Source organism: Euprymna scolopes, chromosome 46 (assembly GCF_053919585.1).
Source record: "Euprymna scolopes isolate OS-2025 chromosome 46, ASM5391958v1, whole genome shotgun sequence".
NCBI lineage: Eukaryota > Metazoa > Mollusca > Cephalopoda > Sepiida > Sepiolidae > Euprymna > Euprymna scolopes.
In genome coordinates, this window is record NC_136527.1 from 92567120 (window position 1) to 92711298 (window position 144179).

Below are 144179 nucleotides of genomic sequence, written 5' to 3' on the forward strand. Positions count from 1 at the left end.
AAAACCGACTTCTTCATTTGTGTTTGCTTTTCATTTTCGCTTTTGCTCTGATAAGAGTTTCGCTAATGTGAAAAAGAAAACATGTTCGAACGTTTGCTGACATTTATTGGATGTGTTGCTACCAGTATTTTGCTTAATTTTCGAGTTTGGAGCGATTATCGAGTCTCACAAGATGTCTGTAAAATGTCAGACACTTATTTATTGTTCTAACTTAAAACTGTGCGCTACTTTTGTTTGCGTTAAATGAACGTTTTAAAATGAGTTAAAACAATAAAAACTTGATCTATGTAGGTAGAAGAGTAACTTATCTTGCCTTTGGTAACATTCATTTTCTTATATATTTATTTGTTCACTACTTTTTCGTTTTGTTCTCTTGAATGCGAAATATTCGCCGTGGAATTTCCACGGGTCACGATTATTTCGTTTTATTACTCTTAAGTTTCATAGAATAAAAAGTTCAGACACAACTTTGTGGAGCCATTTGTAATCGATTTCATTTAACTTCTGTTTGACCCCGGCACGTGCAGTGCAGAGAACACGATCTCCTTCCCCCACTTTCTCTCTTCTTTAGCTTGCTGACAAGCGTTATGCTTATGTGTGCGTGCGTGCGTGTGTGTATGTGTGTTCGTGCGTGCGTATGTGTGTTGTCGGTTTCAACAAAATTTAAAAAAATAAAAACTTATTCCCCGACCGGCCGGATTAGGGTTGTGAGGAATGGTTAGAGTTTATGAAAATAAATGTTAGCAATAAAAACTTTTTAAAACCAAGTTAGAAAAAAGAAAACAATTTACTTCCCCACCAAATTATCGTATTATTGGAGCCCCCGATTCTTCTTTTTTTTTTAGGCGATGTAATAAACCATATTTTTGAGTAGGGTGGCCTCCTCTCTTTATTTTGGTTTGTATATTTTTCATGTTGCAAAAATGCTCCCGGGAGATCTTTTTAGGATTCTAAAGGTTTGCTTTTTTTTTTTTAAACTTTTTATTGTCTTCGAAAAATGTAAAAAAATGTAAACACTCAGTTTACGATTTGAAAGGCATCGTTAAAATGATATTTTTCGCTAGTTCTTTCAACTTTATATTTTTATTTCGTCGTCTTCAATTCCAATGCAAACAAGTTCTTGATGAGCCGTTCCTCTTAAGTAATCCAATTTACCAAATTTACACTTCTAACGATTACTGTGATATTGTCCCATTGACTACTGTACACTCTTTAAACCCTCGAGTGGTCTCTGGGCCTTCATAAGTAGTGATTCCTTTGTAAAATAAAAAATATGTCAATACTTTGATTTGCTAGTTTTCCCTTTTCATTTCAAAATACATGCATTAATAAAACTGTCTCGAAAACTATTTGTCTGTGCTAATTTTCCTTGCGATATTCGTTTTCAGCATACCTAAACAAACTGAGGGTTGGCCCCTTTCATACGCCGCCCGTTCAACATGGTCGCCAGTGGTTTACATTTCAAAATACACGCATTAATAAAACTAGCTCCAAAACTATTTGTCCCTGCTAATTTTCCTTGCGATATTCGTTTTCAGCATACCTGAAAAAACTGAGGTTTTGCCCCTTTCATATGCCGCCTGTTCAAACATGGTCGCCATTGGTTTACATTTTGCAATACATGCATTACACGCATTAATAAAACTAGCTCCAAAACTATTTGTCTCTGCTAATTTTCCTTGCGATATTCGTTTTCAGCATACCTGAACAAACTGAACGGTAATGAAGGGGAATGTACACAGACACGCACACAGACACGCACACAGACACGTTCACTTTTATAGATATATATAGATGGATTACAATTCCAGTCATTTTTATGAAACACAAAAATGTAGATCAATTCCATCTGGAATGTGCGTGGGTGCACAACTCGGATTTCAAATGTACATTGGCACGTCTCTATATCTAACATTATAAAGTAAATATTTTATAACAATTTTTATAAAGGGATATGCTTTCTCCTGAAAACGCGTGTGACGACTACGTTACATGAAGAGAAAAGGTTAAATTTTGTTTACGTCCAAATTTTATAAAATACCCTAAAAAAAAAATGAGTTATTACAAGTTGAAATTAAAAGAACTTTCACTTATTTACCCATTTTTGCATGCTAAACTCTAGGCTGGTTTGTGATGCCTACTTTCATATCATTTCCAAAATAAAATCCTGGCCCAGTGACTGTTATATTTGAGAACAGCATTTTTATTGAATTAATTTTCTTTCATCTTTTACAGATTATGAAAGCTTGGCAAAAGAGTCCTCCGACAAAGAAACGGAAGATCTGGCTGGCCTGTCAGAAAGCCCGAACCAAACCACCCTGACTACTGCCTTGGGGGTTCAGGCAACTTCCTCGAAAGTTATGCCACCCTCATCTACACCTCCAACAACTACCACTGCCGCATCCACTGCCAACATTCCCAGCACAACTGCTAGCAAAACCACATCAACCTGTGTCAGTCCGAAAAATACAGCTAGCACGCCAGCAGGTGTCGACGCCGTTAACACCACCACAACTGCGCAGCTTACGCCGAAAGCTTTAAGAAAACAGGAGTTTCAGGGATCTGACGATAAATCACAGACAGATCTGGACCAGGATCATGATCCGTGCCATTCAAAGACAACCCCGGTTACCCTACCTAGTAAAGAACAAGCGTCTGCTGTCAATGCAAATGTGCTGTCGTCCTCAGAAGAGCCATCCATCTTGTCCGGATGTGTGACAAAGATGACGAAGCACATCGAACAGAGGTCTAAGGAACCACCGCCCAACATCATCAAAGATCTCTCTGCATCCAAGTCGCACCTGTTTGAAGGGGCTGCCATGTCCAATGCCCGTGATTCGCCATTGTCTTGCCATTTCATCGAGAGACAATCCGAGTGCCATGCAGTTGCCGGCAGTAAGGACTCCGGATCAAAGAACGTTCACCCAAGCGACAAAAGTACCGTGACGCATGTTGACCCTGAAAGAGTCCGAATTCTAAAAGCTAAAAGTATGGATGAATCGATGTTGGCTGTTCCACCGGAAGGGGTTGACTTACCGCTTGGAGACGGGAAAACCGTTCGCCACCTTGTCGGTAAATTTGACCCAAATCTGGTCAAAGAATTAGAAACCGGTACTGCCACAACACAACGCGGCGATAGCCCAACACCAGCCATCTCTTCAGGTGACGGCGGGGGGCTTCAAACTAAGATGTCTGAGGTTGTGGGTCAGAGTATGTTAGGTACACCGTTTCATACCTCTCCGAAGAAAATTGCCCCATCGGAACAGAAATCTGGTCTTCACTGTTCCGCTTCTCAAGTACTTCCAAACACATTTGGTGCTACGGACTGCCCTTCTTCATCGGCAGCAGAAAGTTCTTCCAGCGTTGGCGTATCGAAGCCGCTTACGTCGACGACTTTGACGTCGACATCTCACAAACTCACCCATCTTTCAACAGCCACGCCTTTCTCAACCACCTCTTCCATTACTCCTACCACCACCACCACGACGGCATTGGCTTCTGTTGCCGTGACTACCGCATCCATCACTACTGCCACTTCCTCTTCTACAGCTACTCCCGGTGGCAATTTTGCAACTGCTAGCACAAAGTGCGTGACCCAGACAGGTTCTGTAAATACGCAGGCCTCAAACGTTCAAAATATCCAGTGGTGGTCGCAAAACACGCAGTGTAAGACTGGGGGGTCGACCGGACCAGCTCCCTGTCTGCACTCTGTGTCGACGACAACTTCAACATCTGTGACATCCACGTCCGCCTCCTCCTCTCCCCCTACTTCCCACCATGTCCCAACATCCACTGCTGCCACTGCCTCCTCATCATCTACCTCCTCCCTGACTTGTAGGCCGCCATTTATGTTAGAATCACGTGCCTTTTTGCAGGAGGGGCGTAAGGTTCGCAAGCTTCAGGGCAAAACACACCCATTGTCCAAACTCGAGGGTCGACAATATTCAGAGCGGAGGAGTGCAAATCCATCATTTTATAGCACTATGTAAAAGGGGGTCGCTGGTATGATTCCTTATTTGTGGTTCCTTTTTTTTGTTTTACTTCTCCTACTCCTTTTCTGTGTGTGTGTCTCTCTCTCTCTTTCTCAAGGTGAAATGAGATACTAGTTGAAGTATTTATGCGTCTCTTATCGCTCTCAAATGCATTTGCAGACCCCGTTGAGAAGACACTCTTCTTATTTACTTGCCTCCCCACGAGAGCAGAGTTAAGTTACGAGGTCAGTTTTTAACATAGAGGGCGAAATAAAAACAATTGCCCAAAATGCAACACTGGCTTAGAGCAAAAATTTAAATTGCCTCCATCTAGACAAATTTCTCTTTCACTGACCAAGGACAGAAAAATAAAGTGCAGTAATAGAACAGTTACTACACTTTGCTCCTGACCAATTTATTTAACATAAACAAAAACTTTACAATGATTTACGCAATAAAATATAACAGGTCGAAATTTTTCCTTTCTGCTTAGACATGAAATCCGAATCGGGAGGCGGGGCTAAAAAATTGGAGGTCGGTGAACATGCAACTTTGCCTCTACTTTTTAGACTCATCCAACACTAGACACTCTCGCCAAAATACCGCAGTCATTCTATGGCTTTAATGGACTTAGATGATCCCCAATTTACAGAAAAGACAACAATTTTACGATGGTGAGTTTACTCCTAGCCAAAAATGAAATTTAAAAACTTTCCTCAATCTCGTTTTTTTTTTTTTCATTGCCTCCCCTCGAGGGCAGAGTTAGACATAAGGTCGGTTTTTAGTGTGGAGGGAAACCAGCTCCCCAAAAAAGGGGGACACTCTGGTCAGTAACAAAAATAAAAAAAAACTGCGTCATGAAGGATACTACACTTTGATCCTGGCCCGAAGGCCAAGTTCATTTCATGTTCCATCAATAAATGCTAAATATCTATTTCTCTACTATTGTATAAAAGGAGCTGTGTTAGTATGTTTGTTTGTGTGTTTGTTTATGCGAATGTGTGAGTGTGTGTTTATGCGAGTGTGTGTGAGTGTATGTGTGTGTGTATATGTGAGTGTGTGTTTGTGAGTGTACGTGTGTGTCTATGCGAGTGTGTGGGTGAGTGTGTGTGTGTTTATGCGAGTATGTGCGTGAGTGCATGTGTTTGTTTATGCGAGTGTGTGTGTGTTTATGCGAGTGTGTGCATGTGTGTGTTTTTGTGAGTGTATGTGTGTGTTTATGCGAGTAGTGTATGTGTGAGTGTGTGTGCTTATACAAGTATGTGCGTGAGTGTATGTGTCTGTTTATGCGAGTGAGTGTGTGTGTGTGTGTTTATGCAAGTGTGTGTGAGTGTGTCAGAGAGAGTTTGTTCCCTATAAACTCAGAAACAGCTAGGCCGATTATTTTATTGATCTGTCTGTGGATGTTCTTACATAGGTATTATATTGAAATACGACTGATGAGTAATGAAAATCGATAATTCAAAAAAAATCCGATTAAAGAAAGTACAGTCCGAATTTGACCAAAGTTAACACTTTTATACAACCTAACATCACAAGTGCACGTGAGAAGTTTTATCACCACACAAGCAGAAAGGCCCACCTTATAAAATCGACTGTGCATTCTTTTATATGACAGGGGCACGTTCGAAATGAATGCTTCCTTTTTAAAGCACAAGTGAACCATGATATTTGAAGTTTGTATGTTTAAATTTGATTCAAGCGATTATATAAAAATAATTTCATAAAATCAACAGTAGGTTCTTTTATACGACAGGATCGCGTTCGAACTGAATGTTTCTGTTTAGAGCACAATTGAAGCATGATACTTGAGTTTTGTATTTTAAACTTGAATTCAAGCCAGTATATATAAAAATACTTTTATAGAATTAACAATAGATTCTCTACAGTGCAATGAAGACTATAACATATTGTGGATTAAGTCACTGCAGGAAAGCATGTTAAGCTTTCGATGCACCGCAATAGGTCCCCAACTAGAGCAGGCAATCAATCGATTTGATTTTAAAAAAAAAATGAGCGATTCCATCTATTATACCTCCATCTATTTTACCTCCATCTATTATTCCTCCAGTTTTTCTTTATTTCCATCAATTATGCCTCCATATCTTGAGAGAGGGCTGCGATTAATGGACGCCATTATGGACTATTGAATCAGCTATGCCACATCAAAATTCTGTCATATCTACTATGTCTAACTATGCACTAATACTATTGCGAAAGGTATTAACCCCTACTCCCTTCAAGGGTAAAATAGTAACTTGCTTTCAACTGAATCTTATGCAATCTTTTGCAAAAATGTATAGTTTCCGCTTTAAATGACTCAAATCGAGTTGATGTAAAGCAAATAAAGTTCCTGCCATAATAATGCCAGCCTGTTTGCCTTGACCTTTGATGACCCTCACTGACCTTCTGACCTTTTTCTCTATCTTCATCCCATCCATAGTCTGCCTTATGTCTTCCTATATTTCAAACTGCTCTCTCTCTCTTCCCATTTTCTCTCCCTCCCTCTTCCTTGCTCTTCATTTTCTCCCCAGATCTTTTCTCTCTTTCCCTTCCCCTGCTCTCTTCCCTGGATCTTTTTCTTCCTCTTCCCCCAGCCACTCTCTCTCTCTCTCCTCCTCACTCTCCTCTCTCTCCAAATCATATCTAATTAATTTAATCCCTCCTCCCCCCTCTAAAAAAAACTCTTTCCTGTTTTCCTACCTCCTCCCCCAACAATGTTATTTTATCAAAATATTAATTATTTTTGATTGCTTAAATGTTTTTTTATGTCCATACCCTCCCCCCCCTCTTCCCGGATTTCGTCTTCCTCTTCCATACCCCCTCTCTCTCTCCAGATCTTTTCTTTATTTTCAGATCTGCTCTCTCTTTCTTTCCCCTTCTCTTCCCGGATCTTCTTCTTCTTCCTCTTTTCTCCTCTACCTCCCTAATATCTAATCAATTTAACCCTCCCCCCCCAAAAAAAAAAAAAAATTATTTCCTGTTTTCTTACCCCCACCCTTCACCCAACAGTGTTTCTTCTTCTATCAATATATTCATTATTTTTTATTGCTTAAAATTTTTTTTTGGGGGGGGGGGGCAATGTTCAGTTCTCCCCCATTCTCATCGCCTGGAAACTTCTAAAACTGATATAGTTAGGCATACAGATCATTTTCCATTCTCTCCATTCTTTTTTCGTTTCTTAATTCCACCATATATTTTGGGAATCAAATTAACCTGTTATTACAAATGTTAATACCGGAACACTGTTGAGCCAAAAAGAAAACAACAAAAAAAAAAAACTGTTTTTAAATTTTTTTTTTTTTTTGCATTTTAAATTATTAAATAAATAAAAGAAATCACAGACGATTAATAAAAATCGTTTAAAACTGTTTCTATATTTTTTTGCCAATTATTAATCATTTAATAAAAAATGTATACCCTACTTTGGGGTAATTGCATCAACTAAAAAAAAGAAGTCCTCTTTATATGCGTGGTTGCCAAAAGAGCACTTTGGTGCAATTACCCTGGACTTGATGCAATTACCACAAAGTACGGTATATATACTTTTATCTGGTGAATTTTTTCCATCCTTGAATCAAATAATATCAAATAAATGGTTAAAGTTAATATATTATTTATATAAAATAAAATACGCATCAAGTGCGCTTGAAAGCCAAATCATAATGTAATATTAGGAAATTAAACACATATTTTACTTGTTTGAAATTCATCACAAATATTTTTCAGAGGTATACTCCATCTTCTGTTTTTTTTTCTTATTTTCCTTTTCTTCTTCCTTGCCATGCTGTAAATTTAGAGCCTTGCATTGTATCTGGCGGTGGTATTTTGAAATGTTTGAAGGTAACGTAAGAATAACGTCAAGAATGAGAGTTCAATAGAAACGTTGTTTTAATTTGAATAGAATAAAATTCACATGGAGAAAGAAGTCTGTATAGAGCCGTGCATATTTTATTCAAATTAAAACAACGTTTCTATTGAACTCTCATATTATTTTAGTTAATCGATTACATTTCTAGACAGACTAATTACGATTAGTAGTACAAGGCTTCCTTCAGTCTTGACAGACTAAGGATACCCATGGTAAGGGTGCCTGCACATGAAATTTTTGTGGCAAGAGTTGCGCAATCTCCAGCCCCACCTCCCCTGAGTCGACATTGTTGAATACCAGTGGCAAGTGGAGGTTCAGGACAACTGGATACAAATGCCGAGACAAGCGGAAAGCACACACAGTGCCTAGAATTCCCAAATGGTCACCCATCTCGTACTGGCTAGGTTCAATGTTGCTTAACTTCTGTGATCTGGCGAGAACTGGTGTGTCAACGTGATTATGCCATATATAAGATTTGTAGTAATAAAAATAGAAACAGCAGGGTTTGTTTTACAATCCACAGAGATTAAAAAAGGTGGTAAAAAATATAACAAATGTTATGTAAGATAAGTTACTCTTCTACCTATCTGGAAAAGTTTTTGGTGTTTTTACACACTATAAAACGTTTATATAATTTAATTAATTGGAATGCTTATTAAGATGAGTATTATTTAATGATTTATTTTTTAGACGACAACTATGGAAGGCAGTAATTGCTGAGAATGCAGTTAGGAGATACGGAGTTCCTATCCCGTCGCGGTAACCACTTGACAAAGGCCAGAGGAATAGTTGGCGAAAACGTCACGAAACAACAACTAATAAAGACGAGGAAAATAGTCCGCGATAAATAAACAAAACGCATATGATCTTAAATAAGACAGATATGAGACAGTTAAAAAAGAACCAACTTTAACGTAAAAATGTATATTTGCGCATGCGTACAAGAACACTTTAAGTCGACTTACGCCTGCCAAGTGGCAGCTATTTTAATAGGCTCAGAAAAGAATGATCCATAAAAAAAATGTAATCATTTGATCTGCCTAGTGCCACTCTGTGACCTTGTGTTTCGGTGGAGATGCAGTTTGAAAAAAAAAAAATGGAGAATGATATAAGAAGTTTTAGGAATTAGATTAAGAAAATTTGGGCATTATTAATTCATCAATTTTCCTTTCGTTTGTTAAATGATCCTAGATTCTTCCATTTTTTTTTACATGGAAGTCACCATTATCAAGGCCCGGAGGCTACTTGGGGATAAGGTTTTTTTTGTTTTTTTTTTTACGGCTCATGCAATTCAGTGACATATTTGATCCTTCTTTCTGTGTTCTTTCTCTAAACATTTTACCTTCATTCTTGTAGATGTTTTGTCGTTTTTTGTTTGTTTTAACGAGTTGACCTCTCATCCTCCCGTTTTACAGCGTTATTTAATTTATGACGGAAATGATGACCTCCTCCAAAAGTTCAACAAATTTTAGAAAGATTTAAAAAAAACCCAAAAAAAAACCAGAAAACTATATGCTTTGAAATGAAGTAAAAAAAACATACAATCCCAATTTTTTTAAGAATAAAAAGACAATGTTTTCATTTTTTTTTAATGTTTATATATGATTTTTTTAAAACATCCTCAACCACAACCCATTCCAAATTTAAAAAAAGAAAAATGGACGAAATAAAAAACCAAAAAAAATATAAATAAATTAATTAAAGTGAAAAAAATAATTTTTTTAATGGAAAAAAAAAAATTTATATATAAATATTTCCCTCCCCCACCTCTCAAAATAACCCCACACAGTCTTTTAAAGTGAAAATAAAAGAGAAAAATGTATTTTTTTTCTATAAGGGGGAAAAAAATTTAATTGTGGTTCCAAACATTTTTATTATTATTATTTTTTTTAATTTATTTTTTATTTTTTTCTAATTTCTCAGTAAAATGCTTCAAGTCTGCTGAAAAAAATTGGTATATGCTTTGGATAAAAAATAAAAAATGAAACAAAAAACAGTCAACAAAAATATTAAAATGAACTTTATAAATCAACAACAACAATCAAAAAGAATACATATATATATATATATATATACACACACACACACACACACACGCAATAAAACGTATTACAATGATTGAAGTTAAATAAAAGTCTTTGTTTTTCTTTGAATGTGTGGTGATCAATGGTTGTAGTAGAAAGAGTCGACAATAAGCAAAATCTCACCCCTTCATTATTGATGTCCCTAGATGCCGGAAAGCATTCTACTCTTCCTTCTTCCCTTTAACTGTTAGACTTTGGAATTTTTTCCTTGTTTCCTGCTTCACTGACTGCATTAATCTGCAGATATTTAAATGTAATGTGAACAAACATCTCGCTGTTCGACTCTCCGCAGTCCCCCGTTAGACACGATCCCAAATAGTAATGTTACATTCCAAGTGGCAACATCGTTCGTTTGGAGTGAAAGAGTAAAAAAAAAGAAAAGAAAAAATCAATGTTTTTGTGGTACTTAGAAGCATTTGGGCACACAAGAATTACCCTCTCTTTTTTCACATAGGAGTCACCACTTATCCAGGCCTGGAGGCCACTCGAGGATAAGGATTATTACGTGTACAGTAATCAACGGGATAATATTGTAGTTATCGTTAGTAATGGAGATTTGATGAATTGGATTACTTAAGGGGCGGTTCATCAGGAATTTGTTTATGTTGGACTTGAAGACATCCAAGTTGTAGTCAGGTGGGAAACAGGCAAACGGAACAGAGTTCCACAGGCGGGCACTTCTGAGAAAGAAGCTTTGTTCGTGGAATCTACGTTTGGATTTTGGCACAGTTAAAGAGTGGGGAAAATTATTGCCAGTGGTTTCAGCTAGATGGGTGTTTTTTGCGAAAGATTGGCGATGGGGGGGACCAGAGATTGAAGCTCAGACGAGCTTGAAACATTTCTTCTGTGGGAGAGAGGTTGCAGGGAAGAGAAAAGGGCATCCCCCACTAAGATATGAAGTCTATTTTGAACTCTGTCAAGGTAGGATAAGCTGTTTTTAGCAGTTCCTTCCCAGATGTGGCAGCAGTACTCCATCCTTAGTCGTATTTGGCTTTTACATAGAGAATTGCATCAGTAGTGAGATATCTACTTTTCCCAGAGACCTTGGCAACAGATTTGATGTATGTGCTCCATTTAAGATCAGGAGTAAAGGTCAAGCCCAGAAGCTTGTCAAAACATGAAGCCTCCCCAAGACGAGAGACATCCATTTCAATTGATGCCAGATGGGGATCAGAGCGTTGATGATGTAAAGAAAGAAGCTTGGTATTAGATGCATTAAAAGTAGCCAGCCACCTCTTCCCCCACTGCAGCACGCACTCAAGGTCAGAGGAGAGAGAATCAGAGAGAACTTTCTCATTTACGGCCTTTAGATCGTAGTTTTATCAGCCTTTAGATCGTAGTTTTATCAGCATAGATGCCAACGAATGATCTAAGTATGTGTTTTGGCAGATCATTGATGTAGATGAGGAAGAGAGTTGGGCCCAGGATGGACCCTTGAGGGACTTTGTGCCCATCCACCACTACTTTTATGAGCCTATCAGAGAGAAATGATTTACTAATTGGGAAAACATTTCCAGTTATAGTGTAGCTGGAGATCTTGTGATGTAGGCAATCATATATTGAGAAAGAATAATGAATTTATGTACAAGAAGTGCAAGACAATGGAATCAAATCATAATTGAGATGTGGATAAAGTATATCTGTTTACGGCATATCAACACTTTTTGAGTTATTTAATGCTGAATCCAGTTATTTCGGAAATAGCATTCATGTTGCATCCACTGAAAGTCCCAAATTGTCACCCATTTAGTACTGACCAGGTTCAACGTTGCTTAACTTCGGTGATCCAGCGGGAATCGGTGTGTCAACGTGATTATGCCGTATGTAGAAGTAATGATACACAGAAAGTCACCGATTTATGAGATTCGTAAATATATAGATTTATTTAGAGGAAAAAAATGAGCATGTGCAGTGCGTGTGTGCTGGTAGATGATGCGTGTAGGAGTTCTTGTGATGCATTGTCTAGCATAAGGTGCAGAGCTGTGGGATGTGCGGGCGTCTTGTTCAATGTCCAGCGATCAAGATAAAGAATGGAAGTGACGTATCCAATTTTTTTTTTTTACATAGGCATCACCACTTATCAAGGCCAAGAGGCCACTCGAGGATAAGGGTTCAAGAGTGTACAGTAGAAATTGGACAATATGGCAACTGTTGATGAACACATAACTTGGTTTGTTCCTTTCTATTTCTCTCTCTCTCTCTATATATATATATATCTATTTCTCTCTCTCTCTCTCTCTATATATATATATATATATCTATTTCTCTCTCTCTCTCTCTATATATATATATATATATATCTATTTCTCTCTCTCTCTATATATATATATATATATATATATCTATTTCTCTCTCTCTCTATATATATATATATATATCTATTTCTCTCTCTCTCTCTCTATATATATATATATCTATTTCTCTCTCTCTCTCTCTATATATATATATATATATATATATATATATATATATAATTATCACCATAATTATTTTTTTAAATACCTATGGACACTAGTGTTTCATCCTTTCGGGAATTATCAGTGCAGGGTGTCACTATCACTGCAGCTCGAGAGATTCGAACCCAGCAACGAAGCCGTTTCTGACTCCGTTAGCAAGGAACAAACCCGCAGAGCCACCGTTAACCACGAGAAATACAGTTTGGGGGGGGGGGGGGTTTTACACAGGCATCACCACTTATGAAGGCCAAGAGGCCACTCGAGGATAAGGGTTAAAGAGTGTACAGTAGAAAATGGACAATATAGTAATCGTTAGTAATGGAAATTCGGTAAATTTGTTAACTCGTATGGAATGACTCATCAAAAACTTGTTTACGTTAGACTTGAAGACAACCACAGTGTAGCCAGCTGGAAAGCAGGAAAATGGAAGACAATTCCACAAGCGTGCAGACAATAAAGATAATTAGTGTTACTGTTAAGTGTTGAGACATTATGTTGAACAAAGATGGCGGCATAGTTCAGATCAGATCCTGAGTGTAATTGGCAGTAACCAAGATGGCGGCCAAGAATCAAATGCGGTCCGTGATGTAGTTAACGGCGAACTGACTGAATCCAAAATTCGACAATTTTTATATTAACTTTGGAAGATTTCATTGGTTGGTTTAGCACAGCCGGTGGTTATAAAAATGATTGACGAATTCATTGGTCTCATGCCCCCACCAGGAGTCAAAAACAGTTTACAGTAAGCTTAAGGGTTCAGTCTTGTGTCTGCATTTTAATTCCCACAAGGGAAAAGTGTTACAGTATTAATGTTTGGTACATTTTAAGTTAGGAAACCAGTCAGGAAGTGGGGGGGAGACAGAAAGGGGAATTAGGAAGAGGGAAAAGGTGGGTTGTATTTGTTTTTGGTTTTGCAGAACATGATGAAGTTTTTCAAAAGGAAATAGAAAAACAAAAAGCATCAATGTTTGGTGCATTTTGTCTCATGAAGCCAATAAAGTATATCTGGATGGCGAAGCTATTGAGGTTGTTGCAGTGGTCGTGTAAGGGTTTGGAAGAAAGACACAAAATACATTGAATACAAAAGCAGAGACAACAAATTGTGGGTATACGTCAGTCCGACTGCCAAAGGTGCATTAGACAATATAGTAACCATTAGCAATGGAGATTCGGTAAATTTGTTTACTTATATGGAACGGCTCCTCAAAAACTTGTTTACATTAAACTTGAAGACAACCATATTGTAGTCAGCTGGAAAGCAGAAAAACGGAAGACCATTCCACAGGCGTGTAGTTTTAAGAAAGAAGCTTTGCTCATGGAATCTACGTTTAGGTTTAGGCACAGATAAACAGTGGGGGGGAATTAGTGATAGTGTTTTCTGCTGGACGGGTGTTTCTTGTGAAAGTTTGGCGAGGGGGAACAATAGATTGGAGAAAATATTTTTGAATGATGAAGTTTTTTTTTCTGATGATATCAGTGGAGCACAGTCATTACAAACCAGCAGAGTGTTACCATTGTTCACCAAGGGAAGATTCTATTGAACATGAGCACGCAGAAGTGAAACCTAGCCAGTGAGAGTTGTAGATAGGTGTTGCTTGGGGAGAAATAATAACAATAATATGAGGAACAGTCTTGATGTCCATCTTGGTCATGACAACCTCTTTCTTTCTGGTCTGTGAATGTTAACCCTAGAATCTTGAGGGAAATACTAGTTTATCATTAGTCATGGCATTCAGTATTTGAGAAAGTTTCTTGTAATTATTAAACGAAATGAGCTTAGTCTTGGCAGTATTAAACATTACCAACCAGTTACGGCCCCATTAAAAGAAATAAGCTTAATCTTGCCGGCATTAAACATTACCATCCAGTTTTGGCCCCATTCTACTACAGACATGCTACTATGCGTCCTCGAGAGTTTTTAGCAATTTCCTTAGATATGTCTTCATTTATTTTCCTTTGAGTCTGTTATAGAGCATAGTGTCATCAGCAAATATACCCATCTCAGAGACAATTTTATCAGGGAAGTCGTTTATGAAAATCAGGAATAATAAAGGGCCAAGGATTGACCCCTGTGGCACACCCACATTTATATCATTGTTGTTTTGATGTATGTTACAAGATGAAATCTTGCCCTGATACGAGAAACGGAAGCTTTTGTCATCTCGAGCGCAAAGAAAAGGGGATTTTTAACATCGGCGGGTATAACGCGTCATTTCCACAACGTCACGATCAGACAAGCCGTGCCTATACCACGCGTCACTGAACAACCACATCTTAACAGACGAGCCGTCTCTAAACACTGCTCTCGCCTCTAGATGGCCCTTACCACTTAACAAGACTTTATCGTGGCTATTATAGATGCCGGGGAAGGATTCAAACAATACCTCATCTGATTTGTGGTCAATTAATTTTTTTTTCTTTTAAAGTATGCATTACTTCGAGCTAAAGTTAATACATAATCCTACAGGTATTACTTCTTAACCAGCTTTTCAAACGAGTTAAAAATAACCAGACATTTTCAATTTGAAAAAAGTTCCATTAAAGAATATAGGGTGGTCGAACATTCTGGCATAGGGGTGAGGAGGGGATGATAAGGCCAAGTCAAGTCAACGTGTATTCAATTGAAAATTTCTAAGTCCAAAAAAGAGGGGACGTAGGTATAGGTAAATGAGAATCCTATAGACCAAGTCAAGTCAACGTGTATTCAATTGACAATTTCTAAATCCAAAAAAGAGGGGATGAAGGTATAGGTAAATGAGAATCCTATATACCAAGTCATCTCAGATTGTATTCAATTGAAAATTTCTAAGTCCAAACAAGAGGGGACGAAGGTATAGGTAAATGAGAATCCTATAGACCAAGTCATCTCAACGTGTATACAATTGAAAATTTCTAAGTCCAAACAAGAGGGGACGAAGGTAGAGGTAAATGAGAATCCTATAGACCAAGTCATCGCAACGTGTATTCAATTGAAAATTTCTAAGTCCAAACAAGAGGGGATGAAGGTATAGGTAAATGAGAATCCTATAGACCAAGTCATCTCAACATGTATTCAAATGAAAATTTCTAAGTCCAAACAAGAGGGGACGAAGGTATAGGTAAATGAGAATCCTATAGACCAAGTCATCTCAACATGTATTCAATTGAAAATTTCTAAGTCCAAACAAGAGGGGACGAAGGTATAGGTAAATGAGAATCCTATAGACCAAGTCATCTCAACGTGTATTCAATTGAAAATTTCTAAGTCCAAACAAGAGGGGACGAAGGTATAGGTAAATGAGAATCCTATAGACCAAGTCATCTCAACGTGTATTCAAATGAAAATTTCTAAGTCCAAACAAGAGGGGACGTTGGTATAGGTAAATGAGAATCCTATAGACCCAAGTCATCTCAACGTGTATTCAATTGAAAATTTCTAAGTCCAAACAAGAGGGGACGAAGGTATAGGTAAATGAGAATCCTATAGACCAAGTCATCTCAACGTGTATTCAATTGAAAATTTCTAAGTCCAAACAAGAGGGGACGAAGGTATAGGTACATGAGAATCCTATAGACCAAGTCATCTCAACGTGTATTCAATTGAAAATTTCTAAGTCCAAACAAGAGGGGACGAAGGTATAGGTAAATGAGAATCCTATAGACCCAAGTCATCTCAACGTGTATTCAATTGAAAATTTCTAAGTCCAAACAAGAGGGGATGAAGGTATAGGTAAATGAGAATCCTATAGACCAAGTCATCTCAACGTGTATTCAATTGAAAATTTCTAAGTCCAAACAAGAGGGGACGAAGGTATAGGTAAATGAGAATCCTATAGACCAAGTCATCTCAACGTGTATTCAATTGAAAATTTCTAAGTCCAAACAAGAGGGGACGAAGGTATAGGTAAATGAGAATCCTATAGACCAAGTCATCTCAACGTGTATTCAATTGAAAATTTCTAAGTCCAAACAAGAGGGGATGAAGGTATAGGTAAATGAGAATCCTATAGACCAAGTCATCTCAACGTGTATTCAATTGAAAATTTCTAAGTCAAAACAAGAGGGGGCGAAGGTATAGGTAAATGAGAATCCTATAGACCAAGTCATTTCAACGTGTATTCAATTGAAAATTTCTAAGTCCAAACAAGAGGGGGCGAAGGTATAGGTAAATGAGAATCCTATAGACCAAGTCATTTCAACGTGTATTCAATTGAAAATTTCTAAGTCCAAACAAGAGGGGACGAAGGTATAGGTAAATGAGAATCCTATAGACCAAGTCAAGTCAACGTGTATTCAATTGAAAATTTCTAAGTCCAAACAAGAGGGGACGAAGGTATAGGTAAATGAGAATCCTATAGACCAAGTCATTTCAACGTGTATTAAATTGAAAATTTCTAAGTCCAAACAAGAGGGGACGAAGGTATAGGTAAAGGAGAATCCTATAGATCAAGTCATCTCAACGTGTATTCAATTGAAAATTTCTAAGTCCAAACAAGAGGGGACGAAGGTATAGGTAAATGAGAATCCTATAGACCAAGTCATCTCAACATGTATTCAATTGAAAATTTCTAAGTCCAAACAAGAGGGGACGAAGGTATAGGTAAATGAGAATCCTATAGACCAAGTCATCTCAACGTGTATTCAATTGAAAATTTCTAAGTCCAAACAAGAGGGGACGAAGGTATAGGTAAATGAGAATCCTATAGACCAAGTCATCTCAACGTGTATTCAAATGAAAATTTCTAAGTCCAAACAAGAGGGGACGTTGGTATAGGTAAATGAGAATCCTATAGACCCAAGTCATCTCAACGTGTATTCAATTGAAAATTTCTAAGTCCAAACAAGAGGGGACGAAGGTATAGGTAAATGAGAATCCTATAGACCAAGTCATCTCAACGTGTATTCAATTGAAAATTTCTAAGTCCAAACAAGAGGGGACGAAGGTATAGGTACATGAGAATCCTATAGACCAAGTCATCTCAACGTGTATTCAATTGAAAATTTCTAAGTCCAAACAAGAGGGGACGAAGGTATAGGTAAATGAGAATCCTATAGACCCAAGTCATCTCTACGTGTATTCAATTGAAAATTTCTAAGTCCAAACAAGAGGGGATGAAGGTATAGGTAAATGAGAATCCTATAGACCAAGTCATCTCAACGTGTATTCAATTGAAAATTTCTAAGTCCAAACAAGAGGGGACGAAGGTATAGGTAAATGAGAATCCTATAGACCAAGTCATCTCAACGTGTATTCAATTGAAAATTTCTAAGTCCAAACAAGAGGGGACGAAGGTATAGGTAAATGAGAATCCTATAGACCAAGTCATCTCAACGTGTATTCAATTGAAAATTTCTAAGTCCAAACAAGAGGGGATGAAGGTATAGGTAAATGAGAATCCTATAGACCAAGTCATCTCAACGTGTATTCAATTGAAAATTTCTAAGTCAAAACAAGAGGGGGGGAAGGTATAGGTAAATGAGAATCCTATAGACCAAGTCATTTCAACGTGTATTCAATTGAAAATTTCTAAGTCCAAACAAGAGGGGGCGAAGGTATAGGTAAATGAGAATCCTATAGACCAAGTCATTTCAACGTGTATTCAAATGAAAATTTCTAAGTCCAAACAAGAGGGGACGTTGGTATAGGTAAATGAGAATCCTATAGACCAAGTCAAGTCAACGTGTATTCAATTGAAAATTTCTAAGTCCAAACAAGAGGGGACGAAGGTATAGGTAAATGAGAATCCTATAGACCAAGTCATTTCAACGTGTATTCAATTGAAAATTTCTAAGTCCAAACAAGAGGGGACGAAGGTATAGGTAAAGGAGAATCCTATAGACCAAGTCATCTCAACGTGTATTCAATTGAAAATTTCTAAGTCCAAACAAGAGGGGACGAAGGTATAGGTAAATGAGAATCCTATAGACCAAGTCAAGTCAACGTGTATTCAATTGAAAATTTCTAAGTCCAAACAAGAGGGGACGAAGGTATAGGTAAATGAGAATCCTATAGACCAAGTCATTTCAACGTGTATTCAATTGAAAATTTCTAAGTCCAAACAAGAGGGGACGAAGGTATAGGTAAATGAGAATCCTATAGACCCAAGTCATCTCAACGTGTATTCAATTGAAAATTTCTAAGTCCAAACAAGAGGGGACGAAGGTATAGGTAAATGAGAATCCTATACACCAAGTCATCTCAACGTGTATTCAATTGAAAATTTTTAAGTCCAAACAAGAGGGGACGAAGGTATAGGTAAATGAGAATCCTATAGACCAAGTCATCTCAACGTGTATTCAATTGAAAATTTCTAAGTCCAAACAAGAGGGGACGAAGGTATAGGTAAATGAGAATCCTATAGACCAAGTCATCTCAACGTGTATTCAATTGAAAATTTCTAAGTCCAAACAAGAGGGGACGAAGGTATAGGTAAATGAGAATCCTATAGACCAAGTCATCTCAACGTGTATTCAATTGAAAATTTCTAAGTCCAAACAAGAGGGGACGAAGGTATAGGTAAATGAGAATCCTATAGACCAAGTCATCTCAACGTGTATTCAATTGAAAATTTCTAAGTCCAAACAAGAGGGGACGTTGGTATAGGTAAATGAGAATCCTATAGACCAAGTCATCTCAACGTGTATTCAATTGAAAATTTCTAAGTCCAAACAAGAGGGGACGAAGGTATAGGTAAATGAGAATCCTATAGACCAAGTCATCTCAACGTGTATTCAATTGAAAATTTCTAAGTCCAAACAAGAGGGGATGAAGGTATAGGTAAATGAGAATCCTATAGACCAAGTCATCTCAACGTGTATTCAATTGAAAATTTCTAAGTCCAAACAAGAGGGGACGAAGGTATAGGTAAATGTGAATCCTATAGACCAAGTCATTTCAACGTGTATTCAATTGACAATTTCTAAGTCCAAACAAGAGGGGACGAAGGTATAGGTAAATGTGAATCCTATAGACCAAGTCATTTCAACGTGTATTCAATTGACAATTTCTAAGTCCAAACAAGAGGGGACGAAGGTATAGGTAAATGTGAATCCTATAGACCAAGTCATCTCAACGTGTATTCAATTGACAATTTCTAAGTCCAAACAAGAGGGGACGAAGGTATAGGTAAATGAGAATCCTATAGACCAAGTCATTTCAACGTGTATTCAATTGACAATTTCTAAGTCCAAACAAGAGGGGATGAAGGTATAGGTAAATGAGAATCCTATAGACCAAGTCATTTCAACGTGTATTCAATTGACAATTTCTAAGTCCAAACAAGAGGGGATGAAGGTATAGGTAAATGAGAATCCTATAGACCAAGTCATCTCAACGTGTATTCAATTGACAATTTCTAAGTCCAAACAAGAGGGGACGAAGGTATAGGTAAATGAGAATCCTATAGACCAAGTCATTTCAACGTGTATTCAATTGACAATTTCTAAGTCCAAACAAGAGGGGACGAAGGTATAGGTAAATGAGAATCCTATAGACCAAGTCATTTCAACGTGTATTCAATTGACAATTTCTAAGTCCAAACAAGAGGGGATGAAGGTATAGGTAAATGAGAATCCTATAGACCAAGTCAAGTCAACGTGTATTCAATTGAAAATTTCTAAGTCCAAACAAGAGGGAATGAAGGTATAGGTAAATGAGAATCCTATAGACCAAGTCATCTCAACGTGTATTCAATTGAAAATTTCTAAGTCCAAACAAGAGGGGACGAAGGTATAGGTAAATGAGAATCCTATAGACCAAGTCATTTCAACGTGTATTCAATTGAAAATTTCTAAGTCCAAACAAGAGGGGACGCAGGTATAGGTAAATTAGAATCCTATAGACCAAGTCATCTCAACGTGTATTCAATTGAAAATTTCTAAATCCAAACAAGAGGGGACGAAGGTATAGGTAAATGAGAATCCTATAGACCAAGTCATCTCAACGTGTATTCAATTGAAAATTTCTAAGTCCAAACAAGAGGTGACGAAGGTATAGGTAAATGAGAATCCTATAGACCAAGTCATCTCAACGTGTATTCAATTGAAAATTTCTAAGTCCAAACAAGAGGGGACGAAGGTATAGGTAAATGAGAATCCTATAGACCAAGTCATCTCAACGTGTATTCAATTGAAAATTTCTAAATCCAAACAAGAGGGGACGAAGGTATAGGTAAATGAGAATCCTATAGACCAAGTCATCTCAACGTGTATTCAATTGAAAATTTCTAAGTCCAAACAAGAGGGGACGCAGGTATAGGTAAATGAGAATCCTATAGACCAAGTCATCTCAACGTGTATTCAATTGAAAATTTCTAAGTCCAAACAAGAGGGGACGAAGGTATAGGTAAATGAGAATCCTATAGACCAAGTCATCTCAACGTGTATTCAATTGAAAATTTCTAAGTCCAAACAAGAGGGGACGAAGGTATAGGTAAATGAGAATCCTATAGACCAAGTCATCTCAACGTGTATTCAATTGAAAATTTCTAAGTCCAAACAAGAGGGGACGAAGGTATAGGTAAATGAGAATCCTATAGACCAAGTCATCTCAACGTGTATTCAATTGAAAATTTCTAAGTCCAAACAAGAGGGGACGAAGGTATAGGTAAATGAGAATCCTATAGACCAAGTCATCTCAACGTGTATTCAATTGAAAATTTCTAAGTCCAAACAAGAGGGGACGAAGGTATAGGTAAATGAGAATCCTATAGACCAAGTCATCTCAACGTGTATTCAATTGAAAATTTCTAAGTCCAAACAAGAGGGGACGAAGGTATAGGTAAATGAGAATCCTATAGACCAAGTCATCTCAACGTGTATTCAATTGAAAATTTCTAAGTCCAAACAAGAGGGGACGAAGGTATAGGTAAATGAGAATCCTATAGACCAAGTCATCTCAACGTGTATTCAATTGAAAATTTCTAAGTCCAAACAAGAGGGGACGAAGGTATAGGTAAATGAGAATCCTATAGACCAAGTCATCTCAACGTGTATTCAATTGAAAATTTCTAAATCCAAACAAGAGGGGACGAAGGTATAGGTAAATGAGAATCCTATAGACCAAGTCATCTCAACGTGTATTCAATTGAAAATTTCTAAGTCCAAACAAGAGGGGATGAAGGTATAGGTAAATGAGAATCCTATAGACCAAGTCATCTCAACGTGTATTCAATTGAAAATTTCTAAGTCCAAACAAGAGGGGATGAAGGTATAGGTAAATGAGAATCCTATAGACCAAGTCATCTCAACGTGTATTCAATTGAAAATTTCTAAGTCCAAACAAGAGGGGATGAAGGTATAGGTAAATGAGAATCCTATAGACCAAGTCATCTCAACGTGTATTCAATTGAAAATTTCTAAGTCCAAACAAGAGGGGATGAAGGTATAGGTAAATGAGAATCCTATAGACCAAGTCATCTCAACGTGTATTCAATTGAAAATTTCTAAGTCCAAACAAGAGGGGACGAAGGTATAGGTAAATGAGAATCCTATAGACCAAGTCATCTCAACGTGTATTCAATTGAAAATTTCTAAGTCCAAACAAGAGGGGATGAAGGTATAGGTAAATGAGAATCCTATAGACCAAGTCATCTCAACGTGTATTCAATTGAAAATTTCTAAGTCCAAACAAGAGGGGACGAAGGTATAGGTAAATGAGAATCCTATAGACCAAGTCATCTCAACGTGTATTCAATTGAAAATTTCTAAGTCCAAACAAGAGGGGACGTTGGTATAGGTAAATGAGAATCCTATAGACCAAGTCATCTCAACGTGTATTCAATTGAAAATTTCTAAGTCCAAACAAGAGGGGACGAAGGTATAGGTAAATGAGAATCCTATAGACCAAGTCATCTCAACGTGTATTCAATTGAAAATTTCTAAGTCCAAACAAGAGGGGACGAAGGTATAGGTAAATGAGAATCCTATAGACCAAGTCATCTCAACGTGTATTCAAATGAAAATTTCTAAGTCCAAACAAGAGGGGACGTTGGTATAGGTAAATGAGAATCCTATAGACCCAAGTCATCTTAACGTGTATTCAATTGAAAATTTCTAAGTCCAAACAAGAGGGGACGAAGGTATAGGTAAATGAGAATCCTATAGACCAAGTCATCTCAACGTGTATTCAATTGAAAATTTCTAAGTCCAAACAAGAGGGGACGAAGGTATAGGTACATGAGAATCCTATAGACCAAGTCATCTCAACGTGTATTCAATTGAAAATTTCTAAGTCCAAACAAGAGGGGACGAAGGTATAGGTAAATGAGAATCCTATAGACCCAAGTCATCTCAACGTGTATTCAATTGAAAATTTCTAAGTCCAAACAAGAGGGGATGAAGGTATAGGTAAATGAGAATCCTATAGACCAAGTCATCTCAACGTGTATTCAATTGAAAATTTCTAAGTCCAAACAAGAGGGGACGAAGGTATAGGTAAATGAGAATCCTATAGACCAAGTCATCTCAACGTGTATTCAATTGAAAATTTCTAAGTCCAAACAAGAGGGGACGAAGGTATAGGTAAATGAGAATCCTATAGACCAAGTCATCTCAACGTGTATTCAATTGAAAATTTCTAAGTCCAAACAAGAGGGGATGAAGGTATAGGTAAATGAGAATCCTATAGACCAAGTCATCTCAACGTGTATTCAATTGAAAATTTCTAAGTCAAAACAAGAGGGGGCGAAGGTATAGGTAAATGAGAATCCTATAGACCAAGTCATTTCAACGTGTATTCAATTGAAAATTTCTAAGTCCAAACAAGAGGGGGCGAAGGTATAGGTAAATGAGAATCCTATAGACCAAGTCATTTCAACGTGTATTCAATTGAAAATTTCTAAGTCCAAACAAGAGGGGACGAAGGTATAGGTAAATGAGAATCCTATAGACCAAGTCAAGTCAACGTGTATTCAATTGAAAATTTCTAAGTCCAAACAAGAGGGGACGAAGGTATAGGTAAATGAGAATCCTATAGACCAAGTCATTTCAACGTGTATTCAATTGAAAATTTCTAAGTCCAAACAAGAGGGGACGAAGGTATAGGTAAAGGAGAATCCTATAGATCAAGTCATCTCAACGTGTATTCAATTGAAAATTTCTAAGTCCAAACAAGAGGGGACGAAGGTATAGGTAAATGAGAATCCTATAGACCAAGTCATCTCAACATGTATTCAATTGAAAATTTCTAAGTCCAAACAAGAGGGGACGAAGGTATAGGTAAATGAGAATCCTATAGACCAAGTCATCTCAACGTGTATTCAATTGAAAATTTCTAAGTCCAAACAAGAGGGGATGAAGGTATAGGTAAATGAGAATCCTATAGACCAAGTCATCTCAACGTGTATTCAATTGAAAATTTCTAAGTCAAAACAAGAGGGGGGGAAGGTATAGGTAAATGAGAATCCTATAGACCAAGTCATTTCAACGTGTATTCAATTGAAAATTTCTAAGTCCAAACAAGAGGGGGCGAAGGTATAGGTAAATGAGAATCCTATAGACCAAGTCATTTCAACGTGTATTCAATTGAAAATTTCTAAGTCCAAACAAGAGGGGACGAAGGTATAGGTAAATGAGAATCCTATAGACCAAGTCAAGTCAACGTGTATTCAATTGAAAATTTCTAAGTCCAAACAAGAGGGGACGAAGGTATAGGTAAATGAGAATCCTATAGACCAAGTCATTTCAACGTGTATTCAATTGAAAATTTCTAAGTCCAAACAAGAGGGGACGAAGGTATAGGTAAAGGAGAATCCTATAGACCAAGTCATCTCAACGTGTATTCAATTGAAAATTTCTAAGTCCAAACAAGAGGGGACGAAGGTATAGGTAAATGAGAATCCTATAGACCAAGTCAAGTCAACGTGTATTCAATTGAAAATTTCTAAGTCCAAACAAGAGGGGACGAAGGTATAGGTAAATGAGAATCCTATAGACCAAGTCATTTCAACGTGTATTCAATTGAAAATTTCTAAGTCCAAACAAGAGGGGACGAAGGTATAGGTAAATGAGAATCCTATAGACCCAAGTCATCTCAACGTGTATTCAATTGAAAATTTCTAAGTCCAAACAAGAGGGGACGAAGGTATAGGTAAATGAGAATCCTATACACCAAGTCATCTCAACGTGTATTCAATTGAAAATTTTTAAGTCCAAACAAGAGGGGACGAAGGTATAGGTAAATGAGAATCCTATAGACCAAGTCATCTCAACGTGTATTCAATTGAAAATTTCTAAGTCCAAACAAGAGGGGACGAAGGTATAGGTAAATGAGAATCCTATAGACCAAGTCATCTCAACGTGTATTCAATTGAAAATTTCTAAGTCCAAACAAGAGGGGACGAAGGTATAGGTAAATGAGAATCCTATAGACCAAGTCATCTCAACGTGTATTCAATTGAAAATTTCTAAGTCCAAACAAGAGGGGACGAAGGTATAGGTAAATGAGAATCCTATAGACCAAGTCATCTCAACGTGTATTCAATTGAAAATTTCTAAGTCCAAACAAGAGGGGACGTTGGTATAGGTAAATGAGAATCCTATAGACCAAGTCATCTCAACGTGTATTCAATTGAAAATTTCTAAGTCCAAACAAGAGGGGACGAAGGTATAGGTAAATGAGAATCCTATAGACCAAGTCATCTCAACGTGTATTCAATTGAAAATTTCTAAGTCCAAACAAGAGGGGATGAAGGTATAGGTAAATGAGAATCCTATAGACCAAGTCATCTCAACGTGTATTCAATTGAAAATTTCTAAGTCCAAACAAGAGGGGACGAAGGTATAGGTAAATGTGAATCCTATAGACCAAGTCATTTCAACGTGTATTCAATTGACAATTTCTAAGTCCAAACAAGAGGGGACGAAGGTATAGGTAAATGTGAATCCTATAGACCAAGTCATTTCAACGTGTATTCAATTGACAATTTCTAAGTCCAAACAAGAGGGGACGAAGGTATAGGTAAATGTGAATCCTATAGACCAAGTCATCTCAACGTGTATTCAATTGACAATTTCTAAGTCCAAACAAGAGGGGACGAAGGTATAGGTAAATGAGAATCCTATAGACCAAGTCATTTCAACGTGTATTCAATTGACAATTTCTAAGTCCAAACAAGAGGGGATGAAGGTATAGGTAAATGAGAATCCTATAGACCAAGTCATTTCAACGTGTATTCAATTGACAATTTCTAAGTCCAAACAAGAGGGGATGAAGGTATAGGTAAATGAGAATCCTATAGACCAAGTCATCTCAACGTGTATTCAATTGACAATTTCTAAGTCCAAACAAGAGATGACGAAGGTATAGGTAAATGAGAATCCTATAGACCAAGTCATTTCAACGTGTATTCAATTGACAATTTCTAAGTCCAAACAAGAGGGGACGAAGGTATAGGTAAATGAGAATCCTATAGACCAAGTCATTTCAACGTGTATTCAATTGACAATTTCTAAGTCCAAACAAGAGGGGATGAAGGTATAGGTAAATGAGAATCCTATAGACCAAGTCAAGTCAACGTGTATTCAATTGAAAATTTCTAAGTCCAAACAAGAGGGAATGAAGGTATAGGTAAATGAGAATCCTATAGACCAAGTCATCTCAACGTGTATTCAATTGAAAATTTCTAAGTCCAAACAAGAGGGGACGAAGGTATAGGTAAATGAGAATCCTATAGACCAAGTCATTTCAACGTGTATTCAATTGAAAATTTCTAAGTCCAAACAAGAGGGGACGCAGGTATAGGTAAATTAGAATCCTATAGACCAAGTCATCTCAACGTGTATTCAATTGAAAATTTCTAAATCCAAACAAGAGGGGACGAAGGTATAGGTAAATGAGAATCCTATAGACCAAGTCATCTCAACGTGTATTCAATTGAAAATTTCTAAGTCCAAACAAGAGGTGACGAAGGTATAGGTAAATGAGAATCCTATAGACCAAGTCATCTCAACGTGTATTCAATTGAAAATTTCTAAGTCCAAACAAGAGGGGACGAAGGTATAGGTAAATGAGAATCCTATAGACCAAGTCATCTCAACGTGTATTCAATTGAAAATTTCTAAATCCAAACAAGAGGGGACGAAGGTATAGGTAAATGAGAATCCTATAGACCAAGTCATCTCAACGTGTATTCAATTGAAAATTTCTAAGTCCAAACAAGAGGGGACGCAGGTATAGGTAAATGAGAATCCTATAGACCAAGTCATCTCAACGTGTATTCAATTGAAAATTTCTAAGTCCAAACAAGAGGGGACGAAGGTATAGGTAAATGAGAATCCTATAGACCAAGTCATCTCAACGTGTATTCAATTGAAAATTTCTAAGTCCAAACAAGAGGGGACGAAGGTATAGGTAAATGAGAATCCTATAGACCAAGTCATCTCAACGTGTATTCAATTGAAAATTTCTAAGTCCAAACAAGAGGGGACGAAGGTATAGGTAAATGAGAATCCTATAGACCAAGTCATCTCAACGTGTATTCAATTGAAAATTTCTAAGTCCAAACAAGAGGGGACGAAGGTATAGGTAAATGAGAATCCTATAGACCAAGTCATCTCAACGTGTATTCAATTGAAAATTTCTAAGTCCAAACAAGAGGGGACGAAGGTATAGGTAAATGAGAATCCTATAGACCAAGTCATCTCAACGTGTATTCAATTGAAAATTTCTAAGTCCAAACAAGAGGGGACGAAGGTATAGGTAAATGAGAATCCTATAGACCAAGTCATCTCAACGTGTATTCAATTGAAAATTTCTAAGTCCAAACAAGAGGGGACGAAGGTATAGGTAAATGAGAATCCTATAGACCAAGTCATCTCAACGTGTATTCAATTGAAAATTTCTAAGTCCAAACAAGAGGGGATGAAGGTATAGGTAAATGAGAATCCTATAGACCAAGTCATCTCAACGTGTATTCAATTGAAAATTTCTAAGTCCAAACAAGAGGGGATGAAGGTATAGGTAAATGAGAATCCTATAGACCAAGTCATCTCAACGTGTATTCAATTGAAAATTTCTAAGTCCAAACAAGAGGGGATGAAGGTATAGGTAAATGAGAATCCTATAGACCAAGTCATCTCAACGTGTATTCAATTGAAAATTTCTAAGTCCAAACAAGAGGGGATGAAGGTATAGGTAAATGAGAATCCTATAGACCAAGTCATCTCAACGTGTATTCAATTGAAAATTTCTAAGTCCAAACAAGAGGGGACGAAGGTATAGGTAAATGAGAATCCTATAGACCAAGTCATCTCAACGTGTATTCAATTGAAAATTTCTAAGTCCAAACAAGAGGGGATGAAGGTATAGGTAAATGAGAATCCTATAGACCAAGTCATCTCAACGTGTATTCAATTGAAAATTTCTAAGTCCAAACAAGAGGGGACGAAGGTATAGGTAAATGAGAATCCTATAGACCAAGTCATCTCAACGTGTATTCAATTGAAAATTTCTAAGTCCAAACAAGAGGGGACGTTGGTATAGGTAAATGAGAATCCTATAGACCAAGTCATCTCAACGTGTATTCAATTGAAAATTTCTAAGTCCAAACAAGAGGGGACGAAGGTATAGGTAAATGAGAATCCTATAGACCAAGTCATCTCAACGTGTATTCAATTGAAAATTTCTAAGTCCAAACAAGAGTGGATGAAGGTATAGGTAAATGAGAATCCTATAGACCAAGTCATCTCAACGTGTATTCAATTGAAAATTTCTAAGTCCAAACAAGAGGGGACGAAGGTATAGGTAAATGTGAATCCTATAGACCAAGTCATTTCAACGTGTATTCAATTGACAATTTCTAAGTCCAAACAAGAGGGGACGAAGGTATAGGTAAATGTGAATCCTATAGACCAAGTCATTTCAACGTGTATTCAATTGACAATTTCTAAGTCCAAACAAGAGGGGACGAAGGTATAGGTAAATGTGAATCCTATAGACCAAGTCATCTCAACGTGTATTCAATTGACAATTTCTAAGTCCAAACAAGAGGGGACGAAGGTATAGGTAAATGAGAATCCTATAGACCAAGTCATCTCAACGTGTATTCAATTGAAAATTTCTAAGTCCAAACAAGAGGGGACGAAGGTATAGGTAAATGAGAATCCTATAGACCAAGTCTTCTCAACGTGTATTCAATTGAAAATTTCTAAGTCCAAACAAGAGGGGATGAAGGTATAGGTAAATGAGAATCCTATAGACCAAGTCATCTCAACGTGTATTCAATTGAAAATTTCTAAGTCCAAACAAGAGGGGACGAAGGTATAGGTAAATGAGAATCCTATAGACCAAGTCATCTCAACGTGTATTCAATTGAAAATTTCTAAGTCCAAACAAGAGGGGACGTTGGTATAGGTAAATGAGAATCCTATAGACCAAGTCATCTCAACGTGTATTCAATTGAAAATTTCTAAGTCCAAACAAGAGGGGACGAAGGTATAGGTAAATGAGAATCCTATAGACCAAGTCATCTCAACGTGTATTCAATTGAAAATTTCTAAGTCCAAACAAGAGTGGATGAAGGTATAGGTAAATGAGAATCCTATAGACCAAGTCATCTCAACGTGTATTCAATTGAAAATTTCTAAGTCCAAACAAGAGGGGACGAAGGTATAGGTAAATGTGAATCCTATAGACCAAGTCATTTCAACGTGTATTCAATTGACAATTTCTAAGTCCAAACAAGAGGGGACGAAGGTATAGGTAAATGTGAATCCTATAGACCAAGTCATTTCAACGTGTATTCAATTGACAATTTCTAAGTCCAAACAAGAGGGGACGAAGGTATAGGTAAATGTGAATCCTATAGACCAAGTCATCTCAACGTGTATTCAATTGACAATTTCTAAGTCCAAACAAGAGGGGACGAAGGTATAGGTAAATGAGAATCCTATAGACCAAGTCATTTCAACGTGTATTCAATTGACAATTTCTAAGTCCAAACAAGAGGGGATGAAGGTATAGGTAAATGAGAATCCTATAGACCAAGTCATTTCAACGTGTATTCAATTGACAATTTCTAAGTCCAAACAAGAGGGGATGAAGGTATAGGTAAATGAGAATCCTATAGACCAAGTCATCTCAACGTGTATTCAATTGACAATTTCTAAGTCCAAACAAGAGGGGACGAAGGTATAGGTAAATGAGAATCCTATAGACCAAGTCATTTCAACGTGTATTCAATTGACAATTTCTAAGTCCAAACAAGAGGGGACGAAGGTATAGGTAAATGAGAATCCTATAGACCAAGTCATTTCAACGTGTATTCAATTGACAATTTCTAAGTCCAAACAAGAGGGGATGAAGGTATAGGTAAATGAGAATCCTATAGACCAAGTCATTTCAACGTGTATTCAATTGACAATTTCTAAGTCCAAACAAGAGGGAACGTAGGTATAGGTAAATGAGAATCCTATAGACCAAGTCATCTCAACGTGTATTCAATTGAAAATTTCTAAGTCCAAACAAGAGGGGATGAAGGTATAGGTAAATGAGAATCCTATAGACCAAGTCATTTCAACGTGTATTCAATTGAAAATTTCTAAGTCCAAACAAGAGGGGATGAAGGTATAGGTAAATGAGAATCCTATAGACCAAGTCATCTCAACGTGTATTCAATTGACAATTTCTAAGTCCAAACAAGAGGGGATGAAGGTATAGGTAAATGTGAATCCTATAGACCAAGTCATCTCAACGTGTATTCAATTGAAAATTTCTAAGTCCAAACAAGAGGGGATGAAGGTATAGGTAAATGTGAATCCTATAGACCAAGTCAAGTAAACGTGTATTCAATTGACAATTTCTAAGTCCAAACAAGAGGGGATGAAGGTATAGGTAAATGTGAATCCTATAGACCAAGTCATTTCAACGTGTATTCAATTGACAATTTCTAAGTCCAAACAAGAGGGGACGAAGGTATAGGTAAATGAGAATCCTATAGACCAAGTCATCTCAACGTGTATTCAATTGAAAATTTCTAAGTCCAAACAAGAGGGGACGAAGGTATAGGTAAATGAGAATCCTATAGACCAAGTCATCTCAACGTGTATTCAATTGAAAATTTCTAAGTCCAAACAAGAGGGGACGAAGGTATAGGTAAATGAGAATCCTATAGACCAAGTCATCTCAACGTGTATTCAATTGAAAATTTCTAAGTCCAAACAAGAGGGGACGAAGGTATAGGTAAATGAGAATCCTATAGACCAAGTCATCTCAACGTGTATTCAATTGAAAATTTCTAAGTCCAAACAAGAGGGGACGAAGGTATAGGTAAATGAGAATCCTATAGACCAAGTCAAGTCAACGTGTATTCAATTGAAAATTTCTAAGTCCAAACAAGAGGGGACGTAGGTATAGGTAAATGAGAATCCTATAGACCAAGTCATCTCAACATGTATTCAATTGAAAATTTCTAAGTCCAAACAAGAGGGGACGTAGGTATAGGTAAATGAGAATCCTATAGACCAAGTCATCTCAACATGTATTCAATTGAAAATTTCTAAGTCCAAACAAGAGGGGACGTAGGTATAGGTAAATGAGAATCCTATAGACCAATGCAAGTCAACGTGTATTCAATTGAAAATTTCTAAGTCCAAACAAGAGGGGACGTAGGTATAGGTAAATGAGAATCCTATAGACCAAGTCAAGTCAACGTGTATTCAATTGAAAATTTCTAAGTCCAAACAAGAGGGGACGTAGGTATAGGTAAATGAGAATCCTATAGACCAAGTCAAGTCAACGTGTATTCAAGTGAAAATTTCTAAGTCCAAACAAGAGGCGACGTAGGTATAGGTAAATGAGAATCCTATAGACCAAGTCATCTCAACGTGTATTCAATTGAAAATTTCTAAGTCCAAACAAGAGGGGACGTAGGTATAGGTAAATGAGAATCCTATAGACCAAGTCAAGTCAACGTGTATTCAATTGAAAATTTCTAAGTCCAAACAAGAGGCGACGTAGGTATAGGTAAATGAGAATCCTATAGACCAAGGCAAGTCAACGTGTATTCAATTGAAAATTTCTAAGTCCAAACAAGAGGGCACGTAGGTATAGGTAAATGAGAATCCTATAGACCAATGCAAGTCAACGTGTATTCAATTGAAAATTTCTAAGTCCAAACAAGAGGGGACGTAGGTATAGGTAAATGAGAATCCTATAGACCAAGTCATCTCAACGTGTATTCAATTGAAAATTTCTAAGTCCAAACAAGAGGGGATGTGGATATAGGTAGATGAGAATTCTATAGACCAATGCAAGTCAACGTGTATTCAATTGAAAATTTCTAAGTCCAAACAAGAGGGGACGTAGGTATAGGTAAATGAGAATCCTATAGACCAAGTCAAGTCAACGTGTATTCAATTGAAAATTTCTAAGTCCAAACAAGAGGCGACGTAGGTATAGGTAACTGAGAATCCTATAGACCAAGTCAAGTCAACGTGTATTCAATTGAAAATTTCTAAGTCCAAACAAGAGGGGACGAAGGTATAGGTAAATGAGAATCCTATAGACCAAGTCATTTCAACGTGTATTCAATTAAAAATTTCTAAGTCCAAACAAGAGGGGACGCAGGTATAGGTAAATGAGAATCCTATAGACCAAGTCATTTCAACGTGTATTCAATTGAAAATTTCTAAGTCCAAACAAGAGGGGACGCAGGTATAGGTAAATGAGAATCCTATAGACCAAGTCATTTCAACGTGTATTCAATTAAAAATTTCTAAGTCCAAACAAGAGGGGACGAAGGTATAGGTAAATGAGAATCCTATAGACCAAGTCATTTCAACGTGTATTCAATTAAAAATTTCTAAGTCCAAACAAGAGGTGACGAAGGTATAGGTAAATGAGAATCCTATAGACCAAGTCATTTCAACGTGTATTCAATTGAAAATTTCTAAGTCCAAACAAGAGGGGATGAAGGTATAGGTAAATGAGAATCCTATAGACCAAGTCATTTCAACGTGTATTTAATTGAAAATTTCTAAGTCCAAACAAGAGGGGATGAAGGTATAGGTAAATGAGAATCCTATAGACCAAGTCATTTCAACGTGTATTCAATTGAAAATTTCTAAGTCCAAACAAGAGGGGACGCAGGTATAGGTAAATGAGAATCCTATAGACCAAGTCATTTCAACGTGTATTCAATTGAAAATTTCTAAGTCCAAACAAGAGGGGACGCAGGTATAGGTAAATGAGAATCCTATAGACCAAGTCATTTCAACGTGTATTCAATTGAAAATTTCTAAGTCCAAACAAGAGGGGATGAAGGTATAGGTAAATGAGAATCCTATAGACCAAGTCATTTCAACGTGTATTCAATTGAAAATTTCTAAGTCCAAACAAGAGGGGACGCAGGTATAGGTAAATGAGAATCCTATAGACTAAGTCATTTCAACGTGTATTCAATTGAAAATTTCTAAGTCCAAACAAGAGGGGATGAAGGTATAGGTAAATGAGAATCCTATAGACCAAGTCATTTCAACGTGTATTCAATTGAAAATTTCTAAGTCCAAACAAGAGGGGACGTAGGTATAGGTAAATGAGAATCCTATAGACCAAGTCATTTCAACGTGTATTCAATTGAAAATTTCTAAGTCCAAACAAGAGGGGACGTAGGTATAGGTAAATGAGAATCCTATAGACCAAGTCATTTCAACGTGTATTCAATTGAAAATTTCTAAGTCCAAACAAGAGGGGACGCAGGTATAGGTAAATGAGAATCCTATAGACAAAGTCATCTCAACGTGTATTCAATTGAAAATTTCTAAGTCCAAACAAGAGGGGATGAAGGTATAGGTAAATGAGAATCCTATAGACCAAGTCATTTCAACGTGTATTCAATTGAAAATTTCTAAGTCCAAACAAGAGGGGATGAAGGTATAGGTAAATGAGAATCCTATAGACCAAGTCATTTCAACGTGTATTCAATTGAAAATTTCTAAGTCCAAACAAGAGGGGACGTAGGTATAGGTAAATGAGAATCCTATAGACCAAGTCATTTCAACGTGTATTCAATTGAAAATTTCTAAGTCCAAACAAGAGGGGACGTAGGTATAGGTAAATGAGAATCCTATAGACCAAGTCATCTCAACGTGTATTCAATTGAAAATTTCCAAGTCCAAACAAGAGGAGATGAAGGTATAGGTAAATGAGAATCCTATAGACCAAGTCATCTCAACGTGTATTCAATTGAAAATTTCTAAGTCCAAACAAGAGGGGACGAAGGTATAGGTAAATGAGAATCCTATAGACCAAGTCATCTCAACGTGTATTCAATTGAAAATTTCTAAGTCCAAACAAGAGGGGACGAAGGTATAGGTAAATGAGAATCCTATAGACCAAGTCATTTCAACGTGTATTCAATTGAAAATTTCTAAGTCCAAACAAGAGGGGACGAAGGTATAGGTAAATGAGAATCCTATAGACCAAGTCATCTCAACGTGTATTCAATTGAAAATTTCTAAGTCCAAACAAGAGGGGATGAAGGTATAGGTAAATGAGAATCCTATAGACCAAGTCATCTCAACGTGTATTCAATTGAAAATTTCCAAGTCCAAACAAGAGGGGATGAAGGTATAGGTAAATGAGAATCCTATAGACCAAGTCATCTCAACGTGTATTCAATTGAAAATTTCTACGTCCAAACAAGAGGGGACGAAGGTATAGGTAAATGAGAATCCTATAGACCAAGTCATTTCAACGTGTAATCAATTGAAAATTTCTAAGTCCAAACAAGAGGGGATGAAGGTATAGGTAAATGAGAATCCTATAGACCAAGTCATCTCAACGTGTATTCAATTGAAAATTTCTAAGTCCAAACAAGAGGGGACGAAGGTATAGGTAAATGAGAATCCTATAGACCAAGTCATTTCAACGTGTATTCAATTGAAAATTTCTAAGTCCAAACAAGAGGGGACGAAGGTATAGGTAAATGAGAATCCTATAGACCAAGTCATCTCAACGTGTATTCAATTGTAAATTTCTAAGTCCCAACAAGAGGGGACGTAGGTATAGGTAAATGAGAATCCTATAGATCAAGTCAAGTCAACGTGTATTCAATTGAAAATTTCTAAGTCGAAACAAGAGGGGACGTAGGTATAGGTAAATGAGAATCCTATAGACCAAGTCAAGTTAACGTGTATACAATTGAAAATTTCCAAGATCAAAACAGTGTAAGTAAGTGTCTGGAAGTGCCCGATCGACGCCTACTTCCATGTTGGGTGCATGTAGGCGTAGCAAAATGCCTTCTGATCTGCTAGGCACATCGGGACTTAGTTTTTTTTCTGTTCTTTCTCTGCACCGTGTAGGTTGGCGTCTGGAAGTGCCCGATCGATGCCTGCTGTTACCTTGACACATCAACGTGTATTTAAGTTAAATTTTCTTTTCTAAAGGGAACATACAAATAGCACACATAACATCTAGACATATAAATATATACATAAAACAATTATAGTTATGAGATATATCTAACTAATCCAAAAAGACAATAATAATGAATATCATCACTTACCTTGGAAAATTATCCAGGCTGTATGCCTACTCACATTCCATCAAACACCAGAAAATCATGATCCATTGCTTGGTTGATTTTTTTGATTTTTTTTTATTTTGATTTTTTTCATACACATTTGTAATTGGGTTTTGCTTTATCAAGTATTTTTGTAGTTAATCTGTGGTGTTGGGAGAGGTGTTAACATGAATCAATTTTGCTTAACAATTTTTTTTATACATATTTTTTCAGTTTACAGAGTCATTGCAGTACCAAGTCTGACACTGTAATTGCTTGAAAAGTATTGCATTAGGAAGGATACTTTTTTTTTTTTTTTGAGGTGTGCGGGAATTTCAGTAGGGGAAGTTTCTACTGATTTTAGATTCCAAGACAGCAAAGTTGTATTTTATTGTTTGTGCATTCTTTTATCAATTTCTTACAGATATTTTTGTGTTATGAAAATGAATGACTTGCAAAGACATTTACATTTTTGCATTCGTTTTTTTTTTTTAATTCTTCACCTTTTTTGTTTTCATGTCCCAAGAGTGAACCAAGACGGATGAGTCTTATTCAACAGAGTGGAAAAAAAACAGGGTACCTTTGGTTGTCCTCAATGGATTTGTCCAGAGTATAATGTGTCCAAGTTATTGCCCTAATAAAGTGAGAACCATACCCCCAAAACTAATGCAGAACTCTACTTATGTATTGCACAGCTACAAGAGTTAACTTGTCTAGGATAAGTGACATATAAGCTTGCAAAACTCACTATATAGCTCTATTTATTAACTGATATGAACTTAAATTGCTGAACATGTCTCAAAAATTTTCTACAGAGCTCTACTTAAAAATGAGCACTCTCAAAGACAATTTGTCTAACATAATTTGGAAATATGTTTTTTAAAGTTACCATAGAGCTATCAAATATATTAGGCACTCAAATAGGAAGCTTGTTTCAAATACTTGTCATATATATATATATATATATATATATATATATTAAAAACTTACAGTATATCTATACTTACGTATTGACATTTAGGTTTTTAAAACATACTGCAGAGCTCTTCATGTTTTCTGAATTTTATGCTTTCGTCTACTAATGTATTGAGCACTCTCAAAGTATATTCGTGTAGCTGAATTGCCATACATATTTTTTGAAAGTCTATATTTAGCTCTACTAATGTATTGAACTCTGTAAAAATAAATTTATGCAGTTGAAATGCCATATCTGTTTCTCAAATGTTTTATTTAGCTCTACTAATATATTAAGCACTCTGGAAGTAGATTTGTCTAAAATAATTGCCAAAATGTTTCCAAATCTTACTACAAAGCTCTATAAATGCATTGAGCACTCTTAAAGTAAAATCGTCTTGCATAATTAAACAACACAATTGTTAAATTTACTACACAGCTATATTAAACTATGGAGCACATGCAAGCATCATTGGCATATATATATGTATGTATGTATATATATATATATATATATATATATATATATATATATATATATATATATATATTGTTTAAACGTACGAAAGAGCTTTACTCAAAGTAAATTTGTCTAGCACAAATGAGAAAAATTCTTTCAAATCTTTCCACAGAACTCTACCACAGTATTAAGCACTCTGGTAATTACTTTTCCAGCATACTCGCAATACACAATTTTAAAACTCACTACAGAGCTGTACTTATCTATTTTGCAGTCTCAAAGAAAATTTTGGATCGCATAACAGAAATTTGTATTTTTCAAATAACTCCAAAAATTAACTCATACATTGAGCACTCTTAAAGGAAATTTCTCTGCTATAAATGACAAATGTTTTCAAAACTAAATACAAAGCTTCGATAAAAGAGCTGATATTATAACAGGTTACTTTTATTCAAATATCTAAGAACGAGCATTATATAATTTATTTAGATTTTTACTGAATAATTACACTTGAAATAGTGCTCAAAACTAGCCAGAGCTGATATTATAAAACGTTTATTTTATTACAGGACAAATACACATTAATATTGAACCAGAGTTATATAAGAGTGCTCAATGAGATATAGAGCAATAAAGACATTTTATTTAGATTTTTAGTTAATAATTACACTCTAAATAAGTGCTCAACACTAGACAGAGCTGATATTATAAAACGTTTATTTTATTACAAGAGATATAAATATAAAGATTTATCAGAGTTAATTAAGAGTGCTCAATGAGACAGAGCAATAAATACATTTATTAAGATTTTTACTTAATAATTACATTTTAAAAATGTGCTCAAGACAGAGCTGATATTATAAAACGTTTATTTTATTACAGGCTAAATAAACATTAAGATTTAACCAGAGTTATATAAGAGTGCTCAATAAGACATAGAGCAATAAAGACATTTTATTTAGATTTTTACTTAATAATTACATTTTAAATAAGTGCTCAACACTAGGCAGAGCTGATATTATAAAACGTCTATTTTATTACAGGATAAATAAACATTAAGATTTAACCAGAGTTATATAAGAGTGCTCAATGAGACATAGAGCAATAAAGACATTTTATTTAGATTTTTACTTAATAATTACATATTAAATAAGTGCTCAATACTAGACGGAGCTGATATTATAAACGTCTATTTATTACAGGATAAATAAACATTAAGATTAAACCAAAGTTATATAAGAGTGCTCAATGAGACATAGAGCAATAAAGCCATTTTATTTACATTTTTACTGATTAATTACATTTTAAATAAGTGCTCAAAACTAGACAGAGCTGATATTATAAAACTTCTATTTTATTAAAAGATAAATAAACAAAGATTTAACTTGCTGATATTATAAAACGATTAATTTTTTACAGGATAAATAATCATTAAGATTTAACCAGAGGTATATAAGACTGCTTAATGAGACATAGAGCAATAAAGACATTTTATTTAGATTTTTACTTAATAAATACACTTTAAAATAAGTGCTCAACTCTAGACAGAGCTGATATTATAAAACGATTAATTAATTACAGGATAAATAAACATTAAGATTTAACCAGAGGTATATAAGAGTGCTGAATGAGACATAGAGCAATAAAGACATTTTATTTAGATTTTTACTTATGAATTACACTTTAAACAACTGCTTAACACTAGACACAGCTAATATTATAAAACGTTTATTTTATTACAAGAGATATAAATATTAAGATTTAACTAGAGTTATATAAGAGTGCTCAATGAGACATAGAGCAATAAAGACATTTTATTTAGATTTTTACTTAATAATTACATATTAAATAAGTGCTCAATACTAGACGGAGCTGATATTATAAAACGTCTATTTATTACAGGATAAATAAACATTAAGATTAAACCAAAGTTATATAAGAGTGCTCAATGAGACATAGAGCAATAAAGACATTTTATTTACATTTTTACTGATTAATTACATTTTAAATAAGTGCTCAACACTAGGCCGAGCTGATATTATAAAACGTCTATTTTATTACAGGATAAATAAGCATTAAGATTTAACCAGAGTTATATAAGAGTGCTCTATGAGACATAGAGCAATAAAGACATCTTATTTAGATTTTTACTTAATAATTACACTTGAAATAAGTGCTCAACTCTAGACAGAGCTGATATTATAAAACTTCTATTTTATTAAAAGATAAATAAACAAAGATTTAACTTGCTGATATTATAAAACGATTAATTTTTTACAGGATAAATAATCATTAAGATTTCACCAGAGTTATATAAGACTGCTTAATGAGACATAGAGCAATAAAGACATTTTATTTAGATTTTTACTTAATAAATACACTTTAAAATAAGTGCTCAATCCTAGACAGAGCTGATATTATAAAACGATTAATTAATTACAGGATAAATAATCATTAAGATTTAACCAGAGGTATAAAAGACTGCTTAATGAGACAGAGCAATAAAGACATTTTATTTAGATTTTTACTTAATAAATACACTTTAAAATAAGTGCTCAACTCTAGACAGAGCTGATATTATAAAACGATTAATTAATTACAGGATAAATAATCATTAAGATTTAACCAGAGGTATATAAGACTGCTTAATGAGACATAGAGCAATAAAGACATTTTATTTAGATTTTTACTTAATAAATACACTTTAAATAAGTGCTCAACACTAGACACAGCTAATACTATAAAACGTTTATTTTATTACAAGAGATATAAATATTAAGATTTAACCAAAGTTATATAAGAGTGCTCAATGAGACATAGAGCAATGAACACATTTTATTTAGATTTTTACTTAATAATTACATTTTAAATAAGTGCTCAACACTAGACAGAGCTGATATTATAAAACGTCTATTTATTACAGGATAAATAAACATTAAGGTTTAACTAGAGTTATATAAGTGCTCAATGAGACATAGAGCAATAAAGACATTTTATTTAGATTTTTACTTAATAAATACACTTTAAAATAAGTGCTCAACTCTAGACAGAGCTGATATTATAAAACTTCTATTTTATTAAAAGATAAATAAACAAAGATTTAACTTGCTGATATTATAAACCGATTAATTAATTACAGGATAAATAATCATTAAGATTTAACCAGAGGTATATAAGACTGCTTAATGAGACAGAGCAATAAAGACATTTTATTTAGATTTTTACTTAATAAATACACTATAAAATAAGTGCTCAACTCTAAACAGAGCCGATATTATAAAACGATTAATTAATTACAGGATAAATAATCATTAAGATTTAACCAGAGGTATATAAGGGTGCTCAATAAGACATAGAGCAATAAAGACATTTTATTTAGATTTTTACTTAATAATTACATTTTAAATAACTGCTTAACACTAGACAGAGCTGATATTATAAAACGTTTATTTTATTACAAGAGATATAAATATTAAGATTTAACTAGAGTTATATAAGAGTGCTCAATAAGACATAGAGCAATGAACACATTTTATTTAGATTTTTACTTAATAATTACACTTGAAATAAGCGCTCAACACTAGACAGAGCTGATATTATAAAACGTTTATTTTATTAAAGGATTAATAAACATTAAGATTTAACTAGAGTTATATAAGTGTGCCTAATAAGACATAGAGCAATGAAGACATTTTATTTAGATTTTTGCTTAATAATTACACTTGAAGTAAGTGCTCAACACATGACAGAGCTAATATTATAAAACGTTTATTTTATTACAAGAGATATAAATATTAAGATTTAACTAAAGTTATATGAGTAAGACAGAGCAATAAATACATTTATTTAGATTTTATTTAATAATTACACTTTAAATAAGTGCTCATCACTAGAAAGAGCTGATATTATCAAACGTTTATATTATTGAAAGAAAATTATATGCCAATGCTTTATCATACATAGAGCAATATTGACATTTTGTATTTTTTATTGAGAATCATAACATTTTGAATAAAATTATTAAAATTTATATTACATTATGTCATATTCACACATGAATACCAAAAACAGTGTGGTTATCTAAATTGACGTATGCATTTTTTAAACTTATTACCTTGCTCTACTGATGTATTGAGCGATCTACATATAAGTCCTGCCATTTGAATTTCTCTATATATATTTTAAGTCTAAACAGTAACCTTTACTAATGCATTGAGCACTCTAGCAGTAAGTCTTGTCATCTAAATTGCCATACATATCCCCAAAAATTTAACAACTATCTCTACTAATTCATTAATAATTGTATATAGTTATCTTTCTGTCTCTCATTATATATCTTTCTATCTATAAAAGTGAAAATGTCTGTGTGTGTGTGTGTACATTTCCCTAGGCAATAACTCTGTCAATTTTAGTCTACAGACTCAAAATTTGATATACAGGGTACTGAGATTTTGGAAAATCTATGCGATTGGTATTTGGACAGAAATTTGTCGATTAAGGTGTCAAAGTTCAACGATTTGACCTTTGAGAACTCTACAAAACTCCTCCGACAATTATGGGTCTAAACACTTGAAATTTTAGATATAGTTTTCTTGGACATGGATCTAACTTAATATCTTGATTTGAGCCCAAAACAAACAATTTTAAGGGTTCATAATAGGGGGCAAATCAAAAACAATTAACCGTTTTTTTGCTTTTTTTTTTGGTTGTGGGGGGGGGGGGTGAGCATACACCACCAAACACCGGGGCTACGCCAGGAACCCATACTAGTATATATTCAAGGGAATCTTCAGTGCAGGGTGTCACGATTAATACCAGTCGAACGATTCGAACTCCGCATCACGAGACATCTCTGGGTTGGTTATATATATATATTCAAGGGAGACAATATATAAATTGTCTCCCTTGAATAAATATATTTATACATATTTATACATACATATGTATATATATATATATTCAAGGGAGACAATTTGTATATGTAGATCACATAATTATTAGAAGTTATTTTTTTAATGCTTAATTGAACTTTAATGCTTAGTTTTTCCATCAATTTTTGGACTTGGGTTATTTCTTTTTTAATATATACATGAAAAAAATCTATGTGCTATTCGAGACAAGAAATAAAAGAAATAAAGAAAATTCTTACCTGTTATTTCCCAGGTGTTATCTCCACTTTTTCTCTTTTCTGCTTCTTGCTGAAACTCATGGCAATTTCATGTTTGTTTGTGTTTTTTGTTACATATATATAATTTTTACTGTGATGATTTTTTTCTTTTAATTATTAACAATTTTTTTTTATTTATATAATAAAGAGAGACAACATAACTAATGGATTTTTTTAAAATGATATATTTAACTTTCTGGCTATGATCAAACACACATGTACTACTATTTCTTTTTTGCAGTTGCATAAGTTAGCTGATGAGAAGAAATACAAGCAGAACTGCATTCATTTAAATAAAGCTAATAGTTTAGAATTTGATTGGACCCAGATGTGCATGTACACAAAGAAAGAAACACTTACTTGAGGACTTCTGTAACTACAGGAAACATGTGGCAGCTAGGATAGCTGATGCTGCTGGATTCAGTTGTTTTTTCCAATCCACATAATTCTCACAATAGCTGATAGTAGAATTCCATCATGATTAAGAGGAGTACCTGAAATTACAAAAATATACACACAGAAGGAAAGAAAAAGAATACTTACTCTACTTCTATGACAATGATTGCTGCCAACACTTCGAGATGCTAATGTTGGAAGAAACAGATAGACATACATTATACACAGTTTGATTGTACCCAGATGTGCTTGAACGCAAAGAAAGAAATACTTGATTCAAACTGCACAAGACATGTGGCAGACAGGAACGGTGATGCTGCTAGGTTTTGTTGCTTGTTCCAATCTATAAAAAAGAGATGATATTTATAGTGTTGATAATCTACTGCTCTGTGAAAGCTGGAACAATGGAAACAGTTAAATTAAATTTTCAAATCACAAAGACTGAAATCGAAACAGAAAGAAGAAAGGGTGATACTATACTCATCTTCCTGTCGGTGCAGACCAATTGCTGGTGACTGTTCGTTCGCCATTAAACTGGAAAATAAAATAAAAATAAGAAAAAAAAAGAGGTTCCACCGGGGAAAGCTCTAGTCTGGGCAGCGAGGTGATGAACTCCCGAAAGGAGGGGCACTATATAAAAACAAGCTTTGCTGCGAACATCTCCTAAAAAGCGGTTTCTACTCAGAATAACAGGCGGAGCAGAAAACAGGGGTGTTCTCTCTACCCAACAGGATTCGTAAAGATACCACTAGTTTGTGTTCATAAGACGGCGATGATCGCTCACAAAACTGGCATTCCTACTATCATATCGGAGGACCGTCATATATAATTGCACTACCATTTCGTATTGGAGGACGGTCATATATAATTGCACTACCATACCGTTTCGGAGTTCGTAGACAGTAGGAATAATAAAAGCGGCCTTAAAGCGGCTTGTGAGCACACAATCTAGTCGAACTCTAGTCGTCCTTAGTCGAGTCGAGGCAAGCATGCATTACATAGTAACACGAGCACGTGTCGCCTGCTTAGAGGGTAGCCCCCTTCGGGAGATTCGAAAGCGCACCTCACAGCGGAAGAGCTTCGGAACCAATCGGACTGTACCCAGACTTGCAGCTATTTGTTAACTTGGAAGTGGAGTCAACACCCCGACACTGAGAAAAGAGCTTTCCAAAAGCTCAAAACCAGTTGCATGCAAAGTCGGGGAAACTGGGAGCAGGCTGGGGAGAACACAGGGCCTTGGAGGGAGGCCCATTTTTCTCTTTCGTTCGGTTTACATCTTTCGGGTATTGTTCTCCTTTCAGCCTGCCCCCTTCACGCCTTTTTGCTCGCCACATGCAAGCGTATATAAAGACGACCAGATGACGGACGCAACAAACTCATGCCGACATTTTCTGGATTTTTTTTTTTTTTGCCAGAGCCCATTTAGCCGTGTAGCTGTTAAACTACAACGTTACACCCCCCTACCACGGTGAGGATAGGGTTGGACTTTAGGGGGGAAAATACACATCCAGAATTTTATACAAGGAAAGCACGGTCTATAAACTGCACAATTGTCACGGTAATTCTACAGTTTATCGAACGCCCTTAAATAATATTATATATATACTTTCATCTAACAAATTAAATTAAAAGACGTTAATTTAGATTTAAATTAAAAATAGTTTATCCAAGAACAGCACGGTTTATAAACTGCACAATTGTCACGGTAATTCTAAAGTTTATTGACCGCCCTTAAATAATATTATATATATACTTTCATCTAACAAATTAAATTAAAAGACGTTAATTTAGATTTAAATTAAAAATATTTTATCCAAGAACAGCACGGTTTATAAACTGCACAATTGTCACGGTAATTCTAAAGTTTATCGAACGCCCTTAAATAATATTATATATATACTTTCATCTAACAAATTAAATTAAAAGACGTTAATTTAGATTTAAATTAAAAATATTTTATCCAAGAACACCACGGTTTATAAACTGCACCATTCTCACGGTAATTATACAGTTTATCGACCGCCCTTAAATAATATTATATATATACTTTCATCTAACAAATTAAATTAAAAGACGTTAATTTAGATTTAAATTTAAAATATTTTATCCAAGAACACCACGGTTTATAAACTGCACAATTGTCACGGTAATTTTTATTGGCTGGGTTTCTAACAGTATTTTGTATAATAAAATATAAAATTAAATATAAAAAGACGTTAAACGTGAAAATCGTGTAAACTACACAAGTGTCGAAATTTGAAAAGAAATTCGACTTGTTTATGAACTGTGCGCATAGTAACAACGTTCATTTGAACACTCGTGCAGTTTACACACCTTAAATAAATGCGTCGTCTACTTGTCTACTTTGAAATGAGGAAAATATAAATACCTTAAATTTGTTTGACATCAGAGAAATAGGCAAAAATAAAGCAGCGGCAGGGCGGCGGTTATCTTTTCAGACGACGGGGGTGGTAAGTGGCGGCCAGTCGTGCTACTTCGGTGATATGTATCAGGCTTTTAACTGGAGAGCGAGGTCGGGTGGAAGAATGTCCGTGCGTTCATGACACAGCTGGGCGAATCTCTTTTCTTCTGTTCGTCTTCTTTCTGGTCCCCTCCTTTTATAGTCGTAAACCGGCTCCCAGCGGCTGTCATATTTCAGGCCTTTATTTTCGGCGGGGAGCTCTGCCATTGGTTCATAATTCTTTTTATGGTTTCTTATTTTTCTTTTTCCAAACGGAAGCGATGCGTGGAGCCATGTGCAAACGAAGATTTTTTTATTTTGTCTCTATGCTGGAGACGTTAGCATCCGGTTGGCATGTTCCCACAAGTTTGAAGAGTGAATGTAGACGTGTGTGCGTCTGTGTATGTGTGTGTTAATGCAAGTGTGTATGTGGGTGTGTGCGTCGTTGGTGGACGAGAGCGTAGACACATTCTCTGTCTCTTTCGGTCTCTCCCCCCCTTTTCCCTCTCTGTCTGTCTATATATAAGGACACGGAGAAGCGCGCGAGAGCGCGCGTGCGCGAGAGAGAGAGAGAGAGAGAGAGAGAGGGACAGGTGGGGGGGGGGGAGTGGGCGAAGGGAAGGGGAATTGGCAAACGAAGTTGAAATGAAATCCATTTCGTTAACTTTCAAATTCGCTTGACACTTATGCCACCCACCCCTCCCCAGCTCATGACAGTTTTTAACGGAAAGTTGATTTGTGTTGGTGTGTATTTGTGTGTACGTGTGTGTCTGTGTATGTGTATGTTTATGCGAGTGTGTTTGTTTATGAAAGTGTGTGTGTATGTGTGTGTTTATGCATTTATATTTAAAAATACAAACAATAATATCTCGAAAACTATTTGTCTTTCTCTGCTAATTTTCCTTGCGATATTCGTTTTCAGCATACCTAAACAAACAGAGGCTTGGCCCCTTTCATATGCCGCCTGTTCAAACATGGTCGCCAGTGATTTACATTTCAAAATACACGCATTAATAAAACTAGCTCAAAAACTAGTAGTCTGTCTTTCTCTGTTAATTTTCCTTGCGATATTCGTTTTCAGCATACCTGAACAAACTGAGGGTTGGCCCCTTTCATATGCCGCCTGTTAAAACATGGTCGCCAGTTATTTACATTTCAAAATACACGCATTAATAAAACTAGTTCCAAAACTTGTAGTCTGTCTGTTTGTGCTAATTTTCCTTGCGATATTCGTTTTCAGCATACCTCAACAAACTGAGGGTTGGCCCATTTCATATGCCGCCTATTCAACATAGTCGCCAGTTATTTACATTTCAAAATACACGCATTGATAAAACTAGCTCCAAAACTATTTTTCTCTGCTAATTTTCCTTGCGATATTCATTTTCAGCATACCTGAACAAACTGAGGGTTGGTCCCTTTCATATGGCGCCTGTTCAAACATGGTCGCCAGTGATTTACATTTCACAATACACGCATTAATAAAACTAGCTCCAAAACTATTTTTCTCTGCTAATTTACCTTGCGATATTCGTTTTCAGCATACCTGAACAAACTGAACAGTACGAGTTTTCCGGGTACGGTTATTCCGGAGACGAGTTTTCCCGGGACAAGTTTTCCGGGCACTGGTATAAGTGCTATGGATTCATCAGAGCACATCTCATTAAAGTACTTGTAAACAGGGATGCAACACTGAGGCGATGGGACAGACTTTAGAGATTGGCCTATAGCACGAGGCCTATTAGATTAGATACTCTTTTTGTTTTTGTTTTTGTGCTCAACGATAAAAACCGACTTCTTCATTTGTGTTTGCTTTTCATTTTAACTTTTGCTCTAATAAGAGTTTCGCTAATGTGAAAAAGAAAACATGTTCGAACGTTTGCTGACGTTTATTGGATGTGTTGCTACCAGTATTTTGCTTAGTTTTCGAGTTTGGAGCGATTGTCGAGTCTCACAAGATGACTGTAAAATGTCAGACACTTATTTATTGTTCTAACTTAAAACTGTGCGCTACTTTTGTTTGTGTTAAATAAACGTTTTAAAATAAGTTAAAACAACATTTTCTTATATATTTATTTGTTCACTACTTTTTCGTTTTGTTCTTATTGAATGCGAAATATTCGCCGTGGAATTTCCACGGGTCACGATTATTTCGTTTTATTAATCTTAAGTTTCATAGAATAAAAAGTTCAGACACAACTTTGTCGAGCCATTTTTTAAAACTTACGTTTGACCCCGGCACGTGCAGTGCAGAGAACACGACCCTTTCTCTCCTTCCCCCACTTTCTCTCTTCTTTAGCTTGGTGACAAGCGAATGCTTATGTGTGCGTGTGTATGTGTGTGTATGTGTCTGTGCGTGCGTGCGTGCGACGTGCCAACGTCAAACGAAGTTTACATTAAAATTCATTTCGTCGGTTTCAACAAATTTTAAAAAAATAAAAACTTTTTCCCGACCGGCCGGATTAGGGTTGTGAGGTGTGGTTAGAGTTTATGAAAATAAATGTTAGCAATAAAAACTTTTTAAAACCAAGTTAGAAAAAAGAACACAATTTACTTCCCCACCAAATTATCGTATTATTAGAGGCCCCGATTCTTCTTTTTTTTAAGCGATGTAATAAACCATATTTTTGAGTAGGGTTGCCTCCTCTCTTTATTTTGGTTTGTATATTTTTTATGTTGCAAAAATTCTTCCGGGAGATTTTTTTAGGATTCTAAACGTTTACTTTTTTTTACACTTTTTATTATCTTCGAAAAATGTACACAAATGTAAACAAGCAGTTTACGAGTTGAAAGGCATCGTTAAAATATTTTTAGCGAGTTCTTTAAATTTTATATTTTTATTTCGTCGTCTTCAAGTCCAATGTAAACAAGTTCTTGATAAGCCGTTCCTCTTAAGTAATCCAATTTAAAAAATTTATACTTCTAACGATTACTATGATATTGTCCCATTGACTACTGCACACTCTTTAAACCCTCGAGTGGTCTCTGGGCCTTGATAAGTAGTGATTCCTTTGTAAAACAAAAAATATTTCAATACTTTGATGTGCTAGTTTTCCTTTTCATTTCAAAATGCACGCATTAATAAAACTGTCTTGAAAACTATTTGTCTGTGCTAACTTTCCTCGCGATATTCGTTTTCAGCATACCTGAACAAACTGAGGGTTGGCCCCTTTCATATGCCGCCTGTTTAAACATGGTCGCCAGTGATTTACATTTCAAAATACACGCATTAATAAAACTAGCACAAAAACTATTTCTCTCTGCTAATTTTCCTTGCGATATTCGTTTTCAGCATACCTGAACAAACTGAGGGTTGGCCCCTTTCATATGCCGCCTGTTCAAACATGGTCGCCAGGGATTTACATTTTAAAATACACGAACTAATAAAACTAGCTCCAAAACTATTTGTCTCTGCTAATTTTCCTTGCGATATTCGTTTTCAGCATACCTAAACAAACTGAACGGTACGAGTTTTCCGGGTACGGTTTTTCCGGAGACGAGTTTTCCCGGGACAAGTTTTCCGGGCACTGGTATAAGTGCTATGGGTTCATCAGAGCACATCCGATTAAAGTACTTGTAAACAGGGATACAACACTGAGGCGATGGGACAGACTTTGGAGATTGACCTATAGCACGGGGTTTATTAGATTAGATACTCTTTTTTTTATGCTCAACGATAAAAACCGACTTCTTCATTTGTGTTTGCTTTTCATTTTCGCTTTTGCTCTGATAAGAGTTTCGCTAATGTGAAAAAGAAAACATGTTCGAACGTTTGCTGACATTTATATGATGTGTTGCTACCAGTATTTTGCTTAATTTTCGAGTTTGGAGCGATTATCGAGTCTCACAAGATGTCTGTAAAATGTCAGACACTTATTTATTGTTCTAACTTAAAACTGTGCGCTACTTTTGTTTGCGTTAAATGAACGTTTTAAAATGAGTTAAAACAATAAAAACTTGATCTATGTAGGTAGAAGAGTAACTTATCTTGCCTTTGGTAACATTCATTTTCTTATATATTTATTTGTTCACTACTTTTTCGTTTTGTTCTATTGAATGCGAAATATTCGCCGTGGAATTTCCACGGGTCACGATTATTTCGTTTTATTACTCTTAAGTTTCATAGAATAAAAAGTTCAGACACAACTTTGTGGAGCCATTTGTAATCGATTTCATTTAACTTCTGTTTGACCCCGGCACGTGCAGTGCAGAGAACACGATCTCCTTCCCCCACTTTCTCTCTTCTTTAGCTTGCTGACAAGCGTTATGCTTATGTGTGCGTGCGTGCGTGCGTGCGTGTGTGTATGTGTGTACGTGCGTGCGTATGTGTGTTGTCGGTTTCAACAAAATTTAAAAAAATAAAAACTTATTCCCCGACCGGCCGGATTAGGGTTGTGAGGAATGGTTAGAGTTTATGAAAATAAATGTTAGCAATAAAAACTTTTTAAAACCAAGTTAGAAAAAAGAAAACAATTTATTGCCCCACCAAATTATCGTATTATTGGAGCCCCCGATTCTTCTTTTTTTTTTAGGCGATGTAATAAACCATATTTTTGAGTAGGGTGGCCTCCTCGCTTTATTTTGGTTTGTATATTTTTCATGTTGCAAAAATGCTCCCGGGAGATCTTTTTTAGGATTCTAAAGGTTTGCTTTTTTTTTTTTTTAACTTTTTATTGTCTTCGAAAAATGTAAAAAAATGTAAACACTCAGTTTACGATTTGAAAGGCATCGTTAAAATGATATTTTTCGCTAGTTCTTTCAACTTTATATTTTTATTTCGTCGTCTTCAATTCCAATGCAAACAAGTTCTTGATGAGCCGTTCCTCTTAAGTAATCCAATTTACCAAATTTACACTTCTAACGATTACTATGATATTGTCCCATTGACTACTGTACACTCTTTAAACCCTCGAGTGGTCTCTGGGCCTTCATAAGTAGTGATTCCTTTGTAAAATAAAAAATATGTCAATACTTTGATTTGCTAGTTTTCCCTTTTCATTTCAAAATACATGCATTAATAAAACTGTCTCGAAAACTATTTGTCTGTGCTAATTTTCCTTGCGATATTCGTTTTTAGCATACCTAAACAAACTGAGGGTTGGCCCCTTTCATACGCCGCCCGTTCAACATGGTCGCCAGTGGTTTACATTTCAAAATACACGCATTAATAAAACTAGCTCCAAAACTATTTGTCCCTGCTAATTTTCCTTGCGATATTCGTTTTCAGCTTACCTGAACAAACTGAGGGTTGGCCCCTTTCATATGCCGCCTGCTCAAACATGGTCGCCAGTGATTTACATTTCAAAATACACGCATTAATATTTCGAAAACTATTCGTCTGTCTGCGCTAATTTTCCTTGCGATATTCGTTTTCAGCATACCTGAACAAATTGAGGTTTTGCCCCTTTCATATGCCGCCTGTTCAAACATGGTCGCCATTAGTTTACATTTCGCAATACACGCATTAATAAAACTAGCTCGAAAACTATTTGTCTCTGCTAATTTTCCTTGCGATATTCGGATAAAGAGTCTTTGGCTATTGCTATTGGTGATAGAGAAGGTTTCTTGTAGTTATTGAAGGAAACAAGTTTAGTCTTGGCAGCATTGAATGTGACCAACCATTTTTGTCCCCCATTCCACTCCAGATTGGAGGTCATCCTCTAGTGTTTTTGCCATTTCTTGCTTACCTTTGAGTTTTGTGTCTTTTATTTTTATTTTTTTCTTTCCTGTAGGTCAAGTTGCCATGAACTGACTGCTGTGGGTCTCTTTCATGAAGAAACAAAAAAGAACCCTGTCCAAAGGTCATCGAGCTTGGGATCAGAAAGTGACCGCTCACGGTTAGAACAGACGAAACGACGGAAGACTTGCACCCCGATTTTGTCACCAGGAAATTTTGGTTCATCCGAGCTTCTTTTTTATCAGCAGTCAGGGTCGTTGGATTGCGGCGATTTGTTTCCCGACGAGGGGCCCAACTCGGAAATGCTCCACCCTTTGTACCCTGCTGCTGCTGCTGGTGTGGAGGACCACCTGTTGTCGTCTTATACTGAGAAGAGCCACGTTAAGGATATCATGGTCTACCGTTACGGTGCTGAACAAGTTGAGATTACAGGAGGTAGTGTTCGCAGAACAATGAAAAGTGGGTTGACATTTTCATTATTATTATCATTATTTATAATTTATTTATTACTGGGGGGGGTACCCGGCATTGCCCGGGTGTTTGGAGGTGTGTGTGTATTTTAGTAAATGAAAAAAACTGACCCCCTCTCTGTAGAAAAGTGCCCAGTTGAGGCTGAAGGAATGAATGTTTTTAGCTAATTGTTTGATATTTGTTGTCCGAAGGGTCGAGATTCGAAACGATACTGATCTCGTGAAAATCTGTCGCCTCTGTCGAAAATTTTAGGCAGACATACAAACATACATACATACATTTAAACAGGCTGGTGAGATATATATTATTCCTTAATTGGAATTCATTTTTGAGATGAGCATCATATATATTAATTTATTTTATTTCGGACTATTATTCTCATCTTTATTAGTTGTTGTTTTTCATCTTTTATTGGTTTGTTTATTCACAACGTTTCGGCCAACTATTCCTCTGGCCTTCGTCAGGTGGTAACTGCGACGGATAGGAACTTCGAATGTCCTAACTGCATTCTCAGCCATCACTGCCATCCGTAGTTGTTGTCGTCTCACCACATTTTTGGCCAAGTAAACCTCTGGCACGCTGGTGAGATTTATATTCTGGATTAACGAGTGGGAGGGGCACCTGGCATTGCTCGGTGGTAAAATTCAGTTTAAAGAAAAAACTCATCAGGCAGAAGTGAAACCAAAAGCAAAATAGAAATGCTGCAAGGATGCCCCGGCGTTGCCCGGTCATAAATAAATTTTTTTTTTTTGATTTGTGACATTGCGGTCATTAAAAGAGAAAATAAAACGGGACTTGGGTGCCATCAGCCAGAAGCAAAACAGAAAGCAAAATTTTGTAAGCAGAAGAAAATAAATTGATGCATGCTGGGCGTGAAATCGCATAACTTACGTTACGAGTGCATTATCGATATGACCAGGAGGATACGGATGCTATAACGCCACAAATTTAGCTTTTTAAAGCAGAAGATCATGATGATGGTTTGCGCGTGTGCGGCTTGCAAACTGCGTCAAAAGCAAGGGTTTTTTTATCTGGCTTCTCCTTCAAGCGAAACAACGTTTCTGCATGAAATAATTAACAATTTTTTTTTCAATATTATTATAAAATTAATAATTAATTATTTATTAAGTATTGTAATACATATATTATTAATTATTATTTTATTATGTGTGTTATTGAATGTATATGTAATGTATATAATATATACACATTGAAAATTTTTTGTCACTATTCTTAAAATCAGTATAGATGAATTTCAAAGTATAAGTTTTATTTACGATTAAGCTTTTTGTTTATTGACAAATAGAGGGAGAGAGAGAGAGAGCATGAGAGATGCTAATTATGTGGGGTTGGTTGGTGTGTGGCTCGCTGACGGAGAGATATCAAAATGTCAATCATGCTCACTGCTGTCAGTCTGCTCTCTACTATTTTCTGTCGTTTATTTTCCCCTTATATAGTGATAAATCGACATTCCTGGAATTATAAACATCAAAATACCACATTCTTCTTTTTTATTTTGCATTGTGCAATTCATAACTTCTGACTTTCGAATGTAAACAGTTCTTTGTTTTTGTGATGACTAGCATTTCAGCCCAGTGTTGCCCATGTGTTTGGAAGTGTATGTTGAACAAAAAAAAAAAGCGGTCAAATTTTTTTAACTTTGACCCCTATTATTACCCCTTAAAATTTATTGTTTTGTGCTCAAATCAAGTTATTAAGTTAGATCCATGTCCAAGAAACCTATATCTAAAATTTTAAGTGTGTAGACCCAAAATTGTCGGAGTTTGGTAGAGTTCTCAAAGGTCAAATCGTTGAACTTTGACCTCTTAATCGCCAAATTTCTGGCCAAAAACCGATCACATCAATTTTCCCAAAGCTCAGTACCCTGTATATCAAATTTCGAGTCTGTAGACTAAAAATTGACAGAGTTATTTCATAGGGAAATGTACACAGACACGCACACAGACACGTTCACTTTTATAGATATATATAGATGGATTACAATTCCAGTCATTTTTATGAAACACAAAAATGTAGATCAATTCCATCTGGAATGTGCGTGGGTGCACAACTCGGATTTCAAATGTACATTGGCACGTCTCTATATCTAACATTATAAAGTAAATATTTTATAACAATTTTTATAAAGGGATATGCTTTCTCCTGAAAACGAGTGTGACGACTACGTTACATGAAGAGAAAAGGTTAAATTTTGTTTACGTCCAAATTTTATAAAATACCCTAAAAAAAAAATGAGTTATTACAAGTTGAAATTAAAAGAACTTTCACTTATTTACCCATTTTTGCATGCTAAACTCTAGGCTGGTTTGTGATACCTACTTTCATATCATTTCCAAAATAAAATCCTGGCCCAGTGACTGTTATATTTGAGAACAGCATTTTTATTGAATTAATTTTCTTTCATCTTTTACAGATTATGAATGCTTGGCAAAAGACTCCTTCGACAAAGAAACGGAAGATCTGGCTGGCCTGTCAGAAAGCCCGAACCAAACCACCCTGACTACTGCCTTGGGGGTTCAGGCAACTTCCTCGAAAGTTATGCCACCCTCATCTACACCTCCAACAACTACCACTGCCGCATCCACTGCCAACATTCCCAGCACAACTGCTAGCAAAACCACATCAACCTGTGTCAGTGCGAAAAATACAGCTAGCACGCCAGCAGGTGTCGACGCCGTTAACACCACCACAACTGCGCAGCTTACGCCGAAAGCTTTAAGAAAACAGGAGTTTCAGGGATCTGACGATAAATCACAGACAGATCTGGACCAGGATCATGATCCGTGCCATTCAAAGACAACCCCGGTTACCCTACCTAGTAAAGAACAAGCGTCTGCTGTCAATGCAAATGTGCTGTCGTCCTCAGAAGAGCCATCCATCTTGTCCGGATGTGTGACAAAGATGACGAAGCACATCGAACAGAGGTCTAAGGAACCACCGCCCAACATCATCAAAGATCTCTCTGCATCCAAGTCGCACCTGTTTGAAGGGGCTGCCATGTCCAATGCCCGTGATTCGCCATTGTCTTGCCATTTCATCGAGAGACAATCCGAGTGCCATGCAGTTGCCGGCAGTAAGGACTCCGGATCAAAGAACGTTCACCCAAGCGACAAAAGTACCGTGACGCATGTTGACCCTGAAAGAGTCCGAATTCTAAAAGCTAAAAGTATGGATGAATCGATGTTGGCTGTTCCACCGGAAGGGGTTGACTTACCGCTTGGAGACGGGAAAACCGTTCGCCACCTTGTCGGTAAATTTGACCCAAATCTGGTCAAAGAATTAGAAACCGGTACTGCCACAACACAACGCGGCGATAGCCCAACACCAGCCATCTCTTCAGGTGACGGCGGGGGGCTTCAAACTAAGATGTCTGAGGTTGTGGGTCAGAGTATGTTAGGTACACCGTTTCATACCTCTCCGAAGAAAATTGCCCCATCGGAACAGAAATCTGGTCTTCACTGTTCCGCTTCTCAAGTACTTCCAAACACATTTGGTGCTACGGACTGCCCTTCTTCATCAGCAGCAGAAAGTTCTTCCAGCGTTGGCGTATCGAAGCCGCTTACGTCGACGACTTTGACGTCGACATCTCACAAACTCACCCATCTTTCAACAGCCACGCCTTTCTCAACCACCTCTTCCATTACTCCTACCACCACCACCACGACGGCATTGGCTTCTGTTGCCGTGACTACCGCATCCATCACTACTGCCACTTCCTCTTCTACAGCTACTCCCGGTGGCAATTTTGCAACTGCTAGCACAAAGTGCGTGACCCAGACAGGTTCTGTAAATACGCAGGCCTCAAACGTTCAAAATATCCAGTGGTGGTCGCAAAACACGCAGTGTAAGACTGGGGGGTCGACCGGACCAGCTCCCTGTCTGCACTCTGTGTCGACGACAACTTCAACATCTGTGACATCCACGTCCGCCTCCTCCTCTCCCCCTACTTCCCACCATGTCCCAACATCCACTGCTGCCACTGCCTCCTCATCATCTACCTCCTCCCTGACTTGTAGGCCGCCATTTATGTTAGAATCACGTGCCTTTTTGCAGGAGGGGCGTAAGGTTCGCAAGCTTCAGGGCAAAACACACCCATTGTCCAAACTCGAGGGTCGACAATATTCAGAGCGGAGGAGTGCAAATCCATCATTTTATAGCACTATGTAAAAGGGGGTCGCTGGTATGATTCCTTATTTGTGGTTCCTTTTTTTTGTTTTACTTCTCCTACTCCTTTTCTGTGTGTGTCTCTCTCTCTCTCTCTTTCTCAAGGTGAAATGAGATACTAGTTGAAGTATTTATGCGTCTCTTATCGCTCTCAAATGCATTTGCAGACCCCGTTGAGAAGACACTCTTCTTATTTACTTGCCTCCCCACGAGAGCAGAGTTAAGTTACGAGGTCAGTTTTTAACATAGAGGGCGAAATAAAAACAATTGCCCAAAATGCAACACTGGCTTAGAGCAAAAATTTAAATTGCCTCCATCTAGACAAATTTCTCTTTCACTGACCAAGGACAGAAAAATAAAGTGCAGTAATAGAACAGTTACTACACTTTGCTCCTGACCAATTTATTTAACATAAACAAAAACTTTACAATGATTTACGCAATAAAATATAACAGGTCGAAATTTTTCCTTTCTGCTTAGACATGAAATCCGAATCGGGAGGCGGGGGTAAAAAATTGGAGGTCGGTGAACATGCAACTTTGCCTCTACTTTTTAGACTCATCCAACACTAGACACTCTCGCCAAAATACCGCAGTCATTCTATGGCTTTAATGGACTTAGATGATCCCCAATTTACAGAAAAGACAACAATTTTACGATGATGAGTTTACTCCTAGCCAAAAATGAAATTTAAAAACTTTCCTCAATCTCGTTTTTTTTTTTTTCATTGCCTCCCCTCGAGGGCAGAGTTAGACATAAGGTCGGTTTTTAGTGTGGAGGGAAACCAGCTCCCCAAAAAAGGGGGACACTCTGGTCAGTAACAAAAATAAAAAAAAACTGCGTCATGAAGGATACTACACTTTGATCCTGGCCCGAAGGCCAAGTTCATTTCATGTTCCATCAATAAATGCTAAATATCTATTTCTCTACTATTGTATAAAAGGAGCTGTGTTAGTATGTTTGTTTGTGTGTTTGTTTGTTTGTGTGTTTGTTTATGCGAATGTGTGAGTGTGTGTTTATGCGAGTGTGTGTGAGTGTATGTGTGTGTGTATATGTGAGTGTGTGTTTGTGAGTGTACGTGTGTGTCTATGCGAGTGTGTGGGTGAGTGTGTGTGTGTTTATGCGAGTATGTGCGTGAGTGCATGTGTTTGTTTATGCGAGTGTGTGTGTGTTTATGCGAGTGTGTGCATGTGTGTGTTTTTGTGAGTGTATGTGTGTGTTTATGCGAGTAGTGTATGTGTGAGTGTGTGTGTGTTTATACAAGTATGTGCGTGAGTGTATGTGTCTGTTTATGCGAGTGAGTGTGTGTGTGTGTTTATGCAAGTGTGTGTGAGTGTGTGAGAGAGAGTTTGTTCCCTATAAACTCAGAAACAGCTAGGCCGATTATTTTATTGATCTGTCTGTGGATGTTCTTACATAGGTATTATATTGAAATACGACTGATGAGTAATGAAAATCGATAATTCAAAAAAAATCCGATTAAAGAAAGTACAGTCCGAATTTGACCAAAGTTAACACTTTTATACAACCTAACATCACAAGTGCACGTGAGAAGTTTTATCACCACACAAGCAGAAAGGCCCACCTTATAAAATCGACTGTGCATTCTTTTATATGACAGGGGCACGTTCGAAATGAATGCTTCCTTTTTAAAGCACAAGTGAACCATGATATTTGAAGTTTGTATGTTTAAATTTGATTCAAGCGATTATGTAAAAATAATTTCATAAAATCAACAGTAGGTTCTTTTATACGACAGGATCGCGTTCGAACTGAATGTTTCTGTTTAGAGCACAATTGAAGCATGATACTTGAGTTTTGTATTTTAAACTTGAATTCAAGCCAGTATATATAAAAATAATTTTATAGAATTAACAATAGATTCTCAATGAAGACTATAACATATTGTGGATTAAGTCACTGCAGGAAAGCATGTTAAGCTTTCGATGCACCGCAATAGGTCCCCAACTAGAGCAGGCAATCAATCGATTTGATTTAAAAAAAAATGAGCGATTCCATCTATTATACCTCCATCTATTTTACCTCCATCTATTATTCCTCCAGTTTTTCTTTATTTCCATCAATTATGCCTCCATATCTTGAGAGAGGGCTGCGATTAATGGACGCCATTATGGACTATTGAATCAGCTATGCCACATCAAAATTCTGTCATATCTACTATGTCTAACTATGCACTAATACTATTGCGAAAGGTATTAACCCCTACTCCCTTCAAGGGTAAAATAGTAACTTGCTTTCAACTGAATCTTATGCAATCTTTTGCAAAAATGTATAGTTTCCGCTTTAAATGACTCAAATCGAGTTGATGTAAAGCAAATAAAGTTCCTGCCATAATAATGCCAGCCTGTTTGCCTTGACCTTTGATGACCCTCACTGACCTTCTGACCTTTTTCTCTATCTTCATCCCATCCATAGTCTGCCTTATGTCTTCCTATATTTCAAACTGCTCTCTCTCTCTTCCCATTTTCTCTCCCTCCCTCTTCCTTGCTCTTCATTTTCTCCCCAGATCTTTTCTCTCTTTCCCTTCCCCTGCTCTCTTCCCTGGATCGTTTTCTTCCTCTTCCCCCAGCCACTCTCTCTCTCTCTCCTCCTCACTCTCCTCTCTCTCCAAATCATATCTAATTAATTTAATCCCTCCTCCCCCCTCTAAAAAAAACTCTTTCCTGTTTTCCTACCTCCTCCCCCAACAATGTTATTTTATCAAAATATTAATTATTTTTGATTGCTTAAATGTTTTTTTATGTCCATACCCTCCCCCCCTCTTCCCGGATTTCGTCTTCCTCTTCCATACCCCCTCTCTCTCTCCAGATCTTTTCTTTATTTTCAGATCTGCTCTCTCTTTCTTTCCCCTTCTCTTCCCGGATCTTCTTCTTCTTCCTCTTTTCTCCTCTACCTCCCTAATATCTAATCAATTTAACCCTCCCCCCCCCAAAAAAAAATTATTTCCTGTTTTCTTACCCCCACCCTTCACCCAACAGTGTTTCTTCTTCTATCAATATATTCATTATTTTTTATTGCTTAAAATTTTTTTTTGGGGGGGGGGAATGTTCAGTTTTCCCCCATTCTCATCGCCTGGAAACTTCTAAAACTGATATAGTTAGGCATACAGATCATTTTCCATTCTCTCCATTCTTTTTTCGTTTCTTAATTCCACCATATATTTTGGGAATCAAATTAACCTGTTATTACAAATGTTAATACCGGAACACTGTTGAGCCAAAAAGAAAACAACAAAAAAAAACAAAACTGTTTTTAATTTTTTTTTTTTTTTGCATTTTAAATTATTAAATAAATAAAAGAAATCACAGACGATTAATAAAAATCGTTTAAAACTGTTTCTATATTTTTTTGCCAATTATTAATCATTTAATAAAAAATGTATACCCTACTTTGGGGTAATTGCATCAACTAAAAAAAAGAAGTCCTCTTTATATGCGTGGTTGCCAAAAGAGCACTTTGGTGCAATTACCCTGGACTTGATGCAATTACCACAAAGTACGGTATATATACTTTTATCTGGTGAATTTTTTCCATCCTTGAATCAAATAATATCAAATAAATGGTTAAAGTTAATATATTATTTATATAAAATAAAATACGCATCAAGTGCGCTTGAAAGCCAAATCATAATGTAATATTAGGAAATTAAACACATATTTTACTTGTTTGAAATTCATCACAAATATTTTTCAGAGGTATACTCCATCTTCTGTTTTTTTTTTCTTATTTTCCTTTTCTTCTTCCTTGCCATGCTGTAAATTTAGAGCCTTGCATTGTATCTGGCGGTGGTATTTTGAAATGTTTGAAGGTAACGTAAGAATAACGTCAAGAATGAGAGTTCAATAGAAACGTTGTTTTAATTTGAATAGAATAAAATTCACATGGAGAAAGAAGTCTGTATAGAGCCGCGCATATTTTATTCAAATTAAAACAACGTTTCTATTGAACTCTCATATTATTTTAGTTAATCGATTACATTTCTAGACAGACTAATTACGATTAGTAGTACAAGGCTTCCTTCAGTCTTGACAGACTAAGGATACCCATGGTAAGGGTGCCTGCACATGAAATTTTTGTGGCAAGAGTTGCGCAATCTCCAGCCCCACCTCCCCTGAGTCGACATTGTTGAATACCAGTGGCAAGTGGAGGTTCAGGACAACTGGATACAAATGCCGAGACAAGCGGAAAGCACACACAGTGCCTAGAATTCCCAAATGGTCACCCATCTCGTACTGGCTAGGTTCAATGTTGCTTAACTTCTGTGATCTGGCGAGAACCGGTGTGTCAACGTGATTATGCCATATATAAGATTTGTAGTAATAAAAATAGAAACAGCAGGGTTTGTTTTACAATCCACAGAGATTAAAAAAGGTGGTAAAAAATATAACAAATGTTATGTAAGATAAGTTACTCTTCTACCTATCTGGAAAAGTTTTTGGTGTTTTTACACACTATAAAACGTTTATATAATTTAATTAGAATGCTTATTAAGATGAGTATTATTTAATGATTTATTTTTGAGACGACAACTATGGAAGGCAGTAATTGCTGAGAATGCAGTTAGGAGATTCAGAGTTCCTATCCCGTCGCGGTAACCACTTGACAAAGGCCAGAGGAATAGTTGGCGAAAACGTCACGAAACAACAACTAATAAAGACGAGGAAAATAGTCCGCGATAAATAAACAAAACGCATATGATCTTAAATAAGACAGATATGAGACAGTTAAAAAAGAACCAACTTTAATGTAAAAATGTATATTTGCGCATGCGTACAAGAACACTTGAAGTCGACTTACGCCTGCCAAGTGGCAGTTATTTTAATAGGCTCAGAAAAAAATGATCCATAAAAAAAATGTAATCATTTGATCTGCCTAGTGCCACTCTGTGACCTTGTGTTTCGGTGGAGATGCAGTTTGAAAAAAAAAAATGGAGAATGATATAAGAAGTTTTAGGAATTAGATTAAGAAAATTTGGGCATTATTAATTCATCAATTTTCCTTTCGTTTGTTAAATGATCCTAGATTCTTCCATTTTTTTTTACATGGAAGTCACCATTATCAAGGCCCGGAGGCTACTTGGGGATAAGGTTTTTTTTTGTTTTTTTTTTACGGCTCATGCAATTCAGTGACATATTTGATCCTTCTTTCTGTGTTCTTTCTCTAAACATTTTACCTTCATTCTTGTAGATGTTTTGTCGTTTTTTGTTTGTTTTAACGAGTTGACCTCTCATCCTCCCGTTTTACAGCGTTATTTAATTTATGACGGAAATGATGACCTCCTCCAAAAGTTCAACAAATTTTAGAAAGATTTAAAAAAAAAACAAAAAAAAACAGAAAACTATATGCTTTGAAATGAAGTAAAAAAAACATACAATCCCAATTTTTTTAAGAATAAAAAGACAATGTTTTCATTTTTTTTAATGTTTATATATGATTTTTTTAAAACATCCTCAACCACAACCCATTCCAAATTTAAAAAAAAGAAAAATGGACGAAATAAAAAACCCAAAAAAATATAAATAAATTAATTAAAGTGAAAAAAAAAATTTTTTAATGGAAAAAAAAAAAATTTATATATAAATATTTCCCTCCCCCACCTCTCAAAATAACCCCACACAGTCTTTTAAGGTGAAAATAAAAGAGAAAAATGTATTTTTTTTCTATAAGGGGGAAAAAAATTTAATTGTGGTTCCAAACATTTTTATTATTATTTTTTTTTTTAATTTATTTTTTATTTTTTTCTAATTTCTCAGTAAAATGCTTCAAGTCTGCTGAAAAAAAATTGGTATATGCTTTGGATAAAAAATAAAAAATGAAACAAAAAACAGTCAACAAAAATATTAAAATGAACTTTATAAATCAACAACAACAAACAAAAAAAATACATGTATATATATATATATATATTTATATATACACACACACACACACGCAATAAAACGTATTACAATGATTGAAGTTAAATAAAAGTCTTTGTTTTTCTTTGAATGTGTGGTGATCAATGGTTGTAGTAGAAAGAGTCGACAATAAGCAAAATCTCACCCCTTCATTATTGATGTCCCTAGATGCCGGAAAGCATTCTACTCTTCCTTCTTCCCTTTAACTGTTAGACTTTGGAATTTTTTCCTTGTTTCCTGCTTCCCTGACTGCATTAATCTGCAGATATTTAAATGTAATGTGAACAAACATCTCGCTGTTCGACTCTCCGCAGTCCCCCGTTAGACACGATCCCAAATAGTAATGTTACATTCCAAGTGGCAACATCGTTCGTTTAGAGTGAAAGAGTAAAAAAAAAAGAAAAGAAAAAATCAATGTTTTTGTGGTACTTAGAAGCATTTGGGCACACAAGAATTACCCTCTCTTTTTTTACATAGGAGTCACCACTTATCCAGGCCTGGAGGCCACTCGAGGATAAGGATTATTACGTGTACAGTAATCAACGGGATAATATTGTAGTTATCGTTAGTAATGGAGATTTGATGAATTGGATTACTTAAGGGGGCGGTTCATCAGGAATTTGTTTATGTTGGACTTGAAGACATCCAAGTTGTAGTCAGGTGGGAAACAGGCAAACGGAACAGAGTTCCACAGGCATGCACTTCTGAGAAAGAAGCTTTGTTCGTGGAATCTACCACGAGAAATACACTTTTTTTGGGGGGGGGGGTTTACACAGGCATCACCACTTATGAAGGCCAAGAGGCCACTCGAGGATAAGGGTTAAAGAGTGTACAGTAGAAATTGGACAATATAGTAATCGTTAGTAATGGAAACTCGGTAAATTCGTTAACTCGTATGGAATGGCTCATCAAAAACTTGTTTACGTTAGACGTGAAGACAACCACAGTGTAGCCAGCTGGAAAGCAGGAAAATGGAAGACAATTCCACAGGCGTGCAGACAATAAAGATAATTAGTGTTACTGTTAAGTGTTGAGACATTATGTTGAACAAAGATGGCGGCATAGTTCAGATCAGATCCTGAGTGTAATTGGCAGTAACCAAGATGGCGGCCAAGAATCAAATGCGGTCCGTGATGTAGTTAACGGCGAACTGACTGAATCCAAAATTCGACAATTTTTATATTAACTTTGGAAGATTTCATTGGTTGGTTTAGCACAGCCGGTGGTTATAAAAATGATTGACGAATTCATTGGTCTCATGCCCCCACCAGGAGTCAAAAACAGTTTACAGTAAGCTTAAGGGTTCAGTCTTGTGTCTGCATTTTAATTCCCACAAGGGAAAAGTGTTACAGTATTAATGTTTGGTACATTTTAAGTTAGGAAACCAGTCAGGAAGTGGGATGGGGGGAGACAGAAAGGGGAATTAGGAAGAGGGAAAAGGTGGGTTGTATTTGTTTTTGGTTTTGCAGAACATGATGAAGTTTTTCAAAAGGAAATAGAAAAACAAAAAGCAGCAATGTTTGGTGCATTTTGTCTCATGAAGCCAATAAAGTATATCTGGATGGCGAAGCTATTGAGGTTGTTGCAGTGGTCGTGTAAGGGTTTGGAAGAAAGACACAAAATACATTGAATACAAAAGCAGAGACAACAAATTGTGGGTATACGTCAGTCCGACTGCCAAAGGTGCATTAGACAATATAGTAACCATTAGCAATGGAGATTCGGTAAATTTGTTTACTTATATGGAACGGCTCCTCAAAAACTTGTTTACATTAAACTTGAAGACAACCATATTGTAGTCAGCTGGAAAGCAGAAAAACGGAAGACCATTCCACAGGCGTGTAGTTTTAAGAAAGAAGCTTTGCTCATGGAATCTACGTTTAGGTTTAGGCACAGATAAACAGTGGGGGGGAATTAGTGATAGTGTTTTCTGCTGGACGGGTGTTTCTTGTGAAAGTTTGGCGAGGGGGAACAATAGATTGGAGAAAATATTTTTGAATGATGAAGTTTTTTTTTCTGATGATATCAGTGGAGCACAGTCATTACAAACCAGCAGAGTGTTACCATTGTTCACCAAGGGAAGATTCTATTGAACATGAGCACGCAGAAGTGAAACCTAGCCAGTGAGAGTTGTAGATAGGTGTTGCTTGGGGAGAAATAATGACAATAATATGAGGAACAGTCTTGATGTCCATCTTGGTCATGACAACCTCTTTCTTTCTGGTCTGTGAATGTTAACCCTAGAATCTTGAGGGAAATACTAGTTTATCATTAGTCATGGCATTCAGTATTTGAGAAAGTTTCTTGTAATTATTAAACGAAATGAGCTTAGTCTTGGCAGCATTAAACATTACCAACCAGTTACGGCCCCATTAAAAGAAATAAGCTTAATCTTGCCGGCATTAAATATTACCATCCAGTTTTGGCCCCATTCTACTACAGACATGCTACTATGCGTCCTCGAGAGTTTTTAGCAATTTCCTTAGATATGTCTTCATTTATTTTTCCTTTGAGTCTGTTATAGAGCATAGTGTCATCAGCAAATATACCCATCTCAGAGACAATTTTATCAGGGAATTCGTTTATGAAAATCAGGAATAATAAAGGGCCAAGGATTGACCCCTGTGGCACACCCACATTTATATCATTGTTGTTTTGATGTATGTTACAAGATGAGATCTTGCCCTGATACGAGAAACGGAAGCTTTTGTCATCTCGAGCGCAAAGAAAAGGGGATTTTGAACATCTGCGGGTATAACGCGTCATTTCCACAACGTCACGATCAGACAAGCCGCGCCTATACCCCGCGTCACTGAACAACCACATCTTAACAGACGAGCCGTCTCTACACCCTGCTCTCGCCTCTAGATGGCCCTTACCACTTAACAAGACTTTATCGTGGCTATTATAGATGCCGGGGAAGGATTCAAACAATACCTCCTCTGATTTGTGGTAAATTAATTTTTTTTTTTCTAAAGTATGCATTACTTCGAGCTAAAGTTAATACATAACCCTACAGGTATTACTTCTTAACCAGCTTTTCACACGAGTTAAAAATAACCAGACATTTTCAATTTGATAAAAGTTCCATTAAAGAATATAGGGTGGTCGAACATTCTGGCATGGGGGTGAGGAGGGGATGATAAGGCCAAGACAAGTCAACGTGTATTCAATTGAAAATTTCTAAGTCCAAACAAGAGGGGATGTAGGTATAGGTAGATGAGAATCCTATAGACTAAGTCAAGTCAATGTGTATTCAATTGAAAATTTCTAAATCCAAACAAGAGGGGACGTAGGTATAGGTAAATGAGAATCCTATAGACCAAGTCAAGTCAACGTGTATTCAATTGAAAATTTCTAAGTCCAAACAAGAGGGGATGTAGGTATAGGAAGATGAGAATCCTATAGACCAAGTCAAGTCAACGTGTATTCAATTGAAAATTTCTAAGTCCAAACAAGAGGGAACGTATGTATAGGTAAATGAGAATCCTATAAACCAAGTCATCTCAGGTTGTATTCAATTGAAAATTTCTAAGTCCAAACAAGAGGGGACGTAGGTATAGGAAGATGAGAATCCTATAGACCAAGTCAAGTCAACGTGTATTCAAGTGAAAATTTCTAAGTCCAAACAAGAGGGGATGTAGGTATAGGAAGATGAGAATCCTATAGACCAAGTCATCTCAACGTGTATTCAATTGAAAATTTCTAAGTCCAAACAAGAGGGGACGTAGGTATAGGTAAATGAGAATCCTATAGACCAAGTCAAGTCAACGTGTATTCAATTGAACATTTCTAAGTCCAAACAAGAGGCGACGTAGGTATAGGTAAATGAGACTCCTATAGACCAATGCAAGTCAACGTGTATTCAATTGAAAATTTCTAAGTCCAAACAAGAGGCGACGTAGGTATAGGTAAATGAGACTCCTATAGACCAATGCAAGTCAACGTGTATTCAATTGAAAATTTCTAAGTCCAAACAAGAGGGGACGTAGGTATAGGTAAATGAGAATCCTATAGACCAAGTCAAGTCAACGTGTATTCAATTGAAAATTTCTAAGTCCAAACAAGAGGGGACGTAGGTATAGGTAAATGATAATCCTATAGACCAAGTCAAGTCAACGTGTATTCAATTGAAAATTTCTAAGTCCAAACAAGAGGGGACGTAGGTATAGGTAAATGAGAATCCTATAGACCAAGTAAAGTCAACGTGCATTCAATTGAAAATATCTAAGTCCAAACAAGAGGGGATGTTGGTATAGGTAAATGAGAATCCTATAGACCAAGTCATCTCAACGTGCATTCAATTGAAAATTTCTAAGTCCAAACAAGAGGGGACGTAGGTATAGGTAAATGAGAATCCTATAGACCAAGTCAAGTCAACGTGTATTCAATTGAAAATTTCTAAGTCCAAACAAGAGGGGACGTAGGTATAGGTAAATGAGAATCCTATAGACCAAGTCAAGTCAACGTGTATTCAATTGAAAATTTCTAAGTCCAAACAAGAGGGGACGTAGGTATAGGTAAATGAGAATCCTATAGACCAAGTCAAGTCAACGTGTATTCAAGTGAAAATTTCTAAGTCCAAACAAGAGGCGACGTAGGTATAGGTAAATGAGAATCCTATAGACAAAGTCAAGTCAACGTGTATTCAATTGAAAATTTCTAAGTCCAAACAAGAGGGGACGTAGGTATAGGTAAATGAGAATCCTATAGACCAAGGCAAGTCAACGTGTATTCAATTGAAAATTTCTAAGTCCAAACAAGAGGGGACGTAGGTATAGGTAAATGAGAATCCTATAGACCAATGCAAGTCAACGTGTATTCAATTGAAAATTTCTAAGTCCAAACAAGAGGGGACGTAGGTATAGGTAAATGAGAATCCTATAGACCAAGTCATCTCAACGTGTATTCAATTGAAAATTTCTAAGTCCAAACAAGAGGGGACGTAGGTATAGGTAAATGAGAATCCTATAGACCAATGCAAGTCAACGTGTATTCAATTGAAAATTTCTAAGTTCAAACAAGAGGGGACGTAGGTATAGGTAAATGAGAATCCTATAGACCAAGTCATCTCAACGTGTATTCAATTGAAAATTTCTAAGTCCAAACAAGAGGGGACGTAGGTATAGGTAAATGAGAATCCTATAGACCAAGTCATCTCAACGTGTATTCAATTGAAAATTTCTAAGTCCAAACAAGAGGGGATGTTGGTATAGGAAAAATGAGAATCCTATAGACAAAGTCATCTCAACGTGTATTCAATTGAAAATTTCTAAGTCCAAACAAGAGGGGACGTAGGTATAGGTAAATGAGAATCCTATAGACCAAGTAAAGTCAACGTGTATTCAATTGAAAATTTCTAAGTCCAAACAAGAGGGGACGTAGGTATAGGTAAATTAGAATCCTATAGACCAAGTCATCTCAGGTTGTATTCAATTGAAAATTTCTAAGTCCAAACAAGAGGGGACGTTGGTATAGGTAAATGAGAATCCTATAGACCAAGTCATCTCAACGTGTATTCAATTGAAAATTTCTAAGTCCAAACAAGAGGGGACGTAGGTATAGGTAAATGAGAATCCTATAGACCAAGTCAAGTCAACGTGTATTCAATTGAAAATTTCTAAGTTCAAATAAGAGGGGACGTAGGTATAGGTAAATGAGAATCCTATAGACCAAGTCATCTCAACGTGTATTCAATTGAAAATTTCTAAGTTCAAACAAGAGGGGACGTAGGTATAGGTAAATGAGAATCCTATAGACCAAGTCATCTCAACGTGTATTCAATTGAAAATTTCTAAGTCCAAACAAGAGGGGACGTAGGTATAGGTAAATGAGAATCCTATAGACCAAGTCAAGTCAACGTGTATTCAATTGAAAATTTCTAAGTCGAAACAAGAGGGGACGTAGGTATAGGTAAATGAGAATCCTATAGACCAAGTCAAGTCAACGTGTATTCAATTACAAATTTCTAAGTCCAAACAAGAGGGGACGTAGGTATAGGAAGATGAGAATCCTATAGACCAAGGCAAGTCAACGTGTATTCAATTGAAAATTTCTAAGTCCAAACAAGAGAGGACGAAGGTAAAGGTAAATGAGAATCCTATAGACCAAGTCAAGTCAACGTGTATTCAATTGAAAATTTCTAAGTCCAAACAAGAGGGGACGTAGGTATAGGTAAATGAGAATCCTATAGACCAAGTCAAGTCAACGTGTATTCAATTGAAAATTTCTAAGTCGAAACAAGAGGGGACGTAGGTATAGGTAAATGATAATCCTATAGACCAAGTCAAGTCAACGTGTATTCAATTGAAAATTTCTAAGTCGAAACAAGAGGGGACGTAGGTATAGGTAAATGAGAATCCTATAGACCAAGTTAAGTCAACGTGTATTCAGTTACAAATTTCTAAGTCCAAACAAGAGGGGACGTAGGTATAGGTAAATGAGAATCCTATAGACCAAGTCAAGTCAACGTGTATTCAATTGAAAATTTCTAAGTCCAAACAAGAGGGGACGTAGGTATAGGTAAATGAGAATCCTATAGACCAAGTCAAGTCAACGTGTATTCAATTGAAAATTTCTAAGTCCAAACAAGAGGGGACGTAGGTATAGGTAGATGAGAATCCTATAGACCAAGTCATCTCAACGTGTATTCAATTGAAAATTTCTAAGTCCAAACAAGAGGGGACGTAGGTATAGGTAAATGAGAATCCTTTAGACCAAGGCAAGTCAACGTTTATTTAATTGAAAATTTCTAAGTCCAAACAAGAGGGGATGTAGGTATAGGTAAATGAGAATCCTAAAGACCAAGTCAAGTCAACGTGCATTCAATTGAAAATTTCTAAGTCCAAACAAGAGGGGACGTAGGTATAGGAAGATGAGAATCCTATAGACCAAGTCTTCTCAACGTGTATTCAATTGAAAATTTCTAAGTCCAAACAAGAGGGGACGTAGGTATAGGTAAATGAAAATCCTATAGACCAAGACAAGTCAACGTGTATTCAATTGAAAATTTCCAAGATCAAAACAGTGTAAGTAAGTGTCTGGAAGTGCCCGATCGACGCCTACTGCCATGTTGGGTACATGTAGGCGTAGCAAAATGCCTTCTGATCTGCTAGGCACATCGGGACTTAGTTTCTTTTCTGTTCTTTCTCTGCACCGTGTAGGTTGGCGTCTGGAAGTGCCCGATCGATGCCTACTGTTACCTTGACATATCAACGTGTATTCAAGTTAAAACTTCTAACTTCAAAACGGGAGTTAGGTACCGGTAAATGAGAAGCTTATCAATCTAGACATGTTGAAATTTATAAGTTCACATATAGGGGATGGCAAGACGGGGAATAGGGATAAAGAATAAGAAAAGAGAGATAGACAGATCTAGATAAATACAGAGGTATAAAGAGAGACAGGCAAGGGAGATAAATTTCATGATTCAACTTATATGCTAATAAGAAATAGTTGGTGTATCAGAAACACAAGCATTGGTTTTACTGGTTTATTTTACATCAGAATACACTTGTAGATTTTCTTTTCTAAAGGGAACATGCAAATAGCACACATAACATCTAGACATATAAATATATACATAAAACAATTATAGTTATGAGATATATCTGAACTAATCCAAAAAGACAATAATAATGAATATCATCACTTACCTTGGAAAATTATCCAGGCTGTATGCCTACTCACATTCCATCAAACACCAGGAAATCATGATCCATTGCTTGGTTGATTTTTTTGATTTTTTTTATTTTGATTTTTTTCATACACATTTGTAATTGTGTTTTGCTTTATCAAGTATTTTTGTAGTTAATCTGTGGTGTTGGGAGAGGTGTTAACATGAATCAATTTTGCTTAACAATTTTTTTTATACATATTTTTTCAGTTTACAGAGTCATTGCAGTACCAAGTCTGACACTGTAATTGCTTGAAAAGTATTGCATTAGGAAGGATTCTTTTTTTTTTTTTTGAGGTGTGCGGGAATTTCAGTAGGGGAAGTTTCTACTGATTTTAGATTCCAAGACAGGAAAGTTGTATTTTATTGTTTGTGCATTCTTTTATCAATTTCTTACAGATATTTTTGTGTTATGAAAATGAATGACTTGCAAAAAAACAGGGTACCTTTGGTTGTCCTCAATGGATTTGTCCAGAGTATAATGTGTCCAAGTTATTGCCCTAATACAGTGAGAACCATACCCCCAAAACTAATGCAGAACTCTACTTATGTATTGCACAGCTACAAGAGTTAACTTGTCTAGGATAAGTGACATATAAGCTTGCAAAACTCACTATATAGCTCTATTTATTAACTGATATGAACTTAAATTGCTGAACATGTCTCAAACATTTTCTACAGAGCTCTACTTAAAAATGAGCACTCTCAAAGACAATTTGTCTAACATAATTTGGAAATATGTTTTTTAAAGTTACCATAGAGCTATCAAATATATTAGGCACTCAAATAGGAAGCTTGTTTCAAATACTTGTCATATATATATATATATATATATATATATATATATATATATATATATTAAAAACTTACAGTATATCTATACTTACGTATTGACATTTAGGTTTTTAAAACATACTGCAGAGCTCTTCATGTTTTCTGAATTTTATGCTTTCGTCTACTAATGTATTGAGCACTCTCAAAGTATATTCGTGTAGCTGAATTGCCATACATATTTTTTGAAAATCTATATTTAGCTCTACTAATGTATTGAACTCTGTAAAAATAAATTTATGCAGTTGAAATGCCATATCTGTTTCTCAAAGGTTTTATTAAGCTCTACTAATATATTAAGCACTCTGGAAGTAGATTTGTCTAAAATAATTGCCAAAATGTTTCCAAATCTTACTACAAAGCTCTATAAATGCATTGAGCACTCTTAAAGTAAAATCATCTTGCATAATTAAACAACACAATTGTTAAATTTACTACACAGCTATATTAAACTATGGAGCACATGCAAGCATCATTGGCATATATATATATATATATATATACATATATATATATATATATATATATATATATATATATATTGTTTAAACGTACGAAAGAGCTTTACTCAAAGTAAATTTGTCTAGCACAAATGAGAAAAATTCTTTCAAATCTTTCCACAGAACTCTACCACAGTATTAAGCACTCTGGTAATTACTTTTCCAGCATACTCGCAATACACAATTTTAAAACTCACTACAGAGCTGTACTTATCTATTTTGCAGTCTGAAAGAAAATTTTTGATCGCATAACAGAAATTTGTATTTTTCAAATAACTCCAAAAATTAACTCATACATTGAGCACTCTTAAAGGAAATTTCTCTGCTATAAATAACAAATGTTTTCAAAACTAAATACAAAGCTTCGAAAAAAGAGCTGATATTATAACAGGTTACTTTTATTCAAATATCTATGACCGAGCATTATATAATTTATTTAGATTTTTACTGAATAATTACACTTGAAATAGTGCTCAAAACTAGCCAGAGCTGATATTATAAAACGTTTATTTTATTACAGGATAAATACACATTAACATTGAACCAGAGTTATATAACTTGCTGATATTATAAAACGATTAATTAATTACAGGATAAACATTCATTAAGATTTAACCAGAGTTATATAAGTGTGCTTAATGAGACACAGAGCAATAAAGACATTTTATTTAGATTTTTACTTAATAATTACACTTTAAATAAGTGCTCAACTCTAGACAGAGCTGATATTATAAAACGTTTATTTTATTACAAAAGATATAAATATTAAGATTTAACCAAAGTTATATAAGAGTGCTCAATGAGACATAGAGCAATAAAGACATTTTATTTAGAGTTTTACTTAATAATTACACTTTAAATAAGTGCTCAACTCTAGACAGAGCTGATATTATAAAACGTTTATTTTATTACAAGAGATATAAATATTAAGATTTAACCAAAGTTATATAAGAGTGCTCAATGAGACATAGAGCAATAAAGACATTTTATTTAGAGTTTTACTTAAAAATTACACTTTAAATAAGTGCTCAACTCTAGACAGAGCTGATATTATAAAACGTTTATTTTATTACAAGAGATATAAATATTAAGATTTAACCAAAGTTATATAAGAGTGCTCAATGAGACATAGAGCAATAAAGACATTTTATTTAGATTTTTACTTAATAAATACACTTTAAAATTAGTGCTCATATCTAGACACAGCTAATACTATAAAACATTTATTTTATTACAAGAGATATAAATATTAAGATTTAACCAAAGTTATATAAGAGTGCTCAATAAGACATAGAGCAATAAAGACATCTTATTTAGATTTTTACTTAATAATTACATTTTAAATAAGTGCTCAACACTAGACGGAGCTGATATTATAAAACGTCTATTTATTACAGGATAAACATTAAGATTTAACCAGAGTTATATAAGAGTGCTCAATGAGACATAGAGCAATAAAGACATTTTATTTAGATTTTTACTTATGAATTACACTTGAAATAAGTGCTCAAAACTAGAAAGAGCTGATATTATAAAACGTTTATTTTATTAAAGGATAAATAAACAAAGATTTAACTTGAGTTATATAAAAGTGTTCAATAAGACATAGAGCAATGAACACATTTTATTTAGATTTTTACTTAATAATTACACTTTAAAATAAGTGCTCAACTCTAGACAGAGCTGATATTATAAAACGATTAATTAATTACAGGATAAATAATCATTAAGATTTAACCAGAGGTATATAAGACTGCTTAATGAGACATAGAGCAATAAAGACATTTTATTTAGATTTTTACTTAATAAATACACTTTAAAATAAGTGCTCAACACTAGACAGAGCTGATATTTTAAAACGATTAATTAATTACAGGATAAATAATCATTAAGATTTAACCAGAGGTATATAAGACTGCTTAATGAGACATAGAGCAATAAAGACATTTTATTTAGATTTTTACTGATTAATTACATTTTAAATAAGTGCTCAACACCAGGCAGAGCTGATATTATAAAACGTCTATTTTATTACAGGATAAATAAACATTAAGATTTAACCAGAGGTATATAAGACTGCTCAATGAGACATAGAGCAATAAAGACATTTTATTTAGATTTTTACTTAATAAATACACTTTAAAATAAGTGCTCAACACTAGACCGAGCTGATATTATAAAACGTCTATTTCATTACAGGATACATAAACATTAAGATTTAACTAGAGTTATATAAGAGTGCTCAATGTGACATAGAGCAATAACGACATTTTATTTAGATTTTTACTTAAAAATTACACTTGAAATAAGTGCTCAACACTAGACAGAGCTGCTATTATAGAACGATTAATTAATTACAGGATAAATAATCATTAAGATTTAACCAGAGGTATATAAGAGTGCTTAATGAGACATAGAGCAATAAAGACATTTTATTTAGATTTTTACTTAATAATTACACTTTAAATAAGTGCTCAACTCTAGACAGAGCTGATATTATAAAACGTTTATTTTATTACAAAAGATATAAATATTAAGATTTAACCAAAGTTATATAAGAGTGCTCAATGAGACATAGAGCAATAAAGACATTTTATTTAGATTTTTACTTAATAATTACACTTTAAATAAGTGCTCAACTCTAGACAGAGCTGATATTATAAAACGTTTATTTTATTACAAGAGATATAAATATTAAGATTTAACCAAAGTTATATAAGAGTGCTCAATGAGACATAGAGCAATAAAGACATTTTATTTAGATTTTTACTTAATAAATACACTTTAAAATAAGTGCTCAACACTAGACACAGCTAATACTATAAAACATATATTTTATTACAAGAGATATAAATATTAAGATTTAACCAAAGTTATATAAGAGTGCTCAATAAGACATAGAGCAATAAAGACATCTTATTTAGATTTTTACTTAATAATTACATTTTAAATAAGTGCTCAACACTAGACGGAGCTGATATTATAAAACGTCTATTTATTACAGGATAAATAAACATTAAGATTTAACCAGAGTTATATAAGAGTGCTCAATGAGACATAGAGCAATAAAGACATTTTATTTAGATTTTTACTTATGAATTACACTTTAAACAACTGCTTAACACTAGACACAGCTAATATTATAAAACGTTTATTTTATTACAAGAGATATAAATATTAAGATTTAACTAGAGTTATATAAGAGTGCTCAATGAGACATAGAGCAATAAAAACATTTTATTTAGATTTTTACTTAATAATTACACTTGAAATAAGTGCTCAAAACTAGAAAGAGCTGATATTATAAAACGTTTATTTTATTAAAGGATAAATAAACAAAGATTTAACTTGAGTTATATAAAAGTGCTCCATAAGACATAGAGCAATGAACACATTTTATTTAGATTTTTACTTAATAATTACACTTTTAAATAAGTGCTCAACTCTAGACAGAGCTGATATTATAAAACGATTAATTAATTACAGGATAAATAATCATTAAGATTTAACCAGAGGTATATAAGACTGCTTAATGAGACATAGAGCAATAAAGACATTTTATTTAGATTTTTACTTAATAAATACACTTTAAAATAAGTGCTCAACACTAGACAGAGCTGATATTTTAAAACGATTAATTAATTACAGGATAAATAACCATTAAGATTTAACCAGAGGTATATAAGACTGCTTAATGAGACATAGAGCAATAAAGACATTTTATTTAGATTTTTACTGATTAATTACATTTTAAATAAGTGCTCAACACTAGACAGAGCTGATATTATAAAACGTCTATTTTATTACAGGATAAATAAGCATTAAGATTTAACCAGAGTTATATAAGAGTGCTCAATGAGACATAGAGCAATAAAGACATTTTATTTAGATTTTTACTTAATAAATACACTTTAAAATAAGTGCTCAACACTAGACAGAGCTGATATTATAAAACGTCTATTTTATTACAGGATAAATAAACAAAGATTTAACTTGCTGATATTATAAAACGATTAATTAATTACAGGATAAATAATCATTAAGATTTAACCAGAGGTATATAAGACTGCTTAATGAGACATAGAGCAATAAAGACATTTTATTTAGATTTTTACTTAATAAATACACTTTAAAATAAGTGCTCAACTCTAGACAGAGCTGATATTATAAAACGATTAATTAATTACAGGATAAATAATCATTAAGATTTAACCAGAGTTATATAAGAGTGCTCAATAAGACATAGAGCAATAAAGACATTTTATTTACATTTTTACTAAATAATTACATTTTAAATAAGTGCTCAACACTAGACCGAGCTGATATTATAAAACGTCTATTTTATTACAGGATAAATAAACATTAAGATTTAACCAGAGTTATATAAGAGTGCTCAATGTGACATAGAGCAATAAAGACATTTTATGTAGATTTTTACTTAATAATTACATTTTAAATAAGTGCTCAACACTAGACAGAGCTGATATTATAAAACGTCTATTTTATTACAGGATAAATAAACATTAAGATTTAACCAGAGTTACATAACAGTGCTCAATGAGACATAGAGCAATAACGACATTTTATTTAGATTTTTACTTAAAAATTACACTTGAAATAAGTGCTCAACACTAGACAGAGCTGCTATTATAGAACGATTAATTAATTACAGGATAAATAATCATTAAGATTTAACCAGAGGTATATAAGAGTGCTTAATGAGACATAGAGCAATAAAGACATTTTATTTAGATTTTTACTTAATAATTACACTTTAAATAAGTGCTCAACTCTAGACAGAGCTGATATTATAAAACGTTTATTTTATTACAAAAGATATAAATATTAAGATTTAACCAAAGTTATATAAGAGTGCTCAATGAGACATAGAGCAATAAAGACATTTTATTTAGATTTTTACTTAATAATTACATTTTAAATAAGTGCTCAACACTAGACGGAGCTGATATTATAAAACGTCTATTTATTACAGGATAAATAAACATTAAGATTTAACCAGAGTTATATAAGAGTGCTCAATGAGACATAGAGCAATAAAGACATTTTATTTAGATTTTTACTTATGAATTACACTTTAAACAACTGCTTAACACTAGACACAGCTAATATTATAAAACGTTTATTTTATTACAAGAGATATAAATATTAAGATTTAACTAGAGTTATATAAGAGTGCTCAATGAGACATAGAGCAATAAAAACATTTTATTTAGATTTTTACTTAATAATTACACTTGAAATAAGTGCTCAAAACTAGAAAGAGCTGATATTATAAAACGTTTATTTTATTAAAGGATAAATAAACAAAGATTTAACTTGAGTTATATAAAAGTGCTCCATAAGACATAGAGCAATGAACACATTTTATTTAGATTTTTACTTAATAATTACACTTTAAAATAAGTGCTCAACTCTAGACAGAGCTGATATTATAAAACGATTAATTAATTACAGGATAAATAATCATTCAGATTTAACCAGAGGTATATAAGACTGCTTAATGAGACATAGAGCAATAAAGACATTTTATTTAGATTTTTACTTAATAAATACACTTTAAAATAAGTGCTCAACACTAGACAGAGCTGATATTTTAAAACGATTAATTAATTACAGGATAAATAATCATTAAGATTTAACCAGAGGTATATAAGACTGCTTAATGAGACATAGAGCAATAAAGACATTTTATTTAGATTTTTACTGATTAATTACATGTTAAATAAGTGCTGAACACTAGGCAGAGCTGATATTATAAAACGTCTATTTTATTACAGGATAAATAAGCATTAAGATTTAACCAGAGTTATATAAGAGTGCTCAATGAGACATAGAGCAATAAAGACATTTTATTTAGATTTTTACTTAATAAATACACTTTAAAATAAGTGTTCAACACTAGACAGAGCTGATATTATAAAACGTCTATTTTATTACAGGATAAATAAACAAAGATTTAACTTGCTGATATTATAAAACGATTAATTAATTACAGGATAAATAATCATTAAGATTTAACCAGAGGTATATAAGACTGCTTAATGAGACATAGAGAAATAAAGACATTTTATTTAGATTTTTACTTAATAAATACACTTTAAAATAAGTGCTCAACTCTAGACAGAGCTGATATTATAAAACGATTAATTAATTACAGGATAAATAATCATTAAGATTTAACCAGAGTTATATAAGAGTGCTCAATAAGACATAGAGCAATAAAGACATTTTATTTAGATTTTTACTAAATAATTACATTTTAAATAAGTGCTCAACACTAGACCGAGCTGATATTATAAAACGTCTATTTTATTACAGGATAAATAAACATTAAGATTTAACCAGAGTTATATAAGAGTGCTCAATGTGACATAGAGCAATAAAGACATTTTATGTAGATTTTTACTTAATAATTACATTTTAAATAAGTGCTCAACACTAGACAGAGCTGATATTATAAAACGTCTATTTTATTACAGGATAAATAAACATTAAGATTTAACCAGAGTTACATAACAGTGCTCAATGAGACATAGAGCAATAAAGACATTTTATTTAGATTTTTACTTAATAATTACACTTGAAATAAGTGCTCAAAACTAGACAGAGCTGATATTATAAAACGTCTATTTTATTAAAGGATAAATAAACAAAGAGTTAACTTGCTGATATTATAAAACGATTAATTAATTACAGGATAAATAATCATTAAGATTTAACCAGAGTTATATAAGAGTGCTCAATAAGACATAGAGCAATAAAGACATTTTATTTAGATTTTTACTAAATAATTACATTTTAAATAAGTGCTCAACACTAGACCGAGCTGATATTATAAAACGTCTATTTTATTACAGGATAAATAAACATTAAGATTTAACCAGAGTTATATAAGAGTGCTCAATGTGACATAGAGCAATAAAGACATTTTATGTAGATTTTTACTTAATAATTACATTTTAAATAAGTGCTCAACACTAGACAGAGCTGATATTATAAAACGTCTATTTTATTACAGGATAAATAAACATTAAGATTTAACCAGAGTTACATAACAGTGCTCAATGAGACATAGAGCAATAAAGACATTTTATTTAGATTTTTACTTAATAATTACACTTGAAATAAGTGCTCAAAACTAGACAGAGCTGATATTATAAAACGTCTATTTTATTAAAGGATAAATAAACAAAGAGTTAACTTGCTGATATTATAAAACGATTAATTAATTACAGGATAAATAATCATTAAGATTTAACCAGAGGTATATAAGAGTGCTTAATGAGACATAGAGCAATAAAGACATTTTATTTAGATTTTTACTTAATAATTACACTTTAAATAAGTGCTCAACTCTAGACAGAGCTTATATTATAAAACGTTTATTTTATTACAAGAGATATAAATATTAAGATTTAACCAAAGTTTTATAAGAGTGCTCAATGAGACATAGAGCAATAAAGACATTTTATTTAGATTTTTACTTAATAATTAAACTTGAAATAAGTGCTCAAAACTAGAAAGAGCTGATAGTATAAAACGTTTATTTTATTAAAGGATAAATAAACAAAGATTAAACTTGAGTTATATAAAAGTGCTCAATAAGACATAGAGCAATGAACACATTTTATTTAGATTTTTACTTAATAATTACACTTTAAAATAAGTGCTCAACTCTAGACAGAGCTGATATTATAAAACGATTAATTAATTACAGGATAAATAATCATTAAGATTTAACCAGAGGTATATAAGACTGCTTAATAAGACATAGAGCAATAAAGACATTTTATTTAGATTTTTACTTAATAAATACACTTTAAAATAAGTGCTCAACACTAGACCGAGCTGATATTTTAAAATGATTAATTAATTATAGGATAAATAATCATTAAGATTTAACCAGAGGTATATAAGACTGCTTAATGAGACATAGAGCAATAAAGACATTTTATTTAGATTTTTACTTAATAAATACACTTTAAAATAAGTGCTCAACTCTAGACATAGCTGATATTATAAAACGATTAATTAATTACAGGATAAATAATCATTAAGATTTAACCAGAGGTATATAAGAGTGCTCAATAAGACATAGAGCAATGAACACATTTTATTTAGATTTTTACTTAATAATTACACTTGAAATAACCGCTCAACACTAGACAGAGCTGATATTATGAAACGTTTATTTTATTAAAGGATTAATAAACATTAAGATTTAACTAGAGTTATATAAGTGTGCCTAATAAGACATAGAGCAATGAACACATTTTATTTAGATTTTTACTTAATAATTACACTTGAAATTAGTGCTCAACACTAGTCAGAGCTGATATTATAAAACGTTTATTTTATTACAAGAGATATAAATATTAAGATTTAACTAAAGTTATATGAGTAAGACAGAGCAATAAACACATTTATTTAGATTTTTACTTAATAATTACACTGTAAATAAGTGCTCATCACTAGAAAGAGCTGATATTATCAAACGTTTATATTATTGAAAGAAAATTATATGCCAATGCTTTATCATACATAGAGCAATATTGACATTTTGTATTTTTTATTGAGAATCATAACATTTTGAATAAAATTATTAAAATTTATATTACATTATGTCATTTTCACACATGAATACCAAAAACAGTGTGGTTATCTAAATTGACGTATGCATTTTTTAAACTTATTACCTTGCTCTACTGATGTATTGAGCGATCTACATATAAGTCCTGTCATTTGAATTTCTCTATATATATTTTAAGTCTAAACAGTAACCTTTACTAATGCATTGAGCACTCTAGCAGTAAGTCTTGTCATCTAAATTGCCATACATATCCCCAAAAATTTAACAACTATCTCTACTAATTCATTAATAATTGTATATAGTTATCTTTCTGTCGCTCATTATATATCTTTCTATCTATAAAAGTGAAAATATCTGTCTGTGTGTGTGTACATTTCCCTAGGCAATAACTCTGTCAATTTTAGTCTACAGACTCAAAATTTGATATACAGGGTACTGAGATTTTGGAAAATCTATGCGATTGGTATCTGGACAGAAATTTGTCGATTAAGGTGTCAAAGTTCAACGATTTGACCTTTGAGAACTCTACAAAACTCCTCCGACAATTATGGGTCTAAACACTTGAAATTTTAGATATAGTTTTCTTGGACATGGATCTAACTTAATATCTTGATTTGAGCCCAAAACAAACAATTTTAAAAGTTCATAATAGGGGGCAAATCAAAAAAAAATTAACCGTTTTTTTGCTTTTTTTTGGTTGGGGGGGGGGGTGAGCATACACCACCAAACACCGGGGCTACGCCAGGAACCCATACTAGTATATATTCAAGGGATACAATTTATATATATATATATAATTATTTTTTTACTATAATAATTATTAAATACCTACAGACACTAGTGTTTCATCCTTTCGGGAATCTTCAGTGCAGGGTGTCACGATTAATACCAGTCGAACGATTCGAACTCCGCATCACGAGACATCTCTGGGTTGGTTATATATATATATTCAAGGGAGACAATATATAAATTGTCTCCCTTGAATAAATATATTTATACATATTTATACATACATATGTATATATATATATTCAAGGGAGACAATTTGTATATGTAGATCACATAATTATTAGAAGTTATTTTTTTAATGCTTAATTGAACTTTAATGCTTAGTTTTTCCATCAATTTTTGGACTTGGGTTATTTCTTTTTTAATATATACATGAAAAAAATCTATGTGCTATTCGAGACAAGAAATAAAAGAAATAAAGAAAATTCTTACCTGTTACTTCCCAGGTGTTATCTCCACTTTTTCTCTTTTCTGCTTCTTGCTGAAACTCATGGCAATTTCATGTTTGTTTGTGTTCTTTGTTACATATATATAATTTTTACTGTGATGATTTTTTTTCTTTTAATTATTAACAAATTTTTTTTGATTTATATAATAAAGAGAGACAACATAACTAATGGATTTTTTTAAAATGATATATTTAACTTTCTGGCTATGATCAAACACACATGTACTACTATTTCTTTTTTGCAGTTGCATAAGTTAGCTGATGAGAAGAAATACAAGCAGAACTGCATTCATTTAAATAAAGCTAATAGTTTAGAATTTGATTGGACCCAGATGTGCATGTACACAAAGAAAGAAACACTTACTTGAGGACTTCTGTAACTACAGGAAACATGTGGCAGCTAGGATAGCTGATGCTGCTGGATTCAGTTGTTTTTTCCAATCCACATAATTCTCACAATAGCTGATAGTAGAATTCCATCATGATCAAGAGGAGTACCTGAAATTACAAAAATATACACACAGAAGGAAAGAAAAAGAATACTTACTCTACTTCTATGACAATGATTGCTGCCAACACTTCGAGATGCTAATGTTGGAAGAAACAGATAGACATACATCATACACAGTTTGATTGTACCCAGATGTGCTTGAACGCAAAGAAAGAAATACTTGATTCAAACTGCACAAGACATGTGGCAGACAGGAACGGTGATGCTGCTAGGTTTTGTTGCTTGTTCCAATCTATAAAAAAGAGATGATATTTATAGTGTTGATAATCTACTGCTCTGTGAAAGCTGGAACAATGGAAACAGTTAAATTAAATTTTCAAATCACAAAGACTGAAATCGAAACAGAAAGAAGAAAGGGTGATACTATACTCATCTTCCTGTCGGTGCAGACCAATTGCTGGTGACTGTTCGTTCGCCATTAAACTGGAAAATAAAATAAAAATAAGAAAAAAAAAGAGGTTCCACCGGGGAAAGCTCTCGTCTGGGCAGCGAGGTGATGAACTCCCGAAAGGAGGGGCACTATATAAAAACAAGCTTTGCTGCGAACATCTCCTAAAAAGCGGTTTCTACTCAGAATAACAGGCGGAGCAGAAAACAGGGGTGTTCTCTCTACCCAACAGGATTCGTAAAGATACCACTAGTTTGTGTTCATAAGACGGCGATGATCGCTCACAAAACTGGCATTCCTACTATCATATCGGAGGACCGTCATATATAATTGCACTACCATTTCGTATTGGAGGACGGTCATATATAATTGCACTACCATACCGTTTCGGAGTTCGTAGACAGTAGGAATAATAAAAGCGGCCTTAAAGCGGCTTGTGAGCACACAATCTAGTCGAACTCTAGTCGTCCTTAGTCGAGTCGAGGCAAGCATGCATTACATAGTAACACGAGCACGTGTCGCCTGCTTAGAGGGTAGCCCCCTTCGGGAGATTCGAAAGCGCACCTCACAGCGGAAGAGCTTCGGAACCAATCGGACCGTACCCAGACTTGCAGCTATTTGTTAACTTGGAAGTGGAGTCAACACCCCGACACTGAGAAAAGATCTTTCCAAAAGCTCAAAACCAGTTGCATGCAAAATCGGGGAAACTGGGAGCAGGCTGGGGAGAACACAGGGCCTTGGAGGGAGGCCCATTTTTCTCTTTCGTTCGGTTTACATCTTTCGGGTATTGTTCTCCTTTCAGCCTGCTCCCTTCACGCCTTTTTGCTCGCCACATGCAAGCGTATAAAAAGACGACCAGATGACGGACGCAACAAACTAATGCCGACATTTTCTGGATTTTTTTTTTTTTTTTTTTTTTGCCAGAGCCCATTTAGCCGTGTAGCTGTTAAACTACAACGTTACACCCCCCTACCACGGTGAGGATAGGGTTGGACTTCAGGGGGGAAAATACACATCCAGAATTTTATACAAGGAAAGCACGGTCTATAAACTGCACAATTGTCACGGTAATTCTACAGTTTATCGACCGCCCTTAAATAATATTATATATATACTTTCATCTAACAAATTAAATTAAAAGACGTTAATTTAGATTTAAATTAAAAATATTTTATCCAAGAACACGGTTTATAAACTGCACAATTGTCACGGTAATTATAAAGTTTATCGACCGCCCTTAAATAATATTATATATATACTTTCATCTAACAAATTAAATTAAAAGACGTTAATTTAGATTTAAATTTAAAATATATTATCCAAGAACACCACGGTTTATAAACTGCACAATTGTCACGGTAATTCTAAAGTTTATCGAACGCCCTTAAATAATATTATATATATACTTTCATCTAACAAATTAAATTAAAAGACGTTAATTTAGATTTAAATTAAAAATAGTTTATCCAAGAACACCACGGTTTATAAACTGCACCATTCTCACGGTAATTATACAGTTTATCGACCGCCCTTAAATAATATTATATATATACTTTCATCTAACAGATTAAATTAAAAGACGTTAATTTAGATTTAAATTAAAAATAGTTTATCCAAGAACAGCACGGTTTATAAACTGCACAATTGTCACGGTAATTCTAAAGTTTATCGAACGCCCTTAAATAATATTATATATATACTTTCATCTAACAAATTAAATTAAAAGACGTTAATTTAGATTTAAATTAAAAATATTTTATCCAAGAACAGCACGGTTTATAAACTGCACAATTGTCACGGTAATTCTAAAGTTTATCGAACGCCCTTAAATAATGTTATATATATACTTTCATCTAACAAATTAAATTAAAAGACGTTAATTTAGATTTAAATTTAAAATATTTTATCCAAGAACACCACGGTTTATAAACTGCACAATTGTCACGGTAATTTTTATTGGCTGGGTTTCTAACAGTATTTTGTATAATAAAATATAAAATTAAATATAAAAAGACGTTAAACGTGAAAATCGTGTAAACTACACAAGTGTCGAAATTTGAAAAGAAATTGACGTGTTTATGAACTGTGCGCATAGTAACAACGTTCATTTGAACACTCGTGCAGTTTACACACCTTAAATAAATGCGTCGTCTACTTGTCTACTTTGAAATGAGGAAAATATAAATACCTTAAATTTGTTTGACATCAGAGAAATAGGCAAAAATAAAGCAGCGGCAGGGCGGCGGTTATCTTTTCAGACGACGGGGGTGGTAAGTGGCGGCCAGTCGTGCTACTTCGGTGATATGTATCAGGCTTTTAACTGGAGAGCGAGGTCGGGTGGAAGAATGTCCGTGCGTTCACTGACACAGCTGGGCGAATCTCTTTTCTTCTGTTCGTCTTCTTTCTGGTCCCCTCCTTTTATAGTCGTAAACCGGCTCCCAGGGGCTGTCATATTTCAGGCCTTTATTTTCGGCGGGGAGCTCTGCCATTGGTTCATAATTCTTTTTATGGTTTCTTATTTTTCTTTTTCCAAACGGAAGCGATGCGTGGAGCCATGTGCAAACGAAGATTTTTTTTATTTTGTCTCTATGCTGGAGACGTTAGCATCCGGTTGGCATGTTCCCACAAGTTTGAAGAGTGAATGTAGACGTGTGTGCGTCTGTGTATGTGTGTGTTAATGCAAGTGTGTGTGTGTATGTGGGTGTGTGCGTCGTTGGTGGACGAGAGCGTAGACACATTCTCTGTCTCTTTCGGTCTCTCCCCCCCTTTTCCCTCTCTGTCTGTCTATATATAAGGACACGGAGAAGCGCGCGAGAGCGCGCGCGAGAGAGAGAGAGAGAGAGGGGGGGGCAGGTGGGGGGGGGAGTGGGCGAAGGGAAGGGGAATTGGCAAACGAAGTTGAAATGAAATCCATTTCGTTAACTTTCAAATTCGCTTGACACTTATGCCACCCACCCCTCCCCAGCTCATGACAGTTTTTAACGGAAAGTTGATTTGTGTTGGTGTGTATTTGTGTGTACGTGTGTGTCTGTGTATGTGTATGTTTATGCGAGTGTGTTTGTTTATGAAAGTGTGTGTGTATGTGTGTGTTTATGCATTTATATTTAAAAATACAAACAATAATATCTCGAAAACTATTTGTCTTTCTCTGCTAATTTTCCTTGCGATATTCGTTTTCAGCATACCTAAACAAACAGAGGCTTGGCCCCTTTCATATGCCGCCTGTTCAAACATGGTCGCCAGTGATTTACATTTCAAAATACACGCATTAATAAAACTAGCTCCAAAACTAGTAGTCTGTCTGTCTGTCTCTGCCAATTTTCCTTGCGATATTCGTTTTCAGCATACCTGAACAAACTGAGGGTTGGCCTCTTTCATATGCCGCCTGTTCAAACATGCTCGCCAGTGATTTATATTTAAAAATACACGTAATAATAAAACTAGCTCAAAAACTAGTAGTCTGTCTTTCTCTGTTAATTTTCCTTGCGATATTCGTTTTCAGCATACCTGAACAAACTGAGGGTTGGCCCCTTTCATATGCCGCCTGTTAAAACATGGTCGCCAGTTATTTACATTTCAAAATACACGCATTAATAAAACTAGTTCCAAAACTTGTAGTCTGTCTGTTTGTGCTAATTTTCCTTGCGATATTCGTTTTCAGCATACCTCAACAAACTGAGGGTTGGCCCATTTCATATGCCGCCTGTTCAACATGGTCGCCAGTTATTTACATTTCAAAATACACGCATTGATAAAACTAGCTCCAAAACTATTTGTCTCTGCTAATTTTCCTTGCGATATTCATTTTCAGCATGCCTGAACAAACTGAGGGTTGGTCCCTTTCATATGGCGCCTGTTCAAACATGGTCGCCAGTGATTTACATTTCACAATACACGCATTAATAAAACTAGCTCCAACACTATTTTTCTCTGCTAATTTACCTTGCGATATTCGTTTTCAGCATACCTGAACAAACTGAACAGTACGAGTTTTCCGGGTACGGTTTTTCCGGAGACGAGTTTTCCCGGGACAAGTTTTCCGGGCACTGGTATAAGTGCTATGGATTCATCAGAGCACATCTCATTAAAGTACTTGTAAACAGGGATGCAACACTGAGGCGATGGGACAGACTTTAGAGATTGGCCTATAGCACGGGGTTTATTAGATTAGATACTCTTTTTGTTTTTGTTTTTGTGCTCAACGATAAAAACCGACTTCTTCATTTGTGTTTGCTTCTCATTTTAACTTTTGCTCTAATAAGAGTTTCGCTAATGTGAAAAAGAAAACATGTTCGAACGTTTGCTGACATTTATTGGATGTGTTGCTACCAGTATTTTGCTTAATTTTCGAGTTTGGAGCGATTGTCGAGTCTCACAAGATGACTGTAAAATATCAGACACTTCTTTATTGTTCTAACTTAAAACTGTGCGCTACTTTTGTTTGTGTTAAATAAACGTTTTAAAATAAGTTAAAACAACATTTTCTTATATATTTATTTGTTCACTACTTTTTCGTTTTGTTTTTATTGAATGCGAAATATTCGCCGTGGAATTTCCACGGGTCACGATTATTTCGTTTTATTAATCTTAAGTTTCATAGAATAAAAAGTTCAGACACAACTTTGTCGAGCCATTTTTTTAAACTTACGTTTGACCCCGGCACGTGCAGTGCAGAGAACACGACCCTTTCTCTCCTTCCCCCACTTTCTCTCTTCTTTAGCTTGGTGACAAGCGAATGCTTATGTGTGCGTGTGTATGTGTGTGTATGTGTCTGTGCGTGCGTGCGTGCGACGTGCCAACGTCAAACGAAGTTTACATTAAAATTCATTTCGTCGGTTTCAACAAATTTTAAAAAAATAAAAACTTTTTCCCGACCGGCCGGATTAGGGTTGTGAGGTGTGGTTAGAGTTTATGAAAATAAATGTTAGCAATAAAAACTTTTTAAAACCAAGTTAGAAAAAAGAACACAGTTTACTTCCCCACCAAATTATCGTATTATTGGAGGCCCCGATTCTTCTTTTTTTTAAGCGATGTAATAAACCATATTTTTGAGTAGGGTTGCCTCCTCTCTTTATTTTGGTTTGTATATTTTTTATGTTGCAAAAATTCTTCCGGGAGATTTTTTTAGGATTCTAAACGTTTACTTTTTTTTACACTTTTTATTATCTTCGAAAAATGTACACAAATGTAAACAAGCAGTTTACGAGTTGAAAGGCATCGTTAAAATATTTTTAGCGAGTTCTTTAAATTTTATATTTTTATTTCGTCGTCTTCAAGTCCAATGTAAACAAGTTCTTGATAAGCCGTTCCTCTTAAGTAATCCAATTTAAAAAATTTATACTTCTAACGATTACTATGGTATTGTCCCATTGACTACTGCACACTCTTTAAACCCTCGAGTGGTCTCTGGGCCTTGATAAGTAGTGATTCCTTTGTAAAACAAAAAATATTTCAATACTTTGATGTGCTAGTTTTCCTTTTCATTTCAAAATGCACGCATTAATAAAACTGTCTTGAAAACTATTTGTCTGTGCTAACTTTCCTCGCGATATTCGTTTTCAGCATACCTGAACAAACTGAGGGTTGGCCCCTTTCATATGCCGCCTGTTTAAACATGGTCGCCAGTGATTTACATTTCAAAATACACGCATTAATAAAACTAGCACAAAAACTATTTCTCTCTGCTAATTTTCCTTGCGATATTCGTTTTCAGCATACCTGAACAAACTGAGGGTTGGCCCCTTTCATATGCCGCCTGTTCAAACATGGTCGCCAGGGATTTACATTTTAAAATACACGAACTAATAAAACTAGCTCCAAAACTATTTGTCTCTGCTAATTTTCCTTGCGATATTCGTTTTCAGCATACCTGAACAAACTGAACGGTACGAGTTTTCCGGGCACGGTTTTTCCGGAGACGAGTTTTCCCGGGACAAGTTTTCCGGGCACTGGTATAAGTGCTATGGGTTCATCAGAGCACATCCGATTAAAGTACTTGTAAACAGGGATACAACACTGAGGCGATGGGACAGACTTTGGAGATTGACCTATAGCACGGGGTTTATTAGATTAGATACTCTTTTTTTATGCTCAACGATAAAAACCGACTTCTTCATTTGTGTTTGCTTTTCATTTTCGCTTTTGCTCTGATAAGAGTTTCGCTAATGTGAAAAAGAAAACATGTTCGAACGTTTGCTGACATTTATTGGATGTGTTGCTACCAGTATTTTGCTTAATTTTCGAGTTTGGAGCGATTATCGAGTCTCACAAGATGTCTGTAAAATGTCAGACACTTATTTATTGTTCTAACTTAAAACTGTGCGCTACTTTTGTTTGCGTTAAATGAACGTTTTAAAATGAGTTAAAACAATAAAAACTTGATCTATGTAGGTAGAAGAGTAACTTATCTTGCCTTTGGTAACATTCATTTTCTTATATATTTATTTGTTCACTACTTTTTCGTTTTGTTCTATTGAATGCGAAATATTCGCCGTGGAATTTCCACGGGTCACGATTATTTCGTTTTATTACTCTTAAGTTTCATAGAATAAAAAGTTCAGACACAACTTTGTGGAGCCATTTGTAATCGATTTCATTTAACTTCTGTTTGACCCCGGCACGTGCAGTGCAGAGAACACGATCTCCTTCCCCCACTTTCTCTCTTCTTTAGCTTGCTGACAAGCGTTATGCTTATGTGTGCGTGCGTGCGTGCGTGCGTGCGTGCGTGTGTGTATGTGTGTTCGTGCGTGCGTATGTGTGTTGTCGGTTTCAACAAAATTTAAAAAAATAAAAACTTATTCCCCGACCGGCCGGATTAGGGTTGTGAGGAATGGTTAGAGTTTATGAAAATAAATGTTAGCAATAAAAACTTTTTAAAACCAAGTTAGAAAAAAGAAAACAATTTACTTCCCCACCAAATTATCGTATTATTGGAGCCCCCGATTCTTCTTTTTTTTTTTAGGCGATGTAATAAACCATATTTTTGAGTAGGGTGGCCTCCTCTCTTTATTTTGGTTTGTATATTTTTCATGTTGCAAAAATGCTCCCGGGAGATCTTTTTAGGATTCTTAAGGTTTGGTTTTTTTTTTTTAAACTTTTTATTGTCTTCGAAAAATGGAAAAAAATGTAAACACTCAGTTTACGATTTGAAAGGCATCGTTAAAATGATATTTTTCGCTAGTTCTTTCAACTTTATATTTTTATTTCGTCGTCTTCAATTCCAATGCAAACAAGTTCTTGATGAGCCGTTCCTCTTAAGTAATCCAATTGACCAAATTTACACTTCTAACGATTACTGTGATATTGTCCCATTGACTACTGTACACTCTTTAAACCCTCGAGTGGTCTCTGGGCCTTGATAAGTAGTGATTCCTTTGTAAAATAAAAAATATGTCAATACTTTGATTTGCTAGTTTCCCCTTTTCATTTCAAAATACATGCATTAATAAAACTGTCTCGAAAACTATTTGTCTGTGCTAATTTTCCTTGCGATATTCGTTTTCAGCATACCTAAACAAACTGAGGGTTGGCCCCTTTCATACGCCGCCCGTTCAACATGGTCGCCAGTGGTTTACATTTCAAAATACACGCATTAATAAAACTAGCTCCAAAACTATTTGTCCCTGCTAATTTTCCTTGCGATATTCGTTTTCAGCTTACCTGAACAAACTGAGGGTTGGCCCCTTTCATATGCCGCCTGCTCAAACATGGTCGCCAGTGATTTACATTTCAAAATACACGCATTAATATTTCGAAAACTATTCGTCTGTCTGCGCTAATTTTCCTTGCGATATTCGTTTTCAGCATACCTGAACAAACTGAGGTTTTGCCCCTTTCATATGCCGCCTGTTCAAACATGGTCGCCATTAGTTTACATTTCGCAATACACGCATTAATAAAACTAGCTCCAAAACTATTTGTCTCTGCTAATTTTCCTTGCGATATTCGTTTTCAGCATACCTGAACAAACTGAACGGTAATGAAGGGGAATGTACACAGACACGCACACAGACACGTTCACTTTTATAGATATATATAGATGGATTACAATTCCAGTCATTTTTATGAAACACAAAAATGTAGATCAATTCCATCTGGAATGTGCGAACCTACCTTTTTCGCGGCAGTCCTGGCAATGCTCTCAATGTAATTGGTCCAACTCATTTTTCATGTGAACGTTAGGCCGAGGAGTTTAAAAGATGTACCTTCGGATAAAGAGTCTTTGGCTATTGCTATTGGTGATAGAGAAGGTTTCTTGTAGTTATTGAAGGAAACAAGTTTAGTCTTGGCAGCATTGAATGTGACCAACCATTTTTGTCCCCCATTCCACTACAGATTGGAGGTCATCCTCTAGTGTTTTTGCCATTTCTTGCTTACCTTTGAGTTTTGTGTCTTTTATTTTTATTTTTTTCTTTCCTGTAGGTCAAGTTGCCATGAACTGACTGCTGTGGGTCTCTTTCATGAAGAAACAAAAAAGAACCCTGTCCAAAGGTCATCGAGCTTGGGATCAGAAAGTGACCGCTCACGGTTAGAACGGACGAAACGACGGAAGACTTGCACCCCGATTTTGTCACCAGGAAATTTTGGTTCATCCGAGCTTCTTTTTTATCAGCAGTCAGGGTCGTTGGATTGCGGCGATTTGTTTCCCGACGAGGGGCCCAACTCGGAAATGCTCCACCCTTTGTACCCTGCTGCTGCTGCTGCTGCTGGTGTGGAGGACCACCTGTTGTCGTCTTATACTGAGAAGAGCCACGTTAAGGATATCATGGTCTACCGTTACGGTGCTGAACAAGTTGAGATTACAGGAGGTAGTGTTCGCAGAACAATGAAAAGTGGGTTGACATTTTCATTATTATTATCATTATTTATAATTTATTTATTACTAGGGGGGGGTACCCGGCATTGCCCGGGTGTTTGGAGGTGTGTGTGTATTTTAGTAAATGAAAAAAACTGACCCCCTCTCTGTAGAAAAGTGCCCAGTTGAGGCTGAAGGAATGAATGTTTTTAGCTAATTGTTTGATATTTGTTGTCCGAAGGGTCGAGCTTCGAAACGATACTGATCTCGTGAAAATCTGTCGCCGCTGTCGAAAATTTTAGGCAGACATACAAACATACATACATACATTTAAACAGGCTGGTGAGATATATATTATTCCTTAATTGGAATTCATTTTTGAGATGAGCATCATATATATTAATTTATTTTATTTCGGACTATTATTCTCATCTTTATTAGTTGTTGTTTTTCATCTTTTATTGGTTTGTTTATTCACAACGTTTCGGCCAACTATTCCTCTGGCCTTCGTCAGGTGGTAACCGCGACGGATAGGAACTTTGAATCTCCTAACTGCATTCTCAGCCATCACTGCCATCCGTAGTTGTTGTCGTCTCACCACATTTTTGGCCAAGTAAACCTCTGGCACGCTGGTGAGATTTATATTCTGGATTAACGAGTGGGAGGGGCACCTGGCATTGCTCGGTGGTAAAATTCAGTTTAAAGAAAAAACTCATCAGGCAGAAGTGAAACCAAAAGCAAAATAGAAATGCTGCAAGGATGCCCCGGCGTTGCCCGGTCATAAATAAAATTTTTTTTTTGATTTGTGAGATTGCGGTCATTAAAAGAGAAAATAAAACGGGACTTGGGTGCCATCAGCCAGAAGCAAAACAGAAAGCAAAATTTTGTAAGCAGAAGAAAATAAATTGATTACGTTACGAGTGCATTATCGATATGACCAGGAGGATACGGATGCTATAACGCCACAAATTTAGCTTTTTAAAGCAGAAGATCATGATGATGGTTTGCGCGTGTGCGGCTTGCAAACTGCGTCAAAAGCAAGGGTTTTTTTTTTATCTGGCTTCCCCTTCAAGCAAAACAACGTTTCTGCATGAAATAATTAACAATTTTTTTTTCAATATTATTATAAAATTAATAATTAATTATTTATTAAGTATTGTAATACATATATTATTAATTATTATTTTATTATGTGTGTTATTGAATGTATATGTAATGTATATAATATATACACATTGAAAATTTTTTGTCACTATTCTTAAAATCAGTATAGATGAATTTCAAAGTATAAGTTTTATTTACGATTAAGCTTTTTATTTATTGACAAATAGAGGGAGAGAGAGAGAGCATGAGAGATGCTAATTATGTGGGGTTGGTTGGTGTGTGGCTCGCTGACGCAGAGATGTCAAAATGTCAATCATGCTCACTGCTGTCAGTCTGCTCTCTACTATTTTCTGTCGTTTATTTTCCCCTTATATAGTGATAAATCGACATTCCTGGAATTATAAACATCAAAATACCACATTCTTCTTTTTTATTTTGCATTGTGCAATTCATAACTTCTGACTTTCGAATGTAAACAGTTCTTTGTTTTTGTGATAACTAGCATTTCAGCCCAGTGTTGCCCATGTGTTTGGAAGTGTATGTTGAACAAAAAAAAAAAGCGGTCAAATTTTTTTAACTTTGACCCCTATTATTACCCCTTAAAATTTATTGTTTTGTGCTCAAATCAAGTTATTAAGTTAGATCCATGTCCAAGAAACCTATATCTAAAATTTTAAGTGTGTAGACCCAAAATTGTCGGAGTTTGGTAGAGTTCTCAAAGGTCAAATCGTTGAACTTTGACCTCTTAATCGCCAAATTTCTGGCCAAAAACCGATCACATCAATTTTCCCAAAGCTCAGTACCCTGTATATCAAATTTCGAGTCTGTAGACTAAAAATTGACAGAGTTATTTCATAGGGAAATGTACACAGACACGCACACAGACACGTTCACTTTTATAGATATATATAGATGGATTACAATTCCAGTCATTTTTATGAAACACAAAAATGTAGATCAATTCCATCTGGAATGTGCGTGGGTGCACAACTCGGATTTCAAATGTACATTGGCACGTCTCTATATCTAACATTATAAAGTAAATATTTTATAACAATTTTTATAAAGGGATATGCTTTCTCCTGAAAACGCGTCTGACGACTACGTTACATGAAGAGAAAAGGTTAAATTTTGTTTACGTCCAAATTTTATAAAATACCCTAAAAAAAAATGAGTTATTACAAGTTGAAATTAAAAGAACTTTCACTTATTTACCCATTTTTGCATGCTAAACTCTAGGCTGGTTTGTGATACCTACTTTCATATCATTTCCAAAATAAAATCCTGGCCCAGTGACTGTTATATTTGAGAACACCATTTTTATTGAATTAATTTTCTTTCATCTTTTACAGATTATGAATGCTTGGCAAAAGAGTCCTTCGACAAAGAAACGGAAGATCTGGCTGGCCTGTCAGAAAGCCCGAACCAAACCACCCTGACTACTGCCTTGGGGGTTCAGGCAACTTCCTCGAAAGTTATGCCACCCTCATCTACACCTCCAACAACTACCACTGCCGCATCCACTGCCAACATTCCCAGCACAACTGCTAGCAAAACCACATCAACCTGTGTCAGTCCGAAAAATACAGCTAGCACGCCAGCAGGTGTCGACGCCGTTAACACCACCACAACTGCGCAGCTTACGCCGAAAGCTTTAAGAAAACAGGAGTTTCAGGGATCTGACGATAAATCACAGACAGATCTGGACCAGGATCATGATCCGTGCCATTCAAAGACAACCCCGGTTACCCTACCTAGTAAAGAACAAGCGTCTGCTGTCAATGCAAATGTGCTGTCGTCCTCAGAAGAGCCATCCATCTTGTCCGGATGTGTGACAAAGATGACGAAGCACATCGAACAGAGGTCTAAGGAACCACCGCCCAACATCATCAAAGATCTCTCTGCATCCAAGTCGCACCTGTTTGAAGGGGCTGCCATGTCCAATGCCCGTGATTCGCCATTGTCTTGCCATTTCATCGAGAGACAATCCGAGTGCCATGCAGTTGCCGGCAGTAAGGACTCCGGATCAAAGAACGTTCACCCAAGCGACAAAAGTACCGTGACGCATGTTGACCCTGAAAGAGTCCGAATTCTAAAAGCTAAAAGTATGGATGAATCGATGTTGGCTGTTCCACCGGAAGGGGTTGACTTACCGCTTGGAGACGGGAAAACCGTTCGCCACCTTGTCGGTAAATTTGACCCAAATCTGGTCAAAGAATTAGAAACCGGTACTGCCACGACACAACGCGGCGATAGCCCAACACCAGCCATCTCTTCAGGTGACGGCGGGGGGCTTCAAACTAAGATGTCTGAGGTTGTGGGTCAGAGTATGTTAGGTACACCGTTTCATACCTCTCCGAAGAAAATTGCCCCATCGGAACAGAAATCTGGTCTTCACTGTTCCGCTTCTCAAGTACTTCCAAACACATTTGGTGCTACGGACTGCCCTTCTTCATCGGCAGCAGAAAGTTCTTCCAGCGTTGGCGTATCGAAGCCGCTTACGTCGACGACTTTGACGTCGACATCTCACAAACTCACCCATCTTTCAACAGCCACGCCTTTCTCAACCACCTCTTCCATTACTCCTACCACCACCACCACGACGGCATTGGCTTCTGTTGCCGTGACTACCGCATCCATCACTACTGCCACTTCCTCTTCTACAGCTACTCCCGGTGGCAATTTTGCAACTGCTAGCACAAAGTGCGTGACCCAGACAGGTTCTGTAAATACGCAGGCCTCAAACGTTCAAAATATCCAGTGGTGGTCGCAAAACACGCAGTGTAAGACTGGGGGGTCGACCGGACCAGCTCCCTGTCTGCACTCTGTGTCGACGACAACTTCAACATCTGTGACATCCACGTCCGCCTCCTCCTCTCCCCCTACTTCCCACCATGTCCCAACATCCACTGCTGCCACTGCCTCCTCATCGTCTACCTCCTCCCTGACTTGTAGGCCGCCATTTATGTTAGAATCACGTGCCTTTTTGCAGGAGGGGCGTAAGGTTCGCAAGCTTCAGGGCAAAACACACCCATTGTCCAAACTCGAGGGTCGACAATATTCAGAGCGGAGGAGTGCAAATCCATCATTTTATAGCACTATGTAAAAGGGGGTCGCTGGTATGATTCCTTATTTGTGGTTCCTTTTTTTTGTTTTACTTCTCCTACTCCTTTTCTGTGTGTCTCTCTCTCTCACTCTCTTTCTCAAGGTGAAATGAGATACTAGTTGAAGTATTTATGCATCTCTTATCGCTCTCAAATGCATTTGCAGACCCCGTTGAGAAGACACTCTTCTTATTTACTTGCCTCCCCACGAGAGCAGAGTTAAGTTACGAGGTCAGTTTTTAACATAGAGGGCGAAATAAAAACAATTGCCCAAAATGCAACACTGGCTTAGAGCAAAAATTTAAGTTGCCTCCATCTAGACAAATTTCTCTTTCACTGACCAAGGACAGAAAAATAAAGTGCAGTAATAGAACAGTTACTACACTTTGCTCCTGACCAATTTATTTAACATAAACAAAAACTTTACAATGATTTACGCAATAAAATATAACAGGTCGAAATTTTTCCTTTCTGCTTAGACATGAAATCCGAATCGGGAGGCGGGGGTAAAAAATTGGAGGTCGGTGAACATGCAACTTTGCCTCTACTTTTTAGACTCATCCAACACTAGACACTCTCGCCAAAATACCGCAGTCATTCTATGGCTTTAATGGACTTAGATGATCCCCAATTTACAGAAAAGACAACAATTTTACGATGGTGAGTTTACTCCTAGCCAAAAATGAAATTTAAAAACTTTCCTCAATCTCGTTTTTTTTTTTTTTCATTGCCTCCCCTCGAGGGCAGAGTTAGACATAAGGTCGGTTTTTAGTGTGGAGGGAAACCAGCTCCCCAAAAAAGGGGGACACTCTGGTCAGTAACAAAAATAAAAAAAAACTGCGTCATGAAGGATACTACACTTTGATCCTGGCCCGAAGGCCAAGTTCATTTCATGTTCCATCAATAAATGCTAAATATCTATTTCTCTACTATTGTATAAAAGGAGCTGTGTTAGTATGTTTGTTTGTGTGTTTGTTTGTTTGTGTGTTTGTTTATGCGAATGTGTGTGTGTGTGAGTGTGTGTTTATGCGAGTGTGTGTGAGTGTATGTGTGTGTGTATATGTGAGTGTGTGTTTGTGAGTGTACGTGTGTGTCTATGCGAGTGTGTGGGTGAGTGTGTGTGTGTTTATGCGAGTATGTGCGTGAGTGCATGTGTTTGTTTATGCGAGTGTGTGTGTGTTTATGCGAGTGTGTGCATGTGTGTGTTTTTGTGAGTGTATGTGTGTGTTTATGCGAGTAGTGTATGTGTGAGTGTGTGTGTTTATACAAGTATGTGCGTGAGTGTATGTGTCTGTTTATGCGAGTGAGTGTGTGTGTGTGTGTGTTTATGCAAGTGTGTGTGAGTGTGTGAGAGAGAGTTTGTTCCCTATAAACTCAGAAACAGCTAGGCCGATTATTTTATTGATCTGTCTGTGGATGTTCTTACATAGGTATTATATTGAAATACGACTGATGAGTAATGAAAATCGATAATTCAAAAAAAATCCGATTAAAGAAAGTACAGTCCGACTTTGACCAAAGTTAACACTTTTATACAACCTAACATCACAAGTGCACGTGAGAAGTTTTATCACCACACAAGCAGAAAGGCCCACCTTATAAAATAGACTGTGCATTCTTTTATATGACAGGGACACGTTCGAAATGAATGCTTCCTTTTTAAAGCACAAGTGAACCATGATATTTGAAGTTTGTATGTTTAAATTTGATTCAAGCGATTATGTAAAAATAATTTCATAAAATCAACAGTAGGTTCTTTTATACGACAGGATCGCGTTCGAACTGAATGTTTCTGTTTAGAGCACAATTGAAGCATGATACTTGAGTTTTGTATTTTAAACTTGAATTCAAGCCAGTATATATAAAAATAATTTTATAGAATTAACAATAGATTCTCTACAGTGCAATGAAGACTATAACATATTGTGGATTAAGTCACTGCAGGAAAGCATGTTAAGCTTTCGATGCACCGCAATAGGTCCCCAACTAGAGCAGGCAATCAATCGATTTGATTTTTAAAAAAAATGAGCGATTCCATCTATTATACCTCCATCTATTTTACCTCCATCTATTATTCCTCCAGTTTTTCTTTATTTCCATCAATTATGCCTCCATATCTTGAGAGAGGGCTGCGATTAATGGACGCCATTATGGACTATTGAATCAGCTATGCCACATCAAAATTCTGTCATATCTACTATGTCTAACTATGCACTAATACTATTGCGAAAGGTATTAACCCCTACTCCCTTCAAGGGTAAAATAGTAACTTGCTTTCAACTGAATCTTATGCAATCTTTTGCAAAAATGTATAGTTTCCGCTTTAAATGACTCAAATCGAGTTGATGTAAAGCAAATAAAGTTCCTGCCATAATAATGCCAGCATGTTTGCCTTGACCTTTGATGACCCTCACTGACCTTCTGACCTTTTTCTCTATCTTCATCCCATCCATAGTCTGCCTTATGTCTTCCTATATTTCAAACTGCTCTCTCTCTCTTCCCATTTTCTCTCCCTCCCTCTTCCTTGCTCTTCATTTTCTCCCCAGATCTTTTCTCTCTTTCCCTTCCCCTGCTCTCTTCCCTGGATCTTTTTCTTCCTCTTCCCCCAGCCACTCTCTCTCTCTCCTCCTCACTCTCCTCTCTCTCCAAATCATATCTAATTAATTTAATCCCTCCTCCCCCCCTCTAAAAAAAACTCTTTCCTGTTTTCCTACCTCCTCCCCCAACAATGTTATTTTATCAAAATATTAATTATTTTTGATTGCTTAAATGTTTTTTTATGTCCATACCCTCCCCCCCCTCTTCCCGGATTTCGTCTTCCTCTTCCATACCCCCTCTCTCTCTCCAGATCTTTTCTTTATTTTCAGATCTGCTCTCTCTTTCTTTCCCCTTCTCTTCCCGGATCTTCTTCTTCTTCCTCTTTTCTCCTCTACCTCCCTAATATCTAATCAATTTAACCCTCCCCCCCCCAAAAAAAAATTATTTCCTGTTTTCTTACCCCCACCCTTCACCCAACAGTGTTTCTTCTTCTATCAATATATTCATTATTTTTTATTGCTTAAAATTTTTTTTGGGGGGGGGGAATGTTCAGTTCTCCCCCATTCTCATCGCCTGGAAACTTCTAAAACTGATATAGTTAGGCATACAGATCATTTTCCATTCTCTCCATTCTTTTTTCGTTTCTTAATTCCACCATATATTTTGGGAATCAAATTAACCTGTTATTACAAATGTTAATACCGGAACACTGTTGAGCCAAAAAGAAAACAACAAAAAAAAAAAACTGTTTTTAAATTTTTTTTTTTTTTGCATTTTAAATTATTAAATAAATAAAAGAAATCACAGACGATTAATAAAAATCGTTTAAAACTGTTTCTATATTTTTTTGCCAATTATTAATCATTTAATAAAAAATGTATACCCTACTTTGGGGTAATTGCATCAACTAAAAAAAAGAAGTCCTCTTTATATGCGTGGTTGCCAAAAGAGCACTTTGGTGCAATTACCCTGGACTTGATGCAATTACCACAAAGTACGGTATATATACTTTTATCTGGTGAATTTTTTCCATCCTTGAATCAAATAATATCAAATAAATGGTTAAAGTTAATATATTATTTATATAAAATAAAATACGCATCAAGTGCGCTTGAAAGCCAAATCATAATGTAATATTAGGAAATTAAACACATATTTTACTTGTTTGAAATTCATCACAAATATTTTTCAGAGGTATACTCCATCTTCTGTTTTTTTTTTCTTATTTTCCTTTTCTTCTTCCTTGCCATGCTGTAAATTTAGAGCCTTGCATTGTATCTGGCGGTGGTATTTTGAAATGTTTGAAGGTAACGTAAGAATAACGTCAAGAATGAGAGTTCAATAGAAACGTTGTTTTAATTTGAATAGAATAAAATTCACATGGAGAAAGAAGTCTGTATAGAGCCGTGCATATTTTATTCAAATTAAAACAACGTTTCTATTGAACTCTCATATTATTTTAGTTAATCGATTACATTTCTAGACAGACTAATTACGATTAGTATTACAAGGCTTCCTTCAGTCTTGACAGACTAAGGATACCCATGGTAAGGGTGCCTGCACATGAAATTTTTGTGGCAAGAGTTGGGCAATCTCCAGCCCCACCTCCTCTGAGTCGACATTGTTGAATACCAGTGGCAAGTGGAGGTTCAGGACAACTGGATACAAATGCCGAGACAAGCGGAAAGCACACACAGTGCCTAGAATTCCCAAATGGTCACCCATCTCGTACTGGCTAGGTTCAATGTTGCTTAACCTCTGTGATCTGGCGAGAACCGGTGTGTCAACGTGATTATGCCATATATAAGATTAGTAGTAATAAAAATAGAAACAGCAGGGTTTGTTTTACAATCCACAGAGATTAAAAAAAGGTGGTAAAAAATATAACAAATGTTATGTAAGATAAGTTACTCTTCTACCTATCTGGAAAAGTTTTTGGTGTTTTTACACACTATAAAACGTTTATATAATTTAATTAATTGGAATGCTTATTAAGATGAGTATTATTTAATGATTTATTTTTTAGACGACAACTATGGAAGGCAGTAATTGCTGAGAATGCAGTTAGGAGATACGGAGTTCCTATCCCGTCGCGGTAACCACTTGACAAAGGCCAGAGGAATAGTTGGCGAAAACGTCACGAAACAACAACTAATAAAGACGAGGAAAATAGTCCGCGATAAATAAACAAAACGCATACGATCTTAAATAAGACAGATATGAGACAGTTAAAAAAGAACCAACTTTAATGTAAAAATGTATATTTGCGCATGCGTACAAGAACACTTTAAGTCGACTTACGCCTGCCAAGTGGCAGCTATTTTAATAGGCTCAGAAAAGAATGATCCATAAAAAAAATGTAATCATTTGATCTGCCTAGTGCCACTCTGTGACCTTGTGTTTCGGTGGAGATGCAGTTTGAAAAAAAAAAAAATGGAGAATGATATAAGAAGTTTTAGGAATTAGATTAAGAAAATTTGGGCATTATTAATTCATCAATTTTCCTTTCGTTTGTTAAATGATCCTAGATTCTTCCATTTTTTTTTACATGGAAGTCACCATTATCAAGGCCCGGAGGCTACTTGGGGATAAGGTTTTTTTTTGGTTTTTTTTTACGGCTTATGCAATTCAGTGACATATTTGATCCTTCTTTCTGTGTTCTTTCTCTAAACATTTTACCTTCATTCTTGTAGATGTTTTGTCGTTTTTTGTTTGTTTTAACGAGTTGACCTCTCATCCTCCCGTTTTACAGCGTTATTTAATTTATGACGGAAATGATGACCTCCTCCAAAAGTACAACAAATTTTAGAAAGATTTGAAAAAAAAACAAAAAAAAAACAGAAAACTATATGCTTTGAAATGAAGTAAAAAAACATACAATCCCAATTTTTTTAAGAATAAAAAGACAATGTTTTCATTTTTTTTAATGTTTATATATGATTTTTTTAAAACATCCTCAACCACAACCCATTCCAAATTTAAAAAAAGAAAAATGGACGAAATAAAAAACCAAAAAAAATATAAATAAATTAATTAAAGTGAAAAAAATAATTTTTTTAATGGAAAAAAAAAAAATTTATATATAAATATTTCCCTCCCCCACCTCTCAAAATAACCCCACACAGTCTTTTAAAGTGAAAATAAAAGAGAAAAATGTATTTTTTTTCTATAAGGGGGAAAAAAATTTAATTGTGGTTCCAAACATTTTTATTATTATTATTTTTTTTAATTTATTTTTTATTTTTTTCTAATTTCTCAGTAAAATGCTTCAAGTCTGCTGAAAAAAATTGGTATATGCTTTGGATAAAAAATAAAAAATGAAACAAAAAACAGTCAACAAAAATATTAAAATGAACTTTATAAATCAACAACAACAAACAAAAAGAATACATATATATATATATATATATATATATATATATATATACACACACACACACACACGCAATAAAACGTATTACAATGATTGAAGTTAAATAAAAGTCTTTGTTTTTCTTTGAATGTGTGGTGATCAATGGTTGTAGTAGAAAGAGTCGACAATAAGCAAAATCTCACCCCTTCATTATTGATGTCCCTAGATGCCGGAAAGCATTCTACTCTTCCTTCTTCCCTTTAACTGTTAGACTTTGGAATTTTTTCCTTGTTTCCTGCTTCACTGACTGCATTAATCTGCAGATATTTAAATGTAATGTGAACAAACATCTCGCTGTTCGACTCTCCGCAGTCCCCCGTTAGACACGATCCCAAATAGTAATGTTACATTCCAAGTGGCAACATCGTTCGTTTGGAGTGAAAGAGTAAAAAAAAAGAAAAGAAAAAATCAATGTTTTTGTGGTACTTAGAAGCATTTGGGCACACAAGAATTACCCTCTCTTTTTTCACATAGGAGTCACCACTTATCCAGGCCTGGAGGCCACTCGAGGATAAGGATTATTACGTGTACAGTAATCAACGGGATAATATTGTAGTTATCGTTAGTAATGGAGATTTGATGAATTGGATTACTTAAGGGGCGGTTCATCAGGAATTTGTTTATGTTGGACTTGAAGACATCCAAGTTGTAGTCAGGTGGGAAACAGGCAAACGGAACAGAGTTCCACAGGCGGGCACTTCTGAGAAAGAAGCTTTGTTCGTGGAATCTACGTTTGGATTTTGGCACAGTTAAAGAGTGGGGAAAATTATTGCCAGTGGTTTCAGCTAGATGGGTGTTTTTTGCGAAAGATTGGCGATGGGGGGGGACCAGAGATTGAAGCTCAGACGAGCTTGAAACATTTCTTCTGTGGGAGAGAGGTTGCAGGGAAGAGAAAAGGGCATCCCCCACTAAGATATGAAGTCTATTTTGAACTCTGTCAAGGTAGGATAAGCTGTTTTTAGCAGTTCCTTCCCAGATGTGGCAGCAGTACTCCATCCTTAGTCGTACTTGGCTTTTACATAGAGAATTGCATCAGTAGTGAGATATCTACTTTTCCCAGAGACCTTGGCAACAGATTTGATGTATGTGCTCCATTTAAGATCAGGAGTAAAGGTCAAGCCCAGAAGCTTGTCAAAACATGAAGCCTCCCCAAGACGAGAGACATCCATTTCAATTGATGCCAGATGGGGATCAGAGCGTTGATGATGTAAAGAAAGAAGCTTGGTATTAGATGCATTAAAAGTAGCCAGCCACCTCTTCCCCCACTGCAGCACGCACTCAAGGTCAGAGGAGAGAGAATCAGAGAGAACTTTCTCATTTACGGCCTTTAGATCGTAGTTTTATCAGCCTTTAGATCGTAGTTTTATCAGCATAGATGCCAACGAATGATCTAAGTATGTGTTTTGGCAGATCATTGATGTAGATGAGGAAGAGAGTTGGGCCCAGGATGGACCCTTGAGGGACTTTGTGCCCATCCACCACTACTTTTATGAGCCTATCAGAGAGAAATGATTTACTAATTGGGAAAACATTTCCAGTTATAGTGTAGCTGGAGATCTTGTGATGTAGGCAATCATATATTGAGAAAGAATAATGAATTTATGTACAAGAAGTGCAAGACAATGGAATCAAATCATAATTGAGATGTGGATAAAGTATATCTGTTTACGGCATATCAACACTTTTTGAGTTATTTAATGCTGAATCCAGTTATTTCGGAAATAGTATTCATGTTGCATCCAGTTATTTTGGAAATAGTTTTCTTGTTGCATTCAGTTTTTTTTTTAATAGTATTCATGTTGTATCCAGTTATTTTGGAAATAGTTTTCTTGTTGCATTCAGTTTTTTTTTTAATAGTATTCATGTTGCATTCAGTTATTTTGGAAATAGTTTTCTTGTTGCATTCATTTTTTTTTTTATACTATTCATGTTGCATTCAGTTATTTTGGAAATAGTTTTCTTGTTGCAGTCAGTTTTTTTTTTAATAGTGTTCATGTTGTATCCACTGAAAGTCCCAAATTGTCACCCATTTAGTACTGACCAGGTTCAACGTTGCTTAACTTTGGTGATCCAGCGGGAATCGGTGTGTCAACGTGATTATGCCGTATGTAGAAGTAATGATACACAGAAAGTCACCGATTTATGAGATTCGTAAATATATAGATTTATTTAGAGGAAAAAAATGAGCATGTGCAGTGCGTGTGTGCTGGTAGATGATGCGTGTAGGAGTTCTTGTGATGCATTGTCTAGCATAAGGTGCAGAGCTGTGGGATGTGCGGGCGTCTTGTTCAATATCCAGCGATCAAGATAAAGAATGGAAGTGACGTATCCAATTTTTTTTTTTTACATAGGCATCACCACTTATCAAGGCCAAGAGGCCACTCGAGGATAAGGTTTCAAGAGTGTACAGTAGAAATTGGACAATATGGCAACTGTTGATGAACACATAACTTGGTTTGTTCCTTTCTATTTCTCTCTCTCTCTCTCTATATATATATCTATTTCTCTCTCTCTCGCTCTCTCTATATATATATATATATATTTCTCTCTCTCTCTATATATATATATATATCTATTTCTCTCTCTCTCTCTATATATATATATATCTATTTCTCTCTCTCTCTATATATATATATCTATTTCTCTCTCTCTATATATATATATATATCTATTTCTCTCTCTCTCTATATATATATATCTATTTCTCTCTCTCTCTCTCTATATATATATCTATTTCTCTCTCTCTCTCTCTATATATATATATATATATATATCTATTTCTCTCTCTCTCTCTATATATATATATATATATATATCTATTTCTCTCTCTCTCTCTATATATATATATATCTATTTCTCTCTCTCTTTATATATATATATCTATTTCTCTCTCTCTCTCTATATATATATATCTATTTCTCTCTCTCTCTCTCTCTCTCTCTCTCTCTATATATATATATATATATATATATATATATAATTATCACCATAATTATTTTTTTAAATACCTATGGACACTAGTGTTTCATCCTTTCGGGAATTATCAGTGCAGGGTGTCACTATCACTGCAGCTCGAGAGATTCGAACCCAGCAACGAAGCCGTTTCTGACTCCGTTAGCAAGGAACAAACCCGCAGAGCCACCGTTAACCACGAGAAATACAGTATTTGGGGTTTTTTTTTTACACAGGCATCACCACTTATGAAGGCCAAGAGGCCACTCGAGGATAAGGGTTAAAGAGTGTACAGTAGAAATTGGACAATATAGTAATCGTTAGTAATGGAAATTCGGTAAATTTGTTAACTCGTATGGAATGACTCATCAAAAACTTGTTTACGTTAGACTTGAAGACAACCACAGTGTAGCCAGCTGGAAAGCAGGAAAATGGAAGACAATTCCACAAGCGTGCAGACAATAAAGATAATTAGTGTTACTGTTAAGTGTTGAGACATTATGTTGAACAAAGATGGCGGCATAGTTCAGATCAGATCCTGAGTGTAATTGGCAGTAACCAAGATGGCGGCCAAGAATCAAATGCGGTCCGTGATGTAGTTAACGGCGAACTGACTGAATCCAAAATTCGACAATTTTTATATTAACTTTGGAAGATTTCATTGGTTGGTTTAGCACAGCCGGTGGTTATAAAAATGATTGACGAATTCATTGGTCTCATGCCCCCACCAGGAGTCAAAAACAGTTTACAGTAAGCTTAAGGGTTCAGTCTTGTGTCTGCATTTTCATTCCCACAAGGGAAAAGTGTTACAGTATTAATGTTTGGTACATTTTAAGTTAGGAAACCAGTCAGGAAGTGGGGGGGGGAGACAGAAAGGGGAATTAGGAAGAGGGAAAAGGTGGGTTGTATTTGTTTTTGGTTTTGCAGAACATGATGAAGTTTTTCAAAAGGAAATAGAAAAACAAAAAGCATCAATGTTTGGTGCATTTTGTCTCATGAAGCCAATAAAGTATATCTGGATGGCGAAGCTATTGAGGTTGTTGCAGTGGTCGTGTAAGGGTTTGGAAGAAAGACACAAAATACATTGAATACAAAAGCAGAGACAACAAATTGTGGGTATACGTCAGTCCGACTGCCAAAGGTGCATTAGACAATATAGTAACCATTAGCAATGGAGATTCGGTAAATTTGTTTACTTATATGGAACGGCTCCTCAAAAACTTGTTTACATTAAACTTGAAGACAACCATATTGTAGTCAGCTGGAAAGCAGAAAAACGGAAGACCATTCCACAGGCGTGTAGTTTTAAGAAAGAAGCTTTGCTCATGGAATCTACGTTTAGGTTTAGGCACAGATAAACAGTGGGGGGGAATTAGTGATAGTGTTTTCTGCTGGACGGGTGTTTCTTGTGAAAGTTTGGCGAGGGGGAACAATAGATTAGAGAAAATATTTTTGAATGATGAAGTTTTTTTTTCTGATGATATCAGTGGAGCACAGTCATTACAAACCAGCAGAGTGTTACCATTGTTCACCAAGGGAAGATTCTATTGAACATGAGCACGCAGAAATGAAACCTAGCCAGTGAGAGTTGTAGATAGGTGTTGCTTGGGGAGAAATAATGACAATAATATGAGGAACAGTCTTGATGTCCATCTTGGTCATGACAACCTCTTTCTTTCTGGTCTGTGAATGTTAACCCTAGAATCTTGAGGGAAATACTTTCAGGCAGTTTATCATTAGTCATGGCATTCAGTATTTGAGAAAGTTTCTTGTAATTATTAAACGAAATGAGCTTAGTCTTGGCAGCATTAAACATTACCAACCAGTTACGGCCCCATTAAAAGAAATAAGCTTAATCTTGCCGGCATTAAACATTACCATCCAGTTTTGGCCCCATTCTACTACAGACATGCTACTATGCGTCCTCGAGAGTTTTTAGCAATTTCCTTAGATATGTCTTCATTTATTTTCCTTTGAGTCTGTTATAGAGCATAGTGTCATCAGCAAATATACCTATCTCAGAGACAATTTTATCAGGGAAGTCGTTTATGAAAATCAGGAATAATAAAGGGCCAAGGATTGACCCCTGTGGCACACCCACATTTATATCATTGTTGTTTTGATGTATGTTACAAGATGAAATCTTGCCCTGATACGAGAAACGGAAGCTTTTGTCATCTCGAGCGCAAAGAAAAGGGGATTTTTAACATCGGCGGGTATAACGCGTCATTTCCACAACGTCACGATCAGACAAGCCGTGCCTATACCACGCGTCACTGAACAACCACATCTTAACAGACAAGCCGTCTCTACACCCTGCTCTCGCCTCTAGATGGCCCTTACCACTTAACAAGACTTTATCGTGGCTATTATAGATGCCGGGGAAGGATTCAAACAATACCTCATCTGATTTGTGGTAAATTAATTTTTTTTTCTTTTAAAGTATGCATTACTTCGAGCTAAAGTTAATACATAATCCTACAGGTATTACTTCTTAACCAGCTTTTCAAACGAGTTAAAAATAACCAGACATTTTCAATTTGAAAAAAGTTCCATTAAAGAATATAGGGTGGTCGAACATTCTGGCATAGGGCTGAGGAGGGGATGATAAGGCCAAGACAAGTAAACGTGTATTCAATTGAAAATTTCTAAGTCCAAAAAAGAGGGGATGAAGGTATAGGTAAATGAGAATCCTATAGACCAAGTCATCTCAGATTGTATTCAATTGAAAATTTCTAAGTCCAAACAAGAGGGGACGAAGGTATAGGTAAATGAGAATCCTATAGACCAAGTCATTTCAACGTGTATTCAATTGAAAATTTCTAAGTCCAAACAAGAGGGGATGAAGGTATAGGTAAATGAGAATCCTATAGACCAAGTCCTTTCAACGTGTATTCAATTGAAAATTTCTAAGTCCAAACAAGAGGGGACGTAGGTATAGGAAGATGAGAATCCTATAGACCAAGTCATCTCAACGTGTATTCAATTGAAAATTTCTCAGTCCAAACAGAGGGGACGAAGGTATAGGTAAATGAGAATCCTATAGACCAAGTCATCTCAACGTGTATTCAATTGAAAATTTCTAAGTCCAAACAAGAGGGGACGAAGGTATAGGTAAATGAGAATCCTATAGACCAAGTCATCTCAACGTGTATTCAATTGAAAATTTCTAAGTCCAAACAAGAGGGGACGAAGGTATAGGTAAATGAGAATCCTATAGACCAAGTCATCTCAACGTGTATTCAATTGAAAATTTCTAAGTCCAAACAAGAGGGGACGAAGGTATAGGTAAATGAGAATCCTATAGACCAAGTCATCTCAACGTGTATTCAATTGAAAATTTCTAAGTCCAAACAAGAGGGGACGAAGGTATAGGTAAATGAGAATCCTATAGACCAAGTCATCTCAACGTGTATTCAATTGAAAATTTCTAAGTCCAAACAAGAGGGGACGAAGGTATAGGTAAATGAGAATCCTATAGACTAAGTCATCTCAACGTGTATTCAATTGAAAATTTCTAAGTCCAAACAAGAGGGGACGAAGGTATAGGTAAATGAGAATCCTATAGACCAAGTCATCTCAACGTGTATTCAATTGAAAATTTCTAAGTCCAAACAAGAGGGGACGAAGGTATAGGTAAATGAGAATCCTATAGACCAAGTCATTTCAACGTGTATTCAATTGAAAATTTCTAAGTCCAAACAAGAGGGGACGAAGGTATAGGTAAATGAGAATCCTATAGACCAAGTCATTTCAACGTGTATTCAATTGAAAATTTCTAAGTCCAAACAAGAGGGGACGAAGGTATAGGTAAATGAGAATCCTATAGACCAAGTCATCTCAACGTGTATTCAATTGAAAATTTCTAAGTCCAAACAAGAGGGGATGAAGGTATAGGTAAATGAGAATCCTATAGACCAAGTCATTTCAACGTGTATTCAATTGAAAATTTCTAAGTCCAAAAAAGAGGGGACGAAGGTATAGGTAAATGAGAATCCTATAGACCAAGTCATCTCAACGTGTATTCAATTGAAAATTTCTAAGTCCAAACAAGAGGGGACGAAGGTATAGGTAAATGAGAATCCTATAGACTAAGTCATCTCAACGTGTATTCAATTGAAAATTTCTAAGTCCAAACAAGAGGGGACGAAGGTATAGGTAAATGAGAATCCTATAGACCAAGTCATCTCAACGTGTATTCAATTGAAAATTTCTAAGTCCAAACAAGAGGGGACGAAGGTATAGGTAAATGAGAATCCTATAGACCAAGTCATTTCAACGTGTATTCAATTGAAAATTTCTAAGTCCAAACAAGAGGGGACGAAGGTATAGGTAAATGAGAATCCTATAGACCAATGCAAGTCAACGTGTATTCAATTGAAAATTTCTAAGTCCAAACAAGAGGGGACGAAGGTATAGGTAAATGAGAATCCTATAGACCAAGTCATCTCAACGTGTATTCAATTGAAACTTTCTAAGTCCAAACAAGAGGGGACGAAGGTATAGGTAAATGAGAATCCTATAGACCAAGTCATCTCAACGTGTATTCAATTGAAAATTTCTAAGTCCAAACAAGAGGGGATGAAGGTATAGGTAAATGAGAATCCTATAGACCAAGTCATCTCAACGTGTATTCAATTGAAAATTTCTAAGTCCAAACAAGAGGGGACGAAGGTATAGGTAAATGAGAATCCTATAGACCAAGTCATCTCAACGTGTATTCAATTGAAAATTTCTAAGTCCAAACAAGAGGGGACGAAGGTATAGGTAAATGAGAATCCTATAGACCAAGTCATCTCAACGTGTATTCAATTGAAAATTTCTAAGTCCAAACAAGAGGGGACGAAGGTATAGGTAAATGAGAATCCTATAGACCAAGTCATCTCAACGTGTATTCAATTGAAACTTTCTAAGTCCAAACAAGAGGGGACGAAGGTATAGGTAAATGAGAATCCTATAGACCAAGTCATCTCAACGTGTATTCAATTGAAAATTTCTAAGTCCAAACAAGAGGGGATGAAGGTATAGGTAAATGAGAATCCTATAGACCAAGTCATCTCAACGTGTATTCAATTGAAAATTTCTAAGTCCAAACAAGAGGGGACGAAGGTATAGGTAAATGAGAATCCTATAGACCAAGTCATCTCAACGTGTATTCAATTGAAAATTTCTAAGTCCAAACAAGAGGGGACGAAGGTATAGGTAAATGAGAATCCTATAGACCAAGTCATCTCAACGTGTATTCAATTGAAAATTTCTAAGTCCAAACAAGAGGGGACGAAGGTATAGGTAAATGAGAATCCTATAGACCAAGTCATCTCAACGTGTATTCAATTGAAAATTTCTAAGTCCAAACAAGAGGGGACGAAGGTATAGGTAAATGAGAATCCTATAGACCAAGTCATCTCAACGTGTATTCAATTGAAAATTTCTAAGTCCAAACAAGAGGGGATGAAGGTATAGGTAAATGAGAATCCTATAGACCAAGTCATTTCAACGTGTATTCAATTGAAAATTTTTAAGTCCAAACAAGAGGGGACGAAGGTATAGGTAAATGAGAATCCTATAGACCAAGTCATCTCAACGTGTATTCAATTGAAAATTTCTAAGTCCAAACAAGAGGGAACGAAGGTATAGGTAAATGAGAATCCTATAGACCAAGTCATCTCAACGTGTATTCAATTGAAAATTTCTAAGTCCAAACAAGAGGGGACGAAGGTATAGGTAAATGAGAATCCTATAGACCAAGTCATCTCAACGTGTATTCAATTGAAAATTTCTAAGTCCAAACAAGAGGGGACGAAGGTATAGGTAAATGAGAATCCTATAGACCAAGTCATCTCAACGTGTATTCAATTGAAAATTTCTAAGTCCAAACAAGAGGGGACGAAGGTATAGGTAAATGAGAATCTTATAGACCAAGTCATCTCAACGTGTATTCAATTGAAAATTTCTAAGTCCAAACAAGAGGGGACGAAGGTATAGGTAAATGAGAATCCTATAGACCAAGTCATCTCAACGTGTATTCAATTGAAAATTTCTAAGTCCAAACAAGAGGGGACGAAGGTATAGGTAAATGAGAATCCTATAGACCAAGTCATCTCAACGTGTATTCAATTGAAAATTTCTAAGTCCAAACAAGAGGGGACGAAGGTATAGGTAAATGAGAATCCTATAGACCAAGTCATCTCAACGTGTATTCAATTGAAAATTTCTAAGTCCAAACAAGAGGGGACGAAGGTATAGGTAAATGAGAATCCTATAGACCAAGTCATCTCAACGTGTATTCAATTGAAAATTTCTAAGTCCAAACAAGAGGGGACGAAGGTATAGGTAAATGAGAATCTTATAGACCAAGTCATCTCAACGTGTATTCAATTGAAAATTTCTAAGTCCAAACAAGAGGGGACGAAGGTATAGGTAAATGAGAATCCTATAGACCAAGTCATCTCAACGTGTATTCAATTGAAAATTTCTAAGTCCAAACAAGAGGGGACGAAGGTATAGGTAAATGAGAATCCTATAGACCAAGTCATCTCAACGTGTATTCAATTGAAAATGTCTAAGTCCAAACAAGAGGGGACGAAGGTATAGGTAAATGAGAATCCTATAGACCAAGTCATCTCAACGTGTATTCAATTGAAAATTTCTAAGTCCAAACAAAGGGGGAACAAGGTATAGGTAAATGAGAATCCTATAGACCAAGTCATCTCAACGTGTATTCAATTGAAAATGTCTAAGTCCAAACAAGAGGGGACGAAGGTATAGGTAAATGAGAATCCTATAGACCAAGTCATCTCAACGTGTATTCAATTGAAAATTTCTAAGTCCAAACAAGAGGGGACGAAGGTATAGGTAAATGAGAATCCTATAGACCAAGTCATCTCAACGTGTATTCAATTGAAAATTTCTAAGTCCAAACAAGAGGGGACGAAGGTATAGGTAAATGAGAATCCTATAGACCAAGTCATCTCAACGTGTATTCAATTGAAAATTTCTAAGTCCAAACAAGAGGGGACGAAGGTATAGGTAAATGAGAATCCTATAGACCAAGTCATCTCAACGTGTATTCAATTGAAAATTTCTAAGTCCAAACAAGAGGGGACGAAGGTATAGGTAAATGAGAATCTTATAGACCAAGTCATCTCAACGTGTATTCAATTGAAAATTTCTAAGTCCAAACAAGAGGGGACGAAGGTATAGGTAAATGAGAATCCTATAGACCAAGTCATCTCAACGTGTATTCAATTGAAAATTTCTAAGTCCAAACAAGAGGGGACGAAGGTATAGGTAAATGAGAATCCTATAGACCAAGTCATTTCAACGTGTATTCAATTGAAAATTTCTAAGTCCAAACAAGAGGGGATGAAGGTATAGGTAAATGAGAATCCTATAGACCAAGTCATTTCAACGTGTATTCAATTGAAAATTTCTAAGTCCAAACAAGAGGGGACGAAGGTATAGGTAAATGAGAATCCTATAGACCAAGTCATCTCAACGTGTATTCAATTGAAAATTTCTAAGTCCAAACAAGAGGGGACGAAGGTATAGGTAAATGAGAATCCTATAGACCAAGTCATCTCAACGTGTATTCAATTGAAAATTTCTAAGTCCAAACAAGAGGGGACGAAGGTATAGGTAAATGAGAATCCTATAGACCAAGTCATCTCAACGTGTATTCAATTGAAAATTTCTAAGTCCAAACAAGAGGGGACGAAGGTATAGGTAAATGAGAATCCTATAGACCAAGTCATCTCAACGTGTATTCAATTGAAAATTTCTAAGTCCAAACAAGAGGGGACGAAGGTATAGGTAAATGAGAATCCTATAGACCAAGTCATCTCAACGTGTATTCAATTGAAAATTTCTAAGTCCAAACAAGAGGGGACGACGGTATAGGTAAATGAGAATCCTATAGATCAAGTCATCTCAACGTGTATTCAATTGAAAATTTCTAAGTCCAAACAAGAGGGGACGAAGGTATAGGTAAATGAGAATCCTATACACCAAGTCATCTCAACGTGTATTCAATTGAAAATTTCTAAGTCCAAACAAGAGGGGACGAAGGTATAGGTAAATGAGAATCCTATAGACCAAGTCATCTCAACGTGTATTCAATTGAAAATTTCTAAGTCCAAACAAGAGGGGATGAAGGTATAGGTAAATGAGAATCCTATAGACCAAGTCATTTCAACGTGTATTCAATTGAAAATTTCTAAGTCCAAACAAGAGGGGACGAAGGTATAGGTAAATGAGAATCCTATAGACCAAGTCATCTCAACGTGTATTCAATTGAAAATTTCTAAGTCCCAACAAGAGGGGACGTAGGTATAGGTAAATGAGAATCCTATAGACTAAGTCAAGTCAACGTGTATCCAATTAAAATTTCTAAGTCGAAACAAGAGGGGACGTAGGTATAGGTAAATGAGAATCCTATAGACCAAGTCAAGTCAACGTGTATACAATTGAAAATTTCCAAGATCAAAACAGTGTAAGTAAGTGTCTGGAAGTGCCCGATTGACGCCTACTTCCATGTTGGGTGCATGTTACCTTGACACATCAACGTGTATTTAAGTTAAATTTTCTTTTCTAAAGGGAACATACAAATAGCACACATAACATCTAGACATATAAATATATACATAAAACAATTATAGTTATGAGATATATCTAACTAATCCAAAAAGACAATAATAATGAATATCATCACTTACCTTTGAAAATTATCCAGGCTGTATGCCTACTCACATTCCATCAAACACCAGAAAATCATGATCCATTGCTTGGTTGATTTTTTTGATTTTTTTTTATTTTGATTTTTTTCATACACATTTGTAATTGGGCTTTGCTTTATCAAGTATTTTTGTAGTTAATCTGTCGTGTTGGGAGAGGTGTTAACATGAATCAATTTTGCTTAACAATTTTTTTTTATACATATTTTTTCAGTTTACAGAGTCATTGCAGTACCAAGTCTGACACTGTAATTGCTTGAAAAGTATTGCATTAGGAACGATTCTTTTTTTTTTTTTTTGAGGTGTGCGGGAATTTCAGTAGGGGAAGTTTCTACTGATTTTAGATTCCAAGACAGCAAAGTTGTATTTTATTGTTTGTGCATTCTTTTATCAATTTCTTACAGATATTTTTGTGTTATGAAAATGAATGACTTGCAAAGACATTTACATTTTTGCATTCGTTTTTTTTTTTTTAATTCTTCAACTTTTTTGTTTTAATGTCCCAAGAGTGAACCAAGACGGATGAGTCTTATTCAACAGAGTGGAAAAAAAACAGGGTACCTTTGGTTGTCCTCAATGGATTTGTCCAGAGTATAATGTGTCCAAGTTATTGCCCTAATAAAGTGAGAACCATACCCCCAAAACTAATGCAGAACTCTACTTATGTATTGCACAGCTACAAGAGTTAACTTGTCTAGGATAAGTGACATATAAGCTTGCAAAACTCACTATATAGCTCTATTTATTAACTGATATGAACTTAAATTGCTGAACATGTCTCAAAAATTTTCTACAGAGCTCTACTTAAAAATGAGCACTCTCAAAGACAATTTGTCTAACATAATTTGGAAATATGTTTTTTAAAGTTACCATAGAGCTATCAAATATATTAGGCACTCAAATAGGAAGCTTGTTTCAAATACTTGTCATATATATATATATATATATATATATATATATATATTAAAAACTTACAGTATATCTATACTTACGTATTGACATTTAGGTTTTTAAAACATACTGCAGAGTTCTTCATGTTTTCTGAATTTTATGCTTTCGTCTACTAATGTATTGAGCACTCTCAAAGTATATTCGTGTAGCTGAATTGCCATACATATTTTTTGAAAGTCTATATTTAGCTCTACTAATGTATTGAACTCTGTAAAAATAAATTTATGCAGTTGAAATGCCATATCTGTTTCTCAAATGTTTTATTTAGCTCTACTAATATATTAAGCACTCTGGAAGTAGATTTGTCTAAAATAATTGCCAAAATGTTTCCAAATCTTACTACAAAGCTCTATAAATGCATTGAGCACTCTTAAAGTAAAATCGTCTTGCATAATTAAACAACACAATTGTTAAATTTACTACACAGCTATATTAAACTATGGAGCACATGCAAGCATCATTGGCATATATATATGTATGTATGTATATGTATATATATATATATATATATATATATATATATATATATATATATATATACATATTGTTTAAACGTACGAAAGAGCTTTACTCAAAGTAAATTTGTCTAGCACAAATGAGAAAAATTCTTTCAAATCTTTCCACAGAACTCTACCACAGTATTAAGCACTCTGGTAATTACTTTTCCAGCATACTCGCAATACACAATTTTAAAACTCACTACAGAGCTGTACTTATCTATTTTGCAGTCTCAAAGAAAATTTTGGATCGCATAACAGAAATTTGTATTTTTCAAATAACTCCAAAAATTAACTCATACATTGAGCACTCTTAAAGGAAATTTCTCTGCTATAAATGACAAATGTTTTCAAAACTAAATACAAAGCTTCGAAAAAAGAGCTGATATTATAACAGGTTACTTTTATTCAAATATCTAAGAACGAGCATTATATAATTTATTTAGATTTTTACTGAATAATTACACTTGAAATAGTGCTCAAAACTAGCCAGAGCTGATATTATAAAACGTTTATTTTATTACAGGACAAATACACATTAATATTTAACCAGAGTTATATAAGAGTGCTCAATGAGATATAGAGCAATAAAGACATTTTATTTAGATTTTTAGTTAATAATTACACTCTAAATAAGTGCTCAACACAAGACAGAGCTGATATTATAAAACGTTTATTTTATTACAAGAGATATAAATATTAAGATTTATCAGAGTTAATTAAGAGTGCTCAATAAGACAGAGCAATAAATACATTTATTAAGATTTTTACTTAATAATTACATTTTAAAAATGTGCTCAAGACAGAGCTGATATTATAAAACGTTTATTTTATTACAGGCTAAATAAACATTAAGATTTAACCAGAGTTATATAAGAGTGCTCAATAAGACATAGAGCAATAAAAGCCATTTTATTTAGATTTTTACTTAATAATTACACTTTAAATAAGTGCTCAACACTAGGCAGAGCTGATATTATAAAACGTCTATTTTATTACAGGATAAATAAGCATTAAGATTTAACCAGAGTTATATAAGAGTGCTCAATGAGACATAGAGCAATAAAGCCATTTTATTTACATTTTTACTGATTAATTAAATTTTAAATAAGTGCTCAAAACATGACAGAGCTGATATTATAAAACTTCTATTTTATTAAAAGATAAATAAACAAAGATTTAACTTGCTGATATTATAAAACGATTAATTTTTTACAGGATAAATAATCATTAAGATTTAACCAGAGGTATATAAGACTGCTTAATGAGACATAGAGCAATAAAGACATTTTATTTAGATTTTTACTTAATAAATACACTTTAAAATAAGTGCTCAACTCTAGACAGAGCTGATATTATAAAACGATTAATTAATTACAGGATAAATAATCATTAAGATTTAACCAGAGGTATAAAAGACTGCTTAATGAAACATAGAGCAATAAAGACATTTTATTTAGATTTTTACTTAATAAATACACTTTAAAATAAGTGCTCAATCCTAGACAGAGCTGATATTATAAAACGATTAATTAATTACAGGATAAATAATCATTAAGATTTAACCAGAGGTATAAAAGACTGCTTAATGAGACAGAGCAATAAAGACATTTTATTTAGATTTTTACTTAATAAATACACTTTAAAATAAGTGCTCAACTCTAGACAGAGCTGATATTATAAAACGATTAATTAATTACAGGATAAATAAACATTAAGATTTAACCAGAGGTATATAAGACTGCTTAATGAAACATAGAGCAATAAAGACATTTTATTTAGATTTTTACTTAATAAATACACTTTAAAATAAGTGCTCAACTCTAGACACAGCTAATACTATAAAACGTTTATTTTATTACAAGAGATATAAATATTAAGATTTAACCAAAGTTATATAAGAGTGCTCAATGAGACATAGAGCAATAAACACATTTTATTTAGATTTTTACTTAATAAATACACTTTACAATAAGTGCTCAATACTAGACGGAGCTGATATTATAAAACGTCTATTTATTACAGGATAAATAAACATTAAGATTTAACCAAAGTTATATAAGAGTGCTCAATGAGACATAGAGCAATAAACACATTTTATTTAGATTTTTACTTAATAAATACACTTTAAAATAAGGGCTCAACTCTAGACAGAGCTGATATTATAAAACGATTAATTAATTACAGGATAAATAATCATTAAGATTTCACCAGATTTATATAAGACTGCTTAATGAGACATAGAGCAATAAAGACATTTTATTTAGATTTTTACTTAATAAATACACTTTAAAATAAGTGCTCAATCCTAGACAGAGCTGATATTATAAAACGATTAATTAATTACAGGATAAATAATCATTAAGATTTAACCAGAGGTATAAAAGACTGCTTAATGAGACAGAGCAATAAAGACATTTTATTTAGATTTTTACTTAATAAATACACTTTAAAATAAGTGCTCAACTCTAGACAGAGCTGATATTATAAAACGATTAATTAATTACAGGATAAATAAACATTAAGATTTAACCAGAGGTATAAAAGACTGCTTAATGAGACATAGAGCAATAAAGACATTTTATTTAGATTTTTACTTAATAAATACACTTTAAAATAAGTGCTCAACTCTAGACACAGCTAATACTATAAAACGTTTATTTTATTACAAGAGATATAAATATAAAGATTTAACCAAAGTTATATAAGAGTGCTCAATGAGACATAGAGCAATAAACACATTTTATTTAGATTTTTACTTAATAAATACACTTTAAAATAAGTGCTCAATACTAGACGGAGCTGATATTATAAAACGTCTATTTATTACAGGATAAATAAACATTAAGATTAAACCAAAGTTATATAAGAGTGCTCAATGAGACATAGAGCAATAAAGACATTTTATTTAGATTTTTACTTAATAAATACACTTTAAAATAAGTGCTCAACTCTAGACAGAGCTGATATTATAAAACGATTAATTAATTACAGGATAAATAATCATTAAGATTTCACCAGATTTATATAAGACTGCTTAATGAGACATAGAGCAATAAAGACATTTTATTTAGATTTTTAATTAATAAATACACTTTAAAATAAGTGCTCAATCCTAGACAGAGCTGATATTATAAAACGATTAATTAATTACAGGATAAATAATCATTAAGATTTAACCAGAGGTATAAAAGACTGCTTAATGAGACAGAGCAATAAAGACATTTTATTTAGATTTTTACTTAATAAATACACTTTAAAATAAGTGCTCAACTCTAGACAGAGCTGATATTATAAAACGATTAATTAATTACAGGATAAATAATCATTAAGATTTAACCAGAGGTATAAAAGACTGCTTAATGAGACATAGAGCAATAAAGACATTTTATTTAGATTTTTACTTAATAAATACACTTTAAAATAAGTGCTCAACTCTAGACAGAGCTGATATTATAAAACGATTAATTAATTACAGGATAAATAATCATTAAGATTTAACCAGAGGTATATAAGACTGCTTAATGAGACATAGAGCAATAAAGACATTTTATTTAGATTTTTATTTAATAATTACATTTTAAATAACTGCTTAACACTAGACAGAGCTGATAGTATAAAACGTTTATTTTATTACAAGAGATATAAATATTAAGATTTAACTAGAGTTATATAAGAGTGCTCAATAAGACATAGAGCAATGAACACATTTTATTTAGATTTTTACTTAATAATTACACTTGAAATAAGCGCTCAACACTAGACAGAGCTGATATTATAAAACGTTTATTTTATTAAAGGATTAATAAACATTAAGATTTAACTAGAGTTATATAAGAGTGCCTAATAAGACATAGAGCAATGAAGACATTTTATTTAGATTTTTGCTTAATAATTACACTTGAAGTAAGTGCTCAACACATGACAGAGCTAATATTATAAAACGTTTATTTTATTACAAGAGATATAAATATTAAGATTTAACTAAAGTTATATGAGTAAGACAGAGCAATGAACACATTTATTTAGATTTTTACTTAATAATTACACTTTAAATAAGTGCTCATCACTAGAAAGAGCTGATATTATCAAACGTTTATATTATTGAAAGAAAATTATATGCCAATGCTTTATCATACATAGAGCAATATTGACATTTTGTATTTTTTATTGAGAATCATAACATTTTGAATAAAATTATTAAAATTTATATTACATTATGTCATATTCACACATGAATACCAAAAACAGTGTGGTTATCTAAATTGACGTATGCATTTTTTAAACTTATTACCTTGCTCTACTGATGTATTGAGCGATCTACATATAAGTCCTGCCATTTGAATTTCTCTATATATATTTTAAGTCTAAACAGTAACCTTTACTAATGCATTGAGCACTCTAGCAGTAAGTCTTGTCATCTAAATTGCCATACATATCCCCAAAAATTTAACAACTATCTCTACTAATTCATTAATAATTGTATATAGTTATCTTTCTGTCTCTCATTATATATCTTTCTATCTATAAAAGTGAAAATGTCTGTGTGTGTGTGTACATTTCCCTAGGCAATAACTCTGTCAATTTTAGTCTACAGACTCAAAATTTGATATACAGGGTACTGAGATTTTGGAAAATCTATGCGATTGGTATTTGGACAGAAATTTGTCGATTAAGGTGTCAAAGTTCAACGATTTGACCTTTGAGAACTCTACAAAACTCCTCCGACAATTATGGGGCTAAACACTTGAAATTTTAGATATAGTTTTCTTGGACATGGATCTAACTTAATATCTTGATTTGAACCCAAAACAAACAATTTTAAGGGTTCATAATAGGGGGCAAATCAAAAACAATTAACCGTTTTTTTGCTTTTTTTTTTGGTTGTGGGGGGGGGGGGTGAGCATACACCACCAAACACCGGGGCTACGCCAGGAACCCATACTAGTATATATTCAAGGGAATCTTCAGTGCAGGGTGTCACGATTAATACCAGTCGAACGATTCGAACTCCGCATCACGAGACATCTCTGGGATATATTCAAGGGAGACAATATATAAATTGTCTCCCTTGAATAAATATATTTATACATATTTATACATACATATGTATATATATATATATTCAAGGGAGACAATTTGTATATAGATCACATAATTATTAGAAGTTATTTTTTTAATGCTTAATTGAACTTTAATGCTTAGTTTTTCCATCAATTTTTGGACTTGGGTTATTTCTTTTTTAATATATACATGAAAAAAATCTATGTGCTATTCGAGACAAGAAATAAAAGAAATAAAGAAAATTCTTACCTGTTACTTCCCAGGTGTTATCTCCACTTTTTCTCTTTTCTGCTTCTTGCTGAAACTCATGGCAATTTCATGTTTGTTTGTGTTCTTTGTTACATATATATAATTTTTACTGTGATGATTTTTTTTTCTTTTAATTATTAACAATTTTTTTTTGATTTATATAATAAAGAGAGACAACATAACTAATGGATTTTTTGAAAATGATATATTTAACTTTCTGGCTATGATCAAACACACATGTACTACTATTTCTTTTTTGCAGTTGCATAAGTTAGCTGATGAGAAGAAATACAAGCAGAACTGCATTCATTTAAATAAAGCTAATAGTTTAGAATTTGATTTTACCCAGATGTGCATGTACACAAAGAAAGAAACACTTACTTGAGGACTTCTGTAACTACAGGAAACATGTGGCAGCTAGGATAGCTGATGCTGCTGGATTCAGTTGTTTTTTCCAATCCACATAATTCTCACAATAGCTGATAGTAGAATTCCATCATGATCAAGAGGAGTACCTGAAATTACAAAAATATACACACAGAAGGAAAGAAAAAGAATACTTACTCTACTTCTATGACAATGATTGCTGCCAAGACTTTGAGATGCTAATGTTGGAAGAAACAGATAGACATACATCATACACAGTTTGATTGTACCCAGATGTGCTTGAACGCAAAGAAAGAAATACTTGATTCAAACTGCACAAGACATGTGGCAGACAGGAACGGTGATGCTGCTAGGTTTTGTTGCTTGTTCCAATCTATAAAAAAGAGATGATATTTATAGTGTTGATAATCTACTGCTGTGTGAAAGCTGGAACAATGGAAACAGTTAAATTAAATTTTCAAATCACAAAGACTGAAATCGAAACAGAAAGAAGAAAGGGTGATACTATACTCATCTTCCTGTCGGTGCAGACCAATTGCTGGTGACTGTTCGTTCGCCATTAAACTGGAAAATGAAATAAAAATAAGAAAAAAAAAGAGGTTCCACCGGGGAAAGCTCTCGTCTGGGCAGCGAGGTGATGAACTCCCGAAAGGAGGGGCACTATATAAAAACAAGCTTTGCTGCGAACATCTCCTAAAAAGCGGTTTCTACTCAGAATAACAGGCGGAGGAGAAAACAGGGGTGTTCTCTCTACCCAACAGGATTCGTAAAGATACCACTAGTTTGTGTTCATAAGACGGCGATGATCGCTCACAAAACTGGCATTCCTACTATCATATCGGAGGACCGTCGTATATAATTGCACTACCATTTCGTATTGGAGGACGGTCATATATAATTGCACTACCATACCGTTTCGGAGTTCGTAGACAGTAGGAATAATAAAAGCGGCCTTAAAGCGGCTTGTGAGCACACAATCTAGTCGAACTCTAGTCGTCCTTAGTCGAGTCGAGGCAAGCATGCATTACATAGTAACACGAGCACGTGTCGCCTGCTTAGAGGGTAGCCCCCTTCGGGAGATTCGAAAGCGCACCTCACAGCGGAAGAGCTTCGGAACCAATCGGACCGTACCCAGACTTGCAGCTATTTGTTAACTTGGAAGTGGAGTCAACACCCCGACACTGAGAAAAGAGCTTTCCAAAAGCTCAAAACCAGTTGCATGCAAAGTCGGGGAAACTGGGAGCAGGCTGGGGAGAACACAGGGCCTTGGAGGGAGGCCCATTTTTCTCTTTCGTTCGGTTTACATCTTTCGGGTATTGTTCTCCTTTCAGCCTGCCCCCTTCACGCCTTTTTGCTCGCCACATGCAAGCGTATAAAAAGACGACCAGATGACGGACGCAACAAACTCATGCCGACATTTTCTGGATTTTTTTTTTTTTTTGCCAGAGCCCATTTAGCCGTGTAGCTGTTAAACTACAACGTTACACCCCCCTACCACGGTGAGGATAGGGTTGGACTTTAGGGGGGAAAATACACATCCAGAATTTTATACAAGGAAAGCACGGTCTATAAACTGCACAATTGTCACGGTAATTCTACAGTTTATCGAACGCCCTTAAATAATATTATATATATATACTTTCATCTAACAAATTAAATTAAAAGACGTTAATTTAGATTTAAATTAAAAATAGTTTATCCAAGGACACCACGGTTTATAAACTGCACAATTGTCACGGTAATTCTAAAGTTTATTGACCGCCCTTAAATAATATTATATATATACTTTCATCTAACAAATTAAATTAAAAGACGTTAATTTAGATTTAAATTAAAAATATTTTATCCAAGAACAGCACGGTTTATAAACTGCACAATTGTCACGGTAATTCTAAAGTTTATCGAACGCCCTTAAATAATATTATATATATACTTTCATCTAACAAATTAAATTAAAAGACGTTAATTTAGATTTAAATTAAAAATAGTTTATCCAAGAACACCACGGTTTATAAACTGCACCATTCTCACGGTAATTATACAGTTTATCGACCGCCCTTAAATAATATTATATATATACTTTCATCTAACAAATTAAATTAAAAGACGTTAATTTAGATTTAAATTAAAAATAGTTTATCCAAGAACAGCACGGTTTATAAACTGCACAATTGTCACGGTAATTCTAAAGTTTATTGACCGCCCTTAAATAATATTATATATATACTTTCATCTAACAAATTAAATTAAAAGACGTTAATTTAGATTTAAATTAAAAATATTTTATCCAAGAACACCACGGTTTATAAACTGCACCATTCTCACGGTAATTATACAGTTTATCGACCTCCCTTAAATAATATTATATATATACTTTCATCTAACAAATTAAATTAAAAGACGTTAATTTAGATTTAAATTTAAAATATTTTATCCAAGAACACCACGGTTTATAAACTGCACAATTGTCACGGTAATTTTTATTGGCTGGGTTTCTAACAGTATTTTGTATAATAAAATATAAAATTAAATATAAAAAGACGTTAAACGTGAAAATCGTGTAAACTACACAAGTGTCGAAATTTGAAAAGAAATTCGACTTGTTTATGAACTGTGCGCATAGTAACAACGTTCATTTGAACACTCGTGCAGTTTACACACCTTAAATAAATGCGTCGTCTACTTGTCTACTTTGAAATGAGGAAAATATAAATACCTTAAATTTGTTTGACATCAGAGAAATAGGCAAAAATAAAGCAGCGGCAGGGCGGCGGTTATCTTTTCAGACGACGGGGGTGGTAAGTGGCGGCCAGTCGTGCTACTTCGGTGATATGTATCAGGCTTTTAACTGGAGAGCGAGGTCGGGTGGAAGAATGTCCGTGCGTTCACTGACACAGCTGGGCGAATCTCTTTTCTTCTGTTCGTCTTCTTTCTGGTCCCCTCCTTTTATAGTCGTAAACCGGCTCCCAGCGGCTGTCATATTTCAGGCCTTTATTTTCGGCGGGGAGCTCTGCCATTGGTTCATAATTCTTTTTATGGTTTCTTATTTTTCTTTTTCCAAACGGAAGCGATGCGTGGAGCCATGTGCAAACGAAGATTTTTTTTATTTTGTCTCTATGCTGGAGACGTTAGCATCCGGTTGGCATGTTCCCACAAGTTTGAAGAGTGAATGTAGACGTGTGTGCGTCTGTGTATGTGTGTGTTAATGCAAGTGTATGTGGGTGTGTGCGTCGTTGGTGGACGAGAGCGTAGACACATTCTCTGTCTCTTTCGGTCTCTCCCCCCCTTTTCCCTCTCTGTCTGTCTATATATAAGGACACGGAGAAGCGCGCGCGCGCGCGCGCGCGCGCGCGAGAGAGAGAGAGAGAGAGAGAGAGAGAGAGAGAGAGAGAGAGAGAGAGAGAGAGGGGCAGGTGGGGGGGGGGGAGTGGGCGAAGGGAAGGGGAATTGGCAAACGAAGTTGAAATGAAATCCATTTCGTTAACTTTCAAATTCGCTTGACACTTATGCCACCCACCCCTCCCCAGCTCATGACAGTTTTTAACGGAAAGTTGATTTGTGTTGGTGTGTATTTGTGTGTACGTGTGTGTCTGTGTATGTGTATGTTTATGCGAGTGTGTTTGTTTATGAAAGTGTGTGTGTATGTGTGTGTTTATGCATTTATATTTAAAAATACAAACAATAATATCTCGAAAACTATTTGTCTTTCTCTGCTAATTTTCCTTGCGATATTCGTTTTCAGCATACCTAAACAAACAGAGGCTTGGCCCCTTTCATATGCCGCCTGTTCAAACATGGTCGCCAGTGATTTACATTTCAAAATACACGCATTAATAAAACTAGCTCCAAAACTAGTAGTCTGTCTGTCTGTCTCTGCCAATTTTCCTTGCGATATTCGTTTTCAGCATACCTGAACAAACTGAGGGTTGGCCTCTTTCATATGCCGCCTGTTCAAACATGCTCGCCAGTGATTTATATTTAAAAATACACGTAATAATAAAACTAGCTCAAAAACTAGTAGTCTGTCTTTCTCTGTTAATTTTCCTTGCGATATTCGTTTTCAGCATACCTGAACAAACTGAGGGTTGGCCCCTTTCATATGCCGCCTGTTAAAACATGGTCGCCAGTTATTTACATTTCAAAATACACGCATTAATAAAACTAGTTCCAAAACTTGTAGTCTGTCTGTTTGTGCTAATTTTCCTTGCGATATTCGTTTTCAGCATACCTCAACAAACTGAGGGTTGGCCCATTTCATATGCCGCCTGTTCAACATGGTCGCCAGTTATTTACATTTCAAAATACACGCATTGATAAAACTAGCTCCAAAACTATTTGTCTCTGCTAATTTTCCTTGCGATATTCATTTTCAGCATGCCTGAACAAACTGAGGGTTGGTCCCTTTCATATGGCGCCTGTTCAAACATGGTCGCCAGTGATTTACATTTCACAATACACGCATTAATAAAACTAGCTCCAAAACTATTTTTCTCTGCTAATTTACCTTGCGATATTCGTTTTCAGCATACCTGAACAAACTGAACAGTACGAGTTTTCCAGGTACGGTTTTTCCGGAGACGAGTTTTCCCGGGACAAGTTTTCCGGGCACTGGTATAAGTGCTATGGATTCATCAGAGCACATCTCATTAAAGTACTTGTAAACAGGGATGCAACACTGAGGCGATGGGACAGACTTTAGAGATTGGCCTATAGCACGAGGCCTATTAGATTAGATACTCTTTTTGTTTTTGTTTTTGTGCTCAACGATAAAAACCGACTTCTTCATTTGTGTTTGCTTCTCATTTTAACTTTTGCTCTAATAAGAGTTTCGCTAATGTGAAAAAGAAAACATGTTCGAACGTTTGCTGACATTTATTGGATGTGTTGCTACCAGTATTTTGCTTAATTTTCGAGTTTGGAGCGATTGTCGAGTCTCACAAGATGACTGTAAAATATCAGACACTTCTTTATTGTTCTAACTTAAAACTGTGCGCTACTTTTGTTTGTGTTAAATAAACGTTTTAAAATAAGTTAAAACAACATTTTCTTATATATTTATTTGTTCACTACTTTTTCGTTTTGTTCTTATTGAATGCGAAATATTCGCCGTGGAATTTCCACGGGTCACGATTATTTCGTTTTATTAATCTTAAGTTTCATAGAATAAAAAGTTCAGACACAACTTTGTCGAGCCATTTTTTTAAACTTACGTTTGACCCCGGCAGCCCGGCACGTGCAGTGCAGAGAACACGACCCTTTCTCTCCTTCCCCCACTTTCTCTCTTCTTTAGCTTGGTGACAAGCGAATGCTGATGTGTGCGTGTGTATGTGTGTGTATGTGTCTGTGCGTGCGTGCGTGCGACGTGCCAACGTCAAACGAAGTTTACATTAAAATTCATTTCGTCGGTTTCAACAAATTTTAAAAAAATAAAAACTTTTTCCCGACCGGCCGGATTAGGGTTGTGAGGTGTGGTTAGAGTTTATAAAAATAAATGTTAGCAATAAAAACTTTTTAAAACCAAGTTAGAAAAAAGAACACAATTTACTTCCCCACCAAATTATCGTATTATTGGAGGCCCCGATTCTTCTTTTTTTTAAGCGATGTAATAAACCATATTTTTGAGTAGGGTTGCCTCCTCTCTTTATTTTGGTTTGTATATTTTTTATGTTGCAAAAATTCTTCCGGGAGATTTTTTTAGGATTCTAAACGTTTACTTTTTTTTACACTTTTTATTATCTTCGAAAAATGTACACAAATGTAAACAAGCAGTTTACGAGTTGAAAGGCATCGTTAAAATATTTTTAGCGAGTTCTTTAAATTTTATATTTTTATTTCGTCGTCTTCAAGTCCAATGTAAACAAGTTCTTGATAAGCCGTTCCTCTTAAGTAATCCAATTTAAAAAATTTATACTTCTAACGATTACTATGATATTGTCCCATTGACTACTGCACACTCTTTAAACCCTCGAGTGGTCTCTGGGCCTTGATAAGTAGTGATTCCTTTGTAAAACAAAAAATATTTCAATACTTTGATGTGCTAGTTTTCCTTTTCATTTCAAAATGCACGCATTAATAAAACTGTCTTGAAAACTATTTGTCTGTGCTAACTTTCCTCGCGATATTCGTTTTCAGCATACCTGAACAAACTGAGGGTTGGCCCCTTTCATATGCCGCCTGTTTAAACATGGTCGCCAGTGATTTACATTTCAAAATACACGCATTAATAAAACTAGCACAAAAACTATTTCTCTCTGCTAATTTTCCTTGCGATATTCGTTTTCAGCATACCTGAACAAACTGAGGGTTGGCCCCTTTCATATGCCGCCTGTTCAAACATGGTCGCCAGGGATTTACATTTTAAAATACACGAACTAATAAAACTAGCTCCAAAACTATTTGTCTCTGCTAATTTTCCTTGCGATATTCGTTTTCAGCATACCTGAACAAACTGAACGGTACGAGTTTTCCGGGTACGGTTTTTCCGGAGACGAGTTTTTCCGGGACAAGTTTTCCGGGCACTGGTATAAGTGCTATGGGTTCATCAGAGCACATCCGATTAAAGTACTTGTAAACAGGGATACAACACTGAGGCGATGGGACAGACTTTGGAGATTGACCTATAGCACGGGGTTTATTAGATTAGATACTCTTTTTTTTATGCTCAACGATAAAAACCGACTTCTTCATTTGTGTTTGCTTTTCATTTTCGCTTTTGCTCTGATAAGAGTTTCGCTAATGTGAAAAAGAAAACATGTTCGAACGTTTGCTGACATTTATTGGATGTGTTGCTACCAGTATTTTGCTTAATTTTCGAGTTTGGAGCGATTATCGAGTCTCACAAGATGTCTGTAAAATGTCAGACACTTATTTATTGTTCTAACTTAAAACTGTGCGCTACTTTTGTTTGCGTTAAATGAACGTTTTAAAATGAGTTAAAACAATAAAAACTTGATCTATGTAGGTAGAAGAGTAACTTATCTTGCCTTTGGTAACATTCATTTTCTTATATATTTATTTGTTCACTACTTTTTCGTTTTGTTCTATTGAATGCGAAATATTCGCCGTGGAATTTCCACGGGTCACGATTATTTCGTTTTATTACTCTTAAGTTTCATAGAATAAAAAGTTCAGACACAACTTTGTGGAGCCATTTGTAATCGATTTCATTTAACTTCTGTTTGACCCCGGCACGTGCAGTGCAGAGAACACGATCTCCTTCCCCCACTTTCTCTCTTCTTTAGCTTGCTGACAAGCGTTATGCTTATGTGTGCGTGCGTGCGTGCGTGCGTGTGTTGTCGGTTTCAACAAAATTTAAAAAAATAAAAACTTATTCCCCGACCGGCCGGATTAGGGTTGTGAGGAATGGTTAGAGTTTATGAAAATAAATGTTAGCAATAAAAACTTTTTAAAACCAAGTTAGAAAAAAGAAAACAATTTACTTCCCCACCAAATTATCGTATTATTGGAGCCCCCGATTCTTCTTTTTTTTTTTTAGGCGATGTAATAAACCATATTTTTGAGTAGGGTGGCCTCCTCTCTTTATTTTGGTTTGTATATTTTTCATGTTGCAAAAATGCTCCCGGGAGATCTTTTTAGGATTCTAAACGTTTGCTTTTTTTTTAAAAAACTTTTTATTGTCTTCGAAAAATGTAAAAAAATGTAAACACTCAGTTTACGATTTGAAAGGCATCGTTAAAATGATATTTTTCGCTAGTTCTTTCAACTTTATATTTTTATTTCGTCGTCTTCAATTCCAATGCAAACAAGTTCTTGATGAGCCGTTCCTCTTAAGTAATCCAATTTACCAAATTTACACTTCTAACGATTACTGTGATATTGTCCCATTGACTACTGTACACTCTTTAAACCCTCGAGTGGTCTCTGGGCCTTCATAAGTAGTGATTCCTTTGTAAAATAAAAAATATGTCAATACTTTGATTTGCTAGTTTTCCCTTTTCATTTCAAAATACATGCATTAATAAAACTGTCTCGAAAACTATTTGTCTGTGCTAATTTTCCTTGCGATATTCGTTTTCAGCATACCTAAACAAACTGAGGGTTGGCCCCTTTCATACGCCGCCCGTTCAACATGGTCGCCAGTGGTTTACATTTCAAAATACACGCATTAATAAAACTAGCTCCAAAACTATTTGTCCCTGCTAATTTTCCTTGCGATATTCGTTTTCAGCTTACCTGAACAAACTGAGGGTTGGCCCCTTTCATATGCCGCCTGCTCAAACATGGTCGCCAGTGATTTACATTTCAAAATACACGCATTAATATTTCGAAAACTATTCGTCTGTCTGCGCTAATTTTCCTTGCGATATTCGTTTTCAGCATACCTGAACAAACTGAGGTTTTGCCCCTTTCATATGCCGCCTGTTCAAACATGGTCGCCATTGGTTTACATTTTGCAATACATGCATTACACGCATTAATAAAACTTGCTCCAAAACTATTTGTCTCTGCTAATTTTCCTTGCGATATTCGTTTTCAGCATACCTGAACAAACTGAACGGTAATGAAGGGGAATGTACACAGACACGCACACAGACACGTTCACTTTTATAGATATATATAGATGGATTACAATTCCAGTCATTTTTATGAAACACAAAAATGTAGATCAATTCCATCTGGAATGTGCGAACCTACCTTTTTCGCGGCAGTCCTGGCAATGCTCTCAATGTAATTGGTCCAACTCATTTTTCATGTGAACGTTAGGCCGAGGAGTTTAAAAGATGTACCTTCGGATAAAGAGTCTTTGGCTATTGCTATTGGTGATAGAGAAGGTTTCTTGTAGTTATTGAAGGAAACAAGTTTAGTCTTGGCAGCATTGAATGTGACCAACCATTTTTGTCCCCCATTCCACTACAGATTGGAGGTCATCCTCTAGTGTTTTTGCCATTTCTTGCTTACCTTTGAGTTTTGTGTCTTTTATTTTTATTTTTTTCTTTCCTGTAGGTCAAGTTGCCATGAACTGACTGCTATGGGTCTCTTTCATGAAGAAACAAAAAAGAACCCTGTCCAAAGGTCATCGAGCTTGGGATCAGAAAGTGACCGCTCACGGTTAGAACGGACGAAACGACGGAAGACTTGCACCCCGATTTTGTCACCAGGAAATTTTGGTTCATCCGAGCTTCTTTTTTATCAGCAGTCAGGGTCGTTGGATTGCGGCGATTTGTTTCCCGACGAGGGGCCCAACTCGGAAATGCTCCACCCTTTGTACCCTGCTGCTGCTGCTGCTGGTGTGGAGGACCACCTGTTGTCGTCTTATACTGAGAAGAGCCACGTTAAGGATATCATGGTCTACCGTTACGGTGCTGAACAAGTTGAGATTACAGGAGGTAGTGTTCACAGAACAATGAAAAGTGGGTTGACATTTTCATTATTATTATCATTATTTATAATTTATTTATTACTAGGGGGGGGGTACCCGGCATTGCCCGGGTGTTTGGAGGTGTGTGTGTAAATGAAAAAAACTGACCCCCTCTCTGTAGAAAAGTGCCCAGTTGAGGCTGAAGGAATGAATGTTTTTAGCTAATTGTTTGATATTTGTTGTCCGAAGGGTCGAGCTTCGAAACGATACTGATCTCGTGAAAATCTGTCGCCTCTGTCGAAAATTTTAGGCAGACATACAAACATACATACATACATTTAAACAGGCTGGTGAGATATATATTATTCCTTAATTGGAATTCATTTTTGAGATGAGCATCATATATATTAATTTATTTTATTTCGGACTATTATTCTCATCTTTATTAGTTGTTGTTTTTCATCTTTTATTGGTTTGTTTATTCACAACGTTTCGGCCAACTATTCCTCTGGCCTTCGTCAGGTGGTAACCGCGACGGATAGGAACTTTGAATCTCCTAACTGCATTCTCAGCCATCACTGCCATCCGTAGTTGTTGTCGTCTCACCACATTTTTGGCCAAGTAAACCTCTGGCACGCTGGTGAGATTTATATTCTGGATTAACGAGTGGGAGGGGCACCTGGCATTGCTCGGTGGTAAAATTCAGTTTAAAGAAAAAACTCATCAGGCAGAAGTCAAACCAAAAGCAAAATAGAAATGCTGCAAGGATGCCCCGGCGTTGCCCGGTCATAAATAAAAATTTTTTTTTTTGATTTGTGAGATTGCGGTCATTAAAAGAGAAAATAAAATGGGACTTGGGTGCCATCAGCCAGAAGCAAAACAGAAAGCAAAATTTTGTAAGCAGAAGAAAATAAATTGATGCATGCTGGGCGTGAACTCGCATACCTACGTTACGAGTGCATTATCGATATGACCAGGAGGATACGGATGCTATAACGCCACAAATTTAGCTTTTTAAAGCAGAAGATCATGATGATGGTTTGCGCGTGTGCGGCTTGCAAACTGCGTCAAAAGCAAGGGTTTTTTTATCTGGCTTCCCCTTCAAGCAAAACAACGTTTCTGCATGAAATAATTAACAATTTTTTTTTCAATATTATTATAAAATTAATAATTAATTATTTATTAAGTATTGTAATACATATATTATTAATTATTATTTTATTATGTGTGTTATTGAATGTATATGTAATGTATATAATATATACACATTGAAAATTTTTTGTCACTATTCTTAAAATCAGTATAGATGAATTTCAAAGTATAAGTTTTATTTACGATTAAGCTTTTTGTTTATTGACAAATAGAGGGAGAGAGAGAGCATGAGAGATGCTAATTATGTGGGGTTGGTTGGTGTGTGGCTCGCTGACGGAGAGATGTCAAAATGTCAATCATGCTCACTGCTGTCAGTCTGCTCTCTACTATTTTCTGTCGTTTATTTTCCCCTTATATAGTGATAAATCGACATTCCTGGAATTATAAACATCAAAATACCACATTCTTCTTTTTTATTTTGCATTGTGCAATTCATAACTTCAGACTTTCGAATGTAAACAGTTCTTTGTTTTTGTGATAACTAGCATTTCAGCCCAGTGTTGCCCATGTGTTTGGAAGTGTATGTTGAACAAAAAAAAAAAGCGGTCAAATTTTTTTAACTTTGACCCCTATTATTACCCCTTAAAAGTTATTGTTTTGTGCTCAAATCAAGTTATTAAGTTAGATCCATGTCCAAGAAACCTATATCTAAAATTTTAAGTGTGTAGACCCAAAATTGTCGGAGTTTGGTAGAGTTCTCAAAGGTCAAATCGTTGAACTTTGACCTCTTAATCGCCAAATTTCTGGCCAAAAACCGATCACATCAATTTTCCCAAAGCTCAGTACCCTGTATATCAAATTTCGAGTCTGTAGACTAAAAATTGACAGAGTTATTTCATAGGGAAATGTACACAGACACGCACACAGACACGTTCACTTTTATAGATATATATAGATGGATTACAATTCCAGTCATTTTTATGAAACACAAAAATGTAGATCAATTCCATCTGGAATGTGCGTGGGTGCACAACTCGGATTTCAAATGTACATTGGCACGTCTCTATATCTAACATTATAAAGTAAATATTTTATAACAATTTTTATAAAGGGATATGCTTTCTCCTGAAAACGCGTGTGACGACTACGTTACATGAAGAGAAAAGGTTAAATTTTGTTTACGTCCAAATTTTATAAAATACCCTAAAAAAAAAAATGAGTTATTACAAGTTGAAATTAAAAGAACTTTCACTTATTTACCCATTTTTGCATGCTAAACTCTAGGCTGGTTTGTGATACCTACTTTCATATCATTTCCAAAATAAAATCCTGGCCCAGTGACTGTTATATTTGAGAACAGCATTTTTATTGAATTAATTTTCTTTCATCTTTTACAGATTATGAATGCTTGGCAAAAGACTCCTTCGACAAAGAAACGGAAGATCTGGCTGGCCTGTCAGAAAGCCCGAACCAAACCACCCTGACTACTGCCTTGGGGGTTCAGGCAACTTCCTCGAAAGTTATGCCACCCTCATCTACACCTCCAACAACTACCACTGCCGCATCCACTGCCAACATTCCCAGCACAACTGCTAGCAAAACCACATCAACCTGTGTCAGTCCGAAAAATACAGCTAGCACGCCAGCAGGTGTCGACGCCGTTAACACCACCACAACTGCGCAGCTTACGCCGAAAGCTTTAAGAAAACAGGAGTTTCAGGGATCTGACGATAAATCACAGACAGATCTGGACCAGGATCATGATCCGTGCCATTCAAAGACAACCCCGGTTACCCTACCTAGTAAAGAACAAGCGTCTGCTGTCAATGCAAATGTGCTGTCGTCCTCAGAAGAGCCATCCATCTTGTCCGGATGTGTGACAAAGATGACGAAGCACATCGAACAGAGGTCTAAGGAACCACCGCCCAACATCATCAAAGATCTCTCTGCATCCAAGTCGCACCTGTTTGAAGGGGCTGCCATGTCCAATGCCCGTGATTCGCCATTGTCTTGCCATTTCATCGAGAGACAATCCGAGTGCCATGCAGTTGCCGGCAGTAAGGACTCCGGATCAAAGAACGTTCACCCAAGCGACAAAAGTACCGTGACGCATGTTGACCCTGAAAGAGTCCGAATTCTAAAAGCTAAAAGTATGGATGAATCGATGTTGGCTGTTCCACCGGAAGGGGTTGACTTACCGCTTGGAGACGGGAAAACCGTTCGCCACCTTGTCGGTAAATTTGACCCAAATCTGGTCAAAGAATTAGAAACCGGTACTGCCACAACACAACGCGGCGATAGCCCAACACCAGCCATCTCTTCAGGTGACGGCGGGGGGCTTCAAACTAAGATGTCTGAGGTTGTGGGTCAGAGTATGTTAGGTACACCGTTTCATACCTCTCCGAAGAAAATTGCCCCATCGGAACAGAAATCTGGTCTTCACTGTTCCGCTTCTCAAGTACTTCCAAACACATTTGGTGCTACGGACTGCCCTTCTTCATCGGCAGCAGAAAGTTCTTCCAGCGTTGGCGTATCGAAGCCGCTTACGTCGACGACTTTGACGTCGACATCTCACAAACTCACCCATCTTTCAACAGCCACGCCTTTCTCAACCACCTCTTCCATTACTCCTACCACCACCACCACGACGACATTGGCTTCTGTTGCCGTGACTACCGCATCCATCACTACTGCCACTTCCTCTTCTACAGCTACTCCCGGTGGCAATTTTGCAACTGCTAGCACAAAGTGCGTGACCCAGACAGGTTCTGTAAATACGCAGGCCTCAAACGTTCAAAATATCCAGTGGTGGTCGCAAAACACGCAGTGTAAGACTGGGGGGTCGACCGGACCAGCTCCCTGTCTGCACTCTGTGTCGACGACAACTTCAACATCTGTGACATCCACGTCCGCCTCCTCTTCTCCCCCTACTTCCCACCATGTCCCAACATCCACTGCTGCCACTGCCTCCTCATCGTCTACCTCCTCCCTGACTTGTAGGCCGCCATTTATGTTAGAATCACGTGCCTTTTTGCAGGAGGGGCGTAAGGTTCGCAAGCTTCAGGGCAAAACACACCCATTGTCCAAACTCGAGGGTCGACAATATTCAGAGCGGAGGAGTGCAAATCCATCATTTTATAGCACTATGTAAAAGGGGGTCGCTGGTATGATTCCTTATTTGTGGTTCCTTTTTTTTGTTTTACTTCTCCTACTCCTTTTCTGTGTGTGTGTCTCTCTCTCTCTTTCTCAAGGTGAAATGAGATACTAGTTGAAGTATTTATGCGTCTCTTATCGCTCTCAAATGCATTTGCAGACCCCGTTGAGAAGACACTCTTCTTATTTACTTGCCTCCCCACGAGAGCAGAGTTAAGTTACGAGGTCAGTTTTTAACATAGAGGGCGAAATAAAAACAATTGCCCAAAATGCAACACTGGCTTAGAGCAAAAATTTAAATTGCCTCCATCTAGACAAATTTCTCTTTCACTGACCAAGGACAGAAAAATAAAGTGCAGTAATAGAACAGTTACTACACTTTGCTCCTGACCAATTTATTTAACATAAACAAAAACTTTACAATGATTTACGCAATAAAATATAACAGGTCGAAATTTTTCCTTTCTGCTTAGACATGAAATCCGAATCGGGAGGCGGGGGTAAAAAATTGGAGGTCGGTGAACATGCAACTTTGCCTCTACTTTTTAGACTCATCCAACACTAGACACTCTCGCCAAAATACCGCAGTCATTCTATGGCTTTAATGGACTTAGATGATCCCCAATTTACAGAAAAGACAACAATTTTACGATGGTGAGTTTACTCCTAGCCAAAAATGAAATTTAAAAACTTTCCTCAATCTCGTTTTTTTTTTCATTGCCTCCCCTCGAGGGCAGAGTTAGACATAAGGTCGGTTTTTAGTGTGGAGGGAAACCAGCTCCCCAAAAAAGGGGGACACTCTGGTCAGTAACAAAAAAAAAAAAAAACTGCGTCATGAAGGATACTACACTTTGATCCTGGCCCGAAGGCCAAGTTCATTTCATGTTCCATCAATAAATGCTAAATATCTATTTCTCTACTATTGTATAAAAGGAGCTGTGTTAGTATGTTTGTTTGTGTGTTTGTTTGTTTGTGTGTTTGTTTATGCGAATGTGTGTGTGTGTGAGTGTGTGTTTATGCGAGTGTGTGTGAGTGTATGTGTGTGTGTATATGTGAGTGTGTGTTTGTGAGTGTACGTGTGTGTCTATGCGAGTGTGTGGGTGAGTGTGTGTGTGTTTATGCGAGTATGTGCGTGAGTGCATGTGTTTGTTTATGCGAGTGTGTGTGTGTTTATGCGAGTGTGTGCATGTGTGTGTTTTTGTGAGTGTATGTGTGTGTTTATGCGAGTAGTGTATGTGTGAGTGTGTGTGTTTATACAAGTATGTGCGTGAGTGTATGTGTCTGTTTATGCGAGTGAGTGTGTGTGTGTGTGTTTATGCAAGTGTGTGTGAGTGTGTCAGAGGGAGTTTGTTCCCTATAAACTCAGAAACAGCTAGGCCGATTATTTTATTGATCTGTCTGCGGATGTTCTCACATAGGTATTATATTGAAATACGACTGATGAGTAATGAAAATCGATAATTCAAAAAAAATCCGATTAAAGAAAGTACAGTCCGAATTTGACCAAAGTTAACACTTTTATACAACCTAACATCACAAGTGCACGTGAGAAGTTTTATCACCACACAAGCAGAAAGGCCCACCTTATAAAATCGACTGTGCATTCTTTTATATGACAGGGGCACGTTCGAAATGAATGCTTCCTTTTTAAAGCACAAGTGAACCATGATATTTGAAGTTTGTATGTTTAAATTTGATTCAAGCGATTATGTAAAAATAATTTCATAAAATCAACAGTAGGTTCTTTTATACGACAGGATCGCGTTCGAACTGAATGTTTCTGTTTAGAGCACAATTGAAGCATGATACTTGAGTTTTGTATTTTAAACTTGAATTCAAGCCAGTATATATAAAAATAATTTTATAGAATTAACAATAGATTCTCTACAGTGCAATGAAGACTATAACATATTGTGGATTAAGTCACTGCAGGAAAGCATGTTAAGCTTTCGATGCACCGCAATAGGTCCCCAACTAGAGCAGGCAATCAATCGATTTGATTTAAAAAAAGAATGAGCGATTCCATCTATTATACCTCCATCTATTTTACCTCCATCTATTATTCCTCCAGTTTTTCTTTATTTCCATCAATTATGCCTCCATATCTTGAGAGAGGGCTGCGATTAATGGACGCCATTATGGACTATTGAATCAGCTATGCCACATCAAAATTCTGTCATATCTACTATGTCTAACTATGCACTAATACTATTGCGAAAGGTATTAACCCCTACTCCCTTCAAGGGTAAAATAGTAACTTGCTTTCAACTGAATCTTATGCAATCTTTTGCAAAAATGTATAGTTTCCGCTTTAAATGACTCAAATCGAGTTGATGTAAAGCAAATAAAGTTCCTGCCATAATAATGCCAGCATGTTTGCCTTGACCTTTGATGACCCTCACTGACCTTCTGACCTTTTTCTCTATCTTCATCCCATCCATAGTCTGCCTTATGTCTTCCTATATTTCAAACTGCTCTCTCTCTCTCTTCCCATTTTCTCTCCCTCCCTCTTCCTTGCTCTTCATTTTCTCCCCAGATCTTTTCTCTCTTTCCCTTCCCCTGCTCTCTTCCCTGGATCTTTTTCTTCCTCTTCCCCCAGCCACTCTCTCTCTCTCCTCCTCACTCTCCTCTCTCTCCAAATCATATCTAATTAATTTAATCCCTCCTCCCCCCTCTAAAAAAAACTCTTTCCTGTTTTCCTACCTCCTCCCCCAACAATGTTATTTTATCAAAATATTAATTATTTTTGATTGCTTAAATGTTTTTTTATGTCCATACCCTCCCCCCCCTCTTCCCGGATTTCGTCTTCCTCTTCCATACCCCCTCTCTCTCTCCAGATCTTTTCTTTATTTTCAGATCTGCTCTCTCTTTCTTTCCCCTTCTCTTCCCGGATCTTCTTCTTCTTCCTCTTTTCTCCTCTACCTCCCTAATATCTAATCAATTTAACCCTCCCCCCCCCCAAAAAAAAATTATTTCCTGTTTTCTTACCCCCACCCTTCACCCAACAGTGTTTCTTCTTCTATCAATATATTCATTATTTTTTATTGCTTAAAATTTTTTTTTGGGGGGGGGGCAATGTTCAGTTCTCCCCCATTCTCATCGCCTGGAAACTTCTAAAACTGATATAGTTAGGCATACAGATCATTTTCCATTCTCTCCATTCTTTTTTCGTTTCTTAATTCCACCATATATTTTGGGAATCAAATTAACCTGTTATTACAAATGTTAATACCGGAACACTGTTGAGCCAAAAAGAAAACAACAAAAAAAAAAAAACTGTTTTTAAATTTTTTTTTTTTTTTGCATTTTAAATTATTAAATAAATAAAAGAAATCACAGACGATTAATAAAAATCGTTTAAAACTGTTTCTATATTTTTTTGCCAATTATTAATCATTTAATTAAAAATGTATACCCTACTTTGGGGTAATTGCATCAACTAAAAAAAAGAAGTCCTCTTTATATGCGTGGTTGCCAAAAGAGCACTTTGGTGCAATTACCCTGGACTTGATGCAATTACCACAAAGTACGGTATATATACTTTTATCTGGTGAATTTTTTCCATCCTTGAATCAAATAATATCAAAGAAATGGTTAAAGTTAATATATTATTTATATAAAATAAAATACGCATCAAGTGCGCTTGAAAGCCAAATCATAATGTAATATTAGGAAATTAAACAAATATTTTACTTGTTTGAAATTTATCACAAATATTTTTCAGAGGTATACTCCATCTTCTGTTTTTTTTTTCTTATTTTCCTTTTCTTCTTCCTTGCCATGCTGTAAATTTAGAGCCTTGCATTGTATCTGGCGGTGGTATTTTGAAATGTTTGAAGGTAACATAAGAATAACGTCAAGAATGAGAGTTCAATAGAAACGTTGTTTTAATTTGAATAGAATAAAATTCACATGGAGAAAGAAGTCTGTATAGAGCCGTGCATATTTTATTCAAATTAAAACAACGTTTCTATTGAACTCTCATATTATTTTAGTTAATCGATTACATTTCTAGACAGACTAATTACGATTAGTATTACAAGGCTTCCTTCAGTCTTGACAGACTAAGGATACCCATGGTAAGGGTGCCTGCACATGAAATTTTTGTGGCAAGAGTTGGGCAATCTCCAGCCCCACCTCCTCTGAGTCGACATTGTTGAATACCAGTGGCAAGTGGACGTTCAGGACAACTGGATACAAATGCCGAGACAAGCGGAAAGCACACACAGTGCCTAGAATTCCCAAATGGTCACCCATCTCGTACTGGCTAGGTTCAATGTTGCTTAACCTCTGTGATCTGGCGAGAACCGGTGTGTCAACGTGATTATGCCATATATAAGATTAGTAGTAATAAAAATAGAAACAGCAGGGTTTGTTTTACAATCCACAGAGATTAAAAAAAGGTGGTAAAAAATATAACAAATGTTATGTAAGATAAGTTACTCTTCTACCTATCTGGAAAAGTTTTTGGTGTTTTTACGCACTATAAAACGTTTATATAATTTAATTAATTGGAATGCTTATTAAGATGAGTATTATTTAATGATTTATTTTTTAGACGACAACTATGGAAGGCAGTAATTGCTGAGAATACAGTTAGGAGATACGGAGTTCCTATCCCGTCGCGGTAACCACTTGACAAAGGCCAGAGGAATAGTTGGCGAAAACGTCACGAAACAACAACTAATAAAGACGAGGAAAATAGTCCGCGATAAATAAACAAAACGCATATGATCTTAAATAAGACAGATATGAGACAGTTAAAAAAGAACCAACTTTAACGTAAAAATGTATATTTGCGCATGCGTACAAGAACACTTTAAGTCGACTTACGCCTGCCAAGTGGCAGCTATTTTAATAGGCTCAGAAAAGAATGATCCATAAAAAAATGTAATCATTTGATCTGCCTAGTGCCACTCTGTGACCTTGTGTTTCGGTGGAGATGCAGTTTGAAAAAAAATGGAGAATGATATAAGAAGTTTTAGGAATTAGATTAAGAAAATTTGGGCATTATTAATTCATCAATTTTCCTTTCGTTTGTTAAATGATCCTAGATTCTTCCATTTTTTTTTACATGGAAGTCACCATTATCAAGGCCCGGAGGCTACTTGGGGATAAGGTTTTTTTTTGTTTTTTTTTTACGGCTCATGCAATTCAGTGACATATTTGATCCTTCTTTCTGTGTTCTTTCTCTAAACATTTTACCTTCATTCTTGTAGATGTTTTGTCGTTTTTTGTTTGTTTTAACGAGTTGACCTCTCATCCTCCCGTTTTACAGCGTTATTTAATTTATGACGGAAATGATGACCTCCTCCAAAAGTTCAACAAATTTTAGAAAGATTTGAAAAAAAAACAAAAAAAACCCAGAAAACTATATGCTTTGAAATGAAGTAAAAAAAAACATACAATCCCAATTTTTTTTAAGAATAAAAAGACAATGTTTTCATTTTTTTTAATGTTTATATATGATTTTTTTAAAACATCCTCAACCACAACCCATTCCAAATTTAAAAAAAGAAAAATGGACGAAATAAAAAACCAAAAAAAATATAAATAAATTAATTAAAGTGAAAAAAATAATTTTTTTAATGGAAAAAAAAAAATTTATATATAAATATTTCCCTCCCCCACCTCTCAAAATAACCCCACACAGTCTTTTAAAGTGAAAATAAAAGAGAAAAATGTATTTTTTTTCTATAAGGGGGAAAAAAAATTTAATTGTGGTTCCAAACATTTTTATTATTATTATTTTTTTTAATTTATTTTTTATTTTTTTCTAATTTCTCAGTAAAATGCTTCAAGTCTGCTGAAAAAAATTGGTATATGCTTTGGATAAAAAATAAAAAATGAAACAAAAAACAGTCAACAAAAATATTAAAATGAACTTTATAAATCAACAACAACAAACAAAAAGAATACATATATATATATATATATATATATATATATATTTATATATACACACACACACACACGCAATAAAACGTATTACAATGATTGAAGTTAAATAAAAGTCTTTGTTTTTCTTTGAATGTGTGGTGATCAATGGTTGTAGTAGAAAGAGTCGACAATAAGCAAAATCTCACCCCTTCATTATTGATGTCCCTAGATGCCGGAAAGTATTCTACTCTTCCTTCTTCCGTTTAACTGTTAGACTTTGGAATTTTTTCCTTGTTTCCTGCTTCCCTGACTGCATTAATCTGCAGATATTTAAATGTAATGTGAACAAACATCTCGCTGTTCGACTCTCCGCAGTCCCCCGTTAGACACGATCCCAAATAGTAATGTTACATTCCAAGTGGCAACATCGTTCGTTTGGAGTGAAAGAGTAAAAAAAAAGAAAATAAAAAATCAATGTTTTTGTGGTACTTAGAAGCATTTGAGCACACAAGAATTACCCTCTCTTTTTTCACATAGGAGTCACCACTTATCCAGGCCTGGAGGCCACTCGAGGATAAGGATTATTACGTGTACAGTAATCAACGGGATAATATTGTAGTTATCGTTAGTAATGGAGATTTGATGAATTGGATTACTTAAGGGGCGGTTCATCAGGAATTTGTTTATGTTGGACTTGAAGACATCCAAGTTGTAGTCAGGTGGGAAACAGGCAAACGGAACAGAGTTCCACAGGCGGGCACTTCTGAGAAAGAAGCTTTGTTCGTGGAATCTACGTTTGGATTTTGGCACAGTTAAAGAGTGGGGAAAATTATTGCCAGTGGTTTCAGCTAGATGGGTGTTTTTTGCGAAAGATTGGCGATGGGGTGGACCAGAGATTGAAGCTCAGACGAGCTTGAAACATTTCTTCTGTGGGAGAGAGGTTGCAGGGAAGAGAAAAGGGCATCCCCCACTAAGATATGAAGTCTATTTTGAACTCTGTCAAGGTAGGATAAGCTGTTTTTAGCAGTTCCTTCCCAGATGTGGCAGCAGTACTCCATCCTTAGTCGTACTTGGCTTTTACATAGAGAATTGCATCAGTAGTGAGATATCTACTTTTCCCAGAGACCTTGGCAACAGATTTGATGTATGTGCTCCATTTAAGATCAGGAGTAAAGGTCAAGCCCAGAAGCTTGTCAAAACATGAAGCCTCCAAGACGAGAGACATCCATTTCAATTGATGCCAGATGGGGATCAGAGCGTTGATGATGTAAAGAAAGAAGCTTGGTATTAGATGCATTAAAAGTAGCCAGCGCCCTCTTCCCCCACTGCAGCACGCACTCAAGGTCAGAGGAGAGAGAATCAGAGAGAACTTTCTCATTTACGGCCTTTAGATCGTAGTTTTATCAGCCTTTAGATCGTAGTTTTATCAGCATAGATGCCAACGAATGATCTAAGTATGTGTTTTGGCAGATCATTGATGTAGATGAGGAAGAGAGTTGGGCCCAGGATGGACCCTTGAGGGACTTTGTGCCCATCCACCACTACTTTTATGAGCCTATCAGAGAGAAATGATTTACTAATTGGGAAAACATTTCCAGTTATAGTGTAGCTGGAGATCTTGTGATGTAGGCAATCATATATTGAGAAAGAATAATGAATTTATGTACAAGAAGTGCAAGACAATGGAATCAAATCATAATTGAGATGTGGATAAAGTATATCTGTTTACGGCATATCAACACTTTTTGAGTTATTTAATGCTGAATCCAGTTATTTCGGAAATAGTATTCATGTTGCATCCAGTTATTTTGGAAATAGTTTTCTTGTTGCATTCAGTTTTTTTTAAATAGTATTCATGTTGTATCCAGTTATTTTGGAAATAGTTTTCTTGTTGCATTCAGTTTTTTTTTAATAGTGTTCATGTTGTATCCAGTTATTTTGGAAATAGTTTTCTTGTTGCATTCAGTTATTTTGGAAATAGCATTCATGTTGCATCCACTGAAAGTCCCAAATTGTCACCCATTTAGTACTGACCAGGTTCAACGTTGCTTAACTTCGGTGATCCAGCGGGAATCGGTGTGTCAACGTGATTATGCCGTATGTAGAAGTAATGATACACAGAAAGTCACCGATTTATGAGATTCGTAAATATATAGATTTATTTAGAGGAAAAAAATGAGCATGTGCAGTGCGTGTGTGCTGGTAGATGATGCGTGTAGGAGTTCTTGTGATGCATTGTCTAGCATAAGGTGCAGAGCTGTGGGATGTGCGGGCGTCTTGTTCAATGTCCAGCGATCAAGATAAAGAATGGAAGTGACGTATCCAATTTTTTTTTTACATAGGCATCACCACTTATCAAGGCCAAGAGGCCACTCGAGGATAAGGGTTCAAGAGTGTACAGTAGAAATTGGACAATATGGCAACTGTTGATGAACACATAACTTGGTTTGTTCCTTTCTATTTCTCTCTCTCTCTCTCTCTCTATATATATATATCTATTTCTCTCTCTCTCTCTCTCTATATATATATATCTATTTCTCTCTCTCTCTCTATACATATATATCTATTTCTCTCTCTCTCTCTCTATATATATATATCTATTTCTCTCTCTCTCTATATATATATATCTATTTCTCTCTCTCTCTATATATATATATCTATTTCTCTCTCTCTCTATATATATATCTATTTCTCTCTCTCTCTATATATATATATATCTATTTCTCTCTATATATATATATATCTATTTCTCTCTCTCTCTCTCTATATATATATATATATATCTATTTCTCTCTCTCTCTATATATATATATATATCTATTTCTCTCTCTCTCTCTATATATATATATATATCTATTTCTCTCTCTATATATATATATCTATTTCTCTCTCTCTCTCTCTCTCTCTATATATATATATATATATATATATATATATATAATTATCACCATAATTATTTTTTTAAATACCTATGGACACTAGTGTTTCATCCTTTCGGGAATTATCAGTGCAGGGTGTCACTATCACTGCAGCTCGAGAGATTCGAACCCAGCAACGAAGCCGTTTCTGACTCCGTTAGCAAGGAACAAACCCGCAGAGCCACCGTTAACCACGAGAAATACAGTTTTTGGGTTTTTTTTTTACACAGGCATCACCACTTATGAAGGCCAAGAGGCCACTCGAGGATAAGGGTTAAAGAGTGTACAGTAGAAATTGGACAATATAGTAATCGTTAGTAATGGAAATTCGGTAAATTTGTTAACTCGTATGGAATGACTCATCAAAAACTTGTTTACGTTAGACTTGAAGACAACCACAGTGTAGCCAGCTGGAAAGCAGGAAAATGGAAGACAATTCCACAAGCGTGCAGACAATAAAGATAATTAGTGTTACTGTTAAGTGTTGAGACATTATGTTGAACAAAGATGGCGGCATAGTTCAGATCAGATCCTGAGTGTAATTGGCAGTAACCAAGATGGCGGCCAAGAATCAAATGCGGTCCGTGATGTAGTTAACGGCGAACTGACTGAATCCAAAATTCGACAATTTTTATATTAACTTTGGAAGATTTCATTGGTTGGTTTAGCACAGCCGGTGGTTATAAAAATGATTGACGAATTCATTGGTCTCATGCCCCCACCAGGAGTCAAAAACAGTTTACAGTAAGCTTAAGGGTTCAGTCTTGTGTCTGCATTTTAATTCCCACAAGGGAAAAGTGTTACAGTATTAATGTTTGGTACATTTTAAGTTAGGAAACCAGTCAGGAAGTGGGGGGGGGAGACAGAAAGGGGAATTAGGAAGAGGGAAAAGGTGGGTTGTATTTGTTTTTGGTTTTGCAGAACATGATGAAGTTTTTCAAAAGGAAATAGAAAAACAAAAAGCATCAATGTTTGGTGCATTTTGTCTCATGAAGCCAATAAAGTATATCTGGATGGCGAAGCTATTGAGGTTGTTGCAGTGGTCGTGTAAGGGTTTGGAAGAAAGACACAAAATACATTGAATACAAAAGCAGAGACAACAAATTGTGGGTATACGTCAGTCCGACTGCCAAAGGTGCATTAGACAATATAGTAACCATTAGCAATGGAGATTCGGTAAATTTGTTTACTTATATGGAACGGCTCCTCAAAAACTTGTTTACATTAAACTTGAAGACAACCATATTGTAGTCAGCTGGAAAGCAGAAAAACGGAAGACCATTCCACAGGCGTGTAGTTTTAAGAAAGAAGCTTTGCTCATGGAATCTACGTTTAGGTTTAGGCACAGATAAACAGTGGGGGGGAATTAGTGATAGTGTTTTCTGCTGGACGGGTGTTTCTTGTGAAAGTTTGGCGAGGGGGAACAATAGATTGGAGAAAATATTTTTGAATGATGAAGTTTTTTTTTCTGATGATATCAGTGGAGCACAGTCATTACAAACCAGCAGAGTGTTACCATTGTTCACCAAGGGAAGATTCTATTGAACATGAGCACGCAGAAGTGAAACCTAGCCAGTGAGAGTTGTAGATAGGTGTTGCTTGGGGAGAAATAATGACAATAATATGAGGAACAGTCTTGATGTCCATCTTGGTCATAACAACCTCTTTCTTTCTGGTCTGTGAATGTTAACCCTAGAATCTTGAGGGAAATACTAGTTTATCATTAGTCATGGCATTCAGTATTTGAGAAAGTTTCTTGTAATTATTAAACGAAATGAGCTTAGTCTTGGCAGCATTAAACATTACCAACCAGTTACGGCCCCATTAAAAGAAATAAGCTTAATCTTGCCGGCATTAAACATTACCATCCAGTTTTGGTCCCATTCTACTACAGACATGCTACTATGCGTCCTCGAGAGTTTTTAGCAATTTCCTTAGATATGTCTTCATTTATTTTCCTTTGAGTCTGTTATAGAGCATAGTGTCATCAACAAATATACCCATCTCAGAGACAATTTTATCAGGGAAGTCGTTTATGAAAATCAGGAATAATAAAGGGCCAAGGATTGACCCCTGTGGCACACCCACATTTATATCATTGTTGTTTTGATGTATGTTACAAGATGAAATCTTGCCCTGATACGAGAAACGGAAGCTTTTGTCATCTCGAGCGCAAAGAAAAGGGGATTTTTAACATCGGCGGGTATAACGCGTCATTTCCACAACGTCACGATCAGACAAGCCGTGCCTATACCACGCGTCACTGAACAACCACATCTTAACAGACGAGCCGTCTCTAAACACTGCTCTCGCCTCTAGATGGCCCTTACCACTTAACAAGACTTTATCGTGGCTATTATAGATGCCGGGGAAGGATTCAAACAATACCTCATCTGATTTGTGGTAAATTAATTTTTTTTTCTTTTAAAGTATGCATTACTTCGAGCTAAAGTTAATACATAATCCTACAGGTATTACTTCTTAACCAGCTTTTCAAACGAGTTAAAAATAACCAGACATTTTCAATTTGAAAAAAGTTCCATTAAAGAATATAGGGTGGTCGAACATTCTGGCATAGGGGTGAGGAGGGGATGATAAGGCCAAGTCAAGTCAACGTGTATTCAATTGAAAATTTCTAAGTCCAAAAAAGAGGGGACGTAGGTATAGGTAAATCAGAATCCTATAGACCAAGTCAAGTAAACGTGTATTCAATTGACAATTTCTAAATCCAAACAAGAGGGGATGAAGGTATAGGTAAATGAGAATCCTATAGACCAAGTCATCTCAACGTGTATTCAATTGAAAATTTCTAAGTCCAAACAAGAGGGGACGTAGGTATAGGTAAATGAGAATCCTATAGACCAAGTCATCTCAACGTGTATTCAATTGAAAATTTCTAAGTCCAAACAAGAGGGGACGAAGGTATAGGTAAATGAGAATCCTATAGACCAACTCATCTCAGATTGTATTCAATTGAAACTTTCTAAGTCCCAACAAGAGGGGACGTAGGTATAGGTAAATGAGAATCCTATAGACCAAGTCATCTCAGCGTGTATTCAATTGAAAATTTCTAAGTCCAAACAAGAGGGGATGAAGGTATAGGTAAATGAGAATCCTATAGACCAAGTCATTTCAACGTGTATTCAATTGAAAATTTCTAAGTCAAAACAAGAGGGGACGAAGGTATAGGTAAATGAGAATCCTATAGACCAAGTCATCTCAACGTGTATTCAATTGAAAATTTCTAAGTCCAAACAAGAGGGGACGAAGGTATAGGTAAATGAGAATCCTATACACCAAGTCATCTCAACGTGTATTCAATTGAAAATTTCTAAGTCCAAACAAGAGGGGGCGAAGGTATAGGTAAATGAGAATCCTATAGACCAAGTCATTTCAACGTGTATTCAATTGAAAATTTCTAAGTCCAAACAAGAGGGGACGAAGGTATAGGTAAATGAGAATCCTATAGACCAAGTCATCTCAACGTGTATTCAATTGAAAATTTCTAAGTCCAAACAAGAGGGGACGAAGGTATAGGTAAATGAGAATCCTATAGACCAAGTCATCTAAACGTGTATTCAATTGAAAATTTCTAAGTCCAAACAAGAGGGGACGAAGGTATAGGTAAATGAGAATCCTATAGACCAAGTCATCTCAACGTGTATTCAATTGAAAATTTCTAAGTCCAAACAAGAGGGGACGAAGGTATAGGTAAATGAGAATCCTATAGA